The 131,506-nt window shown below is 43.3% G+C and overlaps 1 protein-coding gene across 4 annotated transcripts; it reads right to left on the bottom strand.

Moving 5' to 3' along the window:
- Nucleotides 1–12,065: 12,065 nt before the first annotated feature.
- GLS (glutaminase) lies at nt 12,066–119,694 on the bottom strand. Of its 4 annotated transcripts, none has more exons than XM_045032007.1 (18): nt 119,366–119,694; nt 103,398–103,494; nt 101,177–101,298; nt 95,416–95,545; nt 93,379–93,458; nt 91,842–92,005; nt 78,681–78,739; nt 69,820–69,852; nt 69,481–69,539; nt 63,461–63,527; nt 62,784–62,834; nt 59,112–59,288; nt 58,216–58,347; nt 55,279–55,371; nt 20,236–20,297; nt 17,789–17,865; nt 17,638–17,701; nt 12,066–15,540 (listed from the first exon to the last, which is right to left on the bottom strand). In XM_045032007.1, exons 1-18 carry the CDS (start codon nt 119,677–119,679, stop codon nt 15,384–15,386), a joined length of 1,938 nt encoding a protein of 645 aa, XP_044887942.1. In that variant the 5' UTR covers nt 119,680–119,694; the 3' UTR covers nt 12,066–15,383. The 4 variants fall into 4 exon arrangements, with proteins under 4 accessions (XP_044887942.1, XP_044887944.1, XP_044887945.1 ...); XM_045032009.1 differs by lacking the exon at nt 119,366–119,694 and adding an exon at nt 105,919–106,064; XM_045032008.1 differs by lacking the exons at nt 12,066–15,540; nt 17,638–17,701; nt 17,789–17,865; nt 20,236–20,297 and adding an exon at nt 53,784–54,138.
- Nucleotides 119,695–131,506: the final 11,812 nt, after the last annotated feature.

Genomic DNA, 131,506 nt, shown 5'->3' with positions numbered 1-131,506 from the left:
CGCTAAAGATTCATGTGTCCCTTCATGCTTCAACCACCATTCCAGAAGGCATGCGTCGTCCATGCTGATGACGGGTTCTGCTCAATAACAATCTAAAGCAGCACATACCAATGCATGTTCATTTTCATCATCTGAGTCAGATGCCAGCAGAAGATTGATTTTCTTTTTTGGTGGTTCGCGTTCTGTAATTTCGTTATCAGAGTGTTGCTCTTTTAAGACATCTGAAAGCATGCTCCACACGTCATCCCTCTCAGATTTCGGAAGGCACTTCAGATTCTTTAACCTTGGGTTGAGTGCTGTAGCGATTTTTAGAAATCTCACATTGGTATCTTTGAGTTTTGTCAAATCTGCTGTGAAAGTGTTCTTAAAACGAACGTGCTGTGCCATCATCCAAGACTTATAACATGAAATATATGTCGGAATGCAGGTAAAACAGAACAGGAAACATACAATTTCCCCCAAGGAGTTCAGTCACAAATTTAATTAACGCATTATTTTTTTAACGAGCATCATCAGCATGGAAGCATGTCCTCTAGAATGGTGGCCGAAGCATGAAGGGGCATATGAATGTTCAGCAGATCTGGCATGTAAATACCTTGCAATGCCGGCTTCAAAAGTGCCATGCGAATGCCTATTCTCACTTTCAGTTGACATAAATAAGAAGCAAGCAGCATCTCCCATAAATATAAACAAACTTGTTTGCCTTAGCAATTAGCTGAAGAAGTAGGACTGAGTGGACTTACATTACTGCACTCAAAATGTAAAACTTTAGAGACTGCAACAACAAGAATCTACATTTGTATGTTCGAGTGCTTGCTCATGTGTAATCCATAGTAGGTGTGTGTGCTCGCCACATGCACTGGTGCTGGAAGTTTTTCCCTCAGCAGTACCCATAGGGGGAGCGCTGCTGCGACCCCTGGAGTGGCGCCGCTATATCGTGCTATAAGGGGAGCCGCATGCTCCCCCTACCCTCAGTTCCTTCTTGCCGCCAGTGACGGTGCATCAGACCTACTCACTCCAGCTTTGCTGCAGCTTATCTCAAATCTCGGTTGTTCAGTAGTACCTGTATCAGTTAGTAAAAGTTCTAGTTTAGTTAGTTATTCTTCAGGCCAGGGCATGCCCTGGGCCCCAGGGCTTAAATCGTGCAAGTCTTGCAGGCATTCGATGCCCAGGAGTGGCCCACACACAGACTGTCTCTGTCTGGGTGAATTCCACATCAGTGACCACTAAAATCTGCAGGTCCTTCAAACGCAGGATGAAAAAAGAGAGAGACATTAGACTTTGGGCCATTCTCATGGAGTCAGCACTGGCTCCTACCCCAGTGCGCCGAGCGGAATCGGCACCGGGTACTTTGTCTTCGGCGTGTGGCGATCCCCCAGCACCTTCCAGTGGCCGGCACTGCTCTCCGTCAAAAAAGCAGAGGAAGCCTTTGTCATCTCAGAAGCGTAGAGAGAAGGCACGAGGGGAGGCTAGACCCACAGCGGGCAGCCCCAGTCTCCCCTCCCCGGGCTCTAGAGCTCTGACTCAGGTCAACTGGAGCAGCCCGGTTATGTCGACTCAGACCTCTCCACCTGAAGTCCGCACGCCTTCAACAACGGAGGCCCTGCAGGCGGCCAAAGATATTATGACCCTGCATGTGCTCGGGGCACTGCCAGCAGCTGGACCCCACTCTAGAGGCAAGCCGCTGCTGGGGTCTTGTCAGCTGACGCCGACCCAACTCAGATCCTGGTTAAGAGACCGCTCGTTGCCCAGTGTCCTGTCAGGACACAGCCCCCAACTCTGGTTGCCCTCCAGGCTGTCTGGCAGGGTGCCGTTGGAGCACAGTTCTAGGTACTGCTCTATGCTGGAGTACAGAATATCGGCGGGACAGGTGCTGATGCTGTAGACACTCCCGCTCTCGGTGCAGCTACCGGAGCCGCTCCTGGCATGGACGCCGTCGCCGGTCGAACTCCAACTCTCGCACGTCGAGGCACTGCACCCACCACTCCTGGCGGGGATCGCCAGCTCCGCATCGTCACAGATACAGATGTCAAAGCGTCTTAAGGAGTAGCAGCTCGAGGTGGTACCGTTCCTCAACGTTGGAGTCCCGGTCCCGTGGCAGACGCCATGTTTGGTACCACCGCACGTACCGCTTGCACGGCACCGACAGGTCATTGGTAACCCCAACCTCGACCTACACGCAGCGCCCTATGCTCCAGCCAGGCCAACCCGACCAGCCGGTGCCACACCAGGGCCAATGGCGGGGACCCCCGTGGCAGAGCCAGTGGACCCCTGCCCCCCCGTGCACGCCCAGCAAGGCCCTCGGTCGATAGCAGGAGCATCGGAGGCTCCATCAGTTGCGCTATCCAGACCTCTGAGGGATAAAATCGGCAGGTAACAGCTCCTCAGCACCGCATGAGGAGTCCGATGAAGGGGTGGACCCTGTGGCACCGGCAGACATGCAGAGCCTGGTACTACCTCCCTCCCCCGCACCGGATGACAAGATCACAGCTCTGCCCCCCTCCACACCGCAGGAGGACTTCAGGGCCCATCAGGAGTTGCTAAAGCGAGTAGCATCCAGTCTCCATCTCCAAGCTGAGGAGATGGAGGGACCCTTGGACTCGCTGTAAACATGCTCTCATCCTCGGCACCGGGCAGAGTGGCCCTCCCACTCCATGAAGGGGTGGCCAACATCTCCAATGCCCTCTGGCAAACACCAGCCTCCCTGGCTCCGATATCAAAAAAGGTGGAGTGCAAATACTTCGTGCCCCTTCGTGGGCACAAATACCTCTATACTTACCCAGCCCCCAACTCCCTAGTGGTGGAATCTGTGAACCACTGGGAAAGACAAGGCCAACCAGGACCCGCACCCAAGAATAAAAACTCCAAAAGACTGGACTCATTTGGCAGAAAGCTTTATTCGTCCACCAGCTTCCAGTTCCGGGTAGCTAACCACCAGGCCCTCCTCAGTCAATATGAGTTTAACTTGGGGGGGTTGCTGCCAAAATTCAAGCCCTCCCTTCTGGAGTGCAAAAGGAAGGAATTCAAGTCACTGGTGGAGGAGGGCGCCGCTGCTGCAAAGGCTGCTCTGCAGGCGGCATCAGATGCGACTGACATGGCTGCTCAATCCATGGCCTCAGCGGTGTTCATGTGCAGGGCATCGTGGCTACTGCTCTCCGCGAAGGCGCAGTCTGCGATGCAGGATCTTCCCTTTGACAAGGACCTGTTTGCGGAACAAACAGACGTGAGGCTCCACAGCATGAAGGACTCATATACCACCCTTCAAACCCTCGAGCTCTACGTCCCGCCCAAGGAGAAGCTTAAGGCACAAGCCTCCGTCCCTGCACCCCAGCTGAGATATGAGCCTGCCTACAAGAGGTCCAAAACTTAGAAGAGGCGACCTCAAAGGCAGTCTCGCTCTGCCTCACAGCCTGGGCCCTCCAGGGGCAAGCATCAGGGCAAGAGGTGGTTTTGATTGGTTGCGGGATGGTACCTCGGTGTCCTCCAAGAGGACCCTCCCACCAATAAAGTTAGTTTTCAGCAACCACTTGTCTGCTTTCCTTGGGGAATGGTCCCGAATAACATCGGACCAATAGGTCCTCAGCACCATTTCCCAGCGTTATACGCTACAATTTGCCTCCCTTGGTTGGCAGGGGGGACCCGTCGCATTTGCCCCTGCTACAGCAGGAAGTGGGTCGGCTCCTCAGCCTGGGAGCTGTGGAGACGGTTCTGGGGGAACTCTGGGGGAAAGGGGTTTACTCCCATTACTTCCTGAGCCCCAAGGTGAAAGGGGGGCTCAGACCCATCCTAGATTTGCGAGGCCTCAATTGGTTCATGGCAAAACGCCGGTTCCTCATAGTCTCTCTGGCATATATCATACCCGCTCTGGACCCTGGCGATTGGTATGCGGCCCTGGACCTTCAGGATGCATACTTCCATGTCCACATATTCGAGGGGCACAGACGCTTCCGACGCTTCCTCGTAGGACAGGACCACTACCAGTTTACAGTCCTCCCCTTTGGCCTGTCCACCGCGCCCAGGGTGTTCACGAAGTGTGTGGCGGTCTACCTGAGACGCCGGGGGGCAGGTACAGCTATTCCCCTACCTAGACGACTGGCTGCTCAAGGGCCGCTCGCAATCCCAGGTACGCAACCATGTGGACATGCTCTTGGCCATGTGTGCCACCTAGGCCTCCTAGTAAACGAGGCCAAGTCGACACTGGCCCCGGTGCAGCGCATAGAATTCATAGGCGCTCTCCTAGATGCCTCCAAGGCCACAGCCTCCCTTCCCATAGACAGGTTCTGAACCCTGAAGGGGCTTATAGCCTCGGTCGTGGAGTTTCCCATTACCACGGTCAGGGCATGCCTACAGCTCCTGGGCCACATGGCAGTGTACACGTACGTAGTCCGCCATGCCAGGCTTCGTATGAGGCCCCCCAGCTCTGGTTGGCCTCAGAGTTCTCCCAGGCCTAGGATAAACTGGACAAAGTCCTCTCGGTACCAGTGCGGGTAATAGCCACGCTACAATGGTGGTCCTGCCCGGCCAATATGCTCCAGGGAATTCCCTTCTGGGACCCGACCCTGTCACTGGAGCTAGTGTCTGACGCATTGGGCTTGGGCTGGGGGCCACACATAGGGACCTCACGGACCCAAGGTTTGTGATCCACGGGAGAGCTATCCCGTCACATAAATGTCAGGGAACTCAGGGCGATACGTTTAGCTTGCATGACGTTCAGCTCGCACCTATGCGGCAAGGTGGTCAGAGTACTCATGGACAACACTGCTGCGATGTTTTATATCAACAGGCAATGCGGGGTGAGGTCCTCGGCCCTCTGCCAGGAAGCCCTCAGCCTCTGGGAGTTTTGTATAGCCCACAACATCTCCCCTGAAGGCTTTCCACCTGCCAGGCGCCAACAACACGCAGGCCGATTGCTTGAGCTAGGTTTTCTCCCCCCAACACGAGTGTTCACTTCACCCAGAGGTCACTCATCAACTCTTCCAAGAGTGGGGCACTTCTCAAGTAGACCTGTTTGTGACCTGACACAACCACCATTGCCATGGGTTCTGATCCGGGGTGGTAGTAGGAAGGAACACGATCTCTGACGCCTTCCTCCTGTCATGGTCGGGTCAACTCCTTTACGTTTTTCTCCTGTTTCCCCTCATTGCCAAGGTTCCGGAGAAGTAAAAATGGACAAGGCACACATCCTTTTGATCGCAACCTCCTGTACACTGTCACAAGGACAAGGTTCAGCTGTGCTCACAACCTGCATTCCTCCCCAAAGTGGTCTCCATCTTTCACATGAGCCAGGACATCTTACCTGTCCTCTGCCCTAAGCTGCATAACTCAAACAAGGAGCGCCACCTCCATATGCTCGACGTGCGAGGGCCTCTGGCCTTTTATCTGGATCTGACTAAGCCGTTCCACAGCTCTTCGCAACTTTGTTGCTTCAGCTGAGCGCATGAGGGGCCAACTGATCTCCACCCAGAGGCTTTCCCGGTGGATTACATCATGCATCCACACATGCTACGACCTAGCAGGGGTTCCCGTACCACCTATTGTAAGGGCTCACTCGACAAGGGCTCAGGCCTCGTCAGCTGCCTTTGGGGCCCATGTCTGTATCCAGGACATCTGTAGGGCCACTACCTGGTCCTCAGTACACACGTTCACATCGCCCTATGCGATCGTCTCCCATGCCAGGGATGACGCTGTTTGCGGTAGGGCTATGCTCCAGCCAGGGAATCTGTGAACTCCTACCCACCTCCATCAGACACAGCTTGTAATCACTTATGTGGCATACACATGAGCAATCACTCGAAGAAGAAAAGACGGTTACTCACCGTTGTAACTGTTGTTCTTCGAGATGTGTTGCTCCTATCCATTCCAGTTAGGTGTGTGCACGCCGCGTGCACGTTCGTCGGAAGATTTTTACCCTAGCAACACTCGGTGGGTTGGCTGGGCGCCCCCTGGAGTGGCGCCGCTATGGCGCAGGATATATACCCCTGCCGACCCATCCGCCCCTCAGTTCCTTCTTGCCGGCTACTCCGATAGTGGGGAAGGAGGGCGGGTCTGGAATGGATAGGAGCAACACATCTCGAAGAACAACAGTTACAACGGTGAGTAACCGTCTTTTCTTCTTCGAGTGATTGCTCCTATGCATTCCAGTTAGGTGATTCCCAAGCCTTACGTAGGCGGTGGGGTCGGAGTTAGATGTTGCAGAATGCAAAACCGCTGAGCCAAAGGCTGCATCAGCTCTGGACTCTTGGACCAATGAGGCAAAGGTGTGGACCGAGGACCAGGTAGTTGCACGACACATCCCCTGAAAGGGTATGTGAGCCAGGAAGGCAGCAGAGAAGCCTGAGCCCTGGTGGAATGTGCAGTAAGGTGGTTCTATGGAACATGGGCCAAAACACAGGAGGTGCGGATGCACAACGTCATTGAAGATGAAATCCTCTAAGAGGAGATAGGTATGCCCTTCGTCCGGTATGCCGGTACAACGAAGGTTTGGGGGCGTTACGAAAGGGCTTTGTCCGCTCGATATAGATTGCGGATGCCCTATGGACGTCTAGGGAGGGCAATTGTTGCTCTCCTTGCGATGAGTGTGGCTTCGGAAAGAAGACCGGAAGGAAGATATCCTGGTTGATATGAGAGGCCGACACCACCTTAGGGAGGAAGGTTGGACGTGGTAACAACTGCCTTTGTCCTTGTCCAGTATACCGTGGGTCCATCGTGAGAGCCTGAAGCTCGGAGACTCGTCTGGCTGATAGAAAGGCTACAAGGAAAACTGTCTTCCAGGACAGGTATGTCAGCGAGCATGTTGTCAGTGGCTCGAATGGGGCAATCATAAAACTGGTTAGAACCAGGTTGAAGACCCAGGTTTTGGCGGGGGCCAACTGGGGGGGGGTATAACGCTCTAAGCCCTTGAGGAACCTATAAATCACAAGGTGTAAGAATACGGAGTGGCCACTCTCCGCTGGGTGGAAGGGAGAGATGGCGCCCGGTGCTGCTGTTTGAGAGACCAGAGGTAGACCAAGACGGAATGGATCGGGACCTCGGCGGGAGAACATTGTGCGTTACATAGCAGCAGGAGAAACGCTTCCACTCTGCCAGATACGTTAACCGAGTGGAAGATTTCCTACCACCCAGGAGAATCCTGTAGAACCGAGGCAGAACAATGTAACTCGGATCGGTTCAGCCACGCAGCAGCCATGCTGTGAGGTGCAGGGATTACAAGTCTGGGTGGTGAAGCTTACCGTGATCCCGCGGTATGGGGTCTGGGCAAAGAGGCAGGGAAATAGGGTTGGCTACCGACAGGGGTAGCAACCTGGTGTACCAGTGCTGCCTGGGCCACGCTGGAGCGATCATGATCAGGTGCGCTCTGTCCCTGCAGAGTTTCAGCAGGACCCTGTGAACCAGCCGGAACGGTGGAAAAACGTACAGCCGATGGCTCATCCACGGCATCAGAAAACACCTCCAAGATTGAGCCCGGGGAGAGGCCTTGGAATGAAGAGAACTTCTCTCTCTCTTCGTTCTCGTGAGAGCGAAGAGGGCTATGCGGGGAAAGTCCCACTTCCGAAAAACGGAATGGATAATGTCCGGAGGAAACGACCACTTGTGAGACAGGAAGGATCTGCTGAGGCGATCCACCAGCTGAAACGCCTGGTATACAAGGCAGACTGCTCTCAGCTCTCGGACATCGATGTGCAAGGGCAGTCTTGAGCCGACCGAAGGCCGTGAGTGCGAAACTGACCTAGGTGAGCACCCAGCCAAGAGATGGGGTGTCTGTCACGAGGGACCCCGAGGGGTGAATGGAACAGCATCCCTGGATACACCAGGGAGGGCGCTGACTCCCGGTTGAGGGAGCCTAGGATGCTCAGGGGGAACGAGACGACCATGAGTATGCTATCTCTGCCCGGGTGGTACACCAAGGTGAGCCACGATTGAAGTGGACGGAAGCGAAGCCTGGCATGTTTGGAAACAAACGTGCAGACAGCCATGTGACTCAGGAAACCTAGGCAAGTGCGAGCCAAAGTTGTCGGGAAGGTCCGTAGACCTTGTACAATTGTTACCCTCGCCTGAAACCGAGGCTGAGGTAAGCAGGCTCTGGCGAGACTGGTGTCCAGGATGGCCCCAATGAAATCTATTCCCTGTGTGGGTTTAGAGTGGATTTCTCTACTGATCATCAGGCCTAGACACAGGAATAGGTTTGTGTCGATGACCACATGACTGGTAACTTGGACCCGGTGGTAACGACGGTAGGCCCCAAACCGGGGGTACCTTCTGTGTGGAAGAGAAATGGTGACGTGAAAATACGCGCCCTTCATATCGAGGGCGGCATTCCAGTCTTCGGGATCCAAGGATGGGATGACGGTCCCCATGGGTACTATGCAGAACTTATCTGCATCGTGAACTTGTTGGGGTCCCGCAGGTCTAGGATAGGTCTGAGACCTCCCTTCGCCTAGGGGATTAGGTTTCGTCCTTAGATACGACTGGAGCTGTGTCGGGTGGTCAACCGAGAGCGCGAGGCTCGATGATCAGGAGTGGCTACGGGGGTCCCGGTGCCTGGCTCGCCGATAGACAATATAACCCGCACCGGCGGTGCCGGGGGTTAAAGCCGCGCAGGCTCTCCCCTTGCCATCAACTCCCTCGCTGTGGAAATGTTTCCGGCGTGGAGGAAATAGTGAGCTCGACCACAGCTCGCACCGGGGAGCGTTCAGGTGCTGGACTCGACGGCTCTTGCGTGGCCGGAGTCTACGGTGCTGATACTGTCGGTGCCGCAGCAGGTACCGGTGCCGGGCAATGCGACGTAGTAGAGCGCTCGGGCTGCGGAGCAGGCAGCTTGGACGCAGCTTAATAGCGAGCTCGACCACGGTCCGTACCGGGGAGCTTTCCAGCACCGGACTCAACGGCTCTTGCCTGGCCGGAGGTAACGGTGCGGATAATGTCGGTGCTGCGGCAGACATCGGTGCCGGGCGATCCGACTGAGCATAGCGCTCGGCCGCAGAGCAGATGGCTCGGACGCAGCTTCATAGCGAGCTCAACCACGGTCCGTACCGGGGAGCTTTCCAGCACCGGACTCGACAGCTCTTGCCTGGCCGGAGTTAATGGTGCGGATATTGTCGGTGCCGTGGCAGACATCAGTGCCGGGCGATCCCACTGAGCATAGCGCTCGGCTGCGGAGCAGGCGGCTCGGACGCAGCTTCATAGCGAGCTCGACCACGGTCCTTACTGGGGAGCATTCCAGCACCGGACTCGACGGCTCTTGCCTGGCCGGAGTTAATGGTGCGGATATTGTCGGTGCCACGCGATCCGACTGAGCATAGCACTCGGCTGCGGAGCAGGCGGCTCGGACGCAGCTTCATAGCGAGCTCAACCACGGTCCGTACCGGGGAGCTTTCCAGCACCGGACTCGACGGCTCTTGCCTGGCCGGAGTTAATGGTGCGGATATTGTCGGTGCCACGGCGGACATCGGTGCCGGGCGATCCCACTGAGCATAGCGCTCGGCTGCGGAGCAGGCGGCTCGGACGCAGCAAGGATATTGTGCCCCTTCATCCTCCAGGAGAGGGATCCATGCCGAGTGGAAGCCAGCGACGGCCGGTGCCGAGAGGCCTTGGCGGTACCGGCGATCCGGTGCTGAGGGAGCGCTCCTTGAAGATTAACCAGCGCTCGGCGCCGAGAGCGGAGGAGCAAGAGCTGCCTCGCTCAGGAGCTGTTTGAGACGAAAGTCCCGCTCCCCTTTGTTCTCGGATTAAAGGCCTCACAAAGGCGGCACTTATCTGTGAGGTGAGATCCCTCGAGGCACTTAGGAGAGGATCTCTTGTCGGCATCGGCTTGTGGCCGGCCGAGCATTATAAAACCCTGTGGACCGGGCATCGGACCCGGCACCGGGTGAGGGGAAGGGGATAAACCCCGAACCCCTGTGAAATAAATACACTATACTATACTACAAACAAATAAAGTTAACTACAGCTATAAACATCTGAACGATATACTTAACGAGAGAAACTACGAGTAGCTAGGGAAGTGGAGGTCAGCTAAGCCACACTCCACTGTTCCAACGACCGACACGGGCGGTAAGAAGGAACTGAGGGGCGGATAAGTCGGCAGGGGTATATATCCTGCGCCATAGCAGCGCCACTCCAGGGGGCGCCCAGCCGACCCACCGAGTGTTGCTAGGGTAAAACTCTTCCAACGAACGTGCACGCGGCGCGCACACACTTAACTGGAATGCATAGGAGCAATCACTCGAAGAAGAAAGGAGAGTTACCTGTTCCGTAACTGGCGTTCTTAAAGATGTGCTGCTCATGTCTATTCCACATCCCGCTCTCCTTCCCCACTGAAGGAGTTGTTCCAGCAATAAGTAACTGAGGGTGGGGGGAATGTGCGGCTCCCCTTATAGCATGCTATAGCAATGCCACTCCAGGGGTTGCAGCAGCGCTCCCCTTACGCGTACTGCTGAGGGAAAAACTTCCAGCACCGGTGCACGTGGCGAGCACGCACACATGTGGAATAGACATAAGCAACATCTCGAAGAATGCCAGTTATGGAACAGGTAACTGTCCTTTACACTTTCACGATAAAGAGATTGCATTACAGTACTTATGAGATGAACTGAAAAATACTATTTCTTTTATCTATCATTTTTACAGTACAAATATTTGTAATGGGATGAATGGGTAAAGTATAAATGGCCTTGAAGAAAAGCTCAGGACCTTCTATCTAAGGAAGGAAGAGTGTGGAAAAAGCCTTCAAAATGATTCTAAATGTTTTCCCTTTCAGCATGTACATTTATGAAAAGAGCAAGACTCATCCTAGACACTTTAAAAGAGGCAGTATATAAAATCTTGTGTCCATTGAGTTATTAGTGTCCCTGGTTTCAATAACACAATATTCAAAATCTATTAAGATGGATGCAAGTAATTTTTAAAAAATTCCAAATATGTTAGCACGAGGAATACAAATTTCTCTCCCCACTGATGTTGGACAATTCCATTTTGGCAAACAATTTTTCACTGTATTGCAACTGGGTGAGAGGTTTGCAAATATAACTGGCAAATCAGTGGTTTTTATAATGGCCTAGAATGGGACCTCATAAGGCTTAGCCAGTCTGATGCCTAGTGGCACTCACTTTGTAGTGCAGGTTAGTAGTCTGGATACGTTCTCTGAAACAAGGCTTTTTATTATATCTAATAATGTCTAAATCACATTTGAGGATGCAGCACTTCCGCTATCCCTGCAGAAAATTCAAAGATGTTCTTCTTTGGAGGATTCAGGGAATTCTGCAGCAGATTCAGTTTGATTGCACTACATAATAAAAAGGTCACTTTGCTCCATAAGGCCATCTACAATATGTTTAAACCATGAAATCAGCAACAACATAGGTCTCCACTCCTGGCTGCAATATGAGACCTATTTAGTATAGGGCTAGGTGATGTTGGTTTTCAGTAGAATCTCTTGATTGCTTCCACAATTTTCTGCTGTGGTCTGAGGCTGGAGTTTGAGAGGAACCTTCAGGAGCAAAATGATGCATGTATATCCCTATTTTGCCCTCTGTGTTTCTTAACTATTTCAATAGCCAGACCATCCCAACTAATCCCTGACTCACCAGATTCAGAGACCTTTACTTCCCCATCCCAGCGACAGCCTCTATTCCTAAAGAACAGACATTGGAGACCTGCAACACTTCAAAAATATATGGACATTAGGGTCAGCTTCTTGTTAGAATGCCCACAGCAGGTTGGTTACTCCTTTGTAGCATCATTTCTCCATCACCAACTGGACACCTGTATTGAGTGAGGAAAGCCAATGAGCTCCTGTTCGCTATATCAAGCTTTTAGACTTAAAACTACAGTATTCATCTCATGGTTAGTCGCTAGTGGAGCCTCCTAATGATTTGATGCTACAATTAAAGCTTGTCACAAGGCCTTCCCAATACAAAAGTAGCCTCGACACTGGAGGGTATCAAAGCAGCCTACAATGGAGGGCTCCACAAAGTCCGCTCTCTTTGGCTACTTCACTTGGGGTAGTATGAGAGGTGGGTAAATGATGTAGCTATCCAGAAAAACCACAACAACCCCTCACACATCTCTATTTTTTGGTATTCCTTTTTAATTGTGCTGTAAAAAGCAACAATACCTGGATTTTATTCATTAAAATAAATATCTTTCATTTTCAGAACCAGTACAGCTCAAGTATTTTTAAATTTAGATTCACTTACAGGAAAATTGCTGAAAGCAAATACATTCATCACTGTCTATTCCCCACAATAAGGAATCTAAAATGTCACACCAATCAGTCACAATTGCTGATAGTAAGTACAGCATCAATAAAAACACTCATTGACAGTCCAGCTCTGCAGCTAAAAAGTATCAGCCCAGTACATCACATTTTTCACAAAAAGATGGGATAATTAACGCTAAGACCAGCACAATATTTCTATGTACAAAGCATTAAGTTAGCTTAACCATTTCTGGTTGCTGTGATACATAAGAAGCACATATATGACATAACACAGAAAACTCTTTGGAGCATAAGGATGTCAGCATTTGATAACACAACAAAAGCCATTTAAATTAAAATCTACATGTCAGTGCCAGCAATGATGAGCAGCCACACCAGTGAACTACATATATTTATAAATAATTGCATATATAAATGCACTGCTTCCACTGGGCACAAATCTTTGCAAAATAATATCTCCTGGTACAACGAGAAAATGCTAAAACTATCCTGGTGAAAATGCATTGGTGCTAAAATTCTAGCTAAAAGCTCTTAATATAGTGGAGGAAAACATTAGGTTCAGGGACAGCCACAATCTCTATGCTATTTAATTAAAATGCCTTTATCTTCTCAGTACATATATCTACCTTTTGGAAAGGTTATTGTTCGAGCAAAGTACATTTTGACTGATTTCAATTACATCAAAATAAATCACTGACATTTTTTCTGAGACCACAGAGGATACATTTTCTTAGCAAACCAGAGATACATAGAAATCTGATTAAGTTAACAAACAGAATGCGTCTCATAGCTTGAGACCTAATCAGTACACCCCCCCCCAGAGCCCAACCTGAGAAATTTTACTCCCATAGGATCAATTTGGTAGGTCCAAGAATGTTAGAGAGGAAAACGTGGGATTTAGTTTGCCTCGTTTTATCCTCTGTAGGAGTGCAGCAGAGACAGGGCCTTGTGCTCTCAACAGTGACCCATCTGGCCAAGAAGGGTTCAAAGGGAATCCCATCCAGTTCTTGGTTAAGGAGGAAGGTGGCTGCGACACAAGGCATGAAAGGTGAAGGTTATAAAAGCATGAGGCCGTCGAGTGAATAATTGACTTGAGGCAAAAAGCAGCAATATCAGATCGGGGGGAGAGTGACTAATGCCAGGCAAGCATTTTTACCAATCAGATTTCAGGGGTTTAGGCTTTCAAACTACTACAGGACAGCATCTTTATTATGAGATAGGCCACTGCTTGTGCTGAATATCAAGTGCCTCCATTTGATTTCTCCTCCTTAGGGGAGGCAATGTGCACAGAGGCTAGAGCACTGGAGTGGGACGCAGGAGACAAGGGTTCCATACCTTGACTCTGCCACTGACTTTCTGGGTGACCTCTCCATGCCTCAGTTTCACCATCTGTAAAGTGGGCACCTTGAGATCTATGGATGAATTATTATTACTGCCTTATCTTTGAGATGTGTGAAGTTCCCTCAAATGGTTTTATTCCCATACACTGCCTGATTCTTGACTATCACCTACTTCCAACAAATGTGAAATAGATACTCCTACCCAGGTTTTTTTTTTTTTTTTTTTTAAAGATGACTTCACTCATATTGCAGTGTCAGTAATCAGACATATTGCTGCATTGGCAAGAAGCTGATGTAGTGTAATGGTCCCAAAATAGAACAAATATTTGGATTTAGATTTCTAACGCCTGATATACGTGGGGCACAGACTACCATGTGAAGAGGGCAAATGCAACAGTTCACACACAAATGAACTGCTTGATTTGTGGCCCTGTTTCTGATCTCTTACCTGTTTTACACCAGCGTAACTTCAGAAGCTTCAACAAAACTATTCAAGGATTTATGCCAGCATAAGAAGAGAGACAGACCCACAGTTTGGCATATCCACAACCTTGCTCATGTTTTGATTAGCTTTATGCCTCTTTAAGCTGTTTCACTCCATGAGTGTTTTTTATTGTGAGCCTAACTGATTTAGAACATTTGGTTTAGTATTTTGCCTTTCATATACTTACATTCCCCTAAAATGTTTTTGGTGTAGTTGCAGCTAAGGACAAAACATAAGACTGAGATGAATTATTTTGCAGCCTACAAGATCCCCCATGATGCACATATGCCTGTCAGGAACCAATGCATACTGTGGAAGCGCCTGCTTTCCCCAACTAAAGGGAAAGCACTTCAGCAGCTGAATATGGACAGAGAGAGAGGCTGGACAATGGGCATTTGAAAGGAACAGCTAAAAAAAAAGTCAAACAAGTGATATTCCTCCATGGCATTTGGTCATCAAACCAACCTTAAAACAGACTCCCTGAAAAAATCATCTCTAAGAACAATTAGCCCAGACCACTGACAAATGTCACCATTATTTTGAGATTTATACTATGTAAACAACCATTCAAGGTGGCACGCGCCTGTAATCCTAGCTACCTGGGAGGCTGAGGCTGGCGGATCGCTTGAGCTCAGGGGTTCTGGGCTGAGGTGTGCTATGCCGATCAGGTGTCTGGTGCCACTGACAAGCCTGGCCAGTGGGTGGCTGAAGGACTCGCTAGAACAACATGAACAATGTGTTGTGATCAGCGCTCTCTGTGAGGGCTGATTGACCGATCGATCTAGGTGACAAGGTGACTATGTAAACAAGGTTCCATGGGAAATCAAGATAAATGCAGATCCTTGTTCAACACACCCACGTTAAATCTACACCAGCATCCTCAACTCCTGAAATCTAGCAAAACCACAATGACACTTGCACACGGCAACAGCATGGTTCCACTTGGCCACACTGTAAGAGATTTGTTTAGAAATGCAAATTCAGCAGAAAAATTCCTGACCACGGTTTGAAGATATACATAGAACACAAAAATAAATTAAGTAGTGCACAGTAAAGCCATCAACAGCTAATACTTCCTTTACATCAATTATATGCAACACGAGGTAATATTGCTCACTTTACGGAAGGAGATTCTCGGGGGGGTGTTTGGGGTTTGTTTGTTTTTTGGAGCGATTGGGTTTGTCCACTGCATATCATGAAGAAAACTCCTGTAACACTGAAATAAATGAAATATTCTGTAAAATATACACCACTGTCAGACAGAAATACACACGCTCTTCATACTCATTTTCCACAATAACATAGGTAAGTGATTTGACTCTTGTGATCTAGCTGAAGATGGTTAGAGTAAGCCATCTAGATTTTTATGAACTGTTTGATTTTCCTTTCCATCGCTGGAATCCTCTGGAGGTGTGTACTGGATCTGGAATTCTTGAAGAATTTTAAATACATCATGGTGTCCAAAATGTAAAGCTTCATCCATAGGAGTATTATTCCATCTGAAACAGGAAGCACAATATTTCCAAAATCAGTAAGCAAGTAAATCCACCACTATGCATTCCATTATACTTTGATATTTGAGACAACAATTGTCAGTACAGTATGTACTAAGCTCAGGGACTTAGTACCTTCAGTGAATTGGATAGTGGGTGACAACCCTTTTGACAACAGATGTTTTCACTACTTTTTACTCCTGTTCCCCCTTCAGTATCAAAATCACTAATGGAGAATGAGTGGGATTCCATTCCTTCTTGTGCTTCAGTATAATTGTTTAATAAATTTCAGCCCAACCAGTCACACATCCGTGTAACACCACTGTCTTCAATGTGATTTCACAGGTGTCACCAAGGACAAAATCTGGCATGAAGAACTTTTACTACCACGGATTCAGACCATAAAACTTCCCCAAACTTCCCCTAGATCTCTTCTAGAAAAACATCCAATCTTGATTTAAAAAATGGTCAGTGATGTAGAATCCACCATGACCAGTGGTAATACATAAAGGAATAACCCAACTTGATCTTCAGCCTACAGGCTGATTGTGCACTGTTAGTCACGGGATACAAAACCTTTTTACTTGAAAATGTGAAAACTGAACACATTTGATATGGAAATCACTAAAAGACGATAAAAACAATGATTTTTTTCAGTCATTTTTCACGGCAGAACTGCACTTTAATGGATAGTGTCAGACTAGACGAAACAGTAGCTGAACACACACACACACGCGCGCGTAACCGCTGTTATTTTCACATCATCCACACTAAACCCATTTTCCCCTCTTAAACAGGAGAGTAAGAGATATCTAAATATAGTATTTCAACAAAGCAAATGTAAAGTAATTTTTGCCTTCCTTTCACCAAGGAAATCAGCTCCAGAAAGGTGCCTCACATTATTTTTACTGAAGTGTTTTTTCTAGTGTTGATCTTTGACATCCTTTTGGCACAGGACAAACTCTTCCCCTGAGGGGTTTTAATGGAAAAGCTGGTAATTAGAGCAGGTGCAAACAATACAGATTTCCCACCAACTTTGGTTACATTTTAATCGTGGTGTAAGAACTCTGTAGCACTGTGAGTTCCTTTTGAAAAGGACTGTATCAAAAAGTCAAAATCTCATCTTAATAGTAAAGCTTCAAAATATCATAGATAATGATAAATGACTGAAAATGCTCTGCCTTTCTGACACTCCTATAAGCACCATAAGGAGGACATTGTGCATATAAAACAAGACATAAGCAGACTTATATTAGTCTGCACAGCACTTTAATTTGATGAAATAAACTATCAAATTAAAGCTCATTCAGTGCTTTACTGTTAAATAGCAAAATCACTGTTATCCGGACAGAAGAATTAAAAGGTACAGGCAAACTGAAGGAAGCAGAGACAAAGACACAAGTTTACTTGAGTAAGAGAGCTAGAGAGTGGCCAAGAGTGGTTTCATTACTAGTGTCAGGCCTTGTTTTCTACAGGTGAGGGACCTTGCACTGACCTATTTTTTTTCTGGTTTCCAATGCCATACTGTGAGTTACAGTAATAAAACTGAAGGTGAAATTAAAAATAAAAAGTTAATGATTATACATAACAAACCATGCGGAGTGCACCTCTCTCAGGACACCAGAACAGTAAAACAGCCTTTCTAACGGGGTCAAGTTCACACTGAAGTTTGTGAATAGTTTTAGTTATGTTGGACACGTGTAGACACTCTTACACCCACATCCGTGTGTGCGTTCTGCATATATATTCATACACGCCCATCAAACTACAAATTCCTTTTTCTTGGCTTGATGCCTTTTTGAAAGAAAATTCTCCAGCCATTGATTTATTTTCTCAATCTTCCCTACTGAGGTCTGGAATTCCTGCTTCTTTAAGGGGGGAATTAGTGTTGCTAGATCAAATGGGCAGAAACAGCTCAAGGGAGCTCTAGCACAAGCTGCAAGTTAGCTGAATAGATCAGATGGTCCCAGTTGTCTCTACTTTCAGCATCCCATGAGATTTCAGAGGAAACAAAGACTCTGGTCGACTGACTGCACTAGGGTTGCACCAATCTAATTAGTTACTGGAGCTCCCCTCCTTCATACCAACAGTGGAATTGCTCACCTGTCTTTGGGGAAAGGATTCACTTTGCAGGCTTCCAGCAAAAATTTAACTACTTCCACATGACCTATAAAATAAAAGAAGTATTTAATATACTTTTTAAATTAAGCCCACTAAATTAATAGCTTATATCTTCTTTATCAAGAGTCATTACCTTCTGCAGCTGCTACGTGCAATGCTGTTCGTGAATCATAATCTCTTTGCTCCATATCCATACCCGACAAAGCAAATCTGAAAAGCCAAATTCAGAAAGACAATCATAGAAATAATTACAAAAATACAGAAGTAATCATACTTCTACTGTAAAACAATGACATGCCCTCTGAACGGATTTAAATGGTATCTGACACTGCACCTCATAATTTTCATAGTGATGATAGGATTATGACATAGTTATGATGTATTTTATGCAAGATAAGTCATGCGAAGTGTCATTGGAAAGGTTATGATCTGCTGGATATGATTATCCTACTTGTATGCATGCATCATTTCTGTTAGGAATATTGGCTATGTATCTGTATTACAAATGTGTTTACACGTGGGGAACACCCACAAGACAAGATGCTTTCATTCTGAAAAGTTGGGTGGGGAAGGGCCATTAGAGAAAACAATAAGCATTAGAAGAAGCTTATCTCCCAACTGGGGGCCTTCCTGAGCACGCTGCAGACAGCCTCTGAGTCATGGCTGCTGTGACACTACAGGGACATGTCACCAGGTCACCTGGTGCTGGATTCCATCTTGGGACGTCATTAGTTCCCATGCCAGTCAGTGGAAATATACTCTTGGAAACAAAGGGTTTCTGCCATATGCAAAAGCTATATAAGGCAAGGGAGTGACGACATCTTGGTTCTTCAGTGACTCCCCACCCAAAGAGATTCCTAGAAACACCTAAGGAACAAAGACTGAACTGGGGGAAGTGCTGGACCCAGGCTAAAGGGATTTTTAGCCTGTGAATGAAACACCTGGGGATTACAAGCTGTAAGCACGTGCAGCTTGCCAGCTTAAGAATCTGCAGCCTGCTTGTATCATCACTTAGATCAGATATGAATAGCAAATTCTCATCCTATGTAGTATATTAAGCTTAGTTTGTGTTTTTTGTTTATTTGCAAGGTAATCTGCTTTGATCTGTTTCCTATCCCTTAGATTTTAAGTGATTGTATCTTTTAGAGTTAATAAACTTGTTTTTGCTTTATCTAAAACCAAGATGTGGAAGTCATAACTTGGGGGCAGAAAGCTGTTGTATATTCCTCTCCACATTGAGGGATGGGGTGAATTTCATAAACTTACCCTGTACAGTTCCCTGTGCAGCGCAGGAAGGTATCATTTGGGGTTTACACTCCAGAAGGGGCGTGTGCCTGAGTAGCTGGGAAGTTCCCTAACTGGAGCCTACCCAGGCAAGGCTGAGCACAAAGTCTGCAGGTAACTGCAGTTGGGTGTGTCCCTACCTGTGTGTGTGCTGGTGAAAGTGCAGGCTGGTCACAGCAGTACAGTGTAAAGGGAGCCCAAGCTGGTGGGTCAGGGGGCTCCGTGGTACCCCAGTTCCAGGTCGCACCTCCAGGGGAACTCATCACAGTATCAAAAGTACATTATATTTTCATCTGAGCTTTAATAAAAGAGGCACCAAAATGACCTGGCTTTAAGAGTACACTAGAGATTTGGCTTCATTCCTGGCCTCTTCATCTGTGGTTCCAGTCAGAAAAATGACTCTTAAAATGCCACTATGGAGCATACTGATGTGCATACATACTTCTCTCTGTCCAGCCAAAACACTACTTCCAGGCAGATTCTCTGACTGGTTAAGATCACTTTGGGGTGCAAAGGTAACTTACATCAGCTGGAGAAATTTCATGGAGAAGTCTCCCTGTGTCGGAAGAATCTCTAACCAGTATAAAGCTACTAGAGGAGCTCCGCTTTGCCCCAGCTTTGCAAAGGTACAATGAAGAATTAAGCCTTCCACATTTATCTGCTCTCTCAACGAGTCTGTGTAAAATCTGCTCAGTGTAAAATGCAAAGGGTTTCTAAATACTGCCAGCCCTACAAAAAAAACAAAAAGAAAACTATACTTGGGATCTGAAAATCAAGCTGGGTTCCATCTGGCTCCTACATCACTAGCAATAAACATTCCTCAGTTTGAGCTTTGCTCACAGTTCTGGAATTGATTCCAGACTAGAAATCAAGACTAGAATCCAGCTTGCTCTTCTACTGCTGTAAAAATTTGTGGGAAGTTAACATATTGTGACTGAGACACAAAGGAAAAAATCAGTTTATGTCAAAGCAGAATGGTGTCATTTTATGGGATTATACCTCTGACTATAACCAGATGTACAAATTATTTTTCATATTATCCACATGAAGTTTTGATATGCAGAACAAAGGACTGATTTTGTAATGAGCTTAACTCCTTGCTCTGTCGGGATCTGAAGACTAGATATTAAAAGCAGTGCTAGATCTTTGAACACCTTGTGTGTTTAAATGGCCCTGCTACCTTGGAGTATTAAAGCAGCTATAATGTCTCCTAACATGGTCATATGTTCAGAAATAAAGTGCAATAATAGTTGAAACACAAGCGATTTCCTTTCCCCAACACCATATTGGTTTTACCTTCGGAGTGCAGATACATCCCCAGTGTAGGCAGCAAACAGGAGATTTATCACAGACTTCACCTGTGAAATGTGAAGAAAAAAAAGTTGTTTTTTTCCCCCTTTTCTTGATGTGACTTGTGGGAAGAAAGCGAAGACAGCTCAGTGGTTTGAGCATCGGCCTGCTAAACCCAGGGGTGAGAGTTCAATCCCTGAGGAGGCCATTTGGGGATTGGTCCTGCTTTGAGCAGGTGGTTGGCCTTAGATGGTCTCCTGAGGTCCCTTCCAACCCTAATAATCTATGACTCTATGAAGGTATAGTAGGGTCCCTGTTGGCAAATATGTCAACTACGTAACCATTTCTCTAGGTACATTTGCAGTACAATCTAAAAAGGTTGTCAGATTGAATTCCAAACAGCTTCACTACAGGCAATTTAATGCTCATTGGTCCAACTCTGAATGTATAGAAACACTAGAAAGCGGACCACCACCAATTTGTATTTTACTATGACGAAAATCTAGAAATATTTTCCTTTGCTGGCCAAATTGTATTTCTCTTTTAAACATAACACTATATACTACTGACTCTCTAACCCACTGCATGATTTGCATAATTCATCATGACAGATAGTTTATGCTGAATACAGATGCAGGACTTGAAGAGTAGGGGATGTTACCAGTCAGCACCAAGGATGCCAAGGAAAAGCTATCTGAGAAAATCTGCATACAGCACCTGTTTCAATACTTTCCATTACTTTAGCTCATATACTACGGAGGCTTTTTACAGAGGACATCCCAGAATGCTTCACAGTGTTAAATAATAAAAAGAAAAACTAATAAGCATAAGCAAGACAGAAAAGGTACATTTCAAAAAGGCTGCTCTAGATAATAAGGGCCGAATACACATTTCGCACAGTTAGTTTCATAAGCATTTATGGCCAGCTAGAGATACCAAGTCTTAGCCTCTTACAATGAGATTTGCAACATTGCACTGCCCTCTATCACCAAGGTTCCCAAGCTTAAACTATTCCACTCAGTTTGGCTTGAACTCTGCCTTCTTTATAGGCTATAATTGTAACAGACCAAACCAGAATCACAATTCTTGGTGCACCAGAAAGGAAGGAAGTCTCTACACACGCACCCCCAGACATCTCCATCTGCTCCCCGAACAGCATGGATGTGTCCCTGGGGGCATGTTTGGGGGAGCTGTGTCACTGTCTGTGCCTTTCATGAGCCAGAATCGAGGAATCATTTCACATTAATTTCCTTACCAAGTACCAAATAAAGATATTTGTTATAAAACAGCACAGTAACTTACATGGAAAAAAAAAAGAGAGGGGCATAAACAAATCACATCTTTACAGCATATGATGTGACCTCAAAACCTGTAACACAAAGACTAAGGCAGGTCCAGTCGCTGACTTTAGTCCTGCAGCGTGTGAACACTAGCGGGGTTACCTTGAATCAACATTAGCACAGACTCACTGGCCTACTGTCCGCCTACCTTGCCTCCCTGTGTAGACACTGATGCCAGGTCCCCGGGCTTTAGCACTCTACCAATTTTCCTGGGCTACCCCAGAGTCATAGGCCCACTGGGTTAAGTCGCCAGTTGCCCTTTTGTGGAGAAAATGACAAAATCCGAAGTCTATTAACTTAGGGCCTAGACTTACAAGGTGCTGGGGACCTGCAACTCCCAATGACTTCAGTGGGAGGTGAGGACACATGCCACTTTGCAGGGTGGGCCCCAAGAACTCGCCCTTCAATTCTTGTTCGCATTCTTTCCATGCTCTCTGCTATTAGCCCAGCTACTTGCTAGGTTTTCTTGTTCTTGTGCTGTGCTTGGCTGCACCTGTCACGCACAGATAGACCCATCTCATTAACATGGCAGGCAGGGCAAAGCGTGGCAAGAGCTCAAGCTGGTTACTTATGTTTACTTGGCAACCATGATAAAAAATAATGTCCCACTGTCACTCCAGGAGTTTTAAAGCCTCCTCTTTTCTCTCCACGAGATCAATCAAATAGAGGGGAAAGGCTGTTTAAGCTGTCAAGTTACTCCTGTGTCCAAGTCCACTGTTTATTATATACAGCTTACAGAAAAGGTTTTGTAATTAGCTAACAGCCTAATTGCAATGTATTATACCCATTTTCTAGTCAATTCACCGTTTTGATTTTTTCCTTTTAGCACGCGCACAAACAATGCCAGACTGAGAGGAAAGACTGTCCAGTGATTAGAGCACTAGCCTAAGACTTGGGAGATCTGGGTTCAGTTCTTTGCTGTCAGAGACTTCCTGGGTGACATGGGGCCATAGGCGCCAACTTCTACTGGCACCGGTGGGTGCTTGACCCCACTCTGGCCCTGCCTTGACTCCACCCCCATTCCAACCCCTTCCCCGAAGTCCTTGCCCCAACTCCTCCCCCTCCCTGCCCCTATTCTCACTCCTTCCCCAGATCCCCGGCCCGGCCCAGCCCCACCCTGACCCCGCCTCCCCCCCTGAGCACGCCATGTTCCCGCTTCTTCCCCTTCCCTCCCGGAGCTTGCTACAGCTGTTTGGCAGTGGCAAGCGCTGGGAGGTAGGTGGAGGAGCAGGGACATGGCGCGCTCAGGGGAGGAGGCAGAGGTGAGGTGAGCTGGGCGGGGAGCTTGGCTGCTGGTGGGTGCAGAGCACCCACTAATTTTTCCCCATGCCCCGGAGCATCCACGGAGTCGGCGCCTATGCATGGGGCAAGTCACTGAACCACTCTGTACCTCAGTTTTCCATCTGTAAAATGGGGAGAACAGCCCTGCTCTGCCTCACAGAGGTGTTGAGAATAAATACACTCAAGATTGTGAAGTGTCCCGATATTGTGGAGATGTGAGTACCTAAGACAGGCAGATTGAAGTCATCTATTTATCAGGAGAAACAGCAGCAACTTCCTCACACTATTCTGCTGCGTCCCTGCCTTGTTATTGGAGGGGTCACTTCCAGGAATAAAAATGTAGTTCAGCTTCCCTGACCATTCAATTCCTGACCTCTTTACTGAGCCTACCAACGAAAGTGCCAAACAGTGTGGTGGTTATAGCTTTGTGATGTGGACACGTACTCTGCAGGTTATACTGAGATCACCAAACTCGTTTCAGATAAACTACTGAACAGCCCCCCAGATGGTAACGTGGTCACTACTGACATGAGCTGGAGCTGTACAGTTCTGTACCCCATTACTGTACCGTTGATTACACTGTACTTTTCCAGGTATCTGTCTGAAGTCTGTGTTTAGAAATAAAGGCACCAAATGGAAATTAGTTTAACTACCTTTTAATTCTATCTGAATCCAATTCAGGAAGTGGCTCTCCCCAGACATGAGTGAAAACTTCTTGCAAGAACCCCCCACATAAATTTTATACTGTCAGCAACCTAAAGAGTAAGAACTATGGGCTCAAAACTCTGAGTTGCTGAGCACCCTCAATTCCCAATTAATTCAGCATGAGTTGAGGGCATTCTGCACCTCGTAATACAGGTGCAGAGAAAATTAAACTCTTGATTTGCATTTATCAGAAGCATTTTTAATGTCCTCTTTAAACAGTTTTCCCCCTCCCACTTTGCTGTTAAACTGGAAAATCCAGAACGTAACTTTCTAAACACAGATGAAGCTAAAGGATTGTGAGTGGCTATAGATCCAGTTAAAAACTTTGTATTCAGAAGTTATTTATTTTCCTGCACTTCTGTGAGCAAAAGATAATTTTGACTCTATGCTTTCTAAAAGGTAGCAGCTGAAAATCACACATATGGGCATATAAATGGATCCAACTACTAAACCTCAAGGAATACCTTACATCTGCTCAACAAATACCAGACATTGCTTGAATTCCACCTGCAACTTTTCACAGCCCTTTTAGAAGGTTCCAGAAAGGAACTCTGTGAATTTTGGTTACATCCAAATATTGTAATAATCTAACTAGTGTTAACACATCATATATCAGTCTGATAAATGCAATTACATTCAGCAAACATGTATTATGTGATAAGTAACTTAAAAAGGAGCCAGAAGTTGGAGGATTTATATTTACAGAAGTTAACTCAGAAGAGATCAAAAGCAGTTTTTTATTTTAAAAACTAAAAATGAACAGCCTGCATTCTCAAAATTCTGAAATTATTAGCCTGAAACAATGGCATCTACTGCAAAAGTGAAAACTTTGATATAGAAGGTAGCCAAATATTTTGTTGTTGTTCTTGGGAGTAGGCAAGAAAATAGGAGGAGCAAGATTGTGTTGCAACACAAAATAAATGAGAGCAAAAACTCCAGTCTGTGGTGAGAAATAAGCAGAATGGGTTCATAAACTGATAGTCAACTGCTTAGGAAAACATTTTATGTCAGTGAAACCAGTCAGTCTGATTAGAAGCAATCGCCACCGCTCTAGCCACACAAATGGCAAGGGATGGTATATGTCTGATGCTCAGAAGTTGACTCTTTATGCTATTCTAATTGGTAGACAAGACGGTAACTTACCTTTGTAACTGTTGTTCTTCGAGATGTGTTGCTCATATCCATTCCAGTTAGGTGTGCGTGCCGCGCGTGCACGTTCGTCGGAAGATTTTTACCCTAGCAACTCCCGGAGGGTCGGCTGGGTCGCCCCCTAGAGTGGCGCCACCATGGCACCGGATATATACCCCTGCCGACCCGACCGCTCCTCAGTTCCTTCTTGCCGGATACTCCGACAGTGGGGAAGGAGGGCGGGTTTGGAATGGATATGAGCAACACATCTCGAAGAACAACAGTTACAAAGGTGAGTAACCGTCTTTTCTTCTTCGAGTGCTTGCTCATATCCATTCTAGTTAGGTGATTCCCAAGCCTTACCTAGGCGGTGGGGTCAGAGTGAGATGTCGCAGAGTGTAAAACTGCGGAGCCAAATATTGCATCATCCCTGGACTGCTGAACCAGGGCATAGTGGGAGGCGAAGGTATGGACCGAGGACCAGGTAGCTGCGCGACAAATCTCGTGGATAGGCACGTGAGCCAAGAAAGCGGCAGATGAGGCTTGAGCTCTGGTAGAGTGCGCAGTGATGTGGCTCGATGGAACATGAGCTAAATCATAACATGTGCAGATGCACGATGTCACCCAGGAGGAAATCCTCTGCAAGGAAATGGGTAAACCCTTCATCCGCTGAGCTACCGCAATGAAGAGTTGTGGGGTTCTGCGGAAGGGTTTTGTAAAAAGTGAGTACTCTACGGACGTCGAGTGAGTGCAGTTGTTGCTCCCTGCGGGATGAATGCGGCTTCAGAAAGAAGACAGGAAGGAAGATTTCCTGGTTAACATGGAAGGCCGATACCACTTTGGGGGAGAAAAGCCGGATGCGGTCGCAACTGCAACTTGTCCTTATGGAACACAGTATATGGAGGGTCTACCGTAAGAGCCCGAAGCTCGGAAACTCGTCTCGCCGATGTGATGGCCACGAGAAAAGAGGTTTTCCATGAGAGGTAGAGAAGGGAGCAAGTTGCTAACGGCTCGAATGGGGACGACATAAGTCTGGTGAGAACCAGGTAAAGGTCCCAGGTCGGGGCGGGCAGCGGACCTGTGGGTATAGACGCTCCAGGCCCTTGAGGAATCGAGATACCATAGGATGGGAAAAAACCGAGCGGCCAGTTTCTCCTGGGTGGAAGGTAGAGATGGCCGCCAAGTGCACCCTCAAAGATGATAGTGCTAGGCCCTGTTGCTGAAGAGACCAAAGGTAGTCCAAGATGGTGGGAATGGAAACCTCGTTTGGGGGAACGTGCTGCTCTTCGCACCAGCACGTGAAACGCTTCCACTTGGCCAAATATGTTGCTCTAGTGGAAGGCTTCCTGCTACCCAGGAGCACTTGTTGCACTGGGGCAGAGCAACGCAACTCGGACTGGTTCAACCACTCAGGAGGGAGGTGGAGGGATGGTAGGTCTGTAGGTCTGGGTGATATAGTTTGCCGTGGTCCTGAGTTATCAGGTCCAGGTGAAGAGGTAGGGGGATAGGGTTCGCTATGGACATGTCCAGCAACATGGTGTACCAGTGCTGCCGGGGCCACGCTGGAGCGATCATGATCAAGCGGGCTCTGTCCCTGCGTACTTTGAGCAGGACCCTGTGGACGAGTGGAAACGGTGGAAAGGCATAGAGCAGGTGCGTCGTCCACGGTATAAGGAAGGCGTCTGCTATGGAACCCGGTGAGAGGCCTTGGAAGGAGCAGAACATCTGGCGTTTCCTGTTCTCGCGGGACCCGAACAGGTTTACCCAGCGAAATCCCCACTTTTGGAAGATCGAAAGAATAACGTCCGGGCGAAGCGACCACTCATGAGAGAAGAAGGAGCTGCTGAGGCGATCCGCCAGCGTGTTCCGAACCCCCGGGAGAAAGGACGCTATGAGGTCTATGGAGTGGGCTATACAGAAGTCCCAGAGACGTAAGGCCTCTTGACAAAGGGGCGAGGACCTTGTCCCGCCCTGCTTGTTTATATAGTACATGGCTGTTGTGTTGTCAGTGAATATTGACACAACGGCCTTGCAAGTGCTGTTGGAACGCCTGGCAAGCAAGGCGGACTGCTCTCAGCTCCCGGACATTGATATGCAAGGCCAGCTCCTGAGATGACCAAAGACCTTGAGTGCGTAGATGCCCGAGGTGAGCACCCCAACCGATCGATGATGTGTCCATCGTCAGGGATGCAGAGGGCTGGGGGGGATGGAACGACAGCCCTGCACAGACCAGGGAGGGGGTCAGCCACCATTTGAAGGAACCTAGGTTGCTCGGGGGAATGGTGACAATCATGTCCATGGCATCCCTGCCTGGTCAGTACACTGAGTTGAGCCACGATTGGAGGGGACCGAGGCACAGTCTGGCGTATTTTGTCACAAACGTGCAGGCCACCATGTGACCCAGGAGACCCAGTCAAGTGCGAACCGAAGTCAACGGAGCAGCTTGCAGACTCTGGATGATGGCCACCATTGCCTGGAACCGGGGCAGCGGTAAGCAGGCTCTGGCGAGGTTTGAGTCCAGGGTGGCGCCAATGAAGTCTATCTTCTGAGTGGGAATCAGAGTGGAATTTTCGGCATTGATCATTAGGCCTAGATGTAGGAAAAGGTCCTTGACAATGCTGACGTGATGGATCACCTGCGCCTCGGAGGTCCCCCGGATGAGCCAGTCATCTAGATACGGAAAAACGTGTATTCGACGGCGGCGGAGCTGGGCGGCAACTACAGCCATGCATTTTGTGAATACTCTTGGAGCTGTAGAGAGGCCGAACGGGAGGACCGCGAACTGAAAATGTTGGCGGTTGGCTATGAACCGGAGGAACCTCCTGTGAGGTGGGTAGATGGCTATGTGGAAATAGGCATCTTTCATGTCGAGGGCGGCATACCAGTCTCAAGGGATGGGATGATGGTCCCAAAGGATACCATGCGGAACTTCAACTTTATCATGAATGTGTTGAGTTTCCGCAGGTCCAGGATGGGTCTGAGACCTCCCTTTGCCTTGGGGATTAGGAAGTAGTGGGAGTAAAACCCCTTGCTCCACTCGTGTTCTGGTACCTCCTCTATGGCTCCTTTGGCAAGGAGCGCCTGAACCTCCTGAAGGAGGAGTTGCTCGTGAGAGGGGTCCCTGAAAAGGGATGAGGAGGGTGGGTGGAAGGGGTGAAAAATTGAAGGTGGTACCCAAACTCCAGCAATCTGATGTTAGTTGGGACCACACAGGGAGGAAAAAGGAGAGGCGGTTGGAGAAAGGCGGGAATGGATCCTCTAAAGAATCTGGTACAACGCCCTCGGGCGCACCTTCAAAAGGAAGGTTTCGGCCCTGCGGGAGGCTTGGAGGAACCTTGGTTTTGGCCCCCTTGGTTGCCCGACTGCTGTCAGCGACCGGTCCTGCCCCGTCGTCTGGCAAAGTCTTGCCTCTGCCTGGGCTGAGGGTACGGGCCGTGTGGTTGAGGGCGGAAGGGCCTGCGCTGAGTCACTGGCGTGTGCATGCCTAACGAGCGCATAATGACCCTGTTGTCTTTTAGGCTTTGCAGTCTAGGGTCAGTTTTGTCCGAGAAGAGGACTTGTCCTTCAAAGGGGAGGTCCTGAATTGTATATTGGAGCTCCGGGGGGAGGCCTGAGACCTGCAGCCACGAGAGACGTCTCATAGTAACCCCTGAGGCTAGCGTCCTCGCCGCTGAGTCCGCAGTGTCTAGGGAAGCCTGGAGGGAAGTTCTCGCCACTTTTTTCCCCTCATCTAGGATAGCCGCAAACTCCTGACGGGAGTCCTGCAGGAGCAACTCCTTAAATTTGTCCGCCGCCGCCCATGTATTATAATTATAGCGGATAAGGAGGGCTTGTTGGTTAGCCACGCGGAGTTGGAGCGCCCCCGCGGAACAGACTTTGTGTCCCAGCAAGTCCATGCACCTAGCGTCTTTAGACTTAGGGGCTGGAGCCTGCTGGCCATGGCGCTCCCTCTCGTTAACCGACTGGACGACGAGGGAGCAAGGCGGAGGGTGGACATACAGATAATCATAACCCTTGGAGGGCACCATATATTTACGTTCCACGCCTCGTGCAGCAGGTGGGATGGAGGCCGGAGACTGCCAGATCGTGTTGGCATTGGCCTGGATCGTCCGAATGAAGGGAAGAGCTACTCTCGTGGGGGCATCTGATGACAAAATGTCCACCACTGGGTCCTCCACCTCTGGGACCTCCTCGACCTGCAAGTTCATATTTTGTGCAACACGTCTGAGGAGGTCCTGGTGGGCACGTAGGTCAATTGGAGGAGGGCCGACAGACGAGGTTCCGGCTACAGCCTCGTCAGGGGAGGAAGATGAGGAGAGACCCGGGACAAGCGGGTCGGTCAAGGGCTCATCATGGTGGGTGGGTTGTGTCTCCCTAGGGAGTTGGGAGTCCTGAGGTTGGGCTGACACTTCCTCTGAAGCAGAGGGAATAGGGTGGCTTATCGTTGCTTCTGGCACCTGGTGTTCTGAGGTGGCAGAGTGCAACGGACCTGCGGGTGCACCTTGGGCCTGATGATATGCCCACTGTTGAGGTCCCTAATCCTGAGCCAGAAGATCATGGAACAATGCAGCAGGCACATCAGCGTCGCAGGCATACGCGCTATCCGCCTGCAAAGACACAGACGGGTGTCTGGATGGCCGGGGGGTGCCGAACGAGCCTGATATGAGGCCCTCTCTCTCTCGCTGTTGGTGATCTCCTCGGTGCCGGGGAGCCATACCGGTGTCGAGAGCGAGACCGGGACCTGCGACCGGCCCTGTGCCGGGAGGTCGACCTGGATCTCGACGATCTTCTGCAGGAGCGGCTGCGAGAGTCTTGGTGCCAGGATCGGTGCCGAGAGCTGGAGCAGTACCGAGAGTATCCGGCAGGGCGAGAGACCAATCTATGCCGCGAGTACAACCGGTACCGAAGTGGCGAGTGGTGCCGGGACTGCGAGCGGCGTCGGGATCGTGAGCGGCCATGAGAACGCGAACGGCGCTGGGACCTGGATCGAGATTGGTGCCGGCCTGCCGAGCCAATTGAGGGAGGCGTCATGATCGCTGGTTTGCCTCTCGAATGTAGTACCTGCACCGGCGGTGCTGGGGGTTGAGGCAGGACAGACTCAGTCATGGTGATAAGGTCCTTTGCAGTTGAGAATGTCTCAGGCGTCGACGGGACCGTAAGCTCAACCACAGGCCGGGGCGGGGAGCCCTCTCAGGACCGGAGTCAACAGTACCACAGCCGTCAGTGCCGCAGCAGTTGTAGGTGCCGGGCGGTCCGAACGGGGCTGAGTCTGAGTCACTGAAGGCATCAAAGTAGTGGAGGACCTCGACCTCTTCTGTTTTGGTGAGAGGGATCGGTGTTGATCAGGGCCCTGCGCCGAAGACGGCCGGTGCCGCGGTGCCTTTGCGGTGCCGGCGCAGTCCGGTGCCAGAGGAGCGCTGCTGGCAGTGCGGTCGGCGCTCGGTGCCGAGGACGGAGGGTTCAAAGCTGCCTCCAAGAGGAGAGTCTTTAAACGAAAGTCTCTCTCCTTCTTTGTCCTCGGCTTAAATGCCTTACAAATACGACACTTGTCTGAGACATGCGATTCCCTGAGGCACTTTAGACACGAGTCATGGGGATCGCTTGTGGGCATCGGCTTTTTACAGGCCGAGCACCGTTTGAACCCCGGTGAACCAGGCATGGGCCCCGGCACCGGGCGCGGGGAAGGGGCTAATGCCCAAACCCCGCTAACTATTTCTAAACTAACTATCTAAGAACTATTTATACTAATTACACTATCTATCTGAAACAACTCTATACAAGAAGATATCAAAAACAAGGAGAAGCTAGGGAAGTGGAGGACAGCTAAGCCACGCTCCACTGTTCCAAGGACCGACACGGGCGGTAAGAAGGAACTGAGGAGAGGTCGGGTTGGCAGGGGTATATATCTGGCGCCATGGTGGCGCCACTCTAGGGGGCGACCCAGCCGACCCTCCGGGAGTTGCTAGGGTAAAAATCTTCCGATGAACGTGCACACACGGCACGCACACCTAACTGGAGTGGATATGAGCAAGCACTTGAAGAAGAAACATTTCTTTTTTCATCTTCAAAAACAAGAATAGGAAATTCACCTTATGCTTGATCCAAGCCGACTGAAGTCTAGGGGAGTCTTTCCACCAACTGCAGTAGGCTTTGGAGCAAGCCCCTACTATATAATCTGTAGCCAAAGATTTAAGCAGCTGAAGGGCCTTTGAATATACGTTTTGGGTTAAATACCAGCACACGGCTCCAGTGCAGAATCCAAAATGGAACAGTTACATCTTATAGTGGACCAGTCTATTCTAGTCAGTCTGATTAGTGGACCAACTTCTATTGGTGAAAACCAGAAAAAAGTTAGTCCAATAAAAGATATTACCTCACCCGCCTTGTCTCTCTAATATCCTGGGACCAACATGGCTACAACTACACTGCAAACTGTTACAACTTGAGTTCTGACACAGTGCTGATGAGAAATGTAAAGTAAACTAGCTCTTACTGCTTGCATCGATTTCCTTTTAGAGTGCTAGAAAACAAAAATGGGTATTAAGCTGCTGCTGCCAACTCAGGTTTGTACCAGCTTAGCAGTTTTTCTGATTTTATTTTTGCATTCTAATTCTGATATACTAATTAAGGAGGTTTGTTACCTTTTTTGGGAGGGGAGAAAAGGGGGGGGGATCTGTTAGATGCAGTTCCTTGCAGAAAATATGAATTATCCTGTGCTCCAAAAATCAGCTAAAAGTGGCAAACATGAAAAAATATTCTGGCCATAGGTAACACTGGCTTTTTCAAAAGCTGTTGGCTTTATTATTGTAAGAACTCTACCACCATGAACGCAATCCCACTTGTGTAGTAGGTATTTCCTCATTTTGAAATTGAGGGAGAGGGGTTAAATATCTTCCCCAGAACACAGAATCTGTCCGACAGCATTCCAAATAAAGAGCTCCTAGCTCTGAGACTAGTTCAGCTCCTTGCCATTTTCTGCTTTACAGCCAGGTATCCTTATTAAAGCCATTAAAACAGACTATACTTAAATCTCTTAAAATATATGACCAGTGTCAACTATTTAAGAAGGTTGCTTGCTATTTAAGCATAAACCAGTTAAGCAGCCCTATGGGTTCACTCGTCTTCCACTTCATGCGGCAAGGAATACATTTTGAGCAATGTTCCATCTCAGTAGTGATTGGTATAATTGGATAGCCTCACTGTCTTAAGTTTTGTGCTCACAGTACAGTTTCTAGTAGACAGCTGTCCCTCACCACAAAAATCACTACAACTGGCAACCATACTGGCAGTGTTAGAGGCACTAAGGATTGCATAGGCATGGAGACTGAACTGCATTTTCTCATCCCAGAGGAACCCGACAGGGAAATTGTGTACTGCTCCTACTGTGGGGAAAGGGACTTTAATTTTTAGAGTTATCACTCTAGCCCCACTGATAAGCACTAATCTCATATGGGTAAATGTATACAAGACTGCACAGGTAGTAGATGTAAAAAGCATCTCGGTTTTCTCCTTCCCCACTGCACTGACTGTGTGGTATAGTGTTACTGGCATTTAAATAAAGACAAAAGCTGCTACTTTAGCAAGGATTATTAAAGAATCCCCATTCCAGATTCAAAAACAAAAATCCAAGCCTCCCACATTAGAAAGATTTCTCACTAGCGTAAAACTTTGCAAGGAAGACCCAGAGATTTTTTCCAGTGAGGAACCTGGTAAGAATAGTCTGCAGCTCAAAGGCAAGAGGCTATACGGGATGAGCTACCATGATAGGAGAGCTCCCTTCAAAACATCCCATCTATACTGCATAACCAAAAGCTAAGACCATGTTTTAACTGAGTTTCCAACCCCAAGTCAAAGACATTAGCATGGGTTGGAAACAGCTAACAATGAACGGTCCTGTCCACACTGCTAGAATATCTGTGTTGTAACCATGTTTGGAGTAAGGGGGACTTCCTGTTATTATCGAGGTAGCTGGTTTTGTTGTTTTCACTGTGTAAACAGTACCTCGAAGTTTCATTAGATATCTCAAAGCAAACAAATATATCTGCTCACAAGTGATATGATGGGAATCATTTACCACCAGTTAGTACAGAAATGTAACAAATACTTATTTTATATAAATAATTCTCTTACACATGATCAGGTATGGCTGTGATAACCATTCAAGCTCACCTCTTCCCTGAGTCACATGATGCAGAGCACTATTCATTAGAAAAGATCCAGGCCCTACCAGGTCGCGGATCATGTTTAATTCAGCAAGAAATTGTCTGGGTCGCCCAATCAATTATTTCTGGCTTGTGGAAATGCCAGCCAAGGAATAAGGGCACTTGCTTAATTTAACTGTGTCTCTTCGATCCCTTAGCAGTTCTGCATGTGACATAGGAGAGAGAAATTTAGCTGATGTGCATGCAGGAAAAAAACCTGTTTGGAAAAAATTAATTTAGCTCAAAGCTGGATTAACTCCATCAGAAGCTCTTGGCTGATCAGGGTCACTGAATCCAGATTATAATCTATTATTGTGTGTCCTGCTTTTCTGAGAGTCCTCCCGTGCTCTTTAGAAAGCATTACAGCCTCTTCACCCATTTTTCATTAAATATTAATATTACTGGCTTTAATATTTTCCAGGTGATCATCCTGTGAGATGCCATCAACCATGACAGCTCTCTGCCCTGGGTTACTGCTAGTGGATCTGCTGATACCACACACTGATCGTGACTGGTGTTATTTAACAAACATTGTATCCTGGCAAAATCCTTATATGTCTCATTCAGGGACTCGTTGATTGTGTTCAATCCACATGAAGTTTTTGTAGCCAGTTAGCAGTAATCCACTCAACGGGTCACACAGAAAGCATCTACAAAGTACACATGAATGTACATCCTCTGGTGGTCTATCACTAAGGCACCCAAACCTGGAAAGTTCCATATATTGCCTGTTTCTCTGAAAAGGGGTGTCAGTACATTTGCAGAAGTAACCTGTTTGAGGTAGACAAATTGTTGTGTGGCCCAGGAAGAAGGGTACCAACTACAAAACCAATTGTCATCATCACCATACTCTTAAACTGGCCAAGTGGCAACTTCCCACAGAAAGAGTGACCTATAGAGCAGTGTAGGAGTGAGCAAATGGCCGTAGGTTCAAAGGGGGGGACCTATGAGGGAGTATAAAACTAAATTAAGGTCCAGTGGGATCTCGAATTTGAAGACAAAGGTTCTCCATATCTTTAAGAAATATATTTTTGTTGTGGGATAAACAAATACTGAGTGACCTTCTATTTGGTGTTGGAAGGTTGTAATGGCTGTGAGATGTACTCTCAGTGAATTTAACAGTCCTGATTTTTTTTAGTTCCAGGATATAATCTAGCACCAGAGACAAAGGAGAGAATATAGTGGTAATTTATCTAGTGTAACACCATATTTGGAATCTCTTCCATTTCTGAATGTGTGTAATGAGTGATTGTTTTCCCTGATACTTAACAGAACTTTATTGTGTCCTTCATCTAGGAGCCACACTTTCAGTTTGCAACTAACTTTGACCCTTCAAAGAGGAGATCCTCCACTGTGGCTTGAACCTCCCTCGAGAACCCTAAAAGATGAAGCTACGATGTCCTTCGCATGACCAGTGCTGTCAATATCGAGCCACCAGCTGTGTTAGCCATATCCAAAGAAGCTTGTAATGCAGTCCTCACCAGGAGCTGACCCTCAGCCATGATTGCTTGAAATTGTTCTCTTATCAGCTGGAATATAATGAATAAACTCACTCAATTTTGAACAATAAGTATGACTGCATTTTGTCATAAGGGCTTCATAGCTGTCAATTCTAAACTACAGTGTTGCTGATGAGTATGCTTTGTGTTCAAATAAATCTAAAAGCTTCTAGGTTTTATCATATGGAGTCATTTTAGTGTGGTGTTGTCTGCCATGTTCATTCACAGTGTCAAAAAACAATTAATTCAGTGTAGGATGAGAAAATAAAAAGTCCATGCCTTTAGAAGATACATAATACATTTTGTCTGCCCTCTTGCAAGTGTGGTGGATTATGATAGGTGTCTGCCAGATAGCTTTAGTTGGGTCCATCAATTCCTCATTAATGAGAAGTGCAATTTTCGCTGATGCCTGGAGGATAGCAAGCAATTTATGCTGAAACTAACTTCTTCAAGGGGGATTTGTAGAGAATCCACTTTTCCTCTTTGAAGAGCTCCTGAAAATGCTTGAAAATCATCTGCTGCTACTGGGGGTGGAGGTGGGGGTGGGAGAAGGACAACTTCATCAGGAGAAGATGAAGAAATACTGGTTGCAGGAGTGGCTTCTTTTTTTAGTCTCTTCTCCTGATCCTCAAAGGCTTCCTCTTGAGGATCGGGAGCCTGGCTATCAAGGCTGATGTGGAATGCCTCACTCTCTTTGTGGGTGTTGGAGGGTCTGGAAAACTGCTGCCTGTATGCAGTCCATGGGTCCCAGTAAGGCCATTGTGATGGAAAGTGCATGGGTGGAGACATCCATAGGTGTCCATATCAACCCTGTGGGTCACATCTGGTGTGGTGGTAGCTTATCTGAATACAGAGGTCAGTTCTGGTAGCTCCCTGTTGTGAGGGAGAGCCCTGTGCTGACACTGAATAAATGCCTTCCTCCTCCTCGTTGTCATCATCACTAGGGAAGGGGTAACAGTCCTGGGCGGTGGAGTAGAGTCCATGTGCAGGGATGCGACCGCAGACACATCGGTACCCAGAAGCGGAGACTCGGGCATCTCCGATACTAGTAAGTCCTTTGGACACCTAAATTCCTGTAATACTGTAATGGCTATCGGTACCGTGGCAGTAAATGGTGTCAGTGCTGCTACAGTTAAAGTGGTTGTTCGGTGCCATGGCCACTCTGTGCTCCATTGCGTGTCCAGCAGGCAGCACTGTAATTTTTTGCAGAGCCGATCTACTTGGTACTGCATGTCTGAGCGGTTCTGTTGGTGCTATCTTAGGAGGAGCCTGGCCCTCTCTCTTCCGCTCATTTTTTCCAACACTGACTGGCCTCTTAGAGTCCTTCCGCTTAACGGCAGCAACAGTACCAGAGGATCCAACTGTCTTAAAGATACTCAGCCGTGTGCTGGTCGGTACTGAAGTCACCGACCATACTGGGGATCTCTTCTGTTTGGCCGCACAGTGCTATATAATGGTCGAGTACGGCGCGAGACAGGGAGGGCACATATGCAGCCCAAACAGGCACTGCTACCAAAAATCTCCGATCCTAGGTGCAGGGACAAAGACACATCTAGAGTGGAGCATCTATTGGGTTACCACTCAATATAGTAGTTCTGGATGCTTGTACTACCTCATCTACTTTGTAGTGTTTGTAATACTGTTGATTGTACTAATAAAAACTATTGCAAATGCAAACGGTCTTCCCTAAGAGAAAGCGTCTTTCCTGCATGCACTGGGATCCTCGCTCCCAAACTAACTGTAATACTGTGGCTGATCTTGGGGCAAATGAACCCTGCCAACCCACAGAGGGTTACATTGGAAACAAATAATACCTAACCAACAGATCAGGCAACTTGCTGATGGCATCACATTAGGGTAGCAGATCTGTTCTCTCCAAAGTGTCTCTGCATTAACATTTGGAAAAAAAAAATCTCAGCGGTTACAATTTTTTCAGGATGTCCAAAAAGTTACAGAAAAAGCAAATGTTCTTTAAATGTGCCTGTCACTCAGCATCTTGACAGTGTCTGAACTTCAATGTGATGTAAATGTAATTCATTTACTAGCCAGCCTTCAAGTATAACTAAGAGTAAAGAACTGCAATAATTTCAATTTTCTTGCCCATGGTTATAGGCCCTGAACCATTGTGGGTGGAACATACCCCCTCCCATGCCCCCTGAAAGAAGCTGATTACACAGATGACATATTAAGGATCTGATGGAACATGTTCTAAAAGAATGCTTGCTACCTAAGCCTCAGAAATGGGAAGGCTTTCTCTGGACCAGTGGGGGAAAATAGCTCTGGGGTTCCTTCCCTCCCCCATCCTTGGGGGAGTTCAGTTTCCTTTTGGGCTTGAGCGGGGGAAGGGTAGCAAGGAAAAAGGTGCTTCTTACCTGATGGGCGAGATTAAATGGTGCAGCCAAAGCACACTAGCTCCCATGCACCCAAGGGGGAGGCTTATACGTCCTTCCCCCTGCCCAGGAGGCTCTTCTGCACCCAGGAACCACAGCTCTCACCTTGTGGGATTAGAACAGGATGGGGCTTTGGGCCTGCCAGTATCATGCTTGTCACTTTTCGGGGCTGGGAAGGAAATTTTCCGTCCCCTGCTAAATTGGCCTGGGCAAAGAGGGATTTTTCAACCTTCTTCTCAGCAGCCCAGAGTGTCAGTGGTTGTAAAATTCAAGTTGTTGCAACTTGGCAAGTATCCAGTGAAGCTACTTTTTCAAAAGGGTGCCCAAGTTCCTTGATAAACTGAACTGCAAGCAGGATAAGGAGACAGCATCCCCTACAGGAGATGAGGAAAGTGGTTGGAGCGCCTAATGTCAGGTAGCACAGCAAGTGGCCAACTCCTTTCCCCCCGATACCTTCATCCCTCGTACAAGGGGAGTGGAACGGGGTCCCAGCAACAGTGCTGGGTTAAAGGTTGTGCTGGAGGGCTGACAGCAACCCTCCCCCAGATAGCAGAGCCTATAGAAGGAAGGATGACCTGCACTGAACGAGTTATTGAGGGATAGCTTCCCAGATATATTAATAAAGTAGCAGCCTAGTTAAACGGTCACATCTGTCTTCTTGCAGCATTTGGAACAACAGTGGTGGGCTTTTGGAGGCTGACATTGCCACTGCAACTTAGGTTTCCTCCACACATCCATGTTAAAGGTCTGCTAAAAGTTATTTCAAGACTGCAGGACAGGATAGAGACGCCACATTCTGCTTCTGTTTATTGTCTGACTATGGTAAAGCGCTAAGTGACCTCTCTTCTGTGCTCCTACTCTTGGCTCATTACCTGGCCTGTTGAAAGTCATTTTTGGTTGGCAGCTGTGCCATAATCAAATTGACATACTAAACAACGTGCAAGTGCACAGGCTGCCAAATGACCGTGTGTGTACATCAATACTTTGTATTAAGGGCAAGTTTCCAAGACAGGAATGTTGTAACAGCTGTTGGACTTCCTGAGCTTTTGCACCTATTGTTAACAGGATATGCCATCATTAATCCAGCCCTGAGCTGGATTATCTCTGAAACTCAAAAAATAGATTCTGAGCTGTTGCAGTGAGTGTGTAGTGAACCTGGATTAATGTTCCACACTGAGGGGAGAGGTTTACTACGACAAGGTCTCCCTACCTACCTTCTTGGCTCTCAGTGGGATCTGTTTAATAGATGGTCTGTGGAAGTGGTCAAATTGCTGCTGAAGAAAGTTCAAATCAGCCCTGGAGACGGGACTGTCTCAATACAAAAGTATCAAAAATTCCAAATGAAGCAAGATCTAAATCACACCGCTTTGCTACTTTTATTTTTAAAATAAAAATTAATCCCTATGAAAAGCCAATTAACATACAGAAAAACAGAATCACCCAAGTTAACAATCACTTGTTACCCTGTTTTGAAAAAAATAAATAAAATGAAATGCACCATGTTTAAAACTGATACTTTAGCAGTGCGCACATTCTAAATCCCAGAATGTGCTGATGTCAGATCTAGAACAGGTGCAGTGATCTATACTGAAACAGAAAAAATAAGTTGAAGTTCTAAACCCAAAACTGAATATGGATTTAGGAGCCTAATGTTAGCTTCCTATTTTTGAAAGTTTTGGCCTAACCTTCTGATTATTATAAATCTGAATATAATCTATCAGTGAAATGTTTCCAGTGCCAAAAGTTTGAGTCATGGTACAAAAAACGTCTTTGAATTACAAGTAATCAGATTCTAGGTTTTTTACGTTCTTGTCTTAGATCTAGAAATTTGGATTGATAAAAAAGGCAGAAAAGGACAAACAAAACAAAACAAAACCAGAAATGCCACCAGAAAGGGGAATAAAGGCTACAGAACATTCAGCCTCCAACACAGGATAGTACCAAGTTATTTTAGAAATGGAAATCATTTTACATCATGTATATTGCATTGGAATGTGCCTCTATAGTCCACTAAATATATTAGCATTGGGAACCATTGTCTGTGTATGATTACAATTTTCAATGTAAATTAAACTAATTTTTGGGAGAATCTTCACCAGACAGCCTACTGACTGTTGGACAGACGTACTATGCTTTCACCAAAAGTCTATTAAAAAAAATCTCATATGTACCCTGAGTTCACATTCTTTTGGCAGTATCTGTTGGGCCACACCTGCCCCTTGTCTCCGTCCCAGAGGGTAGAGTTTATCAGAGCAGTGTTTTCATTTTAATTTTTAAAATATAATATAAGTGTGGGAGCCAGAAAGTGGGAACATGAGGAGTGGCCATTCCCCCACTACCCAATACCTGGAGGAGCTATGAAAAAGGTTGGCGCTGGAACAAAATGCACCCCTCGTAATAGCTGCCTCTGGTCCTAGAGCAGTGGTTCCCAAACTGTGGGGCGCGGCCCCCTATGGGGGTGCAGAAGAACATTCGGGGGACATAGAGGGCCCCGGGCCATCCCCCACGGAGGGCAGGGAGGACGCACAGCCCCCCTCCCGACCCTGGCGCCAGCCCTGGCCATAGCTCCATTCCTGGCTATGGCCCTGGCCACAGCTGCAGCTCTGGACCACCCCGCGGCCTCCGGCTCTGCCTGTGGTTCCCAGCAGCTCCCAGCACCGACTCCCAGAGGGGTGCAGGCTGGGTAAAGGAGGGGGGGGGGGCACAACCAAAAAAAGTTTGGGGACCACTGTCCCAGAGGGACTATGAAGTAAACATTCTTTTAAAGCTATTCAAGACAAGGTAAGTACCTGAACAGGTTTTAAAAAGCTGCTTTAACAAGTACATTCCTGCCATCCATTACAACTCTCAACCACCTTAGAGAAAAGTTTGACAAAAAAATTTCCCTAATGTGTCAGAAGATGCAACTTTTACAATCCTTAAAGTCAGGAGTTTCAGAATTGGAGGCCAGATTTCCTGATTAGGTTTTAAAATGCTTAAATAGTGCCAGGAAGGCAGATGGCAGGAGCATGCACTTCAGTGAGCCAAAAATAAACCTAGGAAGAAAAAAACCCATTCAAATTAGCTATGGCCCAAGGGAAGGATTAGGAGTCAAGAGAACTCAGTTCTAGCTCATTCAACCACTGAATCACTGCTTGGGTAAGCGACTGACTCCTCTTTTCAGTCTATAGGGACTGAGACTCTCATTAATGCCTGATTCAGGTCTCTATACCAGTTCTAAAGAAAGTCAATTTCAGAATAGGGACTTTATGTTCAAACATTAACAAACTGGTTCTCTTTTAATAAATATTATTTTTTTAAAAGTCTAAATTCACACAGACTACAGGAGAATAAGTTTTGCAGCCAAATAAGGTCAAGTCTCTTAGGCTGCTTCTCTGAACATGAATTTTGGTGATCCCAGCTGTCTACTCATCTTATGGAGCACAGCCCCTACTAGCAACCTGGAACAGAGTGTGTAAGCAGAAATGTTCAAATTCTAACATGGATACTTGATATCACCGATCAACCTGTGTCTACTTGAGGAGTTTGCTTGTCCCATAAGGCCCTTGTTTATTGGCATCGCAATCCAAGCAAAGATGTTAGCAAGCTTCCCAGGAGTTTATAGGATTTCTCCTGGACAACTGCCCCAGAAATGTTGCGCATGTCTAACATAAGGCATAATAAATCTTGAAATGTTTTATAATCAGGCTTGTGCTTGATGACAAGGGTACCACCACTGTCTCAACAGGTGAAGAAGAGGGAATGGGTGCTGGTATGATTTGTTCACCAGCCTGCAGGTCCTCTTCTGCACAGTCTGTTCCTGCAGCTGTTCAGGGGAAATTGGTCTTTGAGCAATTCCTGCTGTCTTGTGGAAGGAGGAGTCTTAACCCCAGGTGGGGCTGCAGAAACTGGCATTCTGGCTGGGTGCAAGCCTCATGGGGCCCAATAGCAACAAGGCTGATGGTGGGGTATGAGGCGGGGGCCCTGGGGAGTGCTCTCTTTTGGAACTCTTAGTTCTAGAGTAATAATAGTGTGCCCTAGATTCCCTCTCAAAGTCACAAAGAATCAAAATGATCAGGACTTGGAGAGTGTTTTGGTGATGCCTCTTTGCTATGCTCCAAGGGGGAAGAGGAGAAAGACTTCCTCTTCCAGAGGTGGAACAGTCTTAATTGGAGTCAGAGGTAAAACTGGGGGTACTGACCAGAACTGAAGATGTTATCTTCACCGTAGTTGAAAGGAGTGGTGATTCATGTTGCGCTGAGACAGTCAAATGGCTCAGTACTATAAAAGCTATCAGCACTGAAAAAGGCTGTATGGTGGACAGGCAGATAGAAGCTATCAAAAGTGTTGGGTATCAGTATTGTTGGTACCAAGAACCTCAGTGCTGAAAGACTGGTACCAGGCAATATTTGAAGCTCAGAGTCAGTCCATATAGTGGCACAGTGATCAGTGCTTAGGGTGACCAGATGTTCCAATTTTCTAGGGACAGTCACGATTTTTGGGTCTTTTTCTTATACAGGCTCCTATTACCCCCCACCCCCGTCCTGATTTTTTACACTTGCTGTCTGGTCACCCTACCAGTGCTTGACAGGGTGCCAGTTGGAGACATCTTGGACCTTGAATTATTGTTAAAAGAGGCAGACCAAGGGGATCTCTGCCTTTTTTGTGTTTGTTGGTTAGGAACCAGCAAGGGAGACAGATCTGCACCTCTTGCTGGAGAAGTGGTCCTTCCTCCCCTGGACCACAGATGTGTTATTGGTCTCAGAGAATGGCCTCTTCTAGACTTAAGTCCCTGAGCTGTGAGCGGATCCCAAGTTCACAGGAACACTTTCTGAAAAGGTTGGCTCAAGCTTTTCAGCCTCTGACACTCGAGATTCTGCAGAGGGGCCCACAGATATCCCCAACAAAGAGAACACAAAAGGCAAAACAAAAGACTCTCAGAGAACAACCTGTCAGCGGCACATTTGTCAGCAATATACTCCTCTCCAAGGCACAACAGGTGCACCTCTTATGACCATCACACCACCACATCACCAGATGAGCAGTTCTTAAATCCAGGAGACTTCAGCTCTGCTGTAAGGGATGGACCCAGTGCCACACAAGTCTTACCAGAGAAATCATGAGGGGGGGGGAGGGGGGGGGGAGAAGGGCTTGGTTTTTTTCATAAAGGGGGGATAAAAAAACCCTAATTTCTCTCACCACAAAAGTATTAATACCACAGTCAGAGAGAGACTCGGACACTGCTAAGTTTCTGACTCAGTCAGAAGCAGTAAGAAGGAACTGAAGGAGAGCTGAGGTTGCCCTACCCATTATGCCCTTATGTGGGTCATACAAGGGAACCTGGGGTGCAGGTGTGGCCCAGCAGACGCTGCCAAAAAATGTGAACTTGGGCACATGAGCACAGAGTGGAAAATAGAGAGACAAGCACTCAGACAAGACCTTAAGTTTTTGTTTATGTCTAGAAGCATAAATAGTACACATGAAACTAGTAAAAATGTGATTTTGCCCTTCTCTACCAAATTTAGGAATAGTAAACCTACTGATTTGAAATTAAATAATGTATCTCACTCAGAGAATAGTAAATGTCATCTTTGAACACTTACGGGTTCAGTTAGGTAAGTTCTAATCTTTTGAAAAATAAGTTCTTAAAAATAGAAATACTGACAAGCAGAAAGAGGCATTGTGAACAGCCATAAAGAATTTATGCTCATATGCTGACCATGCACATTAATGTATTGATACAGAAAAGCAGGCCAATATGTTCTACATATTTTAACCAAAACCAAATCTATGAGTGGTTAAAAGACCTAAAAGAAATACTTTTGACGCAGTCTGAGTAATCGAACAACAAAAGTTGTCTATTACTTCAAGGAAAATGTTTTGACAAGCTAATCACATCGACAGGAAGCAAGCACGATTACCTCTTCTAATCGCTCAGCCCCAGGTTCTTAGCTCACATCCTTTTGTTAATAATTATTCAAATCACGAGGGCTTCCAAGTGGTCCTTGATCTAATCTTTCCCTTAACAAGTAATGTATTTCCAGATCAGAGGCACACACATTTCCAGCTGATTTTTACATTCACCACCCAACTATTTTAATAGAAAATGTAATTTAAAAAAAGATCATGTCATTTTATTCGCAATAACATCTCTCCAAATTTTTTCAGAAATCTAATTGAAGGTCAAATGGAAATAAAACAAATTATTTTCAAGAAAGAAATCATGCTTCAATGCAATAGTGGTTAAAGGCAGAACCCAGAAGTGCAACTTTCACGGGCAACAGATCTCAGCTTGCAATGCTCCATCTTGAACCAACAGGCCAGACTGCTGGAGTTCCATATGCTTGGCCATATGCCATGTATCCAGACTGCTATATTTAATGCAAATGATGTGTGACCCTTTGGTGCTTTGCAAGGCAAAGTATGAGAACATCCTGCTTAACAGGTTGACTTACCTGAACTAAGAAAATATATTGTATAAAGATGGAAAGCCAGGTGAATGCTTGCATACAAAGTGCACACAGTTTACCTGGGGTACCACTAATAATTTTAACTGTTAAAGACTTATACATAACTATAAATCTACATCCAGGAAGAGAAAAATAAAGCTCTCTCTTGTCAATTCTCATACACCAGTAAATATATACATTTCAATGTGCAGAGAAAGTGCTAGATGACTTACAATGTCACTTCCACCACTTTATGAAAATTCTATCAAATACAACAACTGACTCTACTGAACTCTGGGAGCCAAATAGACTAAGAAAAATGCAGGAAATTCAGATCTCAGTAGTATGCAGTGTATCAAAAACTGGTAAGCTTTAACACAGTTCAATTCACCTAAGGGAGACTGAATGGTGTTATCTTAACATTTATGTGTAGGAATCGTTTACTTTCCTAGATTGAGGAAAACCAGGTAATTAAAGTTAATATATAGCCTGGTCTTCTCAGAGGAAGTATTGGCAAACACCTCACAATTTAGAGGTGGCACTGTTTATAGCTTGAGAAACTTGCTGTAGATTATCAGAGAAGGGGATTAGAAGAAGGTTGAAGAGAATACCACAGAGATACAACAGAACGAAGTTTCAAGGTAATGAAGACACAGGGAAACACTATATTCTTGAATACTTGGTGTCACATAGCTCAAGAACAGAAAAAAAGAGGAGAAAAAGACCTTACAAAAGCAGACACTATTACCGTAAAACCAACAAGTTTTTCTCTGCCTGCATGAAAAACAATGATTTCAAAGCTAATAATAATAAAAAGACTAGCTGTTAATTATACAGAAGGGCCCAAATGCTCACATTCATGTCAATGACTTGACTCTTTTCCATTTTATAAAGGTAACTGCAAAGCAAGCAACAGAAAGGGCCTGTCAGAAAGATACCACCAAACGGAACTTCTAATTTAGTGTTGCCAACAGCACTCTCACTTAATTCTCAAAGTTTGGCTCGAACCAGTAACGCTAACTAGTGACACATCTAGTACTGCTGGCCAATAGCTTTTATACTATCCTCCAAAACAACTTCATAATTATCTACAGTTGAGATTGATGGGAGTGAGAGTTTGTTGCTAATTCTATAAATCTGTCTGTCTTTAGGTTCTAACAAATCAAGATTATTTAATTACAATAGCCCCCACAATATGCTTGGTGCTTTCTGGACACATAGAACATACCCCGACCCTGAAGAGCTCACTATCTGTACATTATAAATCCCCTATTCAGGTAACATTGCACATATCAGTTAACGTATTTTAACTAAGTGCTATTGATCAGCGACAGTATCTTCAACATGAGACTAGATATGTTTGAGGAAGGGAATGCTGATTCTAAAATTGAGACTGCTGATTTTAAAGTGATACTGTCCATAGATTCCACTCCTGAAGTGCAATCGAAACACCCTTTTTCTTATTTTAGTATAGTAATAGCGTTTCTTCTCTTCCTGTATTCCTTTCCCGATACTGATCACAGCCCCCTCTCTGGTACATATCCCCCTGTATACAATCCAAGTCACTGGGTTTCCTAATCCACCCATCCTGTGATAGAGCCATGCCAATCAGTGACAGCCATACCTGATGCTCATTATGTGCCAGGGTCAGAGCCACATGCCAGCATGCTGCTCCATCTGTAAATCTTTCTCTAAGAGCACAAAAGAGCAGGGAGGCAAAGCTGAAGCTCTTTCTCCTTGAGAGATCAATGCAGGCAGCCTCTGTTCCGGGCAGACCCTCTGAGAAACCTTCAGTAGCAGACCCCTCCAGTGCTTAGATTACCCTCAACACCAGTCTGAGCTCCTTTCAAGACTTAAAATAGAGTCCCATACAGAACCTTCAGTAACAAAGTCAAAGTTCAGACCAATAGTCACATCCAAATACAAGGAGCACACTGCCACTTTAGCATTGCCTAACATCAGTACCAAGCATCATGGCTTCAGCAAGGATGGTCTTGTGTACCACTGTACCATGACCCTCAGCACTGCTCACATTTTTGGCACTGACCCCCTGATGGCATTGATGGATTCTATTGCCAGACTGGTACCCAATCACAGCTATGATTGACTCTGGGTAGTCATCACAAGGCTCCCTTTGGTGCTGAATTTAAGGCAGAGCACACCAGAGAGCGCGGCTCTTGAGCTGCAGGAAAATTACTCTCCTCCCCCTCCCTCTCGAGTCCATAGTAGAGGCTCCTCCCCTAGGCACCTTCTTTTGTTTTACTGTAAGTACTCACAGGGGTTGGGCATTTTACAAGAGAAATGATTTAAGGTAAAACTGGTAAACTGGGATACACTGTTACTTAGGTAGCAGCGGATCTGGGATTTCTGAGAGTAGCCAGTGTCAGTGTCTGGATGCCACAGGGGAACAATTCAAAAGGGACTCCGGCACGAAGGGGCTCCCCTTGTTAACCTGCAAGGTGAAGACAAGGTTGGCATAGCCCAGAGGAGAGTGCTTGAGTGGCTGAAAGGCTGGTGGTGTTAGGGAGCTAATACCCAGCCACTTCAGGCAAGACTCCTTCTCGCTAGAGGCAGGGAACAATAAGGTGACTGAGTCCTTGGGATCCTGAGAACTATCACAGCATATTATACCCTAGCCAACAAAGACCCACCTTGACACATTAGGGATAACTCTACCCATGCCCAGGTGGCTTTGGTGGCCTGCCTTGCATATGTCCCCATTTCTGAAATACTCAAGAGCTTCAAAATGATGTTCAGACCACACCATTATCTCCCATCATTCCCCGGTGCAAGCCTATAGGTTAGATGCAAGCTTCAGCTGGGCAATCCTACAAGCACTCTTCAAGTAGGCCGTCATTCACTTGCCTCCTAGCTTTCCGATGACTGCTTGCTAATTACAAACAGTGGAAACTGTATGGTCAATCACGCAAAGAAGACATGTTGTGCACACAAATTCTACATCCAGCCCTCTCTTCCTACTCACTGGAGGCCCAATCTCAGGATTCTTATTAGCAAAGGAACTGAGCATGGGCTGCCTCCTCCTCACCCCTCTGCTACAGGAACCAAGAAGGTGTGGAGCAGCACAGGCATGGCCCCATGGACACCGCTATTAAAAAAATAATAATAATAAAATAAAATCTGATCTCATGCACATATGATGCATGTGCACCAAAAGTGAAATATGTATAGACAACACATTTCAAAGAGCTACAATTACTGTAAGGTGACTTTAATTTACCAGATTTCTACCTGATTTCCAGCCTAATCAACACTTAAAAAGGCAATAAAAGATGAAATAACTTACAAGACCCTTGGGGCAAAGAAGTCTTTTTTGTTTTGTAAAGCAGTTAGCAAGCTTTAGGCACAGCATAATTACTACTGCTAGGCCCACAGAGTTAAACAGCCTCTTGCCATTCCAACAACTAGCATAAATGTGGAATCGCTTGTGTGATATCTGGATCCCTAAACAAAGCAACAGGACAAAATATGCACTGAAAATACAATTGATTATGCATGTTAAACCATTCCAATAATAAACTCAAGTACAATTACAAAAATCAGCTCTCTCTGATAAACATTCACATTTTTAAATTGTGGATTCAACAATGACAATTGTTGTGGATTCAACAATGACAAAACTGCACTGTTTTGCCCACCGTAAACCAAATTAAAAAACACAAAACAAACTATAACATTCCAGATACTAATTAGAAATAGGCAGAACACTACAATTTTAAATGATAAAGCTCATACTTGAAGTACTGTGCATTACTAATCAATGACATGTATCAAGACCGGAAGTAATGTGAGCAAAAATATTTTACAGTGCAGATGAGTAAATACTTAAAGGTTTTCACTCTATTGGCTTTTTGACTAGTCCCCTTTTTCCAGCTTCCACTTTACAATACCCAGCCCCTTTGCCCATCAAAAATTATCTTTAGTAGATAAAAAGGCACATATTAAAAAAAAATCCAAAACACAAGGGACACATACCACCTCCAAAATAAGTTACTGTATTTGTAAAACTCCTTCACCCTGCCCCACAACTATTCCCCTTCTTTAACTTTCCTCATCTTGCTGACTGAAGAAGACTAAACTCTTCTGATCGGGGATTTATTGTGTCTATATTTTGAAAAAAACCAGGCAGTTCTATTCACTGTGTTATAAAAATGTTTTTCAAAGCATGCTATAAGTAACTACACTTTATAAATTAATTTGGAGTAAAACTAAACCTTGTTTCAGAACCATCCATATTAAGGATCTCTAATATCCTGCACTCTATCAAAGTGCACTTCCATTGACATCAACAGTAATTTTGTTGCAAAACACGCAGAATATACCAAAGCCATAGCGCTCATTCAAAAGTCAGCCATTGCCCCAAAAAGCTGCAACGATCACTGTCAACTTGTTTAAACCCCAAATCAACCTACCTTTAAGATGTTAAAATGCAGTGTGGATAGGGTTGCTAGGCATCCGGTTTTCGACTGGAAGGCCCGGTCGAAAAGGGACCCTGGCAGGTCCAGATAGTACTGCTGAACTGGCCATTAAAAGTCCGGTTGGTGGCATAGTGGGGCTAAGGCAGGCTCCCTGCCTGCCCTGGTGCTGTGCAGCTCCTGGAAATGGCTGGCATGTCCCTGTGGCCCCTAGGAGCAGGGGTGATCAGGGAAGTGCTGTGTGCTGCCCCCACCCCCAATACCGGCTCCACAGCTCCCATTAGCCGGAAACCACGGCCAATGGGAGCTGTGAGGGTGGTGCCTGCGGGCATGGGCAGCGCACACCACACAGCCACCTGGCCATGCCTCCTCCTAGGGGTCAGACATGCTGGATGTTTCTGGGAGCAGTGCAGAGCCAGGGCAGGCAGGGAGCCTGCCTTCGTCCTGCTGCGCCGCTGACTGGGAGCCACCTGAGGTAAGCACTGCCTGGCCGAAGCCCACACCCCGAACCCTCTACTGTGCCCCAACCCCCGCCCCAGGTCGGAACCCTCCTCCTGCACCCTAATTCCCTCACAGACCCTGCACCCCCACCCCAACCCCCTGCCCCAGGTCGGAACCCCCTCCCGCACCCCAACCCCCTGCCCCAACTCCCTCCTGGAGCCTGCACTCTGAACCTCCTCCTGCCCCAGCCTGAGCCTCCTCCCTCACTCCAAACCCCTTGGCCCCAGCCCAGAGCCCCCTCCTGTACCCTAAACCCCTCATCCACAGCCCCACCCGAGCCCACAACCCCCTCCCGCACCCCAACCACCTGTCCCAGCCCAGAGTCCCCTCCCACACCCTGAACCCCTCATTTCTTTCCCTACCCCGGAGCCCACACTCCCAGCTGGAGCCCTCACCCCCTCCTGCAATCAACCTCCTGCCCCAGTCCAGTGAAAGTGAGTGAGGGTGGGGAAGAGTGAGTGACTAAGAGAGGAGGGTTGGAGGGAGTGAGGGTGGGCCTCAGAAGGGGTGGAGCCTTGGGGAAGGGGAAGGGGCAAGGGTATTGGGTTTTGTGCAATTAGAAAGTTGGCAACCCTAAGTGTGGAATGTTTTCTAGATTATAAAATAAGATTTAACAGAAGTTACTTTGCTAAATTTAAAAAAAGATTGATAGCCACAATTATTAGAATGGCTGTCAAAACCAATATGCTTACTTCCCCAATTATTTTGCCAGATCAAATATTGAACTTAAAATTCTATTCTGAGCCATATACTTCCAGAATGATATCAAATGATGCTGCTGTATAAGCAAAAGTAAAAACACAATATTAGCTTTTGCTTTTTAGAAAATTGTGGGAAGTTGAAAAGAACCATGAGAAATATTTTTATTATTTTCAAGCTTCTAAGAGGGTATTTCTAACAAAAAGAAAAAATAAGAATGATTCTACAAAATGTGGTCGAGAGATTCTTTAAAGTGTTTTCAATTACTGTTTTAACTAACTTATATCATCCACCATATCTATTTTAAACCAGGATGAAGTTTGTGGAATATGTTTACTATCTTATTTTGGTCTCAGAAAATGTGCTTGAATGGAAGTTACCCTTCACTGATAGAAAAAAAAATACAATATAATCGGCTTAAAATAAATTTATTACACAATACAAAAATAATCCTGGACAACATACATAAACATACAATGCAAAAGAAAAATGGAAAAGACAAGTAACTTAAAGAACTGAACCAAAAGGTGTAACACAAATGCTAAAATGAAGTTTACAGAAGTATTTACATTTCCAATGAAATGTTAATGATGCTGACAAAAGAAAAAAAACAACAGCTCAGATGCTTGAATATCAAGAACTAGTATTGTCATAACGCAGATGAACACTAAATCCTTTATATATTCAAAAATATCTTCAATAAAAACATTTAATAATTAGCCCCTACCACAACATTCTTTAGGACCCTATTAACTAAACATACATGTAAGTGTATAGGAATTGCAATAGTGGATCAGGCCATGATCCAACCAGTTGTGTAAACCTATCACCAACAGCCACCAGTAACAGAAGCTTTTGAGGAGGAGCAAGAAATTGTGGAGAGGGCATGTTATGGGATAAACTGGCCCAAAGGAAAAAGTTTCCAACTTATCCATAATAGTTAGAGGTTGGCTTATATCCCTTCCAAAACTAACAAACCAAAAAACAACTCCTCTGGATATTCTTGTTATCCATATAAATGAATCCTGTCACATTTACCACCTATGACTTGCCTCCTCTTCTCAAAACTCCATGTATAATTTACATACCTAAATACTTAAAGCTTTGTGGGTTACTATTTTAAGATCTGAATCCCACAGAAACAATTTCTCCAACTTTAGCTAGTTTTAAAATTAGTTCCAAATAATGTGAAATCAGCAAAGAATGCATTGAGAGCTATATTAAGTAAACCCTGCCCCACACAGGTACACCTTCATTTTCAAAAACATTCAGCAACATGAGTTCTTTTCACTAGGGGGCACAGAAGCATAGGCTCCAACCTGCAATCCCTCTGAATGTTCAATACAAATTAATCAAATACAGCAATTGAGCACATCTGAGGTGTGCACATGCAGAGTTTTGCTTGCAGTATCTCAGTGACTACTGTTTTACCTTAGCTTTCTTATTCATGTAAAACTGTTGATTTCAAGGACATTTAAAGACCTTCACTAACCTTCCCTTGCTCTTACTTCACTGTAACCCTGGAAAAAAATGTAAGCAAAACAACTGGGATAAAATTATATGCTGAGTTTTCATTCAGTAATTTATGCCATTGTTCTGAAGTGCAATTAACAGTACCTGCTGCATTATTTCACTAGGATCTCAAAAGTCCATTGTACATGAATTTTGTGAAAAGGTTTGCCTAAGCAACTCTATAATCGTATGCTTCAAATGCGAATAGCCCCAATAACTATAAAAAATATAATGTATTACTACAAGATCACTTAGATTCACTTGCAACAGTACTTGTTTATATAACATCTTCAACAGCACTTCTACATTTTTGTGAGACGTACTTGTTAGCTATAATCAATCCTTAAATGGTATGGTCAAGATGGGGTTCCTCGTCACCATTCACTGCACATCTTGCTTTATGCATTTTCTTGTTTTTTAAGTTCCCAAGTTGTTTTACAGTCTATCCCTTCCTTTTAATGATTCAGGCTATGTCTACACTACACACCACTTCCAGCAGCGTATAGAGTATATGTAGCTACATGCCACAGTACAAAGTAGGCTGTGCCCACACTGTGGTGTGTAGCTACACATCTCAGTGACAGGCTCTAGCAGAAGTGGGACAGAAAAGGCTTCAGAAGTTCCCCATTGCCAGAGCCTTTCACTATGGAGAGGAAAATGCTCTGGCAAGGGGAAAACTGGGAAAGGCTCAGCTCTTCCCCACTGCTTAAGTATTTCCTTGTGGCAGAAGAAAGCTCCAGCAGCCGATGCTGGCAGAGCCTTTCCATATGCTGTGGACAAGCTCTACACCGGGGAACTGCCCAAGCTTCCTCCCTGCCACAGTCTGCCCCAATGAGGGAGTCTTTTCTTGCAGAGGGGAAAGGCTTTGGCATCAAGGAGGCAGCAGGACCCTACACTGCTAAAAATATCAGTGTAGACAGGGAGGCACAGCTTGGGCAAGTAGAGTATGTACTCGCATACATACCCATACCCTTCACCCCGTCTTTCCTCTACTAGTGTAAGCTATGACTCACCAGCTACACTACTATCTTGTACTCATGGCTAGGAGGCCTACGTGGGCACGTGCTCTACATGTCGCTGAGTGGTGTTTAATACAGACATAGCCTTAGTGTATATATTTATATACTTTTCTGTCCAAGAGAAAATTACATATGTAGTCTGAGACCTTTATGTAAATACTATACCAATAGCTCTTAAAAAGAGATCGGATCAGAAGTTATTTGGGCAGATCTTTGGAATTAACAATAAATTAGGCCTTTGTATGGTGGTTAAGTGGAAGGGGCCATGGAACAAAGCATACTCAGCTAGAGACAAAGGCAACAGGGTCAACTATATAAGGAGTGAAGAATTTTACCAATAAAAAAAAATCAGCATCAATAAGAAACATAAAATGGCTATGTATTTAGCGCCTAAAATTCAGAAAATACTGGCTTCCCTGTATAATATTACCTACGTAGTCTGAACTACTTCTAAGTAGGGCTGTCAATTAATTGCAGCTAACTCAAGCGATTAACTCAAAACAAATTAACTCAATTAAAAAATAATTGCAATACCCATTTAAATTTATTATAAATATTTGTGGATGTTTTTCTACATTTTCAAATATATTGATTTCAATTATGCTAAACACTCTTATACCCATTCATGCTTCGGCCACTATTCCAGAAGACATGCTTCCATGCTGATGAAGAGGCATACGAATGTTTAGCATACCTGGCACATAAGTACCTTGCAATGCTTGCTACAACAATGCCATGCGAATACCTGTTCTCACTTTGAATTGACAAATATGAAGCAGGCAACATTATCTCCTGTAAAAATAAAACTTATTTGTCTTAGCGATTGGCTGAATGAGAAGTAGGACTGAGTGGACTTGTAGGCGCTAAAGTTTTATATTGCATTGTTTTTGAGAATTATGAAACAAACATAATTCTACATTTGTAAGTTGCACTTTCATGATAAAGAAATTGCACTGCAGTACTTGTATGAGGGGAATTGAAAAATACTATTTCTTTTATCTTTTTTACCATGTAAAAATTTGTAATAAAATATAAAGCGAGCACTGTACACTTTGTATTCTGTGTTGTAATTGAAATATATTTGAAAAAGTAGAAAACATCCAAAAATTTTCGAATAAATGGGATTCTATTAATAGTGTGATTAAAACTAATCATGGTTTTTTTTTTATTATCTCATGATTAATTTTAATTGTTTGACAGAACCTACTTCTAAGATGCTGACCGTTTCATACCAGATCAAACTGTTCCACAGTATGAACAGTGCATTATTTGAGACTAACGTGCTCATAATTTGCTGTAAAAAGACAGAAATGTTGTTACTAGGGAAGGACTAAACAGAGGTTCAAAGCAGATAAACAAAAACAAAAGAGAGGGGGAAAACTATTTCTATTAACATAAAATTACATTATTTGTATGTGTGTGAGTACATATATAATAGAGATAAAAGATATTATAACTGGTAAAATTAATTCAGAGCAAGACAAGGTAGGTGATGTATTATCTTTTATTGGACCAACATCTGTTGGTGGAAAGAACAAGCTTTCAAACGTCACAGAGCTCTCTGCAGGGCTGGCAAAAGAAAAAAAAAAAGAGCTCTATGTAGCTCAAAAGCTTGCTTTTCCCACCAACAGATATTGGTCCAATAAAAGATATTACTTCACCGCCTTGTGTCTCTCATATCCTAGGACCAGCTAGAACAACTGAAGTACTTTCATTTGCATTCAGTAAGACTTTTTAAATAGTTTTAATAATCATTACCAATTTTTCTTTTTTACTTTGAATATATTTTCTCTTCACCTATCCCTCTAAAACTAAGATTGCTTATAGTCTTTAAAATAAAAGTGGAGTGTAGTATTATTAGTATGGCAGACTGAGTCATAGCTAGCAGGACAGCTCCTACGGACCACTCAAAATACTTAGGAAGAGAAGGATTTCTTACTGAACTTAGCTAACTATGCAATTAGAGAAGCTTTGCAAGCTACAAAGCTACTTGCCCATCTATTAATTGAATATTAACATGCTTAATTTTAAACGATTTGATTATAAAAAGAATATGATTTGGTAATTTACTTTGCTTGCATTTGCTAACATGGTGTATCAAAATACCTTTTGTAAGTGCGTGTGAAACAAAAGATACAGGTGCTAATAATGTCAAGACTCTCAAACTGTTTCTCTTTCAGGTATACCTATTTGGGGATTCGTCATCTTACTTTATTTTGGTGTACTGTTTTACTTTATGTTCTAGAAATACTACTTGCATTTCAATACGTTCCAGATCTAGTAAGAGGACACATTACAAAATCTTCTCACAGCTCCATAAAGTCCACCTTTAATTAATGTATAAATTCTCAAATATAGCAAAGGAGTTATCCTTTAAAACATTTAGATTTTTCTGTTTAAAATAAATTTACTTTAAGGAACCATGAAATCTGGTTGACAATTTTTTTTAAAAAATGTCAATATTCTATTTTTGGTATAGCATATACAGTATTTACACAATATTAAAAGAAAAAAGTTTATATATAAACCAAAAATATCAAGGAAACAAAACAGCTGAAGTTGTTTAATCTAGAGATGCTTGAGGGCTTTTAAAATGAAGAACTTTATGAAACTATAACCCATTTCTTTAGTTTTGCTCTCCCCGACTTTCCATTCTATACACTATGGTTCTGGAGATGTCCTCGTTTGACTCAGGTGACACTTTTTTCCACACTGTGCCTTTCAAAGCAAGTTCTTGCTGGAGACTTTCACAGTCCAATGGTCCAAAGGAATGCTAGTTGTTCAAGCAACATACATTATTTATTAGTGTACTTGAAGAAAGCAAATCTGCGTGTCATTGATATTTGCAATCAATGCCAAAAGCCTGAACTTCCACCCATCTCCACCTCTTGACATTTTATTACCAATAGCTATGGTCCGTTTTGGAGCTATACAGAAAGTTCTAATTCCATATCAGATAGTTATAAAGAGAAATGTACAGGCAAATAAAAACATACTACTGTATCTTCCCTTTGGGAGACCTCCATATCCCTATAAAATCCTTAAGGAAAACCTCTCACTATTTGCCTCCTACCCTCAAGCACCCATAACACTTCTACTATGCTTTAGTACAAAAGAAATGGAGTGACTCTTCAGAGCCTGAAAACAGTACTCCTTAATAAGGGGCACTAATCTCAAGTAAAATGAAGCTATCTTCCCAGCAATACAAGTGCTGAGTGCACTGCCTCTACAACCCTCTGCAGCTATGTCTACACTTGGAGCTGGAGATTTAAACAGCAGCTCCAGCAGACCTCCCCACACTGGCTCCGATTGAATTAATGTGCTGAAAATGGAGAGAAGCTGTGGCAGCATTAGCGGCAGGAGGGGCTAGCTGCCACGAGTTTGACCCTATTTGAGACACCAGGCACTAGCCCCTCCCACCACCATGGCTACACTTCCACGTTCAGCACTCTAGCTTGATGAGAGCTATCGTGGGTATGTCTCCTCAAACTGGTTTTTACATCAGATCAATGTGAAAAATACTGACCTTAGATCTCATGCACAGGAGTGCAGAACAGAAAGACTAAGCTACCAGTTGGCCAAATTATTATTAAAAAGTAAGCAGAATAGTGAAATTCATCCTGAATATTAAAATATCATACACCCACTCTAGCTGGGGAAAAGAAATGCTTAAGTCTTTAGCAATTATGAATCCTACAAAAAAAATCTTGTAACTCTTTAAGCCTTACCACAGATATGGCAGACTTTGTTAGAAATAAATTGTGCTCTGGTGAAACTAGACAGATAAGCTTAACTTATCTTTAACTTATGATGCAATACATGTCATTGAGCAGTTTTATGTTTACAGATGAACCTTATATTTTCCAGTTGACAACAATACAAAATAGTCATTAAAAGAACATATTTAGCTTACCCGCTGATCACCACCTTCTCTGCGAGGATCAAGCTTCTTTGCAAAGTGCCTCAAGTTATCATAATTATGGAAATTGCACAAAGAAACCAGTTCCTGAAAACAGTCAAAAAGAAACTACATCATCCTTTGTATACTGCATAGTTTTTTATTTTCTCACTTGAGGTTGATAATGCACACTTTAAATATTTTTGCTTCACAACAAATATGACTTGGCTAAGTTCCTGACTTACACAAGAAGCCTCTTGTTACTCTCTTCATAAAATGTCCTTCCATACATTGGTAATAAAGACATGTTTTCATCAGGTTGTAATAATAGTTTTTTTTTAAATAACTGAATTATTGGTGGTATTTTGGAAAAAAGCTAACTTACAGCAATATTTCACTGTACAGATATTACAGCATTTGGTTTTGTAATGTATACTTCACAAAGACTTGCAGGGTGATTATATCACAGTAACACAAGACATGTGATAGGGAGCTGAACAAGGAAGATTCAATGAAACAGCAGCTAAGAGTCCTGTGGCACCTTATAGACTAACAGACATTTTGGAGCATGAGCTTTCGTGGGTGAATACCCACTTCGTCGGATGCATGTCAATGAAACAGTTGATCTTAATTAAACTAGAATCACTGTAGGGAAAGACATTCACAAGTATTATGGCAAATAATTTTTCCATGCTGTTGTAGTATGAAGTAAAAATTTATTTATATATAATAGATACATTTATAGCTATTTATTTTGCAGCAATGTGAAGGTTGCCAAATCATCAATTATTATGTCTTCCTTTATTAATAACAGTTGTTTTTTAAAACAGTTTCCAATTAAAATCAAAGTATTTTTAATATAGGACTTAAAGCAAACATATCTAGATTGAAAAATAGTAATAGACAATGTACTTGCGCACTCCTCAGAATGAGGTGCAAACTGGATTGTTATGCAGCTGATATAGAAGTCAAGTGAATGAAGTACTCTAAATGTTGCACAATGCTCTAAATATTGTAGTATCCTTTGTTGAGGTCTTTGATTGAGTACTGCCTAATTTGCACTGCCATCGGTTGTAGGGAGAAGAGAGAGGCAGAAGGCATCCCTGCCATGTTCCTCTCTCCGTTTGGAAGGCCAGTGGTGTCTCACCATTCATTACTACTTGCAAATGAAGTATTGAACAAGATCTCTACCATCTTAAAGAGGCTGGCCAGAGTCCAAATATTCTTAACACTGACACCAAACAGGGCCTTTCAATTTTTTAAAGGTCATGTCTGCAGCAAAAGACAAAGCTTAGGATGCTTGTCTGACAGTTGTCTCTGTGGAGACTTTCAACCCATCTTTTTTCCCCAGACACAGAAGTATGATATTGGCCAAAATATAAGCAACACCATTCCCATTTTATTATTAGCCGCCAAAGGCCCCAGTAAGCATTGCTAATTAAATGAAATTATTGTTATTCTATCATATTGGAGTGAAGTGGAATTTCTTAGAGCATCTTTCTGTGAATAATACATACAAAATGTCTCTATACAGAAGCTTTATCTTTTGCTACAGACTTGACCTTTGAAAGACTGAAGTCCCTGTTTGATGCCAGTGTTAAGAATATTTGGACTCTGGCAAGCCTTTAAGGTGGAAGAGATCTTGTGTTCTAATATATCAAAGAAATCATTGCCATTCTCATGTCATAGAATATCAGGATTGGGAGGGACCTCAGGAGGTCATCTAGTCCAATCCCCTGCTCAAAGCAGGAGCAATCCCCAACTAAATCATCCCAGCCAGGGCTTTGTCAAGCCTGACCTTAAAAACCTCTAAGGAAGGAGGTAACCCTCCCTAGGTAACCCATTCCAGTGCTTCACCACCCTCCCTCCTAGTGAAAGTTTTTCCTAATATACAACCTAAAACTCCCGCACTGCAACTTGAGACCATTACTCCTTGTTCTGTCATCTGCCACCACTGAGAACAGTCTAGATCCATCCTCTTTGGAACCCCCCTTCAGGTAGCTGAAAGCAGCTATCAAATCCCCCCTCATTCTTCTCTTCTGCAGACTAAACCATCCCAGTTCCCTCAGCCTCTCCTCATAAGTCATGTGCTCCAGCCCCCTAATCATTTTTGTTGTCCTCCGCTGGACTCTTTCCAATTTTTCCACATCCTTCTTGTGGTGTGAGGCCCAAAACTGGACACAGTACTCCAGATGAGGCCTCACCAATGTCAAATAGAGGGGAATGATCACGTCCCTCGGTCTGCTGGCAATGCCCCTACTTATAAGGCCCACAAATGCTGCTAGCCTTCTTGGCAACAAGGGCACACTGTCGACTCATATCCAGCTTCTTGTCCACAAGACATTATTCCTTTAAATTTTTTTATGAACACTTTTTCCAAAATTAGAAAACACGAAGAAACCAAATGTTTGCATAGTTCAGGGGTTGGCAACCTTTCAGAAGTGGTGTGCCACTTCATTTATTCACGCTAATTTAAGGTTTCGCGTGACAGTAATACATTTTAACTTTTTTAGAAGGTATCTTTCTATAAGTCTATAATATATAACTAAAGTATTGCTGTATGTAAAGTAAATAAGGTTTTTAAAATGTTTAAGAAGCTTCATTTAAAAATTAAATTAAAATGCAGATCCCCCCAGATCGGTGGCCAGGACCCAGGCAATGTAAGTGCCACTGAAAATCAGCTCACGTGCTGCCTTTGGCACGCGTGCCATAGGTTGCCTACCCCAGCACAGTCCAATAATAAATCTAATTTGAATTACAGCCAAGAAAGTCAGTAAACAAGACTGCTTTTCAATCTCAGATCAGGTCAGGTCAGGTCAGACTGGAAGTACGTACATGAACAAATTTAAGGATTTAATTTAAGTTCAGTTAGGCCTTAGACAGTCTAACTAATTAGGTAAATGTTAGCTGCAAAAGAAAAATTATTGAAAAGTTAGAGGAAGCCTTTCTTACATGACAGAAGTGAATCCCTTTAACGCTGTTGCCCATTTTGTCCAAAGGAGGTGACCAGCACATCAGACCCATAACATTAGGAACAACCAGAAGAATGCCACCAGCAACTCCAGATTTTGCAGGAAGACCAACCTACAGGAAGTTAAAGACTTAGTATACTATGTTAACATTCTAGTCTGTTGGGTTATTCATAACACTTAGCACATAAATTATTATATAGCACTTAAGTTGATCGTTCTCAGAACATTTTATAAGTTGGGTAAGCAGTATTATCCTTGACAGATAAGGCACGCGGAGAGACAGAGTAGCAAATACGTTGTCGCCTAAGGTCAGACAGCATATTAGTGGCTCAGCAAGAACTATACCCCAGGCCTGATAATCTCAGCAGAGAAATGAAACATACACATAGATATCCAACAAGTCATTGATAATTTGCAACAACAACAGTGCTACAAAATTGTTTTAGTGCAAAGATCCCTTTTGTTTAACCCTGACAGCTTAACATGACTTGGATGTGCCCGCGCACACGCAATGTTTTAGCACCTAATTTAGGATTTCACCAGTTATAACATTTGTTTGAATTATAACTAAATTGAATAAGCGATGTAGATATTGCTCTTGTAAGGGATGGAGTTATATCTCTGAAGCCCAACTTATGTTTTTAGGATGAAAATGAAGCCGGAGTTTAAAGTGTTAGAAAACAGTACTTGTCTGAAATACCTTGAAGTGATTAATTTCACAATGCTCTAGACACCAGATTTTCAAACAATGTTGAACTTCTGATTAATTCACATAACAGCTTAAGTATAAAAAGATCAATCCTGGAATGTTTGTTTAAAAGCCAGTCTAGATTAGTTTCACTTGCCAGATACAATTAGCATTCAACAGTTACTCACATGGAAGGCAAACTGTCCTGAGAAGTCATACATGCCACAGGAATGCATTAGACTCAAGGTATTCCGGACTGATTCAGGGCTCAGTACTCTTTCACCAGTAATTGGGCAAAAGCCACCATTAGCCAGAGTTGCTGCCATCACACTAGCCGATTCACAGGTCACTTCAATAGAACACAGCTAAAGGAAGGGAAAATAATAATTCTTATTTGTATGTATAATCTCTACATACATACAGTATGCTAAAGGTTAACAATTGAGGTCTGCATACTAGTGGCATTACATGAGTTGATCTGTATCACTGAATAATTATTATTTTTTGTCTCAGTCCAAACGGTTGTGCCGTTTTCTGATAAATTTGGGGGGTAATGTTGTTTTGCCCATTTAAAAAAATCTGGTGAACTTTTCTTTGAAAAGCTCTAGCATACCCACACTTTGCAGCAGCTATTTAAAATTTGGCAAAGGATGGCTTTTTTCAGGAATGTGTCTTGACATCCCCATGAAAATCTGTCCAAATTAGGCCAAATTATAAGCCTTTGAAAAAAAATGCAGATTGTACATGCTCAGTAGGAAATTTTAGCAGTGTAATTCCCAGAAAATTCTATCTATCTGTGTCAACCATGCTCCAGGTGGCAGCTAAACCGGACTTTCCCTGAAACTGCAGCTCTGGGTGGTGGACAACGTTGGGTCAGGGCACCTGAGCTGACAGCAGGAAACCTGTCTCTCCGATGCTCCCAACGGGCAGCTGCTGAACACAGGCAGCACTGAAGAGGAAACTGCCTGATTCAAATGCAAAGGGGGTAAAAACCAGAGATGTGTGTGTATTTTGGGTGGGGGAGAACAGATTGAAAAAGGACCTAAGGAGGGAAGGAGAAGACCCCATGATGACATGACAGATTGGATGAGGTGGTTGGTGACAGGGGGAATGACAACTGGGACAGGCTTGGCAAAGAGACTGAGAACCAATGGGGTGATGGGAAGGAGGTGAGGGGAAAGGGAAAATACATGCAGCAAGGAGTTGGGGTGCGGGGAAAACTGGGCCAGGCTGGACAAAGAAATTGACATAAACTGCCGTGGACAAACTGCCGTGAAAAGTGGACAAACATGGAGATCGGATGAGGAATTGGAGAGATTAGGAACCATTGGGGTTGGGAATATGGGCAGGGAGGTGGTATGTGAAAGGAGGCCAGAGGAGGGGACAGATCAGATGAGCTGAGGGCCGGGGAGGGGACTGAGACTTACTGGGCAGAGACTGGGATGAAAAGCCTGAGGAGTGGAGGCTGTAACCAGCTAGCTGAAGACAACAGGACTGAGACAGAGACAGGACTGGGACAAGAACAGGTTGGAGGGCACAGGGCAGAAGGAGGTCACATACTTTGGGGGGAATGAGCAAAAGATTCTGTGTCCATTAAAGCACACTGCCTCTGAAGCCTGCAATGGAATCCAAGATTCCTGAGTCTCGCCATTCTTCAGCTATCAGCAAGTATCTGTGAAACCCACTGGCAGAAGTGTCCCATATCCCCCTCTAGAGCTAGTCTACAGAGAATGATAAACTAGTATTACTATGTTACTCTGTTAGCTCAAGTGGCAGGAGATCTGAGTAGTAGATCTAAAGGTTCCAACCCTACTTATTTATTTCCACGCGGTTTAGGTCGCATGATGAAATTTGTTATTTCAGTTTGCTTTTTTTTTATTAAAGCTAGGAAATTACACTGAAAACTATGCTAGAATATGAATCATTCAAAATAGACAGGAAATGACAAAATTAAGATTGCTTGTGTAAATTTAATTTACCTTCCTTATATGCATTATACTACAGTCTTTAATTACTTGATAGCTTACTATTTTCTCCACAGTACCAGATTTATTCACTGCACAGAATGGACCTGCTCTGAGGATGAATCAGGATTGTGTAGTGAAAGAGATTGTTGTCTGCAGGACCCTGGCCTCATTTGTTGCACAAGCTGGAAGGGAGTGTAGTGAATAAGCCATGTAGTTTGTAAGAAAACAAAGGATGGTCTCACAGCTAACACAGAAGAATGCTGAAGTGGGAAACTGGATTCTATCTCTATGTATGACACAGAGTTCTTATGGGATGCTGGGCAAAATCACACCAAACTTTTCACAGGTGGTCACTAATTAGGTGTTCCTCATTTTCTGGAGGCCTGAAATGAAGCCATGAGGTCTGATTTTCAGAGCGCTGAGCACTCACAGCTGCAACAGATTTCAATGGGAGCTGTGCTTGAATATATACATTGCTATATAATGCTAACTACGCTTTGAGATGCCTAGGACCTGATTTTTCAAGTTGAGCACCTAAAATTAGTGGATTCTTTTGACTTTAATCTCCTTGTGCCTTAGTTCCCCATTTGTAAAATGAGGTAATACCTCCTAATCTCACAGGGATGTTGTGAAAATAAATTCATTAATGTCTCTGAAGCACTCAGATGCGATGATGAGCACCACAGAAAAGCCCATGAGGAAATCAAAAATTCTACATTCAGAGCAGATTTTGAATAGAGTACAGTAAACAAGGTATGGGACCACATACTGAACAATGAGAAAACAAAATATGGAATTAGCTGTTCACCAGCGGAGGCCAGTCCATTTTGTGCACTGAATGAGACTTCGGTCCTGTAGGAAAAAACCTGTCTGTGATATTATTAGAATGTATCAAAACACATAATAAATACTACCGCTCTTAAATGCTAATGCAATCCAGAACATGTTACTACAATTCTGCATTCACTGTTACTGTTTACTACAAAGATTCTTTGATTTGAATATTAGTTTGGCCTTGTCTAGCTGAGGTAATAAAGGCAAACACTAAATTGGCCTCACAGTGCTGATGCAGCTTATCATAGTTAAATGAAATAGTCAATAGGTCAAGAATCTACAGGAGTCACTTCCCCACCCATGAATGTTCAGAGAAACTAATGTTTAGAAATATGCTGCTCAGAATTAAGCAGATAAGAGGGAGTAATATGAATCAGAAACATGCTCCTTTTCACAACACTGTTCTTGACTTTAGTGCTTCAAATCTGACAGGGACCAAGTGACAGAAAGGCAAAATCTAGTCATTCTGTGGACAGTTTACAGCATGCACGACGTGAATGGTCAGTGGAGGAAAAAACCCTGCTTGCCAAGTTTGTGTGTCATGACAAGTGCAATTATTTTAGGTAAAAGCAAAGCAAAACACGGGCTATTTGACCATTTACATAGCGTAGTTTCTATGTTTGGCTCATAAGAATTAATTTGATTAAACAAGAGAAAAGTGGTGCAAAAGTGTTGCCTCATTTTGAATACTACCCTCAAACTTGAAATTAAAAATTTGTATGCACATTATTCTAGTTATACTATAAAGTTTAATGCCTTCCTCTGTGTAATGAGCACAGAGAAGCCAAAATATTCTGCCAAAGCCCATTACGAATAATGCAGCCACCCATATATTCTCTCACAGCAGAAACTTGCTAATTCACAACCGATGGAAATTTGTAAATTAGTTTTAGTTTAGTTTACAAGTTAAATACATCAAATGTTCTTTGTTCATTCAAAAAAATTAGGTATTAATGGGCTTCTTTATATCTATGATTAAGAGAGTTTGTGCTGCTTACACTTTCAAAACTTTATTTCAATTCCATTATAAGTACTCAAGATTAAATAAGAGTCAATCACCTGAAAGTAGAAGTCTAATATAGCAACCATGTCTGTGCCTTCTGGAAAACACTGAGGAAAGAAGTAAAAGTAATCTTTTGAACATGTTGATTATATCAAGACAGTAAATCAATTTTAAACTAAAGAGAATAAAAAAAAATCAAATAAATTCCTGCCAGTGTTCAAAACATTAGTTTTAATTTTAAAATCTAGCTAACACTTATACAAACGTTTAAAGAGAAAACTTTAACGGTTAGGAAAATTAAATGGCATTCTGTTTAAAAAGATGCAACTGTTAGATAGCTTAATACTCTCTAGCTACTAACACACCTTTATGTACGACCTGAAGAAGGATAGACTCATTATATATGGAAAACACCTTAAAAAAATTGCATTGGGTGTTTAAGAGTCACTTGTACTCAATCTTTAAAAAAGTTACAGGACATGACTTTAGAATCAATAATCTAATATGCAGAAATGAGATTTGGGCTGTTCTGTAAGATTACATTACCTAAATACATGTCTACATTCTCTCCAAAGTGTATGAAACATACTTGCAAACTATTGTACAAAACAGACACCGTATTCTAAACCATGTAAATAAAACCCAGATTATAAAATAAAATGCCAAAAATTCACAAGCCAACATTATGAGCAGTAAAAGTCTTGGAAAACCAACAAACAAAAGATGGATAAACCTTCTTTTCTTTCAGATAGTAGCCAATTGCAAAATTTCGATCTCCACTCTCTCTTTCAGACTGGAACCTGAAAAGAAAAAAAGTTTTCAAATACTTGGATTGTAGAGAAACACAATGGCAAGAGGTTTTTTTGTCTTTTTTTTTTTTTAATTATGGGCAAAGGCAGATGTCAACAAAAAAGAAACAGGCAGAGAGCACTGAAAAGAACAATGTTGTATTTGTTAAATGTCAAGCATTAAAAAAGATATAGGAATACTGGACTCACCAAGTTGTGGACTAGCTAGTCTATATAACCACACCATCTCAACACTGTTACCGTCGTCCTCTGTCCTACTGCTCCAAACTGGCCCCCACTGAAGCCAATGGTAAAATTCCTAATGAATTAAAGAATGCAGCAACAGATCCACTGTTCATTAAACCCATTCAAGTCCAGGCAGAACAGCAGCAGTGCTGAGGATGGAGCTGGGGCAGTCTGGAACTCGGTGTGGTGTCTCCTTCTGGCTTAGCCAATTTACACATTGCTGCAGTCCACAACCCATAAGAAAGCAATTTCACAGCAGAGGAGAGTGTGATATAGGGTAAAAAGCAGGGGAATCGATCCGGGTCCGACACCAGGCCCATAGATTTGTTAAGCAGAAAGATCTCCAGTCTGCCCTCTCTCTTCTTGCAGGACTGGGATGTAAATGATTCACATACAACACATTTTCCAGGGACATGCAATTCCCCAAGACAGTAGAGACATCTTACATGTCTGTCACTGGCAGACATGGTTCCCTCAAAGGAAGGGCAGTACTTAACCCCTGGGACCTGAAGGATGCCATCCTGGGAAAGTTTTGTTGTTACTCTTGTTTAATTTGCCCAGAGGCAAATCACAAATACTAATCGACCAACCAAAATAACTAATCATGACAACAAAGGCAGAGGCTAGATTACACAAGTATGGACAGCAAACTTTGTGTCTCAATGCCTGGAGACAGGTGAGAAGAACAGCTAGCGCACTGCCCTTTTATGTCTTCACTGAGGAACATGAGGAGCTCTAGGTGGCGTATACACCATAAAGGCACTGCTGTCTCTCAGACATTGAACTCTAGCGCATGAGGCACAAGCATGCCGTTATGCAATGTGCATCTGGACAATCACTTGAAGGAGAAGTGAACCACTTCTATAGAACGCTGCACCATGCTTGGAGGAATCTGTCACATAGATCCCTTTACTAAAGGGCATTTAATAAGCCTGACGTGCCATAACCCGAAAGCCAATGAAAATCCATGAGCTGGATGATTGGACTATAAGGTAGATAGAAAGCTGGCTAGATCGTCGGGCTCAACGGGTAGTGATCAACGGCTCCATGTCTAGTTGGCAGCTGTGAAGAGTTAATGAGTGCCCCAAGGGTCGGTCCTGGGGCCGGTTTTGTTCAATATCTTCATTAATGATCTGGAGGATGGTGTGGACTGCACTCTCAACAAGTTTGCAGATTACACTAAACTTGGAGGAGTGGTAGATACACTGGAGGGTAGGGATAGGATACAGAGGGACCTAGACAAATTAGAGGACTGGGCCAAAAGAAACCTGATGAGGTTCAACAAGGACAAGTGCAGAGTCTTGCACTTAGGACAGAAGAATCCCATTCACTGTTACAGACTAGGGACCGAATGGCTAGGAAGCAGTTCTGCAGAAAAGGACCTAGGGGTTACAGTGGATGAGAAGCTGGATATGAGTCAACAGTGTGCCCTTGTTGCCAAGAAGGCTAACGGCATTTTGGGCTGTATAAGTAGGGGCATTGCCAGCAGATCGAGGGATGAGATCATTCCCCTCTATTCGACATTGGTGAGGCCTCATCTGGAGTACTGTGTCCAGTTTTGGGCCCCACACTACAAGAAGGATGTGGAAAAATTGGAAAGAGTCCAGCGGAGGGCAACAAAAATGATTAAGGGACTGGAGCACATGACTTATGAGGAGAGGCTGAGGGAACTGGGATTGTTTACTCTGCAGAAGAGAAGAATGAGGGGGGGATTTGATAGCTGCTTTCAACTACCTAAAGGGGGTTCCAAAGAGGATGGTTCTAGACTGTTCTCAGTGGTACCTGATGACAGAACAAGGAATAATGGTCTCAAGTTGCCGTGGGGGAGGTTTAGGTTGGATATTAGGAAAAACTTTTTCACTCAGAGAGTGGTGAAGCACTGGAATGGGTTACCTAGGGAGGTGGTGGAATCTCCTTCCTTAGAGGTTTTTAAGGTCAGGCTTGACCAGGGCCGCCCAGAGGATTCTGGGGGCCCGGGGTCTTCGGCGGCGGGGGGGCCCTTCCGTTCCGGGACCCGCCGCCAAAGTGCCCCGAAGACCCGCGGCGGGAGCCCCCCACCGCCGAATTACCGCCGAAGCGGGACCCGCCGCCGAAGCGCAGCCCGGTCTTCGGCGGTAATTTGGTGGCGGGGGGGGGTGGGTCCCCGCCGCGGGCCTTCGGGGCACTTCGGCGGCAGGTCCCGGAACAGAAGGAGCCCCCCGCCGCTGAAGACCGGGCTGCGCTTCGGCGGCGGCGGGTCCCGCTTCCCCCCCGCCGCGGCCCCAGCCTCTTACCTGAGCGCGTCTCCGGCAGGGCCAAAGCTCCGTCCCGCTCAGAGCCGCGTGGTGAGGGGGCGGGGCTGGGAGCTCAGCCCGGAGTTCGCAGCCCCGCCCCCTCCCCACGCCGCTCTGAGCGGGGCGGGGCTCAGGCCCCGTTGGAGCTCGCAGCCCCGCCCCCTCCCCACGCCGCTCTGAGCGGGGCGGGGCTCAGGCCCCGTTGGAGCTCCCAGCCCCGCCCCCTCCCCACGCCGCTCTGAGCGGGGCGGGGCTCAGGCCCCATTGGAGCTCCCAGCCCCGCCCCCTCCCCAGGCGGCTCGGAGCGGGGCGGGGCTCAGGGGCTCGGCCGGAGACTCGGCGCTTGATGCGCTGAGGCTCCAGGAGAGGGGCGGAGGCGGGAGCCTCCGCTCTTCTCTTGGGGGCCCCTGCGGAGCCCGGGGCAAATTGCCCGCTTTGCCCCCCCCTCTGGGCGGCCCTGGGCTTGACTGGGATGATTTAGTTGGGGATTGGTCCTGCTTTGAGGAGGGGGTTGGACTGGATGACTTCCTGAGGTCCCTTCCAACCCTGATATTCTATGATTCTAAAACAAGAAGCACATTTGTCTTGTCTTTTCTCTTCCCCTCCCCTGTAGAGCTTCCTGACAGCTGTGAGGGAGAAGGCAGAGAGACCTTCACAACTCTACTCTTCCTCAATTACCATTCTTTGCATCCTCAATAATTCCAGAGCCTGCCTCCTGTGCTGCTCATAACTTACCCCATCAGCAGGGGCGGCTCTACGTTTTTGGCCGCCCCAAGCAGTCATGCCCGGGAGGCGCCCCGGAGCTGCGGGAGCAGCGGACCTCCCGCGGGCATGACTGCGGAGGGTCCGCTGGTCGCGCGGCTCGGCTGGACCTCCCGCAGCAGCGGACGGTTCGCAGGTCCGGCGGCTCCGCTGGAGCTGCCGCAGGCATGCCTGCGGGAGGTCCAGCTGAGCCGCGGGACCAGCGAACCGTCCACAGTCATGCCTGCGGGAGGTCCACTGGAGCCGCGGGACGAGCGCCCCCTCCGCAGTGATGCCTGCGGCAGGTCCGGTCGTCCCGGGGCTCCTGTGGACCTCCCGCAGGCATGACTGCGGCAGGTCCGCCGGCCCAGCCTGCCGCCCCCCGGGAAAGGGCCGCCCCACGCGCGTGCTTACTGCGCTGGGGTCTAGAGCCGGCCCTGCCCATCAGCAGGAAACTGACACGATTCTTGACTGTTTCACTATTGCCCACAGGGTTTTGATCATCAATAAGGCTGCGTGTCTGTCACGGGGGTCACGGATTCCATGACTTCTGCAGCGGTCGGTGCTGGCTCAGGGGCTGCCCAAGTCAGGAAGCCCATGGGCCAGCAACAGTAGTTTGGGTGCGGGAGGTGGCTCAGGGCTAGGGCAGAAGGTGGGGGTGGGGGGCACTTACCTGGGGGGGGTCCTCGGCTCCCACTGGCATGTCCCTGCAGCTCCTAGGTGGAGAGGCCAGGGGGGCTCCATGCACTGCCCACATAGGCGCCGCCCCCACAGCTCCCATTGGCTGCGGTTCCTGGCCAATGGGAATTGCGCCTGCGTATCTGGTGCTTGTGGCAGGAGCAGTGCGCAGAGCCACCCTTCCCTGCAGCTCCTAGGGGGAGGGGCGGCCAACACGGAGCCGAATAGGGAGCCTGTGAGCCCCACCAATCCCCACCCCCAGCACCAGCAGGGGTCCCAGGCTGCGCACCATCGCCCGATCCTGCACCAGCACCAGTGGGGGTTGCAGGCCACACACACACACACACACACACACACACACACACCCAGCACCCCCGGCCTGCCACTCCCCCAAGCACCCGCTTCCCCCCCTCCCCTCCCAGTACAAATTTTAGTTAGGGTATAGAATAAAAGTCATGGACAGGTTACGGGCGGAGAATTTTTGTTTACTACCTGTGACCCGTCCATGGCTTTTACTAAAAATACCCGTGACTAAAACATAGCCTTAATTATCAACAGTAAAAATGACCAGTGTTGGTTTCATTCTACTACTGTTTAGCAAAACTCAGAGCAACAACATAGGCACCTCCTCTCTGCAGACTTGGAAAGATGCTGCATTAATTTATACTTGGTTCACATATGGAGGTTACCCTGGCAACCACAGAACTTTAAATGTCATTTTTTTAAAATACAAGATTAAATTCTGCAGAAATTGACAGTATAGTGTGAATGGATTTTAAGTCCTGATTAAAGTTTACTCTAATTCATCAACACTCAGATAGAAGAGTAAACAATTATGCTTTTATCAGTGCAAAATCTAACTCAATAAGATGCAGAACTGAACTTTAATAGTTGAATAATATCTACTTTTACCGGTTACCAATAAAATATACATAGTATATGTGAACTGATTTATAGGTAGGCCAGTAAATTTTGAAACAAAAGCACAAGACCCTTTTCCTAAAAGTAACACTGAAAGAGGCAAGACAGTAACAAAAAGGAAAAGGAAGGACATGTGACAGTGAAATATAATGAATATACACCTCCTTGTGATATATGCAAGTACAATCAAGAGGGATTTGACAGTTAGAAAAAAGGAATCAGGTTGAGGCTCAAGTCAACAGGTAGTCAGCTGCCTAGGGGTGCATGTCACTCAAGTGGTGGTTTGAGTGTCTGAACAGGGTGCAGGGACAGGGAGGGTCTGGGTGAACATGCAGACCATCTCACATTTTCAATGAGGCTCTTCTTCCATTAAATTTATGTTCATAGTTAAAGAAGTCTTAATGAAAGTTATCAAAGCTCTCACATTAAGCATTCCTGTATCAACTATGCTCAGGCAAATTACAATCACTTCTCTCCCACCCAAACCAATCAGCATCCAAAATTCCCCTACACTATGGAGCACACTTATTGTTTTCATAGGAGTGTTGCCTCATGCTGCCCTTAGAATGGTGGAAATCCTGCAGTTGTGATAGAAAAGCCTAGTTTTCCTGCAGGAACCCTACATTCTAAGAGTTCCATAAGGGGAGTTTCCCCAATCTTAAAAAGATTATATACATTTAAAAAAAACCCAAGGAACAACAACTGTATAAAGGATCGATTTATAATCCCTCTGGTACAACTAATGTTAAAGTGGGCAATTTCATTTTTGGTATGAATGCCAGGGCTTACACAGGGCTGTAGTTCCCACCTAAACAGCACTCAAAGGGAGAAGACTCTCAAAACCTAAGAGAGAACCACTGTTGTACATAATATTTAATCAAAACTATTATCAAAGAGAGTGTCATACATTAAGTACCACAAAATGAACATATATTTAAATCAGAAAAATGTAAATCATATAAGGACTGAAGTAAGATCTTAAATATAAAGGATGAAATCCTGTCTCCACTGAAGTCAACTGGAGCTTTACCAATTACTTAAAGGGGGCCAGGCTTTCACCCTAGATATTTTACCACCAAACATCAAACAAAAACAAAAATACTCACGTGGCATTACTGAATCCAACATACTCGTTACCAGCCATATTATTCATAAAGTGCATCATCTACAAAAAAAAAAAAGGATCCCAAAATCTTCAGATCTGATAACGTCATAACTCAGACAAAATTTTCAACCTGGCCTTAACTGAGACTGTTTTGGGGCACACAGTGAAAGTCATTAGGATGTCTAAATACCAAACTGCACCTACAAATCAGGTAGCTGTTTAAACAGCTCAAGTGTCACCTGAAATTTGAAGGCAAAAATTCCGTGAGGATAATGTAAGCCCTTGTATCATCAAATCTAAATATGATAAACAGCACCAGAATTTTTTAATATTCACTTACATAGTCAAATTTTTCTGCATTATTTGCTCCTTGCTGAAAGGAAAGAAAAAATATTTATAAGACTTGTTAACATACAAAAAACTATAGTTAGAAGTTCACTTAATTTAATTAGTTTTTTTTAAACTTGTATATAACTAATAAAGATGTAAATGTATAAAGCTACTTAAATATAAATTACTACAATCATTTTGTATATTAATATAATTACAAAAAACAATTAAAAAGTTAGGAGAGTAAATAGCTCAGATAACATTTATACAAAAATGCTACAAGATGTTTTTATCAAATACCTTGTATATAGGGGATGGGTTTAAGCAGAAAGAAAGGTATGCTTTATTTTAAGTGCTCTCTATTCAACACAACATATTGACAAAGAATAGTATGTAGTAATATACATGACACACATACAAATTCATTGTGATACATGTTCCTACAATGAACATAACACTGGATTACAAATATAAGAGGTTAAAAATCTTGTCTTAATTTATATTAGCGCTGAGCACAGAAAAATTCAGACTCCAGGCTATAAAGTGTTTCCGATGGTTAGTGTTCATGCTAAAAATTTAATTCAGATGGAAGACTTAAAATAAAGTGTTACCTTTACTATAAAAATAACTGCACTTAATTTAAGAATTTAAGGTAAGTATCCTACCTATATAAAGAAACCAATTATTTGGGTTAGCAAAATATGGTATTATTCAAAAGCTACAATTTTAGAATCTTAAAACCTCAAGAGACAAAACACTAAAACTACATCAACATTTTGCTAGCAACGTAAGAAAAAACATCAAATCTTATTGCTCTGTTTTTGTTAAAATTAGTTCTTAGGCAATTTTTTTTAAGGATGTTTTCTTAAATTTGGTAAATGCCAGTGAAAGATGTATTGGCCCTTATCTCAATTTCTGATAACTGACCTGCTATATATTCTTATGGGGGCCCTCCACCCAAAAAAGCTTGTGCATTTTACTTTGTTTTAAACAGCCAAGCAGCTTCATTTTAATTTAAGAGAAAATTTATAAAAAAAACATTGGATTAAAAATCTGAAATCATATCAGTTGGTATCATATAAACTAATAGACAATACATCAGAGGTTTGTTTTATAAACCACTTCAGTATTGAAGATATTCTATTTAGATCAATCTTTTTGGATCGCGTATTGCCTCAAACAAATCAAGAAACATTACTCACACTATGTTTAGTATAGGAAAAACAAAAAAATGGAAGCTTTGCATATACCAGCATTTTACTTAATGAAAAGCATAAAGCCAGTTTCATTTCCCACTCTACAAGTGGATTAAGGTGTTGCATATAACCTGTGAAGCCCTACGCATCAACTCATCTACAAGAGGATGTACAGTCACACATGTACGATCGCTAGCTGAAAGGAATACCACGCTGCTGTGCCAAAATGATGTGCCAATGGTCCCTTACACTTATAAAATAAAAGCTAATAAATAATCTTACTCTTAGAGCCAATAATCTCTAGCTAGATAATATCTAACAGGTATGCTAAAAAAAATTCACAATACATTTCATCAAAATGTCTTGTATAATATACCAGAATACAAGCCTTAAAAATGTAATGCCAAATCTGTTCAATGAAAAATAATTAAAAAAAGAAATTACCAACTTCATTGAACTGTTGCAGTTGTCAAAATATTCCATAGATCCTAATGCTGTAAAATATGTAACAACATTTAAACCACAAAAACCTTTTCAACCTTTTAAATGCACAATGAACATCTTTTTGGGAAATTGGGTCAGCATTAGTTATGGGATGCTGCATCAATAATCATAGGGTTAGACATTTAAAATAAAATGAAATAAGTTATGCTTTTGTTTATAAAAAGGGAGAAGGAGAAAGATCATGCTTTGTGCAAAAATAAAAATACATAGTATTTCAGTTCTTTTTTGCCCAAATGAAAAAAATCCTTTACACTTTATTAAACTGATTTTACTAAACAAAATATAAACAAACATTATGGGCAAAAGTCAGATGTGTGATTAATATATGAGTACTATTTTCATTTCAGCATCTAAAAATTCAGTGTTTTCTTTGTCTTTTTGTAAGCACCATCTGAGTTCACACTGAGGGAAGATAATCACTTTTACACAGCATCTTCTATATACAGGTACTAATAAGCATGTTGACCAACTGATGTACACTTAGGCCCTGATTCTGTACACATGCATTCTTAAGTTTAAACACACAAGTAGCTCCACTGAAGTCAATGAGGCTATTCATATGCTTAAGTACATGCATAAGTGACTGCATGATCAGAGCCTATATAGTCAATATAATTCAGAAAAAAACAAAAAAAAATGTGTTTCCTGTTATGTGTTGATAACTACAGTAGTGTCCCATTTTATTTCTACAGATGAAGGAAGCATACCACTCACCTTCTAAATCAACAGGGCACAGAGACAACACATATTTTATGATTGAAGTTCAAATATAGATACTAAAACTTAACTTTGACTTTCTATGGAAATATAGAAGATATTTTTGATAATTTAAAGAACGAAAGCCAGGGTAGCTTTTGGCCTCTAAAGTTTTATTTGACTTAATTTTAGCTTGGTTTTCCAGTTTGTGGCTTTAATTAATTGATATTTTTAAAAGCTTCATAAGCAATCCATCTATCTAGAATACTAATGAAAGGAAATATTTCATGCAACATCTTCAGAAACATTAATGACATATTAATATAGATACACATATACACACTTATTGTATACATGCTTGTGTGTATATTTTTGTATATGCAGTTGTGTATATACACATGCATAAACATTTATAAATGAACACAACAGTTTAAAATGCTAAGACAAACAATCTGATGATAGGCAGGAAATTCAAAGTTGTGACAGGCAGCTCTTAAAACTCATATGCATTTTTATTTAAACATACAAAAGCACAAAGAAAGAGTAACGGCTGGCAATTCTAACTTTGAATTTCTTTGCTTGTCAATTCATGTTAGGACCTTAGTGGTTTCTAAATAGTTGGGGGGTTTTTAGGTGGGGGATTCTTATTAATTTAATTGCTTTTAGAACGAAAACATTCTGTGGAAGTTTGTTCTTATTTTAAGATAAACATTCTCCAGCTGGGTAAATACTAATTGAATAAGATGGTAGCATTTTGTTTCCATAATATGTAGAGCATATGAATACAAGTGCCTATGTATTTGACATAGCAAAACAGAATGCTGTAAATACTTGTCAAGGAATGCAATAATAAACCCATGTAAAACGTATCTAATTAAAAGCAACTTGTCATTAACATTTGAGTTGTAGTTTATTAGACCTTAATGCAACATAATTTCTTTGCCAAATTACTGTTTTTATTAATCCAATCACTTAATTTCTTAATTTGAAAGCTATTCAATGTGGTAAAAATATAGGTATGTTTAAGCATCTTGCTAACAATTTTATTTAGATCTTCATAAAATGCACTCTTGAGTGAAGACTTAATATGCCAAATTTCAGTAAAGCAGAACGTTGGGATTATGTTTTATAAAGCCCCCAGAAAACACACACACTGACATTTTAATTACAGCAGCAAAATTTTGGCATTTGAATACATCAATTTACCTCTTAATGGCTTTATTCTAGCTTTCTGTATTTACACACTTTTTTTGGTTAATCTGTGCATGCTCTGTGAAAACTGGTGTCTTGGCTGCTTAGCATAACATTTTCACCTCTGAAATACTTGGGAGCACAATGTAATAGACAGTATTTGATCCACCAGGAATATTGACATTCTTAAATTATATATGTTTATATATAAACTATTTTTCTTGTGTCCTTAATATAAGTATTGAATACTATGTGTGATTATAAATTCTTTACATAATTTGGGACACTGCACTACAGAACAGATTCTATGCCAGCTAATGTAACATTAAGTGAAATTTACTCAGTTGTAATGGGTCATAATAAAAATCAAAGACAAAAGAATGTGAATATTTACAAATCACTGAATCAGATAATATAAAGAACTGAGAAACAAAAAAAATCCTACAAGTTTGAGTAACAGAGGAGAGGTATAATAGCAAGAACCAACACCCAAGTAAAGGAGGAAATAAAAATCTTGGGCATTTTCTATAATCATGTTGGTACACGTTTTCAAATTCATATGCATACACCTATTTAAGTGTCAGAAAACCAGAAGATAAATTAAGAAAAAAGATGGCATGTGCTTATGTAATTATACTATTAGATATACTGGATGAAAAGCAAAGACTTATCCTATCAAGTGGTATAAAGATGGAGTATGAAAACCAACTTCTATAAACGTAAAGGTTGTATAGTTGCACTCAACAGTACCATGCCACTGTCAGCCACATTTCTCTTTACTCGCAGTCTCATTTATTTTGTGAGTCTCAGTACATCACTACAAAGGTAATGTCAGAATACTGTGAAGCGTGTAAAACTGTTGGAGGACACTAATTAATATGCTTAGTTTCAAGAAGTGTCTGAAAGTGCTTAATTGTACATCTTATCTTTCTGCAAAGTTATTTAAGTTTAGCTGAGGATGTGCATGCACTACTTCTATCCTGATCTTTATTTTTTACTCCATGCTGATAATCCTTTGGAACTTTTCCCCCCCAAGGCCTTTTGACAGCACCCATTACTGTAGTATCTAAATGCTTCCCATTTCAACTGGGAGAGAGAACTGCACTTCAGGGAGCATCCAACTCTTCTCCTTTCCTTAACGGCAGAAGGTTTTACTGTACTTGGAAAAGGGTTTTCTTTGTTTTTACATTTTGTTCATTTAAGTCCTTCCCATTATGGCGGGAAAGCTTTATCAATACAAAGGGGGTTTTGCAACATACCCTGTGGTACAGCTGCCAACCTTCTAGTCACAGAAAACCAAACTCTCTTGCCTTGGGCGCCGCCCCTTCTCTGAGGCCCTGCCCCCATTCATGCCATTCCTCCCTCCCTCGCTCTCCCCCACCCTCACTCACTTGCTCATTTTCACCAGGCTAGGGAGGGGCTTGGGGGTGCAGCAGGGGGTAAGGGCTCCAGCTAGGGGAGCAGTCTCTGTGGTGGAGCTGGGGTGCACAAGGGGGCTCTGGGCTGGGGCTGAGGGGTTCAGAGTGTGGGAGAGGGCTCAGGGCTGAAACAGGGGGTTTGGGAGGAGATGAGGGGTGCAGGCTCCGAGCGGCGCTTACCTAACGCAGCTACCAGGAAGCAGCAACATATCCCTCCAGCTCCTACGCATAGGTTCAAAAGGAGGTCCCGGTCAAAAACCGGACACCTGGCAACCCTACTCTGTGGTCAGATTCTGAATCAATTTCTTCTCCTCTGGCAATTCCTTCCACAGCCATCCTATCCTCCTACTCCCTTAATGAAAGATCCATTCCTCCTCTCAAGCTCTCATGAGGTTTGTCCGGGGTTCCATGTGCTGTGTTTCCTAAAGAAGTGTAGCTGTCTTGGTAGGTTATAAAAGGAGATGCAGTAGCTGATACAGCTAAATGCTCACACATTAGGAGCTTTGACAATCAGGATCAAGGCCTCAGATGGCAACAGCAGATGAAATAACTGACAGGGTCACCTATACTAGATAAATATACATCTCCCCAACAATGGACCATTGGTAGTCTGCAGAAAACTGGCTGGTTACATGGTGCTGCATCTCCATGTTTCAAAGTGTTATATTTCACTGAAGACACCTAAAATTATAATAAATACTTTCCTAATATTTCTTTTCCATGTGAACAATTGCTGTAATTACCACTATAATGTTATGTTATTGTGCATGTAAGGGGAAGTGGCTGCCCAATCATAAATGAGGGGGGAAATGGTCTAAAAGCCTTTTTATTAAGATCCAGTCAGCAACAGGAAAGAGATTTAGAACCCCCAAACTAAAGCACTTTTACATGGGTTAAGTCTCTGAAATAGTCATATGGGGCGTAAGTACAGTTAGCATAGAGCCTGGAGTTAAGAAATCAAATTTTAAATAAACCAGTATTATTACTGGTGTACTACAGCTGGGCTGTTGTGTAAGCTTTTAAAACTACATGATGTAGTTATGCTTAGTAAGAAAAACAAATATGAAAGTTAATAGTACATAAGTAAAAGATTAATTGCAAAACTCCAACTACATATTAGGTCCATATTCTTTTCTAAGAAGTGTATGTATAACTCCAACTGTAGTCACAGTTGTGTGTGTGATCCCAAGGGCAGAATTTTTCCCTTAAAGTGTTAAGATACTTATGTCAGCAACAACTCTTGCCCAGTGAAAAATTCACCCTGAGATACTTTCTCCACTCCACGAGTACCAATACGATCATAGGTATTAAATGATAATTTGCACAAGAATTATGAGGCAACACCCAATTTTTTTTTATACTGATATACCCAGTGTACTGTATTTTATTTATATTTAGAATACCTTTAATTGTTCAGAATATTAACAGATCAAATCCAGGAGCTCTTAAGTGTCAGTGAAGTAATAGTTTCACCGAAAAGGTAAAAGCTGGTCTGAATTTTAAAATACAGCAATAGTCTCTCCATACTTCTTGACATGCTGACATTTGATAAAACTATTTTATAAGATTCATATATTTGATCACATTTAAGATAATGTAAAAGACATTTAACTGCTTGATTCCAAAGGTCCTCAATAAATATGAGCAATTCCCATGGATCCCAATGATAGTGAATGCATATGAACTGAGGGCAGCATACGGTTTTATTTTAGCAGTGTGTTTAAGAAAATAATGATAAATCTTTATATATAGATTATATCCAAACTTAAGTTCGCCAGTGGTGTATCCAAATTTTCTACACAATTCATATGTAAGAGAGCTAAATTACAGACTACAGGTTATCCTCACAAAATATAACCAATTAATGTTTTGTACCAATTGATCCCAAATATAAAATTTTCCCGAAGTAACACTTTTATTATTAGTTATTCAAATGTTAAATAGCATTTTAGTGGAAGCAGTACATGAAATGATCTAGATATTGTCACTCTGAAAACAAATAAAGAAGCGATAGTATGGTATGCCTATCAGATGTGCAGTTACTACAGGCAAACGTGTCAGCGCAATGAAATTTGGCCTAAAAACATTACAGCATTTTTAAAACAAATATTACAGTTACATGCACACTGTGCTTTTGTCAGAGATCAATGACCAGTAAGTCACACTACAGTAGGAGTGACATTTTGACAGCTTAGACAAACACAGATTTTAAAACTCACTATTACCAATGTGAATTTCAATGCTCAGTCAACCCTTAGAAAAGCTAATCATGAGTACATTTACCTGTCTTACTTATGGCCCTTTTCTTTCACCTATAGCTATTAAAGATAAAATGTCTTTAGGCAGGAATTTTACACCTTATTAAATATAAAATAGCAGAAAATCATGATGGAAAAATAAGAAAGAACCTTTCATAACTAACACTTTGCAGGCAGGAGCTAGGAAATACACCAGAGGCTAAATGAGTTTCCAGATGTAATGAACACAATGTAAACAGAAATTAAGAAGTCATGCTTGGAAAAATTATGTAATCTAGTTTAAAATTTTCCACATCAAAACTATGGAGGACTGAAATATTCACTAAAAGTCAGCAACTTCTAGATCCTGATTCACCATTACAAAACTAGATTTTCATTCCGAGGATTGCAGCAATGGTCTAATTAACACTGGGGCTACATCTGCACTACAGCACTTACAGCAGCACAGATGTATCACTATAGCGCTGCTAGTGCAGACACTAAGTCAATGGGAAAGAGCTCTCCCTTCAACTTAATTACTCTAGCCCTGAAGAGCAGCGGTAGCTATGTTGGCAGGAAACGCTCTCCCACTCACATAGTGGTGTGTACACCGGCGCTTAGGTCGGTATAACTTACGTCATTCAGGGAGTGGCTTATTAATACCCCGAGCGACAAAAGTTATACTGATGTAATGTCTAATGTAGACAAGATCTGAGTAAGTCACCATACGATCCACATTTACAATACACCTGCACACCCATACTAAGGGCAAAATCCTGGCTTTCAAAACAAACATGCGTTTATGCAGGATCATGGCCTACCAGGGCAATATTTGCTATGTACTGTAATCTAATATTTACTCATGGAAACATGCACAGCTGTTAGTTTCCAACCACTTATTTGAGAAAGTGGATATTTTATGTTCAAAGTAATACTAAATACAAAGTAATAACTAAACAAGTGATTTAGCTACACAGGAGGTTAATTGTGGACAAGTTTAATAGAAGAGCATGGAATTTAGGAGTTGTGCAGCTCCTATAAATGATAGCTAAATTGTAAAGCACTCTAATTTTCCTCAGACGGAAAAAAAAATCCTATTGTACTTTTATGCAAGACAGGAGAATCTAAGTCCAGAAGCACTCTTGTGACTTTCTCATTAGGCGAGAAAAGATTTAGTGCATTTCTGAGGATGTACTCAGCCTCTGACGATGACTAAATAACATTTCTCATAACAAAATTGCACTAAATCTCTCAGTGAGATAAGTAGTCAATCTTATCCATTTGTCTGCTTCGCCCAGCATACAAGAGGCTAACTGGATGGGTAAAGTAGTAAAAATAAAATTATAAACAGAAGAAGAGGCAAACAATCTTTCAGCCAAATGACTCTGGGTCAGATCATGGTATCTCTCTTTCAGAAATCTCATTAATGAAAGTTTTAGTAGTGCCCTTGTTTTGAAGTGCTTACTTTGCAAGTTATACAGCTTGTTTGCATGCTTCTGTGCGCTAGTTACAAAATTCCAATTAGCCTTCTTATCCATACACACACACACAAATGTACAGCACTACTGACTGCTAATTTTCCACATTCAAATGCAATACTCAAAACAAAACTAAGTGTGAACGTTTTACCTTGATTAAGGAAGTGATCACAATTGCTCCAGCATTCACCATAGGATTGTGAGGCCTGTCTGTGAAATAAAAAATTTTCAATTACATGTACATCCTTAGGGCTGAAGTTCACACTTGTTTTAAATAAAATAAAAAAAAAATAAATCAAAGTCAGCCGACACATTTGAGTAAAACTTATAAAACGTTTCTTGAAGCTATGGCTGTTTTATTTGACTGTAATCATAAATTACAATACTGTAATCCAACATTATATATTTGAGCAATATGTAAATGCAAAAAAATGCACTACAAGTGTATCACTCTAGAACTTACAGCATACTTTACTCCACGAAGTGGAACACATCACATCTACTACACTGCAGCCTCTGCCTTCTGAATATGTAATTTTCATTTGTTACTATTCTACTACATACAGTGCTCTGAAACAGTTATGTGAAAAGGTTATTCCTAACTGGTCCTGAATTATATTTATAATCTTAACTGAATAATGAATCCATTATCTGTACTTTAACTATTATATTAGGAAAGAACAGGTGGATGAACAACACATCAATTAATGAATGAACCCAAAGTCTTCCAAGCAAATGTCAAACCCAGGTGGTGTACATGCATGGTAGATTTTACTAGGGAATCTCTTAGTTAGCTGTAAGAGAACTAAAATCCTTAACAAGCAGATGCTGTTAGCTCCCTACTATTTATAAACTCACTAACCATGCAGGGAAGGCTCATAAATTTACTAGTACATTTCATGAGAGCAATTATGTACTACTGATACTAGTTTAAAAAAGGAGTATGTTAATACCCTGGACAGAACTAAAGCCTATTTTTAAAATGTTTAAATCTGAGTGTCATACAGACTAAGTTGACATAACATACGTAGGCTTCTGACTTGTATTAGACAAATACTAAGCCATTCTGATAAAAGTTAGCATTAAACAGAACCAGTGGAGCCCATACTAAAAATGGATTAAAAATGGTTCTCAAAAAGTAATTGTAAGGCAGTCGTTTTCATCCTGGAGTACATTTACCCCTGGAGGTATTGTACAACAGGCTACATAAAAAGTACTAGCAAAGTCAAACTAAAATTTCATGCAGTTGGCTGGTTTTATATTGCCCGGTGGGGACGGCCAGGGACCGGGTATGCGGGGCCGGGCGGCGGGGCCGGGCAGGGACCGGGTATGCGGGCGGGGACAGGCAGGGACCGGGTATGCGACATAAGGGATGAGAAACCCATAAGACAAAGAGGGAGTTTGGCGGTTCCACTTGTAAAACCTCGACTTAATAGGGTTGGCAAGTTAACCGAGGTCGAGATAAATGGGTTCGACTGTACTAGAAAAAATGCCATCAGCAAGGGTATGGCACATTTTCCAATGACAAAGAATACAGGTTTGTGTTATAATTAAACTTGTTTGCCAATGAGTGACATGCCAACATTTTGACAGATTTTGGTCTAATGTCAATCTTTTCATATGACTGCCTAAATTATTATTATGCAGTGTAGCTGTAGCAGTGGCAGTCCCAGGATATTAGAGACACAAGGTGGGTGAGGTAATATATTTTACTGGACCAACTTCTCCTGGCAAGAGCCAGCACAATCAACTTCAACAATGAACCCAATGGACAACCATATACAAGAAACCACGGATTACCACACCTACATTCACAGATCTATGAACCACCCCAAACACACCAAGAATCTATTATCTACAGCCAGGCACTCAGATACCATAAAATAAACTAAGAGGAGAAAGTCTGGAATATATATTCTTAACATACTTAAAATCACCTTCACCAGACAAGGGCACTCCAGAGAAGCAGATCACATCATGGTATGGGCCACTCAAATACCCCAAGAGAACTTGCTTCAATATAAAAATAACCCACCCTCCGACCACACACCCCTAGTTGTCATGTACCACCCCACACTGGACCCCATATAGGGTATCAAACAACTATAACACAATAGTTGATGGGGACCCATTCCTGAAAGAAATCTTTCCCGAACTCCCTCTTGTGGCCTTTAAAAAAACCCTGCAACTTCATCATCAGAAGCAAGCTCCCCACAGACCAGGACACACCAACTCAAAGTGGCACCAGACCCTACCAGAAAAACAGATGCAAAACCTGCAGACATATCTCCACTACCACAATGATCAACACTACCCCCCACCCTGCCCAACACACCTTTCGAGATACATGGATCCTATACACGTAACTCAACATGTTGTACACCTGCATCCAGTGCACTATATGCCACAACAACAACGTGGGTGAAACCACACAATCACTAGCATCCCAAATGCGCTCTCACAGGAAAAGTATAAAAAGACAAAAAACACCCTATCGCCTATGGGTGAACACTTTTCACAAAGGGTTCACTCTATATCTGACCTCTCAGTCCTCATCCTCAAAGGAAACTTACACAACACTTTGAAAAGATGAGCCTGGGAGTTGAAATTCATAACTTTGCTAGACACTAAAAATCATGGACTGAACAGAGACAACGGATTTATGCCTTTCTGCAACAATTTGTAACCTACTCACCCCCTCTTTTTATCCTATTACTGCAGAGCTGTTAACAGGCCTTGAATGGTCCCACAGAATGTGTGCTAACTACTTATGCTAAACAATCTGTTCCACCTTGCATTTAGCTATGATGCTCAGAGTACATTTCCCAGACCTGAAGAGCTCTGTGTGGCTCAAAAGCTCGTCTCTCTCACCAACAGAAATTGGTCTAATAAAAGCATATTACCTCACCCACCTTGTCTCTCAAAATTATTATTATTCCTCCACGTACTATTCAGTTTAGGGACCAGATAGACAAAAATGATTATCAAATGCCACTAAACCATATACATAAATATATGCCATGCAGGCAAACATTAAAAGTCATTGGCTACACTTTTATTTGAAGTTTAACTGAGAATGAAAGAAAACTTACCTGGCCTACTAAAGTCCCCACAGTCTCCTCCTACATTATTAATGCAACCTCAAGTACCTATGGGTACATTTGCACCCGATGTCCTCAGATCCACCAAAGACACAGTACTCCAAAACAGAAACCCTGATATCCTTTCCATATTAGCTGGTTTGCCCTCTTTGAGCCCAGCATTGAGATTTGTTCCCCAACAATTATGTCCTCCAATACACTACTCAGTGTATAACTGTCAAATTTAAATGTGACAGAAATATTAATACTGATATAGGTTATCTGATCATAAAAGAAGCATGTTTCTTTCCCTCAGCCCATCATGGATTCTCTTTTCTCTAACATGGTCATGCAGATCAAATATCTCCATCCCAAAGGGAAAATAAATAGTCCACAGGAGAAGAGTCATTTGTTTATCGGAGAAATGTGTATTTACAATGGAGCCTCCGTGAGAACCATATTGTACAACAGTGAAGTTATTATTCTAATGATTCATTACTGTTGCATTGTTGGAATAACTGCTCAAGCCTACACCCATACCATTATTCCATATGCAACTTAGACCTTTCCCCTAGTACACTCAAATTACACCATCTCTTCTCTGACAGTTTTCCCGGTTGCTTTTTCTCTGTTGACCTTATGCCCTTTTTGTGTTGACTCCCTAGTTATTTGGCTTGCAAACTCCACGTACAGAAAGAAAAGGTCAACTCTTGCACACTATACATATATTTGAAAAGATCATGGCTCAGGTCAAATACATGTCATGCTTCCCAGAACATATAAGGCATGCTAAGCCTTTGGACAGGTGCGCAATGTAAGAGATAGGAAGAAGAGTGCAGGGAGCCCCTACACAAGGGCTGTTCACACAGACAGTCCTTTCACTCGGGAAGCAAGAGAACCCACGTAAGTATTTAGTGCTATACTCTCAAGGATCAAGCCAGGCCTTTACTTTCAGCCTCCAAAAGAAGCTTTCCATAAAGTCCACAACCTGTGGTTAATCAAGTACAAACAGGTGTAACTGACAGATAAGCATGACTCCTGTTAAGTAAGGGCTTGTCTTCATACCGGGGTGGAAGTCGACGTAAGTTACGCTACTCCAGCTAGGTGAATAACTTCTTCACTGCGCTGCATTGACAGGGAACATTCTCTGGCACGGTGGATTTGATTTAAATCATGATTTAAATCACTAGTCAGGAAGACTTGATTTAATCATGGTTTTCTACATAAAAGACTTGATAAAATCATGGTTTTCTGCATTCTTGTTGGTTGTTATAACCTTAATACATATTCTTCACAACTCAGAGATAGATGTAGGTTTCATTTTTAGAAGGTACACATTAATCTGAAAAGTTTTCAAAATAAATCACTGTTTAGTTTACAGCTATATCAGAAAATGAATGATTGTTTGGTTATTTCATTTACCAAAGGTAATTGAAGCAGATATTAATTTGAAGTCATTGGGAGGTGAACTATCTCCAATTCAACAGGTTAATCATTAATATTTGAAGGATTTTTCTTGCCATGCTATATTAGGAAGAGACCACCACCAGACAGATATTTAAATTGTTTTATTTAACTAAAACAACAACGTTAAGTATTCTGGATTTTTTTCTTCAACAGCAAACATATAATATTTTAACAGAACAAGCATATATCCCTTGCTTCTCACATTTATCTCCGGACTTCTCCTTGTCCAGATCTATTCCACGCCCAACAATCTTCTATTCATTGAACTTTTTAAAACTTTTCACTTTCAGAGAGAGGTAAGGGATTGACTCTGTGTACACAAATTTGTAGAGGGACAAATTTGTTGAGGTCTGTTATTTCTCACCTCTATATATTATTTATTTAAAAACATTTTTGTTGTTAACAAGCATGTTACCTCTGGAGACAAAAATCCACAGTTTGACAGCTGCAAAACTAAGCATCTCTGGTGGTATCTTCTAGACTGAGCACTGAGTCCCATTGGGTAGATAGAAAGATTAACCTAAATAATCTATACAGAAGCCTGTAGAACCCCATGAGATTGGGTCCCTAATCTATGAACTATTGGAATTTATTTACAAAACTTTTCTTAAACATTACATGAATATATTGTCTCATATTATAGAATTAGAATTTATAATCCCTATTCCATGATGAGATATCTCTGAGCTATAGTGTATCTTAATTAAAACTATTTTTGATAGGTTTTTTTTCCTCAAAAAGCAGTTTATCAAAAAATCTGATTTAAATAAAAAAATCGATTTTTTAATTTTTTTTTTAAAATCATTGATTTTTATCCACCCTGTTCTCTGGTCAACTTACCTTACTCTTCTTGGAAAAGTGGGGTACCAGGGTCAACTGGACAGCACTGTGCTGTCGATTTAGTGGGTCTTCACTAGACCTGCTAAATCGACACCGGCTGCATCAATTGCAGCAGTGTCAGTCTCCCTGGTAGTGAAGACAAGCCCTGTTATAAATATGCATCCCAATGTGCACGTACGTAGCAGCAGAGCATTAAGAAACCAAACACTAATCTCAGCTAATACAATGATTTATAGTATCTTGGAAAAACCTCACATCCTCCCTGTGCAACAATTTGCTCATTTGTAAATTAGGAATAATACACTTTTGTAAAGCAATTTAAGATACCTAAATGAAAGTTGCTCTATTAGTGCAAAGAATTATTAGCAGAACACACCAAAATCTTTTTGAAGAAGCAAACTGTTCAAACAGGAAGCCCAAATAAGTCATCTAATTGCCATTGTTTGGAGAAGAAATGAAAAAATGTATATTCCACAGACTTTAGATTTAAGGAGTTTTTTTGGCTTTTTATTGTTCAAGTGCTACTTACAATGTCTTCTCTTATATGAGTATTCTCACATCATTATAGACAGGATTTTTTAAAGAGTGGATTAACATAAAACACCGCATTAACAGTTGTTGTGATATAAATGACAAAAAAGGGAGAAAATTCAGCTACCTTCACTACTGTGTGATTCACTACCTCTGTGTGCTTCATAGCCATTGTCAGATCCATACAGAATGTTATATTGAAATAAAGAGCATACTGAGGCTTCAGGTTACTTATGATCATCAGATTAGCATTCAACATCCCAACTTGTTTTATACAAACTTCTACTCCCATAGCACTTAACATGGTACTCTGCAGTGAACAATTTTCACTATGATAAGGAATACTGCCTGCTTAATACAAGTATATGCATACTAAGCCATATAAATATTGAGCTGTTGTGCTACTGTAATTTTTAGACCTAACAGCTGAATCACTTTGCCTTTGGCTCAGACGACAGACACTTACATACCTGGAACTATACCAAGGGGATATGACACTATATTCGTTCTTATGTAGTAATGAGATGAGTAAACATGATAAAGAAATCTTAATTCTAAAATTTCAGATGAAACCGTACAAACACTATACACATGAGTAACGTTATGCACATGCATAAAGTAAAGATTGCATGGCTCCATCCCAAGTTAGTAGAGAAAAATATAACACTATTGAATATGAAACTATGGATCATATCTAACTGGCAAACCTGTCTTAAGAGATCACTTGAAAATGTCTCAACCAAAGGAAAAATGAGCCATCTGTTATATCTAAAATTACCACAGGATTTCCTACCTCAGTGAAATGTCTGCACTCAACTGAAACCATGTTAAGAAGTGCTACAGGAGCAGGAGAGCTTACAGAACACTAATATGGCAATCCACAAGAGCCAGCAAACAGAGCTATAAACAAGAGGGAGTACTGTTGGAGGAGAAGCCCCTGGTAATAAGGGGGTAGTGAACTTTAGGTGGGAAGGGTATGACAGACACAGAAGCAACAGTGGCTGTGATCCAAGCAATGTAACAGTCAATGAAGATGACCAGATGAGGAAGCTGCAGAATGTACATGATCCTGAAGCAGGTACCTGAGAAAAGCTTCATTAAGTACTGCCTGATAGAGCTGATGGAAGAGAAGATCCAAGGTTTGGAAATACAGGTGGAAACTATGGTTGAGTTTCTAAGAGGATTCAAGCAGATGATGGAGGATCGGTCTTGGGACAAATCTTATTTAACATTTTTATTACTGACCTTGGCACAAAAGTGGGAGTGTGCTAACAAAAATCTGCAATGACACAAAGTTGGGAGGTATTGCCAATACAGAGGAGGACCGGAATATCATACAAAATGATCTGGACAACCTTGTAAACTGGAGTAATAGAAATGGGATGAAATTTAATAGTGCAAAGTCATGCACTTAGGGACTAACAACAAGAATTTTTCTGTAAGACACTGCCAGCTCGACCCCCCTTAAGTTCCTTCTTGCCAGATACTCCGACAGAGGGGAAGGTGGGGGGGGGAATGGAATAGACACATCTCAAAGAACAACAGTTACAAAAAGGTGAGTAACCGTTTTTTCTTCGAGTACTTACTCATATCAATTCCAGTTAGGTGACTCCCAAGCCTTACCTCGGAGGTGGGGTCGCAGTCAAGGTAGTATGGACTGAAAAATAGCCTTGCTAAAGGCTGCGTCATCTCGGGATTGCTGGACTATGACATAGTGCAACGTGAAGGTATGCACTGAGGCCCATGTGGCAGCCCTGCAGATGTCCTGAAGGGGTACATTTGCCAGAAAGGCCGTAGACGATGCCTGAGCCCTTGTGGAGTGAGCCGTAACAGCAGGCGGAGGGACTTTCACCAGATTGTAGGAGGTACGGATACATGCGGTAATCCATAAAGATATCCACTGGGCAGAGACCGGAGTGCCCTTAATCCGTTCTGCAATGGTGACGAACAGCTGAGTCGTCTTACAGAATGACCGTGTGCGGTCTATATAGAAGGCGAGGGCTCTTCTAACGTCCAGTGAATGAAGACGCTGCTCCCAAAGGTTGGCATGTGGTTTCGGATACAAAACCGGCAGGAAAATGTCCTGGCTTACATAGAAACGAGATACCACTTTTGGCAGGAAGGCTGGGTGAGGCCTCAGCTGAACTTTACCCTTGTGGAAGATGGTATAAGGTGGTTCAGATGTCAGAGCTCATAGGTCGGAAACCCAGCGTGCTGAAGTAATGGTCACTAGGAAGGCGACCTTCCAGGAAAGGTAGGGGAGTGAACAGGAAGCCTGTGGCTCAAAAGAAGGACCCATCAGACAGGAAAGAAACAAGTTCAGGTCCCAGGCCAGCACGTGAGGTTTCATCAGGGGATGGATCTTTTCCAAACCTTTCAGGAAGCGCCACACGACCGGGTGTGCGAACACTGTGTCCCACCACTCCTGGGTGGAATGCTGAAATGACCGCAAGGTGAACCTTGAGGGAACCGAAGGCGAGATGTTGGTCTTTCAAGTGCATTAAGTAGTCCAGGATGCAGGGTATCGGAGCTTGAAGTGGGGATACCTGCCGCTGGGCACACCAGGTGCAAAACCTTTTCCATTTAGCTTCATAAGTGAGTCTGGTAGAGGGTTTACTGCTTTCCAGGAGTACGCACCGTACCGAGTCCGAGCAGGCATGCTCAGCCTGGTTTAACCACGGATCCTCCAGGCCATAAGATGGAGCGACTGAAGGTCCGGGTGTAGGAGACGACCGTAGTTCTGCGAGATGAGGTAGCGACTGAGAGGAAGACGTTGGGGCTCCCGTATCAATAGCTCCAACAGGGTGGGATACCAGCACTGGTGGGCCCAGGCAGGGGCCACCAGCATGACATCCGCCTTGTCCCTGTGGACCTTGAGAAGTACTTTGTGGATCAGGAGGAATGGCGGAAAAGCATAGAGTAGCTGGCCCGACCACGGGATCAGGAAAGCATACACAATCGAGCCCAGACTGTGACCCCTAAAGGAGCAGAAGGCTGGGCACTTCCTGTTGGTCCGCGAAGTGAACAGGTCGATACGGGGAAACCCCAGGTGCGGAAGATCGAGTAGATGACAACTGGGCAAATCGACCATTCATGCGTGGGGAAACATCTGCTCAAGCTGTCCGCCGGCATGTTCTGAACACCCGGCAGGTACGAAGCTTGGAGAGTGATGGAGTGGGCTAAACAGAATTCCCACAGAAGAAGGGCTTCGTGGCAGAGTGGCAACAACCGGGCTCCACCTTGTTTGTTCAGATAAAACATGGCCATGGCGTTGTCTGTCAAAACTTCTATGCAACGGTCTCGTAGGTGAGGAAGGAACGCTTAACATGCAAGGCGGATCGCCCTGAGTTCCCTGATACTGATATGGAGAGTTAGCTCGTTCTCCTGCCACAGACCCTGCATTGTCAGGTCTTTGAGGTGAGCCCCCCATCCCAACGCGGATGCGTCCGTGACCAGAGTTAGGGTGGGTTGGGGAGGATGAAATGGGACCCCAGCACCTACCGTTTGAGGGTCCAGTCACCAATGCAGGGAGTCGAGCGTGGGGCTCGGGACCATAAGCACCATACCTAGGTTGTCGTGGCCCAGTCGATATACAGATGCCAACCACGTCTGTAGGGGTTGGGGATGTAGTCTGGTGTGTTACACTATGTAGGTGCAGGACACCATGTGACCCAGCAGCTTGAGACACTGCCTCGCTGTGGTGGTGGGGAATCTGCAGAGGTTGGTGATTATGTTTGTTAGAGCTAGATGCCAGGCCTCTGGGAGGAAAGCCCGAGCTTGGGACGTGTCTAAGACTACTCCGATAAACTATCATCTGTGTCGGTGAGAGTACAGACTTGCTGGCGTTCAGCATGATGCCCAAATGATTGAACGTGTCCATGACCAACCGCACCTGAGACCGGACTTGCTGGTGAGATCGACCCCGAATAAGCCAGTCGTCGAGGTATGGGAACACATGAACGTGATGACGGCGAAGAAAAGCTGCCACGACCACCATGCACTTGGTGAAGGCACGAGGGGCTGTGCACAAGCCCAACGGGAGAGCTGTGAACTGGTAGTGCATCTTGTGCATCACGAACTGGAGAAAACGTCTGTGGGACGGGGTGATTGAGATGTGAAAGTAGGCGTCTTTCATATCGAGGGTGGCATACCAATCTCCCGGGTCCAGGGAGGGGATCATCGTGGCGAAGGAGACCATAAGGAACTGCACATTGACGATGTGCTTGTTGAGCTCCCTGAGGTCCAGAATGGGCCTTAAGCCTCCTTTTGCCTTGGGAATGAGGGAGTAGCATGAGTAGGAACCCCTGCCCCTGAGTTCTTGAGGCACTTCCTCCACTGCTCCTAGGGTGAGGAGTGTCTGTACCTCATGGATGAGAAGTTGCTCTTGCGAGGGATTCCCAAAGAGGGACGGGAAAGGAAGGGGATGGGGGTGAGGGGGTAGACGGGAAGTGGATAGGATATCCCGCCTCTATTGTGCGAAGGACCCAACAGCCCAATGTAATAAGGGACCAGGCATGGTAGAAACGGGATAGACGGTTCAGGAAGGGATAGCTGGCCGGGTTTTGCACTGGTAGTCCATCCTCAAGCGCACCTTCAAAATGGTGCTTAGGGCCCGGGGGGGAGGGGGGCTTGGATTGGCCCTGGCTGTCTCAAAGAAGGGTGTGGGTACCTGCTTCTTCTACAGGAGCAGTCCTGCCTAGGTCTGGGAGGGAAGGGGTGCTGTTGCGGGGGCTGAGGCTTAAATGGCTTTCTTTGAGTTGCCAGAGTATGCATGCCCAAGGATTTTATGGTGTTCCTTTGTGTCTTTCAGGGTATGCAGGCAAGAATCAGTTTGCTCAGCAAACAGGCTCTGGCCATCAAACGGAAGATCCTGAATAGTGTGTTGCACTTCAGGTGGGAGGCCGGATGACTGGAGCCATGCATTCTGACACATGGCGATGCCGGAGGCCAAAGTGCGAGCTGCTGCGTCCGCAGAGTCAAGGGAGCCCTGGAGGGACGTTTGGGCTACCAGCTTGCCCTCCTTGGCAATGGCCCCCAGTTCCATGCGGGACTCAGATGGGAGTTCTTGGAACTTAAGGATCGCAGACCACAAATTATAACTGTATCTGCTGAGAATCGCAAGCTGGTTCGCGATTAGAAGAGAGAGGCCCCCTGTAGAATAAATTTTCCTGCCAAAGAGGTCCATGCGTTTGGCCTCCTTTGATTTTGGGGTGGGCCATTCAATAATTCCTTAAAAACATCTCACCTGCAGTCAGCCCACTAATACATAGTCCAGAGACACATTCTAACATTTGAAATTCCTGATCTGCTTCAAGGTGCAGGATGGACAATCAGTTCTGGATTAGTTCCTATGGTTTAGGAGAAGGCTTGTGAGATATTTCACAATGCCACAGAGCTAAAAATGAGAGTTTTCTATTTCTGGATAAGGGATAGTCCGTGTCTTCCAAAGGGAACATAGCCAAGCCTGTAGCCCTTGAAGTTTCTAAGATACCTTAACATTTAACAACATTTTTATCCTTAGAAAAGTTAGTTCAATTCATTTTTAGAAGGTTTTTTATTTTGTTTTTTTGGGGTTTTTTCAATTTTCCTTACAATTGTCCCTGTCCCTCTTTCTAGCTGGAGTCTCAATACTAGCATTATAGGTGGAGAAATACAAAAAAAACCCAAACAATCCTAAAGGATACAATGTATAACTCCCATTTACAAACCTGCTCATTTAAGAGGAGTACATGTTCATGAAAGACCAAATGTGTGCCAGGTGCTCTGCTGCACCCAGATGACACAAATTCGCTATAAATTAACCTAACTTTATATACAAAAAAATATTCCTTCTCTCTATGCAACTACACTGTCTGCCTAGCTCCTGATTTTCAGGATCTGTTCTATGGATTTACATTTCAATTATGACAGGAAAACGTCTAATTTACTGTTATTTTGCCTCTGTCCTTAGCTTTATGTCAGCCAGCAGAAAAATAACATTGTAATATACTGCCACACATTTTCAGTTAATTTCATGTAGGAGAGTATTTAAAAACAACAACAACAGATTCTATAATTCTATAATTCTTTTGCTCCTTTGTTTAAACTATTTATATCAATATAAAAAAAGAATTTACTAGTTATTAATTTTCTTATTTAACTGGATTTTTTTGTTCTAAACCTGTATTAAAACAAGAAAACCATAACTTCTATGCCTTTCCTCATTATATCAATAGGAACTACGCTAAATTGAGGATATAATATAAAGCTGGCTGATTTTCTGTAACATCCCTACTTTTTAGATTGGGAGTTTTTCAAGGCAGAAACAGCTCCTCCTCTTCTATGTTTGTACAGCACCTCAACATTTGTGGACATTATCAAACAAAACAAAAAACCAAACACTATGCACGATGGAACAAAATGCTAATTGCTACATCTCAGTAATAGAAAATTCATGTTCATGTAAGAATTAAATATATTCCTCAACACAAAGACAACGTTCTTAAAGGGTTACATCTTTCATGATCAAATTCTATTAAATATTAATTGCAGTACCATGGCAACAGAAATGTTGTCTGACCTCTTACTGAGCAAGATCCACTAGAAATATTTGTTTCAGAGACAAAAATCCAGAGTTTCCCCCAAGGTTAAATGAGTCATCCGTCCAACATTTTAGTACTCTGTTTTTAAAAAGCAGCACTTTTATGCTCATGTATTACTATATACAGTAAAAGCAGTCTAGATAAAATATTATATAGAATTATTTTAGATAAAACATTCTAGTGAAACAAAAAAAAAATCTATTTCAAACATTTGTTTTGAATCAGAAGCAGAACACTTTTTCAGTGTTACATAATCTGTGGGGGACAGTCCCATCTTCCACTTCTATTATCTGGACGCCAACCAGCATTTGTATCTGGCACTAGCACCAGATTCTCTGTGAGAATGGAGAGGATGACTCATAATCACATTTCTTTCAATCAATTTAACATCTCATCCTATGATCAAGAAACCATTTTGCAGAAGGCAAGACTAGCTACCCAGCTCCACTTAATTAAATAAAAAGAGTTGAATTTCATAATTTTTTTTAAAAAACATACATTATGAAAGGTACTTTACAATAAATCGCCATAACTAATATTTATAAAATTGTAGACAGGTAATTAAAAAACCCAATGAAGTATATTATGCCAATTCTGGAAGTGAGACAAAACTGGTAACTGTTATAATCAAAGGGTGAAACAATTCCATGGGCAAAATACTTTGGGGGCACTGAACCTAATAATCAGCTTGGTGAGAGGATACAAATCTGATGTACTGAATAAAAAAAAACAACAACACGGTATCTTCCTTTATGATATTCTGATCTCTAACAAGAAGTAGACAATTCTCATTATTAATTATATAATTCTTACCATCTTCATTCAGGAACAGTTTGTTGAATCTTAATCCACTAGGCTCTTTACCAACATATCTGTGCACATACTCTGTGCCAAGGTCATTAACAGCAACAGCATATTTCAAAGGCTTTACACAGGACTGAAGACAAAAGGGGACTTTGGTATCTCCAACAGAATGCCTAGCAGAGAAACAGATAAAATTATTTAATATTTTCCCTTTTTTGATCACTGTGCCAAGATTAATTGCTGCACTAGCTCTTCAGACTATTATTTATTGCTTTTTGTACTACCAATATTGTTAAATTAGATTTTAAAAGAACAGAAGTCTCTGATCAATTCAACGTGTTTTGTTTTTTCCAACGTGTGTAAAGGCAACAGTGAAGTCAAACATTGGTAATCACTATATAAATAAGAAAACAGAAGTAAATGAGCCGCTGAAGTCTAGAGAGAGGCATCTGTCAGAGCTAAAACTCAGGAGTTCCTGAATCCCACTCCTATGCTCAAGTCACTAAGATACAACCTGCACCCAGAACAGATACACCTGTGTGTGTCTAGATAATTAAAGCAATCCAACTTGGATTTGAGCTTCCAGACCTGCGTTCAAGCATTAGGATTTACATTTCATAGGGTCCCAGTGCAAACATCTGCTCTGTAATGAGATTATGAAAGACAAAATTTGATTAAATGGATTGCTTAGTATGTTTTAACAACTAATTCAGAATGTTTGTAAAAGCAAGGATGGATTAGCAAAAGTAGTCTGAATCTGCTTAAAATATGGGTCTTCAAACTTGCCAAGTGCTTGTCTGTCAGCTGAGTTTTAAGAGTACAGTTTTTTGTTATGTTTTCAAAAAGGAGATTATTTTAAGAGGCCTTTAATGGCGCTCACACAACCCCTTTGATGGCATTAACAATATATTTGATGGCCTTTCATTAAGATATTTTGTAATATTCCTAACAAGGCAAAATCCTAACTTTAGGAGCATGACAAAGAGGAACAGATCTTGAGTCAACATTTTAAAACTGATCTGCAAAGAACAAATGAAATAATTCATGTACCAATGAAGCAATTTTCAGTAGGTTACTAACTTAAGTAACAACATATTACACATTAAAACTGGCATGCTAACTCAGGGGGAGGCCAGTCCTTTTGTCAGAATACATATATTCTAATTTCAGAAGTAAAGGGGGTTTCTCAAAAGATAGCTCCTATCAAAGATTGCCTCCCAAATAAGTCCTCTTTACAGCCAATCTTCACTGTGTAGCTACTAACAACAGAAGTCATCTATTGCAGCTGTAAAGTCATTGGGTTAATACTGAAGTTCATTCACAAGATCACTACTAAATGCTACTGTCATGGATGCTGTACTGCCAAATATCAAAAGACAAGATCTGGTGGCTATTGCTCCAAATAAAATGAAGTGGTTTCTACTGTATGGGTAATACCAATAAAACTTAACTGAGCCATATAACTTCACAATTAGAAAGTTCTGCTCCTGTTGCTGTAGTTTAAGTTATACCAATAGTGAAAATCTTAAACATGATAAAAATATACCTCTGTCCATCCACTGTGCAAAGTGACACTCCCCACAAATCAGGGCTGAACTTGGCCAGTTGTGGAATATAGTCAGCAACCTACCCAAAATATGAAATGAAATCATACAGTTCATTAGATTGTTAAAATGTTAATTTTCATTATTAAGCAATATACTGTAACAGGTATAAGCATCTGCGGATATTATGCTGTGGAATACAGCATATTCCATTTCTCCGAATAGCTTGGGGGACAGAGATTTTATTCGGGTAATCAGAAGTTTGGATAAGCAAGAAGAAAGTCTCTTGCACCAATCCCCTCCAGTGCTCTCCCTTACAGTCAGAAATAACGGTACAGGGAATAGATGTTACTATTATCACTACACATGTGTGCAGTAATTACAAGGCAGCGGACTCTCTTGCACCCAGGCTTCTACTGCAGCTGCTCGGTGCGTGCACGACCCATTACTAGCTCCTGTGGGCCACCCAGGAAGCAGCATGGCAGCTGGGCACCTCGGTGCTGCATCATCCAGGGCCACTGCTATGACAGCAACCAGCTGAAGAGCAACTCCACAGTGGAGGTGTGGGGAGGAGTCGAAGGGGCAGGGATATGCATTACCAGCAGCTGTGAAAGGGTGAAGGGGGTTCCACCAGATGGTTGAAAGCATGCTGATGTTTTGGGGAGGGGACAAGGAAGGGATTCAGATAATAGAGAAGTTTGAATAATAGGGTTTTGGATAAACAGGAGCATACTGTATGTGAGATATGCTGGGTGACTACATTAATGTGCCAATAGTCACAGATAAAATCCAAAACCTTACTGCAAGTTTACAGAAAAGTATTTTCCAGTGACCTATAACAACCTTCAGCTTGGTCTAGTGGTTCTTAACCTGGGGTGTATGCACCCCCTGGGGGTGCGAGATGCCCTTTCTGGGGGTGTGAGACATGCCAGATTTTTTTAGAAGGTAAATCCTCGAAAACACAAATTATGTACATGCACTTAAGTACAACTATTTTGTTTCATCAAACCTATGTATTTATAAACATTGTATATTACAGTAAGTGTTAAAATGTATAAACAAAAATATATCTAGGTTTAAGGGGTGCGAGAAGATATTTTGAGAACCAAAGTGGTAGAGGCTGCAGTCAAGGTTAAGAACCACTAGTCTAGGAGGAATTTACATCCAAACTTACATGCATTCAGGATCTTCAAATTATAAGCATAATTAAATTTGCAACAAAAGAGTTTTTAAAAAATCTTGTAAACAAAATTGGTGAAAGCAATGGATTAATTGCAGTAGGCTAACAGAAGTACGGTATTGATAAATATACAATTTCCCCCACAGAGATATGCCAGTGTGTCTCAGATGCTGTCCTTAAGTGATTTATTATCCAAGGCTTAAAGCTCTCTTGCAGATAACTCGAATCATGCCAAATCATACAGCAGTTCTGTTATTTATAAAAATAAGCATGAGGAAGCAACAACATTATTTTTTCTCTTGTTAGTCCAAGATAGAATTTGAACTCAGATCGCAAGACATACAAACCCCTACTGCTACCTCACTAAATCAAAGTCTTTTTAAACATATACTATTTAATTATGTTTATATGGTCACAGATATGAGTTAGCTCAGAACCCATCAGTACCAAGACAGTATTTCCATGGCTTTATTAAGTATTAGGAAACCTCTCCAATTAGAAGAAAACCCAGAATTTGGTTCATTTCCAAAAGTCATTAGAAGCTTGGCAATGCTTTCAGATGTTGAAGGCAGTCAAAGCATGAGACTATACTACATTTAATGCAGTTTAGGTTAATTTAAACCAAAACTATAAAAAAATTACTAGGTTGCAAGAACTCAAAAAACCTCTGTAATGGATTCTAATCTCCTCCCACCCCTAAAACAGTCATCTTAAAATATATCAAATATAAACCACTGGCTTGACTTTTAACAAACCGTGGTTCTCTTTTAGGCTGGGCAGGTTTGAAGGGGAATAAACAAAATTAAAAACACACACACACACACACACACACACACACACACCCCCACAAGGAAATTACCTGTCCTCCAGATTGTTTTTTAGCACTTTCAAACAGCTCATCAATGTGTGAAGTAAACGACATAAAATCTGGAATGACGAACTTTCGCCTGAAGGCCTGAGTAAGCAATACAATATTGCTTTGTACACACCTGCAGAACGTAAGAAAAATGTTAAGTAAATATTCCAGCTGCCTTTTATTTCTCTCAGAGGACTATTAAAGGGCCAATCCAGCCCTTGCTTATGAGTAATCCACTGAAGTAAACAGCATTATGTGCGTGAGTAAAGGCTGGATGACTGGGCCCCTAATTATTCTTACAGGCATAAGATATTCTTTATTAGAAAGAAGCTTCCATTCCACAGAGATATTAGGGAAAATTTTAAATTGATTATTTACAGCAGTTAAATACTAGTCCATTTTATTATTTAATTATTTTAGGTTCTTATTTATGGTTTCAACTGCAGGGGTGCACTGCATTTCTAATTGTATGTGACCACGAGTTTTATTCAGCCTGCTGTGTACTAGGAGTCACCGAGCTCCACAGGGCTGGCTCCTTCCCTCAGCCCTTCTAATGGAGCCTCTCTACGAGTTTGGTGAGGAAATGGCCACACTCTAGCCCAAACCGTATCAGTGCTCCATAAATGCTGAAATTGGGGGACAGCGAGCAGCTGGATGCTCCACCAACCCACCCAGAGTACACCTCTCTACTCCCTTGTTCCCACAAGGGCCAACAGATCCTTCCCCACTCCTCCCCCAGCACCACCCCCTCTGGTAAATCTGAGGGCCAGGAAGGCGTGGGGCAAGGGAAGTTGTGGAAACTAGGTGCAAGAAGATTAAAGCGGGCAAGAAAGCAAAAATGGGGAAAGCTGTAAGAAAGGGAAGATGACTGAGTAGAGAAAGATAACTGAGAAATGTTGCAGGAAGGAAAAAAAACACAAGAGTATCCAAGACAGACAAGAAAAAAGAATAAAAGACAACAGATATGTAAGTGAAACATAGTAAATATGTCAGACGTATCATGAGGGGACATATGGAGGAATGGGGCAGGAACAGCTCTATTCCAATGAGAGGAGTGGGTCCAAAACAAAAACGGTTGCAAACTACTGCAACACTGATAGAGAATCGGTACTTTCTATCAGTCTGCTTAAGCCTCTAAAACTGTAGCACACAATAAAAATTTAACACTCAAAATCAGGTTAAGAACTGCAAGAATTTTGTTCAAAAAGATTGCATTCTTCCTACAATTTATATCATCTAGTGAGATTTCTTCTGAAAAATTAAGACTAAATTATGGTTCAAAATTCTAACATTTTAACTGGCGATACTTCTGGAAACATGTCATTTAATTACGAACAATGAAGAACAAAAAAAGTTTATTTCCAAATATTCTGTATTACAGCATCACTAACAGCTCAAAATAAAGGTTGTATGCAGGTTACTGAATAAATCTATTCTCTCCTTAAATCTGTGGCAACTTCTCTTTCTGTGAAGCTCAAGTTCAAATTTAAATCATGTTGACCCTTCACACTTTGTGAAATTCATCTTCAATTCAACTGACAAGATTGCTCCAAATACTAGAGGGTACCTCTCTCCAACAGTGAAGGAGAAAGGCTAGGAAGGAATAGAACCAGTCTCTCTGAAAGATACCTAAAATAGTGTTTTTTATTGGTTGCAACCTGCCAAATTTGCACAGGGGACCTAGTTTGTTACCCTGTCAATTTGCGCATACTTCTGACATAGTTTGTAATGACTATCTATCCCTTTTTGGTAGATACTCATGCAGTTTTCAGAGAACTATTTCATCTCTATGACCAGGAACCCTAGGAGGTTGTTACCTATTTGAAGGGGGTCCTTGCTCTTTTTGAAGCAATTAAATAACAGCAGTTAAGACAACTGGGCACACAGAAGAATCTATTATCCATTTTCTATTTTTTGAGATGATATAAAATAACTATTTTTATTCTGTTGCATAAAATTCTGACATTCTGGCATGTATGTGCACATAACTCAGGAAGGTGAGAGGGCTATACACAGAATTTACAATAACAATCACCCCTGATAATAAAGACAAAGCTTGACCTCAAAAGTAAGAATCGGGGGAAACCATGTCTCTTTATATAGAAAAGCAGCCTTTAATTCCAAGTTTATAAAAGAGGCTCACGGATTCAACACACTTATTTTTTATTTAAAATATTTTAAGCGATTATAAGTAGTTTAGGCTTTAACATATTTTGTATTAAATTCAGATTTTATTTCAAACAAGTTTATTTTTAAAAATGTAAACAAATTAAAAAATCTGATTTAAATCAAAATCTGATTTTTATTTAAAAAAAAATCAATTTTTATCCAAACTGTCAGAAACAGGATAACTTGAATTCCCTCAACTTCCATCATATGGCTGCAAATGGAGTTTCACCGCCCATAGTACAATCCAGGATTAGAGTTTTGGGAAGGCAGAATACTAGGGTGCATTAGTCAAGACTATTTTTCATTCTCCCTACTATATCCCTTATCTTCACAATTCTTCCAAGGTGTTTTTCTTCTCTACCTTTTTGAGTTTGCATAGCCTGTTTGTCACTCTTTCCACTGGGAAAGTATTCAAAATATGGTCCCAGTCCTGCTATCGATACAAACCTGAACACACCCCCAAATCTTATTGAAATTGGTGTATCTGTCTATGGCAGGCTCAGGACCTATGCCAGTACATGTAACTAGTAGAACTTATTCTAGTAAAGCTTTTAAAAGAGAGAATGGAGATATTTGAAAGCATGGGCAACAAATCTACATCACCTCAGGAAAACAAATGCAAATTTAATAATTTTTGGTAAATGAGATACTTTTATGTTAATATGAACACTCCAAACACTCTAATGCACCTGCTGTCACAAAAGCTTTCAAACCATCCAAATGAATAAAAACATTTGTAACTTGAGGATTTAAGGATATGCATGACTAAGCCTAGAATGGAAAAAGTCTCTGGAATTTGCTATCTTGATTTACATAACAAGACGACCAATTTCCTAAAAAAAAAAAAAAAAAAAAGACCACTGGAGGCCATATTGCAGATTGTTAGATTTACATTTACAATGGAATATACTCAAATTGCTGCTTTCTATCAGCAGATCAGAGGAGATCTGGCTGACAAGATTGTCACTCCGGGTCAATAAAGGTGGGACAAAGTGCCTTGTGACAAAGACAAAACTTCTTTCATATGAAGGCTAAATATACAAGTCACCTACTCTGAAAGAGCATTAGTGTCTAAAATTCAGATTTGCATTATTATAGTTGTTGCTCAGCAGCTGCTAATATAAGGGAAAAAAACACTTTCTTTAATCTCATGTTGAGTCTCTCACAGCTTTCCAGAATTGTTTTAGATGAAATTTTCCATGTTCCTTTCACCCTAGAAGCAATTTTGTTTTACAAAATACCTAGTTTTGTTGAGTCATGAGACATACGGGAAAAGCAACATTTCCTATTTTTGTAACCATTTCCTATATTCCATTAACCTCCTCTCTCCCCAACCACCACCAAACTGGGGACTCAAAAATAGGTAAACTTTGTATATTTACTGGAGTCATTCCTGGGCTACGTTTAAATTTCCCCCATCCCTTTTCACTAGTAATCCATGATGTTAAAAGTTAACACCAAGGAAAATTTTCAGACAGAATGTGACTTCTAAACTGGAGAGTTACAGGTTACATGAAATCAAAAATATAGATATTGTTTCAACAGTACCATTTGTTACATTTGTGCAGTGGGGAAGTCAGCATGTCAGCTGGACCCTAACTTTTGCATTTCCTATTTCATGAGAGTTAAGTGTGTAAGCTTAATATTGTATTTATTTTTTTTGACATTTTTACACAAAATAGCTCATCACTCCCTAAAACAGTGTTGTGGGGCAAATACAAGGGGTATAGACAACCTGTTATAGAAATTGATTTTAGTTATAAAAATTAATCAACTCCTACTGTTTTCCATAAAATTATTTCAGTACTTGAAAATCTAGTGTTTTTTCCCCAATTTTCAGTATAGTCAGTCTTATACACAGAACATCAATCAAGCCAGCTTTCACCAGGTTATGTTGCCAACGTGCATTATCTTAACATAGAGGAGCAAACCCAAGAGATTATTCAGTCTCCATGCTCAATCTTCAACCTTTGAATGAGTTACCAAAAAGTGCCCCAACAGATATCATCTGGTTTTGACATGGAGGTCTTGTTTTTGCTAGAAAAGGTTTGCCACTATGGCTATACAGACAAACCCTTCTAGTATAGAAACAGATTATCCTGGCATGAGTTCTTTTGTCAATAACTTATACCAGTTCCCAGAAATAAGCAAGCTACATTAGCAAAAGAACTTTTTAATCAAGTATAACTGCCCTATACTAGGGTTTCTGCCAGTAGAGAAATGTTGTAAACAAATCTCACACCCTTACCTAATATATATTACTATATCTGCAAACGTTTCTAATGGACACCTGGTCTTGAACATCCACTCATTAGTAACTGGACAAAGCTACTGATTTTTCTTATCAGTTCACATAGTAGGTTTTAATTGTCTAATGATTCATGCCACATTCAATAAAGTGATCTAGAAGTGAAATGCTTTGTTATTCTGACAACTTGATCAAATCACTTATTTCCCCAATTCTTCCCATCCTCCAAAAAAACCCTTCTAAGTAAACATTTCACTTATTTTAACGAGCAAAGCTAGGGGGGAAGGAAGGAGGATGAATTATTGCTGCTAACAACATTACTGTTCCCCAGCCTGCTCTGTAATAGATCCCAATGACATTTCACAAATGCAAGGTGTATCCCACCCACACAAAGAGAAGCAGGATGTAACACTGACAGAATACTTGAATTTAAAGAGTATATTTTAAAAACTTCTATATCAGATCTAGTTTTGCTTGCAGAATCACCATGCCACAGAATAAAAATGAAAAGTTACACCCTACTCTTACCACAAGCCTAGAATCTCATTTCAAGATTTAAGAATTCCAAAGACTGAAAAACTAAATAGAAACAAGTTTACATCCCTTTTTAAACATCCAAAATAAACTGAAAACTGGGGAAAGGAGAGCACTTGGCATGAACTGAACTTTGTAAATGGCATGGATATTGTTTAGCTAACTTGCTGCAGATATTTTACAACTCTTACACTGTGTAGTATTGTATAAAGCTTTTCCATAACTAAGACTAGTAAAAATGCATGTACACTTAATTGAACCAAACCATTTAGCAGTCCCTGTATCATAAAAAGGTATTTAAAAAGCCTATCCAATGACTGAACATCAGAGGTTAGTTTTCAGTGCATTGTGTGCCTGTTCCTGTACATTTCATTTATAAATGTAGATTCACACTTAATTCTTATCTTACTGCACATTTAACAGTACTATAATGTAAGACTGTCTCTAGTGTTCTTTTTCTCAAAAAATAAGTTTAGTTTCTGCATCACTAATTAGTGCACAGAAAGCAGCTGATTTTAAGAACAGCTTTTTTTCATTTTGTGAACAATTAGGTAAGAGGGATGCAGGATTTTATTCCTAGAGTATCAACATGAACCTAGCCTGCTGTATTTCATGAGATAGTGAAACATTCTCAAATACTAGTTTAATGTAAGTTGAATTAAATATGGGTCTCACTCATTTTTCGTTTTAACTACATATTAGATTTATACAGAGTATATATATTCCATGACAGAATGTGACTTAAATAATGTGTATGATCTTAGTACTGTATAATATAGCAGCCACATCACAATATTATCAGAAATATTTTACTTTTTAAACAAATCTTTGTCCAGCATGACGCCATCTGAAGTCGTTTGAAGAGTCAGTCTTAACATATCCATGCACTCTTTCAACCGTGGATCAGACGTACGCAATCCTGTAGATTTGAGTGCCTATTACAATAAAGAAGTCAGAATTACTACAAATATGATAAATGCCTTTACTGAAATATTAAATTCTCTAGTACTGTTCTCCTCTTCCAACAGAAACATAAATCAGCCTACCAAAATTTCATCAAATTATACATGGGCTCAAAACCCCAATCTCTTGCCACGCCGCCCTTACTACTGGCATCAAAAGACCCCCACAGATTTAACAACACCAGTGAATTGATTAAATGGGCCATAATTTGGAGAGAAGATACCACACTGCTGGAGAATTTATGTGATTATACAAAAAGATTATTCCCAAGAAAATAGTATTTATTCTTAAATGACACAAAGAACCCTCCAAGTGAATCCTTTCAAGCTGCGTGCAGTCTAATGACTAGGAAAAGCCTCACCCTGTTTGTAGTGCCTTCAGTATATCACTGTGATAAGTCTGGAAAAGCAAGGAACGTCACACAAAGTTGTAGCCCACCACGTAACAGAGACGTTAATTTAATATTCCTGACTGCTGCTTGCTAAAGCATAAAATGTATTATACCAACTAGCTTTTATACAGAACTTGGGAAGTCGAAAACGCACAAAGATAGAGTGATTTAAATCACTCATCTCAATCATGATTTAAATCAGAAAGAAAATTTTGATTTAATCAATTTTAATCTTGATGCATTTATAATTTAAGTAATTTTCCTAAAGAAAGGTTGATGCTCATTGGTTGGCATAATTTGGCACTTCTTTTTACTAACCAGCAGGATACAGCATCTCTATACACATTTATAAAAAAAACAAAACCAAGGCATCTTTGTTGCACCTTAGAGACTAACATTTATTTGGGCATAAGCTTTCGTGGGCTATAACCCACTTCATCAGATGCATGGAGTGAAAATATAGTAGGCAGGTATAAATATACAGCACATGAAAAGATGGGAGTTGCCTTACCAAGTGGGGGTGGGGGGTCAGTGCTAATGAGGTCAGTGGTTTGAGCATTGCCTGCTAAACCTAGGGTTGTGAGTTCAATCCTTGAGGAGGCCATTTAGGGATCTGGAGCAAAAATCTGTCTGGGGATCGGTCCTGCTTTGAGAAGAGGGTTGGACTAGATGACCTCCTGAGGTCCCTTCCAACCCTGATATTCTATGATTATCCATCAATCAAGGTGGATGTGGCCCATTCCCAACAGTTGACAAGAAGAGGTGAGTATCAGCAGAGGGAAAACTAGTTTTTGTAAAAAGCAACAAAGAGTCCTGTGGCATCTTATAGGCTAACAAATGTTTTGCTGATACAGACTAACATGGCTACCCCTCTGAAACCTACACACATTTAAGTAATTATATAGCTTAATGTATATTCATTCAGATTCTTAATTATGTTAGAAAATGGTGATTAAAAATAATCTAATAAGTAAATGTGTCAAACTCATGATCTGTATCAAGCTGCAGTCAAATGGAATTTGGAATTCACTTAAAAATGCATAAAGACAGCACTTTAAAATTGTTTTTGGTAGTTAAAGAACTACCTTAAATGTGCTAGATACATTAGAAAAAAGTTTATCAAAACATGTTGTTACACTGAAAACTGATTTACTGAACAAATCAAATATTAACACCAGTTAACGAATTGAACTGTTTCTGGTCACGTCCTTTAACACTTTCAAACTAGTAGAGTTCATCTTTTCACATCTCATTTTTATTCATAGACTGGAAGAGGAAAACAAGTTTTCCTATTTTTCGATTCCTAATCTGTTTCTCACCTTTGAATGAACTAGTTGAACAGTTAGATAAAATGGAAATGAACAGAAATGAAGAAAATATCCTCTGCACCTGAAGAAAAGGCTACCTGCTATCAAAAGGACTTCAACATTCTCTGGCTTCAGGTGCTTAGCCAGTGACTTCCACCAATTCAGTGGTTTGACTTTCTTTAAAAAGTCAGTATACTTGTACTGCTTGATTTGTTGCTGTTATTTATATGATCTTACTACATACATTTTGGCCTTAACACAAGCTGTCATAATTACAAATGTACTTAAGTTTATTTTTAAAAAGAAAAAGGAATTCAAATTTCAAAAATCTGGGGGTTGTGTATGTTAGATTTTTATCCACTCTGAAACTTACAGTAATGAACTTATGAACTGGAATTTTTTCTTGCCCTTCTGCAATAGTATAGAACAGCAAATCTTCCAAGCTAGGCAAGAGACCTTGCTTCATCTTACTAGAAATAAAAAGAAAGTCACAGAAGAGTTAGTGCAGATGCATTATTTACAATTTATCCACCCTAAAAAAAGCAATGTAGACCAATTCTGCTACTAGAGAACTTGGGAACATTTGCAGGACAGTTATTTCAAAATTTAGTTCAGCTTTCACCAAAAAAATTGATAGTTAAAAAAGCAGCATATATATATATTTTTTAACTGTAGTTAAGATGTTCAACAGTTTGCTTTAGTGGGATTACAATCAGTTTTGTATATGGCGATAAACTCAGAAATGAAAGAAGAGATACAAATATTTATTCTAATATCACCTTGTGAAACTGCTACATCACATCTTACTGTTCATGAGGTTCTGTAGAATGAGAATGCATATGGACAAAAATGTTGCATCACTTGACAAGAAGATCAAGTTAAAGCCCAATATATCAGGGGAACAAAGGAGGAAGAGGCACAAATTTTGTTTTGTTCACAAGGCTTAATTCCACACTTGAAATCGCAAGCAGGCTTCTCACTGACTTCAGGGGGAGTTACACATGCAGAAAGGCAGACTTTGTCTAGAGATCATAAAGACCTAGCTAACTGTAAATAAGATACTGGTTTTCACAAGAAGAAATATGTGCATTACATTTTCATAACCTACATTCTTCTCTTCACGTCACACTTTCCCTGAACACAAGATGAATCTTAATTTTAAAATATTTAAACTGCATGAGAGATGAAAACAACAAAATAACTGCTAGAAAGTTCTTACAACCTCAGAAATTAGCATACTGGATAGGACCAGTGATCTATCTAACCCACTCTCTCCAACAGTGGCCAGTGCCATAAGTTTCAGAGGAAGATACGAAAAACCCATGGTAGGATAATTACTCTTTGGAGGATTCTGCGAGACTGCGTGCCCTCAGAAACCACCACCCCCGCCGCAGGGAAGCCATACACCGGGGGGGGGGGGGGAGAACCACGGGTGCAGTTTACTGGGGGATTGCCCCCCTCCAAACAGAGGTGAGGCCTTGGGAGGGGGGCGCCACACAGGGTTACATGCCACTGCCCTACCATTCTGCAAGCGCAGAGCTGCCCAGCTGATGGAGGCAGTCTCAGCTCGGCTGACTCTGCAGCTGAATGCTGTCTCCTGAGTTCTAGCGCCACTCGTGCTCCCCTTCTGTGTGCTGGGAGCCTTCCTGATTTCTATTCTGTGCAACACTTAGTCCCCGCAGTGGAGCTGGGTAAGGGTGGGGAAAAATGAGGGAAGGAGGGGGTGAGGGAAAAGAGGCAGTGGAGAGGAAGGGGAGTGAAACAAGGCAGGAGAAGGAGAATCTGGGAGTGAGGGGAGGGGGATAGAGAAGAAGAGGGGAGAGGGGAATCACAGGGGGAAGCAAGAGCCCGGCATGCGGTATCCCCTCGGCAGAAGCTGGGGCTCCCCCGTTAAGGAGGCCCATTGAACCCTCACCCTGACAAGCCCTATCCCCTACACTTGGACCCCTCCAAGGCCCCCACAGCCAGACCTCCATCCCACTGATCCCCAACCAGCTGCACCTGGACCCCCCACTGCCCATAGCCCCCAGACTCCCACAGTGAGCCCCATCTCCTCACACCCAGCCTCCTCCTACCCACCCCAAGCCCCAACCACCTTCACCTGCAGAGTCCCATTGCCCCTGCACCCGGAACCCCCCCAATGAGCCTCTGTGCATCCAGATCTCCCTCTGAGCTGCCCACATGCAGATGGCCCCACACTTCTCACTCCACAACTGGATCTCCCACACTAAGGCCCTCCACACTTGGATCCTGCTGGGCTGAGCCTGCTCACCCACACCTGGTGCACCTGGCACAGAGCCCAGGGGTGTTTCTGGGGCAGGCCCAGCCCTTGCACTGTGTCAGGGTCAGATGCAGCCTCACAGGGGAGGTCAGAGCTTCAGGGTGATCTCCCACCTCAATACAGCCAGTGGCCTGTGCTTCCCACTGCCATGCTGTAGCCATATTTATTTATGGACAAATAACATTTGCAGAATTTTAAAATATTGTGCACATAATTTTTAAGCACCAAATTCTCTTAGGAGTCGATAATTATGAAGTAACCCGTCTCTATGGAAGTTTGTTCCCTACCCCATCAGCTAGTGCTTGGCTCATGCCTGTAAGCACAAGTTTATATACACTTTTTTTTTTTTAAATATTCTACCTCCTAGGAAATGATGTCCTAATATAGGTATGGATGCTTTCACTATTCATATACACATCTACGCAGTTTTTCAATCCTAATCATTTCTTACCATCAATCACATGTTTTGAAAAGTTAGTTAGAGAGGAAACTTTTTTTATTTTTATTTTTTAAAAGCACAATGCTTTATCAGTTTTAAGTCTGTGGCTCTTAAATTTTATTCAATGTCCTCTTATTCTTATATGATGAGAGGGTGTAAATAGAAGAGATTTACCTTCCCTAAATAATTCATTTTGCACATCTCTTATCCTGTCTCCTTGCCTCTCTAAACTGGTATTTCTCTCTGACGTTTCACCCTCAATGCAATGCTGCAGTTCTGAAACAGAAGGAGGGAGCACAATAAAATTTGTTTCCCTCCCAGCTCCTCCCCAAATTACTGTATATACTCGATCATAAGCCGGTTCGTTTATAAGCCGACCCCTCCCCCAAGATGGAGAAGTAAAAATTGAATTTTTTTATAACCCTTTCATAAGCCGACCCTATAATTCAAGGGTCAGCAAACTTTGGCTCCCAGGCCATCAGGATAAGCTACTGGTGGGCCGAGATGGTTTGTTTACCTTGAGCATCCGCAGACACGGCTGTAAACCTAAGTAAACAAAGTGTCCCAGCACGCCAGCTGCTTACCCTGACAGGCCAGGACAGCAACTGGTGGGGAAATTTTTTTGGGAGGAGAAGCTGCAAGTCAGGGGAGTAACCCCTGTGACCACCCCCCACATGACCCCAGCCCTAGCCTGGAACCCCCACACTCTCCCCATCCCATCCCTTCCCACCTTATCTGGGGAGGGCCAGGGAAGGATGTCTCTGGTCTGGTTGGAGCTGCTCCGACAGGCTGGGCAGTGCTGCCACAGCCTGCTCCGAACAGCCAGACTGGGCAGCACACCTACTTTGGGGGGTGGAACCGAGCAGCACGGCCTGCCACCCCAGAGCTGCAGCTGCTTCAGAGGCTGGGGAGAGAGCAGCGTGGCCAGAAGTGGAGAGACTCTGGCCCCAAACCGGTAGGCCCTCAATACAAGAGGCGAAATGCAACCTTGTAACGAAAGCACATGTGCTGTGTAATGTCAACGGCAAGGTTTAATGTGAAAGTCTACTCATTGTTCTCTAAAATGTATCTTTTTAACTACCACTCTCCCTTTTCCTCCACCAGCTACCAATGTTTCTCCTTCGCAGAGGCTAGCGAAGATTAGAAGGTTAAAAAAAAAACCACACACCACACTTAGGATGAAATGTTCTCTGAGCTCCTGCTGTCCTCCCACACTGAAAGAGCACAGCAGAACGCGTGAAGGCAGACAATGTCAGAGTGCAGGAAAGCACAATATGAACGCGAGGAGAGGTGGCGGGCTGAAGAGAGTAAGTGGTGTCAGCTTGCTGACAGAAGGCAGGAGTCGATGCTCAGGCTGCTGGAAGATCAAACTCATATGTTCCAGCATATGGTTGAACTGCAGGAAAGGCGGCAGGAGCACAGACCGCTGCTACAGCCTCTGTGTAACCAACAGCCCTCCTCCCCAAGTTCCATAGGCTCCTCACCCAGACGCCCAAGAACGCAGTGGGGGGGGCCTCCTGCCACCCAGCCACTCCACCCCAGAAGATTGCCCAAGCAACAGAAGGCTGGCATTCAATACGTTTTAAAGTTTTAAAGTGCAGTGTGGCCTTGTCCTTCCCTCCTCCCCCCCCCCCCCCCGGGCTACCTTGGCAGTTATCCCCCTATTTGTGTGATGAATTAACAACGAATGCATGAATGTGAAGCAACAATGACTTTATTGCCTCTGCAAGCAGTGATCAAGGGGGGAGGGAGGGTGGCTACCTTACAGGGAAGTAGAGTGAACTAAGGCAGGGGGTGTTTCATCAAGGAGAACCAAACAGAACTTTCACACCATAGCCTGGCCAGTCATGAAACTGGTTTTCAAAGCTTCTCTGATGCACACCGCGCCCTCATGTACTCTTCTAACTGCCCTGGTTCTGGCTGTGCGTAATCAGCAGCCAGGCGATTTGCCTCAACCTCCCACCCCGCCATAAACATCTCCCCCTTACTCACACAGATATTGTGGAGCGCACAGCAAGCAGTAATAACAACAGGAATATTGGTTTCACTGAGGTCTATCCGCGTCAGTAAACTGCCAGCGCGCTTTTAAACGTCCAAATGCACATTCTACCACCGTTCTGCACTTGCTCAGCCTATAGTTGAACAGCTCCTGACTGCCTGTGTATAGCTTCATGAGCCATGGAATTAAGGAGTAGGCTGGGTCCCCAAGGATAACTATAGGCATTTCAACATCCCCAATGGTTATTTTCTGGCCTGGGAAGAAAGTCCCTTCCTGCAGCTTTTGAAACAGACCAGAGCTCCTGAAGACACGAGCATCATGTACCTTTCCCAGCCATCCCACATTGATGTTGGTGATCCACCAGTGCTTGCAGCAGCATTGAAAAGTACCCCTTTCCGTTTATGTACTCGCTGGCTTGGTGCTCCGGTGCCAAGATAGGGATCTGGGTTCCGTCTATTGTCCCACCACAGTTAGGGAATCCCATTTCAGCAAAGCCATCCACTATGACCTGCACATTTCCCAGAGTCACTACCTTTGATATCAGCGGTTCTTTGATTGTGTTGGCTACTTGGATCACAGCAGCCCCCACAGTAGATTTGCCCTCTCCAAATTAACGCCCGACTGACCGGTAGCTGTCTGGCGTTGCAAGCTTTCACAAGGCTATCACCACTCGCTTCTCAACTGTGAGGGCTGCTCTCATCTTGGTATTTTGGAGCTTCAGGGCAGGGGAAAGCAAGTCACAAAGTTCCACGAAAGTGCCCTTACGCATGCGAAAGTTTCGCAGACACTGGGAATCGTCCCAGATCTGCAACACTATGCTGTCCCACCAGTCTGTGCTTGTTTCCCCGGCCCAGAAACTACGTTCCACAGCATGAACCTGCCCCATTAACACCATGATGTGCACACTGCCGGGGCCTGTACTTTGTGAGAAGTCTGTGTCCATCTCTATGTCCTCATCACTGCGCTGCCGTCACCTCCTCACCTGGTTTTGCTCTGGCAGGTTCTGGTTCTGCATATACTTCAGGATAATACGCGTGGTGTTTACAATGCTCATAATTGCCACAGTGATCTGAGCGGGCTCCCTGATCCCAGTGCTATGGCATCTGGGATGAAAAAAGACGCAAAACCACTGTCTGCGCTGACGGAGAGAGGGGCAACTGACGACATGGCTTACAGGGAATTAAAATCCACAAAGGCTTTGCATCAAAGAGAAACACGAACAACTGTCACACAGAATGGCCCCCTCAAGGATTGAACTCAAAACCCTGGGTTTAGCAGGCCTTTGATTTCACTGAGGAAGGGAGGGAGGGAGCAATGAATACAAAACAAATCGGGTCTATTTCTTGTTTTGATCCACTCCATCTATCTTTTACAACTTTAGGCTGGCAGCAGACGGTGCAGTTCGATTGCTAGCCATCATCATCTCCTGGGTGATCGGCAGAAGATGGGAATGACCTGCCTGAGTCACTCCCATGTCTGCCCAGGCACCCCTGACTGACCTCAAAGAGGTCAGTTAAAAGAGCACCCAGGAGTATGACAACGATGGCTACCAGTCACAACGCACCGTCTGCTGCCAAAAGGCAATGAGCTGCTGCTGTGTAGCAATGCAGTCCCACGTCTGCCAGCACCCAGGAGACTTATGGTGACGGTCAGCTGTGCGGGCTCCATGCTTGCCGTGGTAAGGCATCTGCATAGGTAACCCAGGCAAAAAGGCACGAAACGATTGTCTGCTGTTGCTTTCAAGGAGTGAGGGGGAACCTGACAACATATACTCAGAATCACCCGTGACGCTGCTTTTCCCTCATCAGGTATTGGGATCTCAACCCAGAATTCCAATGGGCGGCGGAGACTGCAGGAACTGTAGGATAGCTACCCCACAGTGCAACACTCCGGAAGTCAACACTAGCCTCGGTACTGTGGACACAGTCCACCAACTTAATGCACTTAGACATTTTTTGTGGGGGGACACAAAATTGACTGCATATAAACGATTTCTGAAAAACCAACTTCTATAAATTCGACCTAATTTCGTAGTGTAGGCATACCCTTACTGTTTTAAACTTACCCATTAAAAATGGCAAGTGCATAAACTTGTAATTTGAAAACAATCTTCAAATTAGTTACTATATGGTCATCTACGCAAGTCATTCTTTCCTGGAAATGAAAGCCTTCAGACGAAACAATGTATAAACAAGGAAAAATTTGAAAAAAATTGTTGCCTGGCTATGAAAGCTCTCTTTCAGAAGATTACCAAGAATTCTGAGTTATATTTAAAGATGACTTGCAGGACCCCGCCCTAGACTGCAATAATAATTGTTGCTGGTAGTCACGTAAACCATGTAGACCAGTAAAATTTTGCAGATCCACACTTAAAGAAATTCAATATTAGCTAAAACTATTTCAATGGTAGTTCAGCTTACTCATTAAAAATTAATAGTGAATTAATAACCTAAATATATTTAATCCTATCCTTAATATTAATGATGGGCCTCATATTAAATTCTTCTTCCTCTACCCAAACCAGTGGTAAAAATTAGACTTCCTATTAAATAAACCAGAGAAAAACATTGCTTACTTAGGCACTAAGAACAGACGAGGACTTGTAAACGAATAGAACATTTACTGTTTCTTTTCACTTCAGAAAATTATTATTTTTAAATGATGCAATGCTGGCTAGTGTACAGACAGGCTGGCAACTCAATGAAGACAAATACGTGCAACTACACCAGGAAAGTTAAAGAACTTTCTTCCATGCCACATTTTGCATCTTTATAAATCACATGCACTTAGCTTCTGAAAAGACTATTTCTGGACTTCAAAATGTTATATACTGTTAACGCTGTAATTCTACATTTCAATACCTCAAAAGTATGCAATTTTTATTTCATATATTTTAGGAGTTACAATACTATACACATTCCAAAGTCTAGTGTTATTGACTTTTGACCTTTTTACAGAGTTTCAGTAAATTTCCCAACGAACTTTCTGAATTATATACAATTATATACGTTTCCATTAACACCAAAAAGAAATAGATTTCTAGACATCTGAAATTCTGATTTGAATGTTTGCTGTCACTTGGGCAATGCATATACTTACAAATATTTTATAGCGTTAAAAAGAGCTGAAATCTATAAATCTGCTCTATCACAAGCTTTATAATTATGCCCCAGGAAACTGCACCTGTCCTATTTATATCAATGCAGATATATGCCCTTAAACGTTGAAATATTGGACAATAAGTTTCTTACTCCACCCTTTATTACCTTTACACTTATATTTTCTTAAATCACTGTATGCATTTCACAACTGAAGATCTTTTTTTAAAAATTCCCATCATATCTTTCACATCCATTGCTGTTAAATCAAGCTGACTGACCCAATATTTAACAATAAATTTGCACCAGCTGCCAAAGCAAATGAAGCTACTATTCAATATTTACAGAAAATGCTTTGTCAAATGGACTACCTTTCAATAAAGTTTATCAGTTCAAACTGCAGAATAAGCTTTTGCCCTTTTTATCAGTTCAATATCGTTTGTACATAACATTTGCTTAACCTAAAAGCAATATTTTAGCACGGTAACACACTTAGCAAGAAAGTGTTATTCAGCATATGTTGCATCGAGCTAAGATACTGAAGTGGAGGGGAACGTGCTATTGCCATAGTTAGCTTAAAGTGGAAATTCCAATTTATTCGCTGCTTTATACCATATTCTGAAAAACAAGGAAAAGAGTAGGAGTAAACTCATTTTAGGCAAGAAAGATTAGAACAGTATTTGTGAAATCTACTTTAGTCTACAGGATGGAATAATGGAGGTTCTGCCACATTGCCACTTAACATAAAGGTTCTAGGACATACGAACCCGTGTGACCAAGGATCCAGCCACCTCAACCTTGCCCATATTCCTCTCTACCCCAGCAGAGAACCAACCTCCGGAACTGCAGGGCTGTTCACAAGAGTCAATTTCACACAAAATTAATAGATTGTTTAAATAGAAAACTAGCGTGTCAAATGTGGTGCTGGTTTTTGTCCTAGAGGGTATGTCTACACTGCAATTAGACAACCATGGCTCGTCTGTGCCAGCTGACTTGGGTTAAGGGGCTTGGGCTAAGGGGCCATTTAACTACAGTGTAGAAGTTTGGGTTTGGGCTACAGCCTGAGCTCTGGGACCCTCCAACCGCACAGGGTCCTAAAGCCCAGACTCCAGCTCAAGCTCAAGCCCAAGCTGAAGTCAGCTGCCACAGGCCAACCATTAGGTTTTTAATTGCAGTGTAGACATACCCATACACACCTACCCACTAGGAAATTGACTGAGACTATCAATTCATTTCACATTAGGTGCTCAGCCACCATAATACGGTGTTAACTTTCTTGTCACTACCACTACCTACCAGACAAACAATGATTAGAGCCATGAAGAAATTTCCTTATGAAAAACTGGTATCGTTTACTTTAGAGGGAAAGTGGATAAGAGGGGGTGTTATAACGGTTTACAAAATAATGAGTAATGTAAATAAATTGGTATGAATTGGTCACATCTATTCACCTTTGCATAATTCAAGAATAAGCATCTCACAGCAATTGAAAGGTGATAAATTTTAAATTGATAAAAACATCTCTTCCCCTCAAAGTATAATTAGCCTGTGAAACTTGTAGCCTCATGATATTATAGATGGTAAGAGTTTAGCGAGATACAAAAGAGGACTAAGTATGTATACACATCCAGAGAGATGCAGTAGTAAAAACATGATAAAAAAAAACACACACACCAAAAACAATTGTTTTGGAAGTGTTCAAAAGTTGCTATTTGAGGACATGAGCCAGTTTCTATCTGAGGGGAGAATAGAAAAAAAGGCTCCCCTATATATCTTGGTGCATAACTGGGTTTCTTGAACCTTCAGTATTGACCACTGTCAGATACTGGATCAAATGAACCACTGGTCTGTTCCTGTATGACACTTTCTATGTTACCTGGGCTGGATCTGAAAATAAATCAACTAGGTAAGGGTGCACTATATTATCAGAGTCTAATCTCATCCTTTAAAAAAAGATCCACATCACTTGTAAGCCAGCCTTGAAAATTATAAAAGCACCATTAACAGAGAGCCTCAGTAACTATTTTATTGTATTTCAGAATCATAAACCAGTGTCCTGGGTCAGGGCTATTGTGATCTACCTACAACTTTAAGTCAGCTCTGCTCACAGTGTTCTGGAATTTTAAAATAAAAAAACCTAGATAAATTATGCATAAAGTAGTTGTGGCACTGAGCCAGCGAGGGCTGGGCAACCAGTAGGCTAAGTGACCCAAAATCAACTTTTAAGGACATATTAAAGAAGTATTGAAATGGTAAATGGGGCCATTCCTCGTAGATAGTTATCAAAGCCATGTTAAACAGATGAGAGGTCTGTATTGTTAGAGAATCAGAGGTAGATACTAATTGTATTTGTCTATGTTTACCTCTATCTGTTTGAAATTTAACAATGTGATCTAATTATCTTGTAGATTAGAAACTTCTGTTCCTATATTTCATCACTATATTATATTGAGTCAGAGATCCAAAGGGGATATTAACATTTAGATGAAATGTGTGGTGTAATAATATCATTGTCTTTATTTCTCTTTGAAATTTGTAGTAAACTACCTATGAACCATCTGAATGTTAATTGCCTTATACTAATCAATGCAACTAGCTACCAGTGTATGCCTAGGAAATAGAGATTTACTTCAAAGCAACAATGTATGTCCTGCTATGACAAGAGGCTTCTCAGCCTGCTTGGGAACTGTAAAGAAGGTCTCCGGTCTAATCTTTTTTTAATCTCAGATCTGCTTAAAAGTTGTCAGGGGAAGTTCAAGTCACAAGACTGAAACCTCCAGGTGTGCGCTGGACTACCCCTACAAATTCTCATGGAAGAATTTGAGCTCTACACATGGACTGCCTATTGGACTATAACCCATTGGACTGATTCTGGAAGGAGTTTTACAAATCACTAGCATGTCATCTCTGCTATGAAACTGACCCAAGAATTTTATTCTTATCTGTATGTATAATGATCTTTTCACTATAGTAATTCTTTCTTTTCTTTCTTAAATAAATCTTAGATTAGTTAACAAGAATTGGCTGTGTGTATTTGGGTAAGATCTGAAATATTAATTAACCTGGTGGGTAATTCTTGGGGCTAGTAGACTGTCATATATGGTGATTAAGATTTTAAGTAATCCTCACTATATTAGACTTGGCTGTCTGGGTGGGAGCCAAAGGCTGGATTGCTTAAGAGGAACTGTATTTTAGCTTCTTGGGAACCCGTATTACAAAAGCTGTTTCATTACTGGCATGGTAAAATCTAATTATAGAACAAACCAACAGTTTTGTAGATCATCTGCCCTATTCTTTACAGTTTGCCCTGATTGAGCATTCTCCTTGGGGCCAGTCTAGCGACCATAGTCACAGTGGTCTCACGTCAATATAAGATTTTCTTTCCACTGTTCTACAATACAAGAGGTAGGAAGAATCCTGTGCTATTATGCTGAAAATAGAACTCAAGAAAGCAGTATGCCAACACATTCAGGCTAGACACAGCCAAGTAGAGAAGTTTTGCTAACACTGTTTTTGGGGCATGCTGTAGTCTGAATGACTAAAACAGCCACTACAATTTCCGCAGATTCTTGTACCCTAAAAATATGACATTTAAAAAAAAAATTTACAGCTGCTTCATATGTAGTCCAGTTGTCTCAAATCTACACTTCTCCCACAAATATTTTTTCTAATGTTATAAATGAGAATTTACACAAAATCCTAAAAAAGTATCACCTAGTCTATCACAGGGAAAAAATTACAAATTAACAAGCAGAGAAACTATGTATGTTTCTAACATAACAGAACTTCTCTATTTCTGAAAGAATTTCCCTCTGTTTCTGGGGTACAAAGATATTTTATTGAAAATTAAACATGATATACAAAAAAATATATTTCAAAGTCATTAAGATTGCAAAGTCAACTACTCTAAAGTTACAAAATGCCAAATTTACAGTTGTTGAACCTCAATTTTGCCCCCTTGTCTCATTCACTTCACAGGATGGATGCATAAGGGTCTTGTGGAAAACAAAGAACGCGATCGAGTAATCAGACTACCAAAATTTATATAGCATAAAAGGCAAGAATTAAAAAGTTGAACAGGCACCCATAAATTTGGCATTTTCTAACTTTCAAGCAGGGCTTTGGAGCGGAGCCCAGAGCTGGAGTGCAGAGCAGCTCCGGAGTAGTGGAGCTGCAGGTTTTTGCCTGGAGCTGGAGCAAAGCCGGAACACAGCTCCAAAGCCTTGCTTTCAAGTGCTTGGCCTAAATAAAAAAAAAATTCATTAAAAGAAAGGTTAATATAGGGTAATTTCACAGGCCGGCTTCACATATACTCATTCTAAACCTTCAGCACTGCACAACAAACTTTTCCCACTTGAACTACAGAACTAACTAGCTGACCAGAGCAGGCTATTATTCCAGAGGGGGAATGCACCAGTAGATCCATGGATGGATGTGGCGAACCGCAGTTCTCGCTCCTCCAGGACATGGGGGAGCTCTGGGATGTGGGATCCATATGATGCCCTTACGGTGAGGAGGAGAGATGGAAGGAAAGGCCCATGGCAGCTTCACCTACCCAACAAGGGACTGGGAAGGAAGTAGCAGTGTCTCAGGCACTAGTAGTAACGATCAGAGACTGACTCCAAATGATAGAAACAAAACAGGTAGGGTTCCACTATACCTTTCGAATCCGAGGAGGGACAGGCAAAGGGAAAAAACTGTGGACCAGACCATGAATTTGAGATAGGAGCTTTGGTGATTTTTTTTTCCCCAAACGGAAGGGAGAGAAGTACCATGAACACACTGTTAGTAAGCATGGAGAACTCACTGACAAATATTGAATACCCCCAACTGATTTATATTTCCAAGGCTTACATTTAAAAAAAAAAAAAAGTTTGATTAAACACTGATGTATCCTGAAATTTACAAACTTTAATCTTGTGAGTCCTAACAAACTTTGAAAACTGCTAACTCTAAAATTAATCAACTAGGATTGTTTCTCTAGTTAACCACAAAGAATAAAAATTCTCCCCTGAACAAAACATACATGAAAGATTTCTGGTGGAACACCAGGTGGTACGTGCACATGTGGGAACAGGAAGTCAAACCAGAGACCATAAAAGTTATATCCTTAATTACAGCACAATATCCCAGACTTGAAAATGCACTAACACTTAGTAAAGAGCCAACAATGTATGAATTTTTGCATACTTTAATTTTTCACTTTAAAAGAAATTAACTTTCTATACTTTCAGTTGCAAAAATGTGAACATGACAAGTGTTCTTTTCTTGAGACTCCAGACAACTACAGTGTCACAGCTGTTGCTCATAGCTTTGCGCAAATTTTGACCAGCTGAGTGACAATGAATGCTATAGATTTCCACTCCTGCCCAAAGGAACATAAAGCATCAATGAAATACATGAGCCTTGTCAAGTTCATGCTGCTGCATTTCAAAACCATGAGCAGCAGTAAAGGCAGACTAGGAGCCATTCAGTAAAACAAAGTTCTATACTGGATCAGACAGACAAGTGGTCCATCTAGTCCAGTATCCTGCCTTCTACAGTGGCTAGTACTATTTGTTTTTAAACAGCTACTATAACAACCCTGGATTTTCGTGTTATCCATGTAGGCACCTAATCCCTTTCTGAACCCCACTAAGCTATTCACTTGTTAGTGTGCAGAGTGAGCGTCACAAGCTGTGTTGTATGAAAAAGTGTATCTCTCTGTTTTTGATTTGCCATCTTTAGCGTCATTAAATGACCCCTTTATCTTATTTTACAAAGAAAGAAAAAGAAAAGTTCACTATCTTTTCAGAAACAGGCAGATAACCTAAAAAACACAGGCTGGTGGGATCCACAGAGTAGCTGCACCTCAACTCGCACCTCAACCCAGGACCAAAGCAGCATGTGAGAGAGGCAGAGCAGTAGACAACTGCTTGCATTACACACACACACACACACAACTTTTCTATATTGCACTGTACACAGAGCCACATTCTTTATACACAATACCTAAAACCTTAAATATGTTGGGGCTCAACAAATTTTTATGGAACAGCGAAACCAATTTGTTTTTTAATTTCTCATTCTTTGCTTATTTACATTTATAGAAATATTTAAAGCCAAGTTTGTTATGCTTGGGATGCTTGAGGAATAGATCTATTTTTGAAACCATGCATTAAGGAATTCTCAACTGGAAGCATCCAGCACTAAGCAGTTTGGCTGAAAAGTTGTGAGAATTCCAGCACTGCCTGCTCAACTGGAAAAAGAGTATTTGGAAACTGCTTATTTATTTATAAGTCACTGCATAATTGTCTTGACTTTTGGCCATTGTAAGGCTGTGTCTACACTGCCACGTTCAGCACTAAAACTTTTGTCCTTCGGGGGTGTGAAAAAACAGCCCTCTGAGCAACAAAAGTTGTAGCGCTGAAAAGCGCCAGTATAGACAGCGCTTTATTGCTGGGAGACGCACTCCTGGCAATAAAGCTACCATCACTTGTTAGGGGTGGGATTTTTATTTTTTTTTAAATCACCAGGAGAGCTCTCTCCTGGCAATAAAGTGTGTCAATGAGAATGATTTTTTAAATGTGGCTTGTGATTTTTTGGACCTGCGTGTGATCAATCAGTATTTTTTATGTGATATCAAAGTAATTAGACATTTTATTTTTTACAATTTGCACTACTAAGTAGTAGTGCATTGATATAGGTTATACACGAGAAGTCTGTAAAATAATATAACTACTTTGGAATTAATCTACAGACAAGAATGGATAAAAATTCAAATTAGGGAGTTAGGATGGTGCCCTTTCTACATCTATAACCATACAGCATGTGTTTCTCTCACTGAAATATTATCTTGAAATTAAAGGCCAATAATTCTATGAACTGCACTTAGAACCATCATGGAAATTAAACTGATAAGAACCGATACAAGTTAGAGGGATGAAAACATTATCTATTTACAATCATTCATGAAACTATACCCAAATAGCAAACTTTGCCTATGCACAAAATATACTATGCATACACATTATGTGCATAGGAATTATAGGAGTTTAATACAGCACAAATTTCATACGCCCAGTACTGGGGATGACCTGCCCACACATAAACCAAAGCCTGGGGAGAAAGAGAAGCAACACATAGAAAACTCTGAAAGGCAGAAGGGGAAAGCAGGAAGAAAGCTTATTTTCTCTTCCAGGAGGTAGAAGGGGGTAGAGCTTAGCATTTACAAGACCAATGCTAGCTAAAGGCTGATATGAAAGAGCCCTTCAGATAGACATTTTAGCATCTTTTCCTTTCCCAACAGTCAGAGCATTTGTGAGGTGCCCAACTTAGTTTTTAAATGAATGTGTTGTTCCCTAGACCTTAATAATGGAATTCATACTCCTTTGTGTTTTGCACCCTTTTCTAGCTAGCAAGTTTAGCCCAGTGAGTGATAAATTTTAAGCCCTCTCAGATATTAAAATGAGCTTAATGAAATCAGCTTTTGGCTGCTGTCTGTCCTTATCACTTCCCCACCCTCTTACAACCATGAGACCAAGACATAAATTTGGATCAATCCACCTAGCTACTCCTCCTGCCTCATGCCATGGGAATCAATATAAACATCTATAATGCACATTCTACCTCTATTAATTATAGGTTGGCGATCAGAGAATCTAATGGATAACTGCTAAAAATCACCAGATGTAGCACTGTAATTGAGGACACCATTATAGGACTGCCAATACTGTACTAGATAGTACTGAGGTTACCTTTGATAATTAGTACAAAAGGTATATAACTTTACCTCTAACACTTCTGTTCGCACAAAATACCATTCTAACAAAAAAAACACTAGTACACAAGTCTTATCTACACTGAAATTTACATATTTCCTGCTCAACAGCACTCCAGTTATTTTTACAGAAAGATATCAAGTCTCTTCAAGCAGTCAATATGTTCAAGACTATTACTGGTTGCCAGTTTATAGCAGCAACGATTTCCCCAGGCTCCGTATCCTGACATTCCCGTGTTTCCCATTTGGATTACAGCAGATAATTTATAGGCCACAAAAAAATGGCATGTTCATAATCTGCTGAAATTTGCTGATGCAATGCACGGCACTTCAGTATAGGAAGACCCATTAAGAATATCTTATTTTAATATTAGAATTAAATCAATTCACATCAGACATGCGGAACAGAACCCTGTACCAGGACTAGTCTGAGATTTTTGCCTTGCTACGGATGCACGCTGCAATAGTTCTTTCGGCGTGGCCGCAGCATGTATCTGCTTTCGCCCTTGAGGGAGAGAGAGAGAGAGAGATGCGCACAGGAGTCAATACACACAGGAGATGGTCGAAATACTTTAAGTGCATTTTGTTTTATTCTCCGCCGGGCCCGCGAGGGGTGACCCCGCTCTGCTCCGCGCGCAGGGATGGACCCTCCACCGGCGGCCGCTCCCCGCGTGGCGAGCGCCCCAGCACCCCGCCCCGCCCCGCCCGGGGCCGCCGGCCCCCGCCTCCCGCCGCCGCTTCCTGCCCCGGCCCCCCGAGACTCACTTGTCCCCCCCGCCTCCAGCGAGCTCCTGGCCGCCGTTGTGGTTGTTGTTGTTGCCGCTGTCGGCGGGCGGCGCCCTGGCGGACAGCGGCGGCCCCTTGCCGGGCTCCTGCAGGGCCCCCTCCGAGCGGGTGCAGACGCTGCGGGCGGGCGGCGGCGGCGGCAGACGCCCCGGCCGGGGGGTGGGGAGCGAGCCGGTGCCCCAGGCGGCCGCGGCGAACGGGGCTGGCGGGCGCCTGAGCGCGGAGCCTCCGGCCCCACCGGGCTGGCTGAGCCGCAGCAGCTCCCTGAACAGCGCCGAGCTCCAGCGCCGCATCCTGCCGCGCCGCTTCCCTCCGCCGACTGCTGCGCTCCAGCCGCCGCCGCCGGCTCGCCAGCTCCAAGGGGGCCGGTCCCGCCCCCGGCCTGTCGGTCCCGCCCCCTAGCTGTCAGGCGCTGTGCCAGCCTATTGGTCGCAGGAGACGCCACTCAGAATCCGCCCCGCCCCCGCCGAGCCCAGACGCGGAGCTGTGGCGCACTTGGCCTCTGAGGCTGCTCCGTTAAACTCAGCGGGGGGGCAGGGAGGGGCTGCCGCGGCAGGAGCGTGGCGGGGACTGAGAGCCAGCCCGGGGCTGCCGGGCACGGGGCGGGTAGCGCCCCAGGGCCAGCGGCGCGGCGGGCGGGCGGCCCGGGGAGCAGCCCCGGGAAAGCGGGCGGGTCTCGGCCCCGCGCCCGGCCAGGTCGCCACGTAGGCGAGAGGCCGAGCCCAGCCGCTCCTGTGCCTAGGCTCGCCCCGCGGTGAGCGTTGCCGCCCCGGCCGTGCCGCCGTCTGAGGGGGCGGCCCCTTGCGCCGCCTCCGGGCACTGCCTCCGCCAACAGCCGAGGGTCAAACCGGCTGGCGAGCGGCGCGCCTCTGGGCTGCGCGCACACACGCAAAGCCTCGGGCGGGAGCGGCCCTTGCGCCCTTCCTCGAAGGGCCAGAGCTGGAGTGATGGCGGCAGCAGGAGGGGATCAGAGCTGCAGCGAGCTTCTCAGAGCAGAAACTTTACCAGCTAAATCAGCCTCCTTTCCCCACGCTCTGTAAAAGAGCCCAGGGCAGGAAAGTTTGCAGTCAGAGAGGGGAAAGGTTTCCATTGTAAACCTCAGAGGAAATAAAAAGAGCTAACGGCTTCATGAGCAATAACCTTGATGGCAGCACTTTCTATTCCCGTTTCTTTTACGATGTGTTAGAAATGGAAAACTACACTTGATCTTGGCCGAGGCCGAGCTAGAAGCTTCTCTACGCTAGAAGTAGCAATGGAGTTACGTAATGTCACATGGAAGTTACCATGGGTACAAATGACTTCCATGAAATATCAACTGTACTGCCCCCTAATGGAGGAGAGAAGACAAACTAGTTGGCAAATGGATTGTACCAGAACAACATATTGAGTGCCTCTGGGCTAATTTTTTGTCAACTGCCTAATTTAATTATTCATTTAGGTTTCAGTGCTTTTCAGTAAGCCTTTTTCTAGATAGTTACTATGATTAATCATATACATAATACAGGAATTTCTGTGAAAATATGAAGATTGATTAGTAGTACAGGAAATGGTTAATAAGCCGATTTTAGCAGCTATAGACAACGTGGTAAAGTACTTTGCATCTCTAGAGGCATATGTTTGGTCTGTCATCCTAAAAATCTATTCTATTTGAAGCAAAACTTTTATTCTCCTGCATGCTAAACCAGCTCTGAATTCATTTATATTAGTAAATGGTTTATAATAGAAGTTATCCTTTTTCTAAATGTATGGACATAAAAATCCAGATTCAGAGGTGGTACAAGCAGATGTAATTACACAAAAGTCACCAGGTGTTCATATAAACCCAAATGTCTAAATATACCAGACACTGCATGGTGGAAGTATCAGTAAATAGCAATACAAAAATAACATGTAGACCAGGGGTGGGCAAACTTTTTGGCCCGAGGGCCACATCTGGGTGAGGAAATTGCATGAATGTAGGACTGGGACAGGGGGTTGGGGTGCAGGAGGGGGCTCAGGGCAGAGGGTTGGGGTGGAGCAGGGGGCTCAGGGGAGGGGGTTGGGGTGCAGCAGGGGGATCAGGGCAGGGGGTTGGGGTGCAGAAGGGGGTTGGGGTGCAGGGGGTTTGCGGTGCGGGGTGCAGGAGGGAGGGGTTCACGGTACAGGCTCCGGGCCGGTGCCGCTTACCTGGAGCAGTTCTGGGGTGGCAGCAGGGCTAAGGCAGGCTCCCTGCCTGCCTTGGACCCCCGCCACTCCCAGAAGCGGCCAGCACCACCTCCCTGCAGCCCCTCGGGAAAGGGGGAGCAGAGAGCTCCGCGTGTTGCCCTCGCCGAAGCTCCCATTAGCCGCAGTTCCCCATTCCCAACCAGTGGGAGCTGCAGGAGGCAGTGCCTGCAGGCAAGGGCAGCGCACAGAGCCCCCTGTCCCACGAGGGGCCCCGGTGCTGGCTGCTTCCAGGAGTGGTGTGGGGCTGGCACGGACCATAGTTTGCCCAGCCCAATGTACTTAGTTAAGTTTGTTGTGAAGGCCAAGACCATAAGAGGTTTCAAAAAAGAACTAGATAAATTCATGGAGGATAGATCCATATTATGGCTATTAGCCAGGATGGGCACGGATGGTGTCCCTAGCCTCTGTTTGCCAGAAGCTGGGAATGGGCAACGGGATGGATCACTTCTTGATGATTACCTGTTCTGTTCATTCCCTCTGAAGCTCCTGTCATTGGCCACTGTCGGAAGACAGGATACTGGGCTAGATGGACCTATGGACAGTATGGCTGTTCTTATTTTATGTTCTGATGTTCCTAAATACAGTATTTTGTTTATATTAAATCTATGAAATACGAGTCCAGGATTACTCTGTATGGGAATCTGAAGCCTGTTATGAAACAGCTAACCGTGGGTAGTGGGCTCTTTATGTTCAGAATATCACCAGGTTCAATCATCACTGGGAGTTGCAGTCTGTTACCATCCAATTTCTTAAATTGTCAGCCATTTTCAGCTTCTTCTTTTTTTAAACTCAGATGCCTTTATGAAATACTCATGCAACAGCATGGGCTTTCAGCTACAAGTGAATATGTATTTTTCAGAAACTACTGACTGAGAGAAAAATAAAACTTCCCAATGTCTGTCGATTTCAAACCAAAATTCAACCCAAAGCAATCTGGATTTGGTGATGGGACTGTTGTTCAGAGGCCTATATGCTAAGTTGTCCAAGGTATCAAACGTCCAGCTCAGACTATTGTATAGAATTGTTTAGGGAAAGGTACAAAAGGGAGCCAGACTGAATTAAAGCTAACAAAAAGGTCTAGATAATGCCTAAGGACTGTGTTGATATCATTAATAGTAAACAAAAGGAGAAGGTAATAGAAAATTAATGGTGGGTCAGAAATTAGGTCTAATTAGTAGGCAAAATAATCATGGGATGTACTATTCTACCTATCACTTCCTTTTGGGGGATCTTAAAAGGCTCTTTGGAAGGGAAACAAAGCACCAGAGGACATGTGAATTTAAAAAAGCCCAAGAAGCCCATCATGGCTGTAACACCACAATCCACCTTGACAGCAGTAGACCTTCAGTGTCCTGACCAGCCCCGAAACAAGGACAGGAACAAATAATATCACCACCTCCACCGGCTTCAGCTAAGTACTGCACAATACCTGAAATGTAAGAATTGCATTCCTTTTGTCACCTCCTCCCTTATGCGTCCTTGCCCTTCCCCATCTTATTTTTTATCTTTCTCATTTTGCCTTTTGTTTAATAAGAGTCTGGCTTAGCTAGCCCCAACTGCATGTTTTCTAAGGGTATGTCTACACTACAAAATTAGGTCAATTTGATAGAAGTTGATATTTAGAAATCTATTTTATACAGATGATTGTGTACGTCCCCACTAAGCGCATTAAGTTGGCAGAGTGCATCCTCAATACCAGGGCTAGCATTGACTCACGGAGCGGTGCACTGTGGGTAGCTATCCCACAGTTCCTGCAGTCTCCGCTGCCCATTGGAATTCTGAGTTAAGCTCCCAATGCCTGATGGGGCAAAAACATTGCCACGGGTGGTTTTGGGTACGTGTCGTCACTCTCCCCTCCCTCCCTCCATGAAAGCAACAGCAGACAATTGTTTCACACTTTTTTTCCTGGGTTACCCATGCAGACACCAAAGCACAGCAAGCATGGAGCCTGCTCAGCTCACTGCTGCTGTTCTGAGCATAGTAAACACCTCGCGCATTATCCTGTAACATGTGCAGAACCTGGCTAAGAGACGGCAGCACAAGGAGAATTGTGAGGAGGATATCGACACAGACGTTCCTGGAAAGCATGGGCTGTGGAAATTGGGACATCATGGCAGCAGTGGGACTGGTTGATACAGTGGAACGCCAATTCTGGGCCCGGCAAACAAGCACAGACTGGTGGGACCGCATAGTGTTGCGGGTATGGGATGATTCACAGTGGGTGCGAAACTTTCGCATGCATCAGGCTATTTTCCTTTAACTTTGTGAGTTGCTTTCCGCAGCCCTGAAGTGCAGGAATACGAAGATGAGAGCTGCCCTGACAGTTGAGAAGCAAGTGGCGATAGCCCTGTGGAAGGTTGCAACCAGGGCTTTGGAGCGGAGCCCGGAGCAGGAGCCCAGAGCAGCTCTGGAGCAGTGGAGCTGCAGCTTTTTGCCTGGAGCTGGAGCGGAGCCAGAGCACAGCTCCAGTGCCCTGCTTGCAACGCCTGATTGCTACCTGTCAGTCGAGAATCAGTTTGGAGTGGGCAAATCTACTGTGGGGGCTGCTGTGATCACTGACCTTCTGTTATCAAGGGTAGTGACTCTGGGAAATGTGCAGGTCATACTGGATGGCTTTGCTGCAATGGGGTTCCCTAACTGTGGTGGGGCGATAGATGGAATGCATATCCCTATCTTGGCACCAGACCACCTTGCCAACGAGTACATAAACTGCAAGTGCATAAACTTCTCAATGGTGCTGCAAGTACTGGTGGATCACAAGGGATGTTTCACCGACATCAACGTGGGATGGCCAGCAAAGGTGCATGACACTTGCACCTTTAGGAACTCCGGGCTGTTCAAGCAGCTGCAAGAAGGGACTTATTTCCCAGACCGGAAAATTACCATTGGGGAAGGAGAAATGCCAATAGTTATCCTTGCTCCCATGGCTCATGAATCCATACACAGGTAGCCTGGACAGTAGTAAAGAGCAGTTCAACTATAGGCTGAACAAGTGCAGAATGGTGGTGGAATGTGCCTTTGGATGTTTAAAAGCTCGCTAGCGCTGTTTGCTGACTAGGTTAGACCTCAGTGCAACCAACATTCCCATTGTAATTGCTGCTTGCTGTGTGCTTCATAATATCTGAAAGATTAAGGGGGAGACATTTATGGTGGGGTGGGAGGTTGAGGCAAGTTGCCTTGTGACTGATTTTGAGCAGCCAGACACCAGGGTGATTAGAAGAGCGCAGCTAGGCGCGCTGTGCATCAGAGAGGCTTTGAAAACCAGTTTCATGATTGGCCAGTCCACAGTGTGACAGTTGTGTGTGTTTTTCCTTGATGCAAACCTGCCCCCTTTGTTGATTTTAATTTCCTATAAGCCAACCACCCTCCCCATCTTTGATCACAGCTGGCAAAAGAAATAAAGTATTGTTTTGAAACCATGCATTCTTTCTTTATTAATTTAAAAAAAGGTGAGATAACTGACAAGGTAACCCGGGTGTGGGAGGGTGAGGGAGGAGGGAAGGATAAGGCCACATTGCTTACGGCTACAAATCAAAACTGTTTGAATAACAGCCTTCTGTTGCTTGGGCCATCCTCTGGAGTGGAGTGGCTGGGTGCCCAGAGCCTCCCCTCCCCGTGTTCTTGGGCATCTGGGTGAGGAGGATATGGAACTTGGGGAGGAGGACAGGCGGTTATACAGTGGATGCAGTGGGGGGGTCTGTGCTCTTGTTGGCTTTCCTGCAGCTCCACCAGATGCCTGAGCATGTCGGTTTGCTCCCCCATTAGCCTCAGCATTGCATCCTGCCTCTTCTCATCGTGCTCAGTTAATGCTTTCCTGGACTCTGCCACTGAATGCCTCCATGCGTTCAGCTATGCCCTATCAGTGTGGGAGGACTGCATGAGCTCGAAAAACATGACACCACGAGTGGGTTTTTTTTGCCTTCTAATCTGCAATAACGTCAGGGATGGAGATGATAGGGGGAGCATAGAAACATTTGCACCTGCGGGGGGATAAAAAGGAAGAGTAAAATTTAAGATGATACATTTCTGAGAACAAAAGGAGACTTTTACAGTGAAGCAAGCAATTCACAGCAGACATCACATGTGCTTTAGGTACAAGGTCACATTTTGCCTTTTATATTGAGCACCTGCCGTTATGGTGACACCTCACACATGGCTGGGCAACAGAATTTGGTTTCCAGGCAGCCATGATAAGCCAATGGGTACGCGGGGTTGGCTTTTTACGCCTTGATAACATGTGGGAATGGTTTCAAACTGCAGTGCCCTCCTTTCCCATAGCAAGCAATACCGGTTGGGTTTCACATTTAAAAGGAGGGGCTCTGGTTTTTGGGTGAATGTGCAGCACACACCTCTCCCCACCCCACCGTGTGACTATTCTCTGGGATGATCCCTTTTAGCCAAGCACAAACAGCCCAGCATGAATGGGGTCCTTTTACTGTTCCCTTACAAAAATTCCCCTATTTCAACCAGGTGACCTTGAATGATATCACTCACCTGAGGCTAACACAGAAAGATATAAACCGAATGTTCCTTGAATGCGACCAAAACCCAGAACCATTCACTGCCATGCTTTGTGCTGCAATGATTCCAGGCTACTTGCTACTGGCTTAGCATGGTAAAGTGTCCTACCGTGGAGGACGAAATAAACCTCCCCAGAAACCTTCTGCAAAGGCTTTCAGAGTACCTCCAGGAGAGCTTCATGGAGATGTCCCTGGAGGATTCCCGCTCCATCCCCAGAAACGTTAACAGACTTTTCCAGCAGCAGTACTGGCTGCAAATGCATCCCAAGTCTTCAGGGCAACTCAAACATTAAACACTATTGCTTTTAAACCCTGTACTGTAATTACAAATGTGCACTCACCAGAGGGGCCTCCTCCAGCTTCAGGGTCAGGGATCCCGCCTTGGGAAGGTACTGGCTCCAGGGTGATGAAAAGGCCCTGGCTGCCAGGAAGAACAGATTCACCACTTGCCTGCTGCGCATTCTCCTCCTCTTCCTCATCCACAAAATCCTCCTCCCTGTTGTGTGAGACTCCCCCCTTGCAGGTGTCCATGGACAGTGGTGGGGTAGTAGTAGGGTCGCCCCCTAGAATGCCATGAAGCTGATCATAGAAGTGGCATGTATGGGGCTCTGGAGAATCAAAAATCTTTCCATTGTTTAAACCATTCTAACTATAGGCAAGACATATCTCAGAAAGAGAGGCATTATACCCTTTTGCATTCTCTCCACAGGATCTCCCACTTCAAGGTTGCAGTCATGGATAACATTTCCAGTATGTGCATTTGACCACTAAATGTGTATATGGTCCTATAGACACTGACAAAATTCCCCATTGATTTCTCTTGTCAAGGTGACGTCTCTTCGTGGCAGCTGCACTCTTTTGCAAACCAGCTGCTGAACAGCAAATGAGAATGAAAGACTAGTCTACATCATCACTTCTTTTACCATGTGTGTGTGAAAGTGAGATGTTGCAGCATATAATAGTTTGGAATAGGTTCTCCCAGAAACATTTAATCATTCCTCTGAATACTGTTTTCTGTTCATATCTTAGAGTCTGAAGCCTGTGGGAAGGAAACATATCATACAACAGCTATACTAAAGGTAAAGGTATTCTCACCTCATCTACATTATAAAGTCTTGCACATAATCTTGCCCTCTCATCTCTGCTTTCATTTTCCCCTAGTCTTCCTACTACTACTTATGCTCTTCCCAATCCTCCCACCTTACTCCTCCCCTTATTTCCTTCTACTATCAGCTTTGTGCCCTTCCTCTACATCTTGTACTTGGAACAGTCCTCCTACCTCATCTACCAATTATCTTCTATTTTCATTAAAAATCCCTCTGATCTCTTCTTTCTCTGTGTGTTTTCCTGTATTTGTCTTACTTGGAGTCTAAGCTCATGAGAGCAGAGAATGCAAGTTCCTCTGTGCCCTTTTGTAAACATTCGGTGTAAATGTACAAGTCAGTAACAATACACTTCATAAAATTTCAAGTTTCAGATTCACATAGCACCAGACAGTAGTGACTCCCTTCCCACTCTAAGTGCCTTACCCCAGACTACATACTTCTTTTAGGCCATCACTACTTGCTCTTACTATATTAAGCACATGGATACACTAAAGGCCCTTAGTTTAAAATTTTAAGAGGTATATTTCACAGTAGACCATCAGAAGTATAGCAAGATCGCCAGCAAGGATATGAAGGTTTTCATGTAATATCTCTATAATGAAACTGGTTTCTTATTCAGATTTGTGGGTTTTTTGTCTTGTCAAGCACAACAGGTGCTAGCACAGTGGTTCTTAAAGTTTTGTACTGGTGACCCCTTTCAAATAGCAAGTCTCTGAGAGCAACTCCCCCTTATAAATTAAAAACACGTTTTTATATATTTAACACCATTATAAATGCTGGATGCAAAGTGGGATTTGGGGTGGAGGCTGACAGTCGTGAACCCCCTCATGTAATAACCTCGTGACCCCGAGGGGTCCCGATCCCCAGTTTGAGAACCCCTGTGCTAGCACAATGTAAATGTGAAACCACCATTTACTAATATTTTAAATAAAAACCCCAAACACACACAACTCTATGCCACTGTAATGAAAAGCATGATATAAGATGGCTTTTAGAAATAGCAAAAGATGATGATTATAGGATCATAAAAATGTAGGGCTGGAAGGGACCTTAAAAGGTCATCTAGTCCAGCCCCCTGCACTAAGGCAGGACAATAACTAGACGATCCCTGACATGTTTGTTTAACCTGTTATTAAAAACCTCCAGTGAGGGGTTCCATAACCTCCCTTGGAAGCCTATAGTCCTTATATTTAGAATTTTTCCCTAAGATTACTTCTTGTCTTATCTTCAGTGGACATGGAGAACAATTGATCACAGTCCTCTTTGTAATGGCCCTTAACATATCACTGTGACATTCCTCTCTGGCGTTGTCTGGTCCTGTGGGGTCTGCTAGATCACTCCAATCCTTGACTTTGGGAACCAGCCTTACCCTGCTCTGCTGTGAGAACCCCCACTCCTGGGCTGTTCACGCACAGCCTCTGGCATGTAAGCTGCTCCCAGCTACGTACAACTGAATGACACTAGCCAATACCTCCAGTCCCAGACACAACCCTAGGAATCTCCATCTTGCAGTGTCCAGTTATGCTCGCTGGATGTTGCAAGCTTATATGAGTTCGTCAATTTAATGAAGAAATTGATATGTACTAGGCTTGTTATCCCAAGGGGAATCTCTGACACGCTTCAAACCAAACGCACTATTTCAGGTAGAATAAACAAACAGATTTATTAAACTACAAAGATAAATTTTAAGTGATTATAAGTCAAAGCATAACAGCTCAGTGGTTTGAGCACTGGCCTACTAAACCCAGAGTTGTGAGTTCAGTCCTTAAGGGGGCCATTTAGGGATCTGGGGCAAAAAACTGTCTAGGGATTGGTCCTACTTTGAGCAGGGGGTTGGACTAGATGAACTCCTGAGGTCCCTTCCAACCCTGATATTCTATGAAGTCGGATTTGGTCAAATGAAATAAAAGCAAAACACATCTAAGCTGATTTTAACACTTTCAGTGCTCTTACAAACTTAGATGCTTCTCACCACAGGCTGGCTGGTTGCTCTTCAGCCAGGCTCTCCCCTTTGATCAGCGCTTCAGTTGCTTGGTGTGGTGGGAGAGAGAGAGCATGGCAAACGTCTCTCCCTTTTATCATGTCCTTTCTTCCGTCTTGGCTTTGCTCCTCCCCCCCTTCAGAATCAGCTGAGCATTACCTCATTGCAGTCCCAAGGAAGGGGGGTGACTCACTCGAAAGTCTATCAGATCTTTTTGTTGCTGCCTAGGCCAGCGTCTTTTGTTCCTGTGAGGGTGGGCTGGGTTTGTCCCATATATGCCCTGATGAATTGCCTCTCTGCTCTTGGAGAGTTTTTGCCTAGGCTTATTTTAAGCCATGAAGATACATTTTTAGCCTCATAACTACATACATGAAATTATAACCTATAACATTACTCTAACATTACTGTAACAACAATGCTCAGTGCATCATGAGCCTTCCAAAGACACCCGACATGACAAACTGTACCTTGGGGGAACACCCAGCACCCCCATGTTCATCCTTGTAAAATGATTGTGTGGTATCCAATACAAAGTTTGTCATGTCGGGTGTCTTTGGAAGGCTCATGACAAATTTATGATCCACTATCACTACCAGATCCTTTTTAGCAGCACTGCTGCTTAGCCAGTTGTTTCCCATTTTGTAGTTGTGCATTTGACTTTTCCTCCTTAAGTGTAGGTGTTACACTTACTTGTCTTTATTTAATTTCACCTTATTGATTTCAAACCAATTCTCCAATTTGTCAAACTCATTTTGAACTCTCCTCCTCACCTCCAAAGTGTGTGCAATCCCTCCCATCTTAGTGTTCTCCACAAATTTTATAAGCATACTCTTCACTCCATTTTCCAAGTCAGTAATGAAAATATTGACTAGTACCAGACCCAAGACAGACCCCTATGGGACATCACTAGATAAGTCCCCCCAGTTTGACAGTGAATCATTGAAAAGTACTCTTGAGTATGGTCCTTCAACCACTTTTGCACCCAATGGATCCTAAGAATTCACCAGTGCCAACTGGCAAAGGGTTCACTGTTCCATCAGCAGCTCCTATGAGGCCCAACAAACTCACTACACCGAACACATTGCTGTCAGCATTTATCTATAAAGAATGTCATGTGAGGTATCAAATGAAAGCTGGTGACACACTGGTCATTAACATCACTGTGAAGTGCATGTATTAACACTCTATAAGGAATTACGTATACCTACTTATATTAGGCTTTAAAGTCTGTAACCAAACAAAAGGAGAAACAGGTTTCTTTCAGACCAGAAGGAATCTGTCGCATATAGATTAAGCAGTGTGAAACAAGAACAACGGGAGCTACTTTTGCATGTAAAATTGAAACAGGTTGATGGGGGGATGGGAACTCAACATGATGCCAACACAGTGGGAACAAAACAACAGGAATGCATTTCAAAGGACAACAAGGAAATCACCCCGTTATTCATTTCACTGAGGAACAATGTTGGTGGAAAGGAGTGATTCATGAAAGAATGGATCCTGCAGCTCTGCAGAAAGACTCTGAGGGTGAGAAACTGCTTTAGGTAAAGGTTGTAGTCTACTAAGTCTTAGTCTCTAGAAAGCACATTATACTTTTGATTTGTGGGTAACCATTTCAGTTTCCATTATTCTCACTCAATACTCGCTTGAATTTGTTCTTTGTTAATACACTCATATTTGTTTTCACTATAAATATATTACAGTACTGTGCTGATACAGAGGACCCAAAACCTAAGTTGTAACCCTCAAGCTGTGTGTATTTCCTCTTTGAGAGGCAACTTACCTGGTAAAACCTGTGAGTGTCCAGTGACAGGGACTGGATGCTACAGGGGAATGCTCTTCAAACAGGGTTCAGGGATTGGACTGCACCTGCTGTTAACCTGAACTGTCAGAGTCCTGAGAAGAGTGTCCGAGAGCTACCGATAGACTCCCTCATGCTGGAGGCAGGGGAGTGGGGTGGGGGACAAACTGAACCACAATCTGGGTGCCTGGAGGAAGCCTCACACCTACTTTATAGTAATCTGATCTAGACCACATTTCCCTAGTTTGCTTATAAGAATGTCATGTGGAACTGTCAAAAGCCTTACTAAAATCAAGATCTCTCATCTATTGCTCCCCCCATCCACTATGCTGAGGCCATCTGCTATACTATTATGTGTTTAGCATAATCTCCCAAGGGAAACATAAGCAAGTGAGCCACAAAAATGGTTTGCAGCAATGTGCAAAAAAATATGAAATTAAAATTCATTGTTTTTTATTTCCAGAGACAGTTGCCTAAGCAGCTGATGGTAAACCTGAGCAAAATTAT

The sequence above is a fragment of the Mauremys mutica genome, chromosome 10, assembly GCF_020497125.1.
Source record: "Mauremys mutica isolate MM-2020 ecotype Southern chromosome 10, ASM2049712v1, whole genome shotgun sequence".
NCBI classification, from domain to species: domain Eukaryota; kingdom Metazoa; phylum Chordata; order Testudines; family Geoemydidae; genus Mauremys; species Mauremys mutica.
This window is presented reverse-complemented; position numbering and strand designations above follow the sequence as displayed.

Coding starts and splice junctions, on each gene's coding strand:
- GLS (XM_045032007.1), bottom strand. CDS start 119,679: ATGCGGCGCTGGAGCTCGGCGCTGTTCAGGGAGCTGCTGCGGCTCAGC. Junction 69,540..69,819: donor ATGCAGAAAAATTTGACTAT/GTAAGTGAATAT, acceptor TTTTTTTTGTAG/ATGATGCACTTTATGAATAA. Junction 63,528..69,480: donor GTTGGATTCAGTAATGCCAC/GTGAGTATTTTT, acceptor TTTTCTTTTCAG/GTTCCAGTCTGAAAGAGAGA.